The following is a 144,179-nucleotide window of genomic DNA, read 5'->3' on the forward strand; positions in this document are numbered from 1 at the left end:
GTGCTCTTTCCAGTGTATGTGAGGAAATCATACACTATCCCAGAAACACCTGCTCGAACAAAGATCTTGATACCCCAATGGTGAGGTTTGCTTGGAAGATATTGTCGGAGAGACCCAGCCTTTGTTCCCTTGTAAGGGACCATCATCTCGTCTATGGAGAACTGGTTCTCACTATCAATTTCCAGGCATTTCTTCCTTACATGCTCCATCACTGGTGTGACTTTGCAGAGCCGATCCTGGGCAGGGTTCGATGTTTCATTATCCTGAAAGTGGATGAATCTTGAGAGGCATTTAAACCTTTTTACCGGCATCACATCAGCTATTTTGGGATAACGTGTGCCTTCTGCCCAATAATCATCCATAGATGGCATTTTTACCACTCCCATGATTAGCTTAATGCCAACAAATGACTTGAGCTCTTCCAAAGTGGTGTTAATGCTGGCTCCAATTTGTTGACAACTGTAGAGATTTGTCTGTTCAGCAATATGCTGAAACAGATAGTCATCAAAAAAACGGGCAAAGTAGCTACGAGGAGGATACAGCTCATCAGGTGTTCTGAATTCACTGGCAGTTGCTGTTGACTGGTGCTCAAACCTCTTCTTCCTCCAGCTGTGAAAAAAAACACAGAGAGGTAGTACGTGCACAGTTATGAAATGAGTTAACTTCTTACTTTGTCAATATTTATACAGTAAGTACCCCAGATACTAATCTCTCCCTTATGATGAACTACACACATTATTCTTATAAATCCAAAACCCAAAATACAGACAAAACACAACATGTACATTGTGCAGGCATGCATTGTGTACAACTGTGCAATGCTGTGTGGACAAAGCCGTACTGTATAAGAAGCAAGTACAGACTGAAGTTAGCTGGTTAGCATTCCAAGTTCAGTAAATATTACGACCACACAATAGGTTTGCGTTTTTCACATCATATATTACATAATTAGATACAATTATTATGGTTTGCACTTAAGAGGTTTCTGCAAGATCTCACATGTAAGTGTCCCTAGCTGTCACCTGAATCCCTTGGCTTTTTTGGACTTTTGATCCGTCTCCTCCTCCTCCTCAGTAGAACTATCCTCACTTGCTGCCGCTATCTCTTGCTGCCTGAAAATGACTTCCTCATCTTCACCACTGACTGAGTCTGAGTCTGAGTCTGAAGAGCTTGCAGGGATCTCCTCAATCACTCTCATCCTCTCTCTCATTTTTGTACCCGCCTTGCCATAAAAAGAGCTAACTGTGATGCCCTGCAGGAAAATATATAGAACAAAATATATGGTTATACTGTCATAATGTACATACATGTACATGATAATATCTGTTTTTGCAGTGAATATTAACACATCTTGCAGTTTTAAACTAAATCTTGAATAATACACATTGACCAACTTTCTACCATTTCTACCCCTAATCTGGCAACATATCTTGTGGGATACATACATTTCAAAAGTTGCTAAATAACACTACAAACACAGTTAGAACATTTTTTCTTCATTAGCACATTATGACAACAGTCATAATTAGTTTTATGAATTTATATTATTGTTTTATTGAAAATAACTATGATTAATATTTAATTACTTTCCCCCCGGGAAGTAGGTCCTGCACCACTGGCAGCCATGATGATTTCTGATCAGGCTGACTAAACGATGACAGATAACCTGAACCTAATCATGTGACCTACATACCATACCTGCCAACATTGGGCTGTGAAAAAGAGGGAGATTTTCTGGGGTAGCGGTTGGAATGCTCCACTCACAACATCCCCACCCTGATATAAACAAGGCGACTTTTAATGAGCTTTAAATCCATAGCTACAATGAAATATGCTAAAATGTACCTCCCAAAATGATTCTACAGTCTTCTTGGAGCCAAATAAGTTTAGTATTAATAACAATTAAATACAATATTTGTAGAATTTTCCAGGTTCCCTTTGTCACCCAAGGACCTGTTGTAATTGTAGGTGTCAGACTTTGCAGCTTCAATCACTTTCTTGGAGGGTACATACTTGTGGCCAGGGCTGGTATGGTTAATCTTGCAAGAAAGGAGTGCGCAAAGAGTAGAATTATCCATACTCATTGTGTTTTCTGTGAGGATCTTTTTCACCATGCTGAATGACCTCAGAGTATTGCCTTCATCAGTGATGTCAGATTTGTAAAGCTCTCCTCTTTCCCTAGAAGAACCCAGAACCTTCAACTCTCTCTTCCTGTGGGAGATCCTTGTTGCTACGACTTGATTCTCCACCAACTCTTCCCTCAGCTTTTTTTCAAAGCATTTTCTCAAACAAAACAAATTTTCAAATTTTCAAATAACAAAATAACATATTTTAACCATTTTCCAAACAATAAAATAACTGAAAAAATCTGAAAAATGGTTCAAATATGTTATTTTGTAACTTGAAAATTTTAAAATATGTTTATGTAATGCTTTGCTGATGAGAGAATATATTTCTCTATTTTATTTTTATATAGGATATATATAGTTTTTCGGCACTACCTTGTTCTCTATAGCTGATATAACATGAATTACTCCTATGTGGGATCAATAAAGTTCTTATTTTTGCCATCTGAGAAAATTAAATATATTATATTTGGTGCCTAACTGTTTCCCAAGTATATTAGTGCGTGTGTGAATGAATAAATGAGACGTAAAACGTAAATTCCTTTGTAGAAAGGCGCTTTATGAAAATAAGTCAATTTACTTGTATTAGTTTACAGGGCAGTCTTGCCACATCCAATATTGCGGCGACGTTGACGTATTGGCAGCTCCATGGGGCGGAGCTTGGATGTAGGCAGTGCTTTTGGGTTGGGTTGCCAGGTTTGTCAGGAACCCGTTAATATAATACATCCATGCGGAACCCCGACACGTGAAACACCATTGACTCATTTCACTTTAAAATCGGGAGATAAGCGGGAGAAATTACAAATCGGGAGCAGGGCGGGAGAAATGGTTGAAAATCGGGAGACTCCCGCTTAAATCGGGAGTGTTGGCAGGTATGCCTACATACTAACACAAGACAAGACTTTTGATAAATGATAAGTTAATTGGTGAAAACTTCCAATCAAGCCCCCTACAGGATGTTAAAGACATTGTATCTCCTGGTGCACGATGCCTGTTTAAGGGTTAAGTCAAATAGAAAAACCTACTATCGCCGCCAGAGGGCGCTCGATACTCGACTACTCTAACTCATAATGGCATTGTATCCATATGAAAGAGGCAAATAGCGTTTCACCTTTTTGTTTATTTGTTTTTTGACGTAATGAAAATGAATTAAACTTGTCAATAAATAAGAAAGAATTATATCTATATTATTATAAAGAATAGACACACATACATTGACTGAAAGGAGATTAGCGCGCAGGGATATCGCATGGAGACGCAAAAAACTGATGAAACGGATAGAGCAAGTTTCCGCTTTCATGATCCACAATGCCTCCCGATTTTCTCCGGATATCATAATATTGATATTACACGACAAACCCCGCTGTGAGTTGTTCATGTTTCCTCCAGGTTTCATCTGACTTTATTGTGGTGGAAACGCACTGCTATTGATATTTCCAGACAGAAGCTGTAGACTGTCATTTAACCCTCCTCTTGTGTCACCTTTCTGTTATCATCTCCTGTTAGAGGGTCGGTTTTGACCCATGTATTAAGCTATATCAGCTATAAAATACACCTAAAACAATAAACTATCATCCAATTTGTTTCTCATCTCTTGGTAACCTTGTTGGGCTTCCATGAAACGGTTGGTTTTAATACTTTTGGTGTGGGACTCTGGGCCTTTTTTGTCAGTATTGATTTCGATTAAAAAAAAAGTTAAATGAATCTCAAGAGAATCATATTGATAAATAAAAGATTCTTGTGTAACCTGTATGTTAATGAGGAAAATACAACACATCTCCTAAATAAATCTGTTTTATTTATGTTTTAATTTTCATATTAACAACAAAAATAACATATGTATATTTACATCATGAAAAGGCAAAAGTATTTTTTGCAGCTTGTTGCAACAACCACTTCTTCGGAATTCTCAAATGATCCATCCACAGCGTTTGTCGCTGTCATAGTCCATATTTTCTCTGTGGTTGGAGCTGGTGGGAGTAGAGGAGACCTCCATGAAGATGCGGGGAGGCGGGAGCGGGAGTCTCTCCATCACTGGATTAGAAACGTGGAATGTAGGGTGGACCCCCATGGACCGGGGAAGCTTCAGGACTGCAGCAGGTTGATGACTTTGAGGATGTTGAAGGGACCAATGAACTGAAGATCCAGCTTTTTGGAGTCACTCCGAAGAGGAAGGTCCCAGGTTGATAATGAGACGTCGAATAATCAGGTTGGAGATTCGAAATGGATAAACTGAAGCAACCTTCTGTCCGCAAAGGTAAAACTTTAGCAGCAGATCGTGAGTGTCATGAATCAGACGTAGCTGAAACCAGCCAACTTGAATAACCTGTTGTGCCTGTCGCGCTGCGTGAGCCTCGACTCTTGGACTATCATCATCCATAGTTGTAGTTCCACGTTTGATTCTACGATCAACGTCTCCAACCACTTCCTCGTGTTTCTTGAATGATCTGCAGCGTTTGTAGCCGGCATAATATTCAGAAAAACTTCGGTTAGAGTTTGGAACTTGCGCCAACTGTTTTCACCTCGGGTCTGTGTTTGCTGCCCGATCTTTGGAACTTATATTTATTTGGTTTGGGTTTGGAAATTAACTCAACGATACAGGACAATAGTAAGAATGATTTATTCTAAGTTTAATGTCTCTTTGTCAGAGAACCATGTTACGGTCCTTGTCAGAGAAACATGTTACGGTCCTTCATTTTTATGGATTTCTTTCTCTTTTTACGCACAGATGTATTTCCCGCTGACAATAACTTCAGCCCGATGTACACCGCTCTCTGCCTCTTTTTCTTCGTGTAAATTTGAAATGGGTGGAAATTCATGATGATAAATAAAATATTGTTGTGTAACCTGACTATATTGGTCAATTTCGACCCATATATATTTACATCAAGAAAAGGCAAAAGTATTTTTTTCAACAATAGAACTTTGATATAAAGTGGAAAAATTAAAAGTAGACTAGCCCAAGAAACATAATATAGATTTGCATGTTCAAATAAATGACAACCAAGCAATTGGAAAAACTTCGGTTAGGTAACCGAAGTTTTTGGCATATATGCCAAATATGCCAAAAACTTCGGTTATGCCATTGTATGCCAAAAACTTCGGTTAGGCACCTAACCGAAGTTTTTGGCATATAAAACATATGAATGAATTCATATGCCATTTTGGCATATGCCTATGAAAAGATTTGCATGCTCAAATAAATGACAACCAAGCAATTGGAAAAACTTCGGTTAGGTAACCGAAGTTTTTGGCATATATGCCAAATATGCCAAAAACTTCCGTTAGGTGCCAAACCGAAGAAATTTCCAACCGGTTGGAAATTGCGCCGCCTGTTTTCACCTCGGGTCGGTGTTTGCTGCCTGATCTTTGGAACTTATATTGATTTTTATTTGGTTTGTGTTTGGAAATTAACTCACAACTGTCATTAGCCAGCGACTCCTTCGTGAAATGTCTGTTTGATCTGATAAAACGACGGCCCAGGCTGGCCCCATGTGCGTACCCCTCATTTATTCTTTTTGGCCGGGATCTCCATCTCCTTTTGGTTCTTTACTTTTGGGTTAACCCTTTTCGTCGTTTGTTTTCTTACCGGCAATTTAAAAATTTAAAAAAAAAAAAAAAAAAAAAATGTTTTCAACCCTTGACATTTTTGTGTGGCGTCCTTAATGTGTTGTCTCTGGTTTAAATTAAGCCCGATCTCTGTGCCTCTTTTTCTTCGTGTAAATTTGAACCGGGTGGAAATTCAGGTCTATCTGAGCATTTACTCCGGTATTCTGGTTCAGTTGGTCTCCGTACTTCTAGTCTTCACCGAGCAAACTTGGGCTCATCTGATGTTCACTGGTGAAAAGTTTTCCAGGGGGAATTCCAAATTTGTAAAAAGCTTGAGTTTGATGAGTGAACGCTCCCTGCAACTCGATTATATCACCGAATAAAACACATGGTGAATTGGAGATCCACATTTATGCACAGTGCTCCTTCACTCATTACTGTATTCCCTAACAGTTGTACTGGCTCATAATTTATAAGGGTGTAACACTCAAACGTTGGTATGCAGTTGACTGAATTAAAAAGTTTTGCGCTCTGTTAAGACTTATGCCACTTTAATGGAATAGGGATCAATATTTTATAGTTAATTTGTGTGGAACACTCCAAAGTTTTTTTTTTTTCTATTTAACATTTGCAAAAAGTATAATGATTACAAATCTTCACATTATGCAATTTCAAGTTGAATTATAACATATAAAGAGTATAAATCAAATAAAAAAATGAAACAAAACAAAAAGCACAACACATTATAACCAGCCAGGGGGGATGAAATTATAACAGAAAGCCAAAACATTTACATACATTTCTGGTTTTGATTGCTTTTGAATTTGTATAAACTTAATAGAGTCCACTAATTGAATTCACAATGAAAAGTAAAAAAAGAGGTTTTTTGTAAGAATTTGGATTTGTGGATGTGGAATTTTGCAAGGATAATCAACAAATTAATAATAAATGTTTATTTTGGCTTTGTTCTAATCGGTACAAAAACACCAAACAACACATCCTTCCAAAATAATTTGAAATCAGTTTCAATGCTTTCAGACACAAAATTACAGCCAGAATAAGTGAGCTGGCATATATCCCCAATTTTTTCGATTTCAATTTTAAGTTTTTCGGTTTCGGCAGTGTTACAACAGCGAGTGTTATGAACCACGCAAATGTATTGTGTTTCCACTGCAAGAAAAATCTCTGCAAAGAACACACGAAAAGTGTCACCTTTTGCCACACCTGCCTCTAAACACATACATACACAAGCCTGTTCTTGCATACAAAGGCTTTTTCTCTGCTTTAGCTTTGAATTAATTTTGGAATTGGTAGTTGATTTTTGTTTGTTTGATTTGCTTGGTTGTCATTTATTTGACCATGCAAATCCATATTATATTTCTTGGGCTCGTCTACATTTAATTTTTTCCACTTTATATCAAAGCCCCAGTTTGCTCGGTGAAGACTAGTAGACAAACTGAACCAGAATACCGGAGTAAATGCTCAGATAGACGTGAATTTCCACGCCGTTCAAATTTACACGAAGAAAAAGAGGCAGAGAGCGGTTTAGACAAGGACGGATTATCATGACCACGGGCCCTGGACACAAACTCGCTATGGGCCCCTACCTACAATAATATCCTACGTGCACGGTGCACGCCCTCCCCAATCACTCAGTTTGGTCACACAATGGCGCAGAGAATCCACAATCACACCGTGTGATTGTGGATGGCGGAGTGGCGGAGTGCGGGTCTCATTACCGAGGGGGCGGAGCATTCTCCATGGGCCCTTATGATAGTCATTTTAACGTTTAACAACATCATCCTACCCATCAAACAACATTTATTCTCACTTTTATTGAGCTAAGCCTAGGCCTATGCTGCAGAAAGCAGAGTAAAGTCACAAACTTGTTCAGAAGAACACACACACACACGCACACGCACACGCACACACACACACACACACACACACACACACACACACACACACACACACACACACACACACAGAGGCCTGACAGCTGTCAATCACACGGCGCTGAAAACTCAGATCACGGACTGACTCAATTCCATCTTTGATACAGCTTAAATACAAAAAAAAAAAACATTACACAATCTATTTAGATAGATATAGACACAGCGGTCTATAACATCATTTCTGAGCTCTATAACAGAGAATAGACTCGGCGGTCTAGTTGACAACAACACAAAGCTCATTCAAATAGGCAGGTGGTCAAGAATACACAACATTCTGATAAAGACATTATTTATGAAGGTTACACTGACTCACCAATGGTAGTCTTCCATAAAACTTTGTACATGCTTAGTCCTCTTTTAAAGTTTAGCGCCGCAAATTTGCCGAGTCGGCAAATTGGCTCTAACTGTTAAGGCTGATTTATGGTTCCGCGTTAAACCAACGCAGCGCCTACGGCGTAGTGTACGCGGCGATGCGCAGAGGATCTGCGTCAATTTAACGCGGAACCATAAATCAGGCTTTCCAGCCAATCAGCGTTGGCTCACGGCCTTGATGCGTTCAGGACAGTTGTAAAGTAAGAATTAATCTACACTGGCCGCAAAATGCACATTTTATCGTAATTATAGCCTACAATTTACGATTATATATGAACGTATCACACAATCACACTATCATTGGGCCCTATGAGCTTGTAAATTTATTTTAATTTACACATAAAAAAAAAAAAAATGTTTGAAAGCCGAGGGCCCCCATTGGCTCCAGGGCCCTGGGCACACGCCCACTTTGCCCATGCGGTAATCCGTCTATGGGTTTAGATCGGGCTGAAGTTATTGTCAGCGGGAAATACATCTGTGCGTAAAAAAAGTTGGAGATTGCGCCGCCTGTTTTCACCTCGGGTCTGTTCGCTGCCCGATCTTTGGAACTTATATTTATTTGGTTTGTGTTTGGAAATTAACTCATAACTGTCATTAACCAGCGACTAATTGGTGAAATGCCTGTTTGATCTGATAATGTGAATAAAACGATACAGGACACCAGTGATTCATTCATAAATGATCTTTGTCAGAAAACCAGAGACGACAACACATTAAGGACGCCACACAGAAATGTCAAGGGTTGAAAACACATTTTATTTTTTATTTTTAAATTGCTGGTGAGAAAACAAACAACGAAAAGGGTTAACCCAAAAGTAAAGAACCAAATGGAGATGGAGATCCCGGCCAAAAAGAACAAAAGAGGGGTAAGCACAGGGCCAGAGAGAAGAACGGGAGAAAAACCCAGAATTTACCTGTGGGAGAAGGAAAAGAGAGTCGGAGCACTTACCCAGTGGAGGTCCAGAGCCAAGTGATTGAACGAAGGAGAGTTACGTCGGTAAGACGAGCCAATTATTCAATGAAAAAATAAAAGAACAGCTTGTTGACGCTTGCCGTCGTCGTCCATTCTGAATGCGAGCTCTATGCTTAACAGGCTAACCGCTTTCATTCGGAGAGCTGCTGCAAGGCCGACTTCGGCGTGGTCAGTCGTGATATACACAGAGCAACGGTGAGAAATGTGTTTTTTGCTGCTCTGGTGCTATTTTCCCTTTATTTTCCGTGTGCTGGGAGAAAGCAGTGGTGATGTTAAGCTTTTCAGAGTTAATTTAAATGAGTAATGGTGCAACATTTCTGAATATTATGCACATTGAGTTTAATGTTTTTTTCTAATGTGAATATAATTAAAGGGGAAGCGTTTTATTTTCTTTATGCCAATTTAAGGGAGAAAAAAGAGTAAATTGATGTGTTGTGATGACTGTAAACCAATATTTTATTTTATGGAAGATATTTATGTTATTTTTACTGAGTTTAAAGCAACTAGAGGGTAATTTTTGGTGCAGATTTCTCACATGAACAGGCCTATAGTGTGAGTAAATTAAGCACGCTTCTTTAATACCTCTGAGTCTTAACTCAAAATGTGTTTGCTGTAATTTGCACATCGTTCTGATATGTTTATGATAAATTTTATTTTGAATGATAATGGTTACTTACCATATAGTATTGAAACTGTTTACAAGAACAGGTAAATGTGTGAGCACTTTAATGTTCTCATAAATGATAAACTCTAGACTAAATGTTGTACAACAAAACAGAAAAAAGAACCAAAGACAGATTTAAGATTTGAACAGAGATGAAGGTTTGTGTCAGAGTTAGATGTAATATTGTGCATCTTTTAACTTTTCATATTCCTAGTGATGCATCTGAAAATGAATAGTGTTGAATGTATTGTATGACCCTGTCTTCAGGTCAGGTTTTTTAAGAGGACTAAAGAGTCCGAGGATTCAGGACAACTTCCTGCTGAACCAGATGGCGAGCCAACTACCCTGAAGGAAGATCAGCACCGAGGAGATATCCACGTACACATTCATTCACACGCACATGATACACTTACATTACACAAGGATCCTTGGAACCAGGTGACTTGCAAAACCTGGAACAACTCTTTTTTTTCTATTTTAAGGGCCCCAACGGACACTTTTTTTGGTTTAGTGTGCACACTACTTTTTTCATTTTTCTACGGTTTTGATAACAATTTTGGTACCTTGTAAATAACTTGTTCACTTGGAAAAAATATTATAGCAGTGGCTACTCAACTCTTGTGTGCCTGTCTCATTATTGTTGCTCAATACCGTGGCTCCTCTCGAATTTAGCGTTTTCTGATCCTGGTCCAAGTCTTATAACTACTCCAAGTTGTTATTATACTGTAATTCACTTTTATAAGTCTAAACTGGTTACACCATGCACTTTCCCCACTAAATAAGAAAAACCAAGCTATAACCCAGGGCCAAAACCACCATATACATTGGGGGGGACATGTCCCCCCCAATATTCAGATATGCTCAAAATGTCCCCCCCAATACATAGCTATCTGATTTAAAAAAAAAAAAAAAAAAAAACGTCAGGCAACCACATACACATCCTACTGTCCGTAATAATCAATAGCAAAAAAGTCATATAATCATTATTATAGCTAAACATAAAACATTTTTGATATAGTTACTACCGGTTGTAGGATTGCAGTTATGCGTGGTTTGTCCAGATGGTGTTGCAGTACAAAACCATGTTGACACACCACCCCATCTAGCAGAATTCATTGCTATTATTCATAAATAAAATTGAATTGAATTGAATTGCTCGACTGCTGTGGGTATGTCAAACCCTCTCTCTGTTTTTCATTTCTTTCAAACATATTTAAAACAGCACAACGTAACTTTCAGCTTTTCTGAGTTTGGCGGCATCTTTTGGACAAAAGCGGTAGTGTTTTACCAGAAAGAACCCTACATTTCCCATGAGCACCAGCGCATACTGCCGGAAAACTCCTGTCCCGTCGTGTGCATTTGTTTTGAGAGAAGACGGGACGCTTTTCTGTTTCACCAAGTGAACAGACGGAACGCAAAAAAAAAAGATGTCAAACTGCTGGAAAGGAACTGGAATTTACCGGGATACCTTAAACAAGGAAGCCAGGGAGCGGTATATGGAGAAAATAATGATTATTAACGGTCTGGATCCATATGAAATCCCTACTAAAGAATGGAGCTCCTCGTCGGAGCACCACTCTTTAGAAGGATTTACTGCTGCAGTTCTGCACAACCCACGTCTTACTACCTTGTTTAGGAGTGTTTGGCAGCTGCTTTGGTAAATGTTTGACTCGCCATGTATTTCAATAAATTAGTATAATAGCACAACATACAGTACATGTTTTGTATTACTCTTACTTTTCTTTTCTTTTTTTTTGACTGCTTTGAAGAGGCTCCGAGGCGTGAGCAATATTTTTTTTTCCTTGTGAGATTATTTTTTTCCTCTGCAGCTACAAATCAAATAGTTAATATTTTTTCCTCAACAAAATTAATCGCACCGCAGAGAGCTGGCCAGCAACTGCATTTAGCTGGAGAAGTGGGGAATAAAACATATACATATATATATATATATATATATATATATATATATATATATATATATATATATATATATATATATGTATATATATATATGTATATATGTATAAAAGAGAAATGTATATATTTATTATAAGAGAGAAATTTGGTCCCCCCCAATGTTGACTCCATGGTTTAGGCCTTGCTATAACCTAAAACAACCCGACAAAACGGGACTACCGGTAATCTTTAACTCAAACTAAAATAAGAAACCCATGCCATTATGGCCAGAGGAAAAATAAATGTTACCTGTTCCCAAAAATGAAACAAAACAACCCTTCCCCTGGAACAGAGAGGAAGGAGAAGACAGCAGCATTAACAAACACTCAGGTGTGGAGCAACCAGTTCATTAAGGATCTAAGGACATTGTCTTCAGCACAGAAGTCGACGTTTTGTGTTGATTGAAAGGAGATTAGCGCGCAGGGATATAGCTGGAGCCGAAAAAAACTGATGGACCGGTAGAGCAGGGTTCTGCTTTCATGATCCACAGCATTTCCAAATGGACAAAAATGCGAACCAGAATGACCTGGTCCTCCAGGTTAAGGGGGGCAGAACCTGAATGAACCAGCCAATCCAGATACTGGATGAACCTTCCACAGCGGCGGGAGCGAATGAGGCGGCGAACGGAGTAGAGGAGACCTCCATGAAGATGCGGGGAGGCGGGAGCGGGAGTCTCTCCATCACAGGCTGGATTAGAAACGTGGAATGTAGGGTGGACCCGCATGGACCGGGGAAGCTTCAGGACTGCAGCAGGTTGATGACTTTGAGGATGTTGAAGGGACCAATGAACTGAAGATCCAGCTTTTTGGAGTCACTCCGAAGAGGAAGGTCCCAGGTTGATAAACAGGCGAAAATTCAGTTTGAAGATTCGAAACGGTCCCAGGTTGATAACCAGACGTGGACAATTCAGGTTGAAGATTTGAAACGGTCCCAGGTTGATAACCAGACGTGGAAAATTCAGGTTGAAGATTCCAACGGAACCCTTCAGTCGCCAAAGGTGAAACTTTAGCAGCAGATCGTGAGTGTCATGAGTCAGATAGCTGAAACCAGCCAACATGAAGAACCTGTTGTGCCTGTCGCGCTGCGTGAGCCTCGACTCTTGGACTATCATCATCCATAGTTGTAATTCCACGTTTGATTCTACGATCAACGCCTCCAACCACTTCCTCGTGCTTGTTGAATGATCTTTGACAGCGTTTGTAGCCGGCATAATATTCAGCAAAAATTCGGTTATAGTTTGGAACTTGCGCCAACTGTTTTCACCTCAGGTCTGTGTTTGCTGCCCGATCTTTGGAACTTATTTTTCGGAATTTGAAAATGTGCCGTGTTTGCTGCCCGATCTTTGGAACTTATTTTTCGGAATTGGAAATTGTGCTGTGTTTGCTGCCCGATCTTTGGAACTTATTTTTCGGAATTGGAAATTGGAATTGGAAATTGTGCTGTGTTTGCTGCCCGACCTTTTGAACTTATTTTTCGGAATTGGAAATTGGAATTGGAAATTGTGCTGTGTTTGCTGCCCGATCTTTGGAAATTACTTTTATTTGATTTGTGTTTGGAAATTAACTCAACGATACAGGACAATAGTAAGAATGATTTATTCAAAGTTTAATGTCTCTTTGTCAGAGAACCGTGATCCGGTCCTTGTCAGAGAACCATGTTACGGTCCTTCATTTTTATGGATTTCCGGGGATATCGCTGGATATAAACTCCAAATCTCGGGCAGCAAACACAGACCCGAGGTGAAAACAGACTGCGCAATTTCCAACTCTTTTTACGCACAGATGTATTTCCATGTTTCCCGCTGACAATAACTTCAGCCCGATCTACACCGCTCTCTGCCTCCTTTTCTTTGTGTAAATTTGAACCGGGTGGAAATACAGTTCTATCTGAGCATTTACTCCGGTTTTGGTTCAATTTGTCTCCGTACTTCTAGTCTTCACCGAGCAAACTTGGGCTCATATGATGTTCAACGATGAAAAGTTTTCAAAGGGGAATTCCAAGTTTGTAAAAATCTTCAGTTTGATGAGAGAACGCTGCCTACAACTCGATTATATCACCGAATCAGTATAACACATGGTGAATTGTTGGAGATCCATATTTACGCACAGTGCTTCTTCACTCATTACTGTATTCCCTAACAGTTGTACTGGCTCATAATTTATAAGGGTGTAACACTCAAACATCGGTATACAGTTGACTGAATTAAAAAGTTTTGCGCTCTGTTAAGACTTATGCCACTTTAATGGAATAGGGATCAATATTTTATAGTTAATTTGTGTGGAACACTCCAAAGTTGTTTTTTTTTCTATTTAATATTTGCAAAAAGTATAATGATTACAAATCTTCACATTATGCAATTTCAAGTTGAATTATAACATATAAAGAGTATAAATCAAATAAAAAAACAAAACAAAAAGCACAACACATTATAACCAGCCAGGGGGGATGAAATTATAACAGAAAGCCAAAACATTTACATACATTTCTGGTTTTGATTGCTTTTGAATTTGTATAAACTTAATAGAGTCCAGACACTGATTGAATTCACAATGAAAAGTAAAAAAAGAGGTTTTTTGTAAGAATTTGGATTTGTGGATGTGGAATTTTGCAAGGATAATCAACAAATTAATAATAGCCTAAATGTTTATTTTGGCTTTGTTCTAATCGGTACAAAAACACCAAACAACACATCCTTCCAAAATAATTTGAAATCAGTTTCAATGCTTTCAGACACAAAATTACAGCCAGAATAAGTGAGCTGGCATATATCCCCAATTTTTTCACCCGATTGGACTGCTGTCATACCATTGAATGGAGGACAAAACGATAACAATCATCCCATAGATATGGGCCAGTAGGGCCCTACTCGTAGGCGCAGGAGGCTGCAATCGTCCCTTTCAATGGGCTGCTAACCCCTGGTGTTGCGTCCAAGTCACGTGACTTTCAACATTTATCAGGGGGCTGGTTGTTATTTATATTATTAACATTTAAGATAGTTAAGTTTATAGTAACATAACATGTCAGAAGTTAACATACATTTTATTTTTCTTCGAAAATGCAATATTTTAAGATAGTTTCGGCATTAAAATGCGTTTTATTAAGGTTTCTGAACTGCGGTTGCTGGGCAACTACTGACCAGCCGCGTACCGGAAAGATGCGGAAAGACACGAAAAGATACTGAAGGACCAGGAAACACTGTGTTTAAGCACCCATCTCAGAAAGAGATATACCATGGATTTATTAACAAATCAAAGAACGGAGCTGATTAAGGGAAAGCTGTTTTTCTTCATTCATTCCGTGTGGATAAATGTCGGAGCGCGCCTTGCACTCCAGGACAGGAGGTGGCGCTGTTGCACCTGTAGGTGCTGCCTGCTATAAATTGAGAACGATGACGAAGAAGAAGCTTGTTGGAGAAAAGGCGCATGACGACAGGTTAGTACTTGGAATTACGTGTTTATAAACGCGATAAAATAGTAACAACAACAGTAATAATAATGATAATGATAACGATACAATAATGTGTCTTTTTTTCCGATATATAACAGAAAATTGTCCAGGTCCGTGAGCCAACTGGCTTACTTTTTAACCACTTCTAGTCAAAGCGGCACTATGTAACTTTTCCACCTTAATCTAATATTTCATCATCATCATTGTGATGGTACATCAACTTCCAACAGGTTTAATGAACCTCTGTCATGGTCTGAGGGGTCTGTATCGCCTTCACTGGCACTATGTAACTTTGAGGTGGATGGTAGGAACATAGATATAAAGGCTATAAAGGCGATATAAAGACTCGTCCGCGCTGCTGCGACGTCGTCACACGGCAGCCATCTTGCCACAGGATAGCTCGCTCATAACATTGTGTTTAATGGTGCCTGTACTGCAAAACAACCTTAACTTGCTCAATTCTCAACAGATTTTCAAACAGTTTGGTTTCTTATGAACGTCAGAGATGTAGTTATGACACTGCATGCTTGTGAATAATTATAAACATTGAAAAACGTACTTTTATATGAAAATAACCAGAAACAGATAGCTATGACATGGTAATTACATTAAATGAATATTTCTATAGTATTCTTAGTAATATTTATATTTACATTATAACATATATACATATATTATTACCTTATAACATGTGTATATATATATATATTATAACGTGTGTATTTATATGACATTATAACATGTTTGTGTATATATATATATACACACATGTTATAATGTCATGATATAAATACATCATAATGTAATAATATATAAACATGTTATAATGTCATATAAATACATGTTATAATTTAATTATATATATATATATATATATATATATATATATATATATATATATATATATAGTGTTTATATTATGAAGCTCAAGAATGAGATCAAATCATATTTAGGTAGAAACAACCTTTCATTAACTGTATTTGGCCTTCCATCAATTTTTAGCAGCTAGATATAACAGATGTTTCCACTAACTAGCTAGTTGGTTACATGATGCTTGTGTGTAATTTTGCAATGTGATCGTATTAATCTAGTTTATTCTCTTTTTCTTTCGTTATTTTGTTTAATATGTGAATAGATGAACATGGTGAAATCAAAGACTGTCAGACCTTTTATAAGAGTTAAAACCATCCCACTGAAAGGAAGGGCAACAGTCAAAAAGAGATATTTGAAAGCGAAGACCTCTTTGCCCTCAAACCCACCAGCAAAAAGGTGCAGCTCTGCATCTCCACCATCAGCAGCTTGCACCTCCCAACTTGCAGTTGACGAGCATGAAGGAAGTACCAGCACCAGCAAGAAGCAGGGTACAGTGGAAGCCTGGGCCAGGACAAGGGAGATACTCCTTAGTGTGAGGTTGGAGCTTTTCTGTCCCTCAGAAAACCCACCTTGTGCGGTTTGTGGAGTTTCCCTCACCACTGTTAGTGACATCTGGAGATGCAATGACTGCGGCAGTGAAACCTACTACTGTGAAGGCTGTGTAAAGACTGTACATCAAGGCTCTGCTGTAATGCATGGGCTTGAAAAGTGGGAGGTTTGTGTTATTTAATACTTTTTGCTTCAATTTTGCAAATTTCTCAACAAAATAATTCTTTTCTAATTTTTCTCCCCAAAAAAGTGGTACAGAATAGAATTGTAAATCAGGCTTACAGTATGATTGTGATGCCAAAATGAACTTCTGAAATCCTTTGGTTATAACCTCTATCTAGTGGACAGATGTTTTTAGTTTTATTGTACTGTGCAGTATAACCTTTATAATGTGATATTTATACTTAAGGAAGGGGAATTTCACCAGAAAGTGCCAGTAGGATTTCGGTGGTACTGGACAAGGAAGGATGGGCACCAGTGTGAAACATTCTATGCACGTCAATTAAATGTGTTTGATCAGCGAGGTAAGTAACACAGTCATATCCACCCTACACACACTGGAAAGCTGTAAAATAAAACTATAGTATTTATTACTTATTCTGTTGTGAATTGTAGGAAGGCTTCATGATGTATGGATACAGTTCTGCAACTGCGAAGTGGAGGTTGCATCACTTGTCCGTTATGGCCTTTGGCCAGCGTCAGTGAAGCACCCTCAAACTGCTATTTCCATGACGCTGCTGGACCTGGTCTGTCGCCTTCAACTTGAGTGCGGTGCATCACTCAAAGCTATCTGTGCAGCAATCCAGTGTTCACCAGTTTACTCCAAGGTTTGTTTATTATTAGCTTCTGTTAATATGAATCCTTTCTCAGAGTGACCATCATATGCAAGTTTTTGATTTGAAAAACATTTTTTGTGATTGACCTATTGTGATTATGATCATTTTATAGTGTCATGACTTGTATGGAATACTCATAAATGAGTCCTATGAGGAATACAGACACTGGCGATACCAGATGTCAACACTGCGCTGTCTTGGACCAGACATAACAGATGGAACACACTGCCCAGTGCCCTCTCTGTCCAGAGGTATAATGTACACATGTGCTAAATCAGTTATGTTATATTTAAAGGAGCCGTCTGTAAGAAATGGCCAAAACTGGTACTGCAGTCACTTTCAAAATATTGTTGATCGGCGTGTACCCTCCCCCTCCTCCCCCCGACCAGAGGTTGCCAGGTAGGCTGCAGAATGCAGCAGGAACGTAGGCTGCCATGGCTGCCATAATTAGAGCCGAGCTGGCAACCCGGATGCCGAAACAATACTGACTTGGTGATTGGGAGATAGGTGGAGGGTGGAGCTTCAGAAACAATACTGACTTGGTGATTGGGAGATAGGTGGAGGGTGGAGCTTCAGAAACAATACTGACTTGGTGATTGGGAGATAGGTGGAGGGTGGAGCTTCAGGCCAAAACAAAAAATGACAACATAAACATCAGTTGAGGGCTGCAACTCCTCTTTTTAAACTGGAATATCCTGGCTGGAGTGCTGTTGTCAGTGACATAAGTATTTGAAATGAACATGATTTTTAAATGTCTGTTGACATATCGCGGTCATTTTATGATTCGTTTTATTATTGCTCTTACATACAGCTCCTTTAAAGCATTAATTGTTTGTGAGGTGATCTTTTTTTCTTCATCAACACAATAACAAAAAACCAGTCAATTATTAGTATCTGAAACATCAGTATTCAGGCATGTCATGGTCTGCTTTACAGTTCCACTACACAGGCATTTTCCACTATTACTGCACTAAAACTGTTGCTCTGGTGTCATAATCAAGAATGAAAAATAAAATTTGTTTTAATGTTTTGTTTTAAAGCCTCAAAGTCATAACCTGCTGCAGTCCTGAAGCTTCCCCGGTCCATGCGGGTCCCCCCTACATTCCACGTTTCTAATCCAGCCAGTGATGGAGAGACTCCCGCATCTTCATGGAGGTCTCGTCTACTCCGTTCGCCGCCTCATTCGCTCCCGCCGCTGTGGAAGGTTCATCCAGTATCTGGATTGGCTGGTTCATTCAGGTTCTGCCCCCCTTAACCTGGAGGACCAGGTCATTCTGGTTAGCATTTTTGTCCATTTGGAAATGCTGTGGTTCATGAAAGCAGAACCCTGCTCTACCGGTTAATTAGATTTTTTCGGCTCCAGCGATATCCCTGCGCGCTAATCTCATTTCAATCAACACACGACGTCGACTTCTGTGCTGAAGGCAATGTCCTTAGATCCTTAATGAACTGGTTGCTCCACACCTAGGAGTGTGTGTTAATGCTGCTGTCTTCTCCTTCCTCTCTGTTCCAGGGGAAGGTTTGTTTTGTTTCATTTTTGGGAACAGGTAACATTTATTTTTCCTCTGGCCATAATGGCAGGGTTTTCTTATTTTAGTTTGTTATTTTAGTTTGAGTTGGAGATTACCGGTAGTCCTGTTTTGTCGGTTTGTTTTAGGTTATAGCTTGGTTTTTCTTATTTAGTGGGGAAAGTGCATGGTCCGACGGCCCAGGCTGGGCCTGTGCTTACCCCTCTTTGTTCTTTTTGGCCGGGATCTCCATCTCCTTTTGGTTCTTTACTTTTGGGTTAACCCTTTTCATTGTTTGTTTTCTCACCAGCAATTTAAAAATAAAAAAAAAAAAAAATTTGTATTCAACCCTTGACATTTTTTGTGTGGCGTCCTTCATGTGTTGTGGTCTCTGGTTTTCTGACAAAGAAACATTTAACGTTGAATGAATCATTCTTACTGGTGTCCTGTATCGTTTTATTCACATTATCAGATCAAACAGGCATTTCACGAATTAGTCGCTGGTTAATGACAGCTATGAGTTAATTGCCAAACACAAACAGAATAAATATAAGTTCCAAAGATCGGGCAGCAAACACAGACCCGAGGTGAAAACAGGCGACACAATCTCCAACTCTTTTTACGCACAGATGTATTTCCGCTGACAATAACTTCAGCCCGATCTAAACCGCTCTCTGCCTCTTTTTCTTCGTGTAAATTTGAACGGCGTGGAAATTCAGGTCTATCTGAGCATTTACTCCGGTATTCTGGTTCAGTTTGTCTCCATACTTCTAGTCTTCACCGAGCAAACTGGGGTTCATCTGATGTTCACCGGGGAAAAGCTTTCCAGGGGGAATTCCAAGTTTGTAAAAATGTTGAGTTTGATGAGTGAACGCTGCCTACAACTTGATTATATCACCGAAGCAGTCACACACATGGTGAACTGTTGGAGATCCACATTTACGCACAGTGCTCATTTGTGTGGAACACTCAAAAGTTGTTTTTTTTTTATTTAACATTTGCAAAAAGTAATGATTACAAATCTTCACATTATGCAATTTCAAGTTGAATTATAAAATATAAAGAGTATAAATCAAATCAAATCAAATCAAAACAAAACAAAAAGCACAACACCAGCCAGGGGGGATGAAATTATAACAGAAAGCCAAAACATTTACATATATTTATGGTTTTGATTGCTTTTGAATTTGTAGAAAACTTAATAGAGTCCAGATACTGATTGAATTCACAATGAAAAGTAAAAAAATAGGGGTTTTTGTGTAAGAATTTGGATTTGTGGATGTGGAATTTTGCGAGGATAATCAACAAATTAATAATAAATGTTTCTTTTGGCTTTGTTCTAATCGTTACATGGTCAAAAACACCAAACAACACATCCTTCCAAAATAATTTGAAATCAGTTTCAATGCTTTCAGACACAAAATTACACATATATCACTCCAAAAAGTTTGAACACTGGGGCACAGCCAGAATAAATGAGTCTTTCTTTCCGAATTTGCAGAACAAAAAGTACATTTTGAATCAATATTTATTTTGAATCTTTTTACAATGTGATCATTTGTAGGATAGAATTTATGAATTACCTTAAATGAAATTTCTTTAACTTTGTTTGTCACCAGGTATTGGTTGGGTGAGACTGAGCCAGACCTTCTTCCAGTTAATATTTTCTACATATTTATTCCAATATGGGATCACGTATGGAACTGAAGAGATATCCATTTTAAATAAAGTTCTAATTGTTTTATTATTCTTATTATGGTTGCAGGATAGGCAAATTTTGCCAACTGTCATATCATTCAAAGGTAGCAAGGCTAATTGTCGGGTTTCCATTCTAATTTGAGACTTAAATAACATGCACACTCCAGATAGGATTTCCTGATTGTTCCAAAAACTTTTGCATAGTCTCCAGGTGACATAGGGATAATATATTCTCCTAAGAACTCATTGTAAGAATAGAGACGACAAACCCTGTCAAACAATTGAGCCACAAATATGATGTTATTTTTAAACCAATGTTAAAAAAAAGGGCCTTGTGTTTAAAGAGTAGATCCTTGTTGTTCCATATAATATATTTATGGGGAGAGAAGTTGTGTTTGAAGATGAGGGACCATGATAGGAAGGCCTGGTGGTGAAATGATGACATTTTTGTTGGGATTTTGTCAATATTGTAGTTGCATGCCAAGAAAAAATTCAATTTTGACAGAATATGAGCGGGTATGGAATTCCATAGTGGAGATTTTTATATACATTTTTAAGCCAATTTATCTTAAATGTGTTATTTAAAGTGCAGAAATCAAGAAAATTTAGTCCTCGGAACACTCAAAAATTTTTTTTTTTTTTATTCTTTATTTAAATCTTTAAATACAATGAAAAGTTAAGAACAAGGGTAACATACAAATACAGAGATTCGAGCACCATATTGAAAAGATATAAACAATAGAATATGTAAAGGACAAGACAGTTGAATGTAAATTAAAAGGATAAATAAAAATAAAAACAACATAATGTGCGAGAGTAGGTTTCATGTAGACAAATTGAGCAATTTACAGATGCCGATGGTCTTTTGTGCCTTTGTGTTTTTTGATGAGTGGAATCATAGACATATATAAAGGCTAGATGACTCAAGGCGGAGTCTCCAGCGTCGTTCACCGGCGGCCATCTTGCCACAGGAGAGCTTGCTCACTCATAACATAACATCTAATCTCATTTTCAAGTCTTACTACTGCATCCATAGTACTCCTACCTTTTCTAAAACCACTTTGACAGCTCGTCAGCAAACCTCTCTTCTCAAGGTAGTAAGTTAATCTTTCTGTAACCATTCTTTCCATAATCTCGTGACGCTACTGTATGGTTCCTACAACTTTTGAGTGTTCCGCTTATAAAGGCTAGATGACTCGTCCGCGCTGCTGCCAATCAATAGATCCATGCTGCCAATGCAGAGCAACGTCGTCACACGGCGGCCATCTTACCACAGGAGAGCTCGCTCAGAATAACATTGTGTTCAATGGAGCATGTACTGCTTAAACAACCTTAACTTGCACAATTCTCAACAGATTTTCAAACAGTTTGGTTTGTTATGAGCGTCAGAGATGTAGTTATGACACTGCATTCTTGTGAATAATTATAAACATTGAAAAACGTACTTTTGTATGAAAATAACAAGAAACAGATAGCTATGACATGGTATTTATATTAAATGAATATTTATATAGTATTCTTAGTAATATTTATATTTACATTATAACATATATACATATATTATTACCTTATAACATGTGTGTATATATATATATATATATATATATATATATATATATATATATATATATATATATATATATATATATATATATACACACATGTTATAATGTACACATATACACATGTTATAGTGTCATAATATAAATACATCATAATGTAATAATATATAAACATGTTATAATGTATATATATATATATATATATATATATATATATATATATATATATATATATATATATATATATATATATATATATATATATATATATAAATGTTATAAGGTAATAATATATGTATATGTTATAATGTAAATATAAATATTACTAAGAATACTATATAAATATTCATTTAATATAAATACCATGTCATAGCTATCTGTTTCTTGTTATTTTCATACAAAAGTACGTTTTTCAATGTTTATAATTATTCACAAGAATGCAGTGTCATAACTACATCTCTGACGCTCATAACAAACCAAACTGTTTGAAAATCTGTTGAGAATTGTGCAAGTTAAGGTTGTTTAAGCAGTACATGCTCCATTGAACACAATGTTATTCTGAGCGAGCTCTCCTGTGGTAAGATGGCCGCCGTGTGACGACGTTGCTCTGCATTGGCAGCATGGATCTATTGATTGGCAGCAGCGCGGACGAGTCATCTAGCCTTTATAAGCGGAACACTCAAAAGTTGTAGGAACCATACAGTAGCGTCACGAGATTATGGAAAGAATGGTTACAGAAAGATTAATTTACTACCTTGAGAAGAGAGGTTTGCTGACGAGCTGTCAAAGTGGTTTTAGAAAAGGTAGGAGTACTATGGATGCAGTAGTAAGACTTGAAAATGAGATTAGAAGGGCACAAGCAAATAAAGAATCAGTAGTGGTAGTCTTTTTTGATATTGGAAAAGCCTACGATATGATGTGGAGAAAAGGTTTGATGATCAAATTACATGGGATGGGAGTTGGAGGGAGAACCTTTAACTGGATAAATAATTTTTTATTTGACAGGAAATTACAGGTCCGAATAGGATGTGAGATGTCGAACAAATATATGGTTGGGAATGGGACTCCGCAAGGAAGTGTTATTAGTCCTCTACTGTTCATAATCATGATAAATGATGTTTTTTCAAATTTTCCATCAGATATTGGTACTTCACTTTTTGCTGATGATGGGGCACTCTGGAAAAGAGGAAGGAATTTGGAGTATATAGTGAGTAAAGTTCAATCAGCAATTGATGGGGTAACAGAGTGGGGGTTGGATTGGGGATGTCGATTTTCTGTGGAAAAAACTCAGTCAGTTATTTTCACCAGGAAAATAAGGGTGGAAGAGAAGCTATATATGTATGGGAAAGAGCTGGAAAGAGTTGGATCATTTAAATATTTGGGAGTGATATTTGACTCTAAATTGACGTGGGTACACCACATACAGAAAGTAGAGGACAAATGTAAAAAAGTGATAAATGTCTTGAGGTGTTTGACAGGAAGGGAATGGGGGGCAAGTTGTGCTTCATTAAAGACAATTTATGTAGCTATGATGAGATCAGTTATTGACTATGGTTGCATTGTCTATGGATCATCAGCAGCAGCGTCCCTTTTAAAAAAGGTGGATATAATTCAAGCGAAGGCACTACGGATATGCAGTGGGGCTTTTAGAACAACTCCAGTATGTGCACTACAAGTAGAACTGGAAGAAATGCCATTAGCATTAAGCAGAAAACAGTTGATGAGCAATTATTGGGCATCGTTACAGGGACATGGTGAGTCTCACCCTACAAAAAGAGTTTTAAAGGAGTGCTGGGAGTTTGGAAAATGTAAGAAAGATAACTTTGGTAGGGTGGGGAATGACATTGCTAAAGAGCTTGGTGTCGGGGAGATGAAGTTAAGTCCAACTGTGGTATATCCATTAATGCCCCCATGGAGGATGATATGGCCATATGTAGACTGGCATTTGTTGGACTTAAAGGGAAAGAGACAAGAGATTGATCTGGCAAATGCAGCAACTCAGTATTTAAAAACAGAGTACAGTGATTTTATTGAAATATATACGGATGGAGCTAAACAACCGGAGACTGGAGTGACTGGTTTTGGAGTAGTTGTTCCTTCAAAGAGCATAGAAATGAACAGAAGAACTTCAGACCATTTAGCAGTCTACACAGTAGAGATGCTGGGTGTGCTTATAGCTTTAAAATGGGTGGAAAAGATTCAAGTTAAAAAAATAGTGATTTGTACAGATTCATCTGCAGTTTTAACTAGTATGAGATCGTCTCATTCAAAGAGTCGTCAAGGTCTGCTGTATGAGGTCCTTCAGTCAGCCACAAGATCAGTTTTAAAGGGAAGTGACATTAAGTTTTTATGGGTCCCTGCTCATGTTGGAGTTAAGGGAAATGAGATGGCAGACAGGATGGCCAAGAAGGCAATACAGAAAACGGTGGTAGAAATGAATGTGAATATTAGCAAGTCTGAAGTTAAAAGTGTGATCTGGGAAAGAGTGAATTTAATGTGGCAAGAAAAATGGAGCAACGAGGTCAAAGGAAGGCATCTATATAGTATTCAAGAGAGCACTAGAATTAAAAGGGTGGGTAGTGGGAAAAGAAGAGAAGAAATTGTATTGACAAGGCTAAGATTAGGGCATAGTGCCCTAAACAAAAACTTTAAGGTTATAGGGAAACATCAGAATGGTTTATGTGAAGATTGTCAAGAAGATGAGACGATAGAGCATGTTTTACTAAGTTGTAGGAAATATGAGATGGAAAGGGAGACTATGAACAATAAATTGAGAGAATTGGGAGAACAGGAATTTAATTTTAAAAGTCTGTTAGGAATGCAGAATAGAAAACATGTGAAAGCATTGATTGAGTTTTTAAGAGACATAGAATTATTCGAAAGAATATAGTAAAACAAAGAATGAGTGTATGAATCAGCTTTGGTAGTCTGGACCATGAAAATGATCCAGAAGAGGGCGGTAATGCACCGGAAAAAACTGGATGCCAACCGTCAATAAACCTCAAGAAGAAGAAGAAGAAGAAGAAGAAGAAGAAGAAGAAGACAGTAGCGTCACGGCGTCATGATGTCATCACGTCGTGGTGGGCGGGGTCTCCTCTCACCTCATCTCACCTTCGGCAAAGCTCATTCATTCAGCCTTTTTGAATTAGTCTGCATGCGGAGCGGATCGAGCCGACCCACCTGAATGTGGATGCTGTACAAAAGAACAGTTGGAATTGGATTTTAATTGTTTGTGTTGCACATTTTTACCCCGCCACCTTCAAACCACCACCTCCTCAGTTTTTTTCGTTAGTCTTATTGCTTCGTCTTCATAAGCGCCGTCTTATCATCTGCCCTGATTCGGTAAGTAAAACTTTTCATATTTTGTTTTGAATTGAATGTCGATAACTTTAACATGCGGAAATTAGAGACTATGTGATAACTGGGAATGCAGATTTGTTGTGAAATAGTTTAACCCTTAATCCAAATGCAAGTAACTTTAAAGGTAACGTAACGTTAGTTGTTGAATGCAACACATTTGTTACTTCATCTTGCAAAGGTGTAACGTTACATCGCCAGAAATAAAACATCTCTCTGATCCTATAACGTTACATAATGTCTTTTGGCAACGTTGCATGTGTAAGCTGAACATAGAAACTTGTGTCAAAGTAAATAAGAGGCGGAAAGCTCCTTCTCTCCGGTATCTGCTGGTTGGTTTCCTCATAGACATATATACGTAGAGACCACGTGTTCTTGCCCGCTGCTGCGATACGTCAACGACGCCGCCATATTGGATGAGGCAAGACTGCGCTGTAAACTAATACAAATAAATTGACTTATTTTCATAAAGCGCATTTATACAAAGAAATGTACGTTTTACGTCTCATTTATTAATTCACACACGCACTAATATACTTGGGAAACAGTTAGGCACCAAATATAATTTATTTAATTTTCTCAGATGGAAAAAATAAGAACTTTATTGATCCCACATAGGGGTAATTCATGTTATATCAGCTATAGAGAACAAGGTAGTGCCGAAAAACAATATATATCCCCCCTCAAAAAAATAAGAAAAATAGAGAAACATATGTCCTCATCAACAAAACATATTGTTCATTTTTCAAGTAACAAAATAACATATTTTAACAATTTTTCAGACAACAAATAACATTCTTATTTTTGTGAGGGGGGATATATATTGTTTTCCGGCACTAGCTTGTTCTCTATAGCTGATATAACATGAATTACTCCTATGTGGGATCAATAAAGTTCTTATTTTTGTCATCTGAGAAAATTAAATATATTATATTTTAAAAATTTCAAGTAAAAAAACCAACATATATGAACCATTTTTCAGACAACAAATAACATTCTTATTTTTGTGAGGGGGGGGATATATATTGTTTTCCGGCACTAGCTTGTTCTCTATAGCTGATATAACATGAATTACTCCTATGTGGGATCAATAAAGTTCTTATTTTTGCCATCTGAGAAAATTAAATATATTATATTTGGTGCCTAACTGTTTCCCAATTTATATTAGTGCGTGTGTGAATGAATAAATGAGACGTAAAACGAAATTTCTTTGTAGAAAGGCGCTTTATGAAAATAAGTCCATTTACTTGTATTAGTTTACAGCGCAGTCTTGCCACATTCAACATGGCGGTGTCGTTGACGTACGGCTCAGCGCTCGATGGGGCGTCCACGTACATATGTCTATACTGTATACTGTGAGTGTACTTATTACAATAAGCGTTAGCGTCACACAGTCAATATTTTACGTTGTCGAGTAGTTGGTTAATATTTATTTCGGTGTTCGGAGTAACCACCATAGCCAACCCGCCGTGTGTATGTGGGTGTTAACGTGAAACAAACCATGCTTAACCCAATGTGAGTGTGTTGGCATGATGCTAACCAGGCCTGTGTACGTATTTCTTCGTAGGCTCAAGTGTTTGGTTGAGAGATTCTCTCCAGAGCCTTTTAGCAGCTACATGTAGGATGTATTATGAAATAGTATAATTTAATAATTGGTTTTATTCTATTAGTCATGAACCCAAGGGTTTCCACAGTCATTCTATTGCAAGTGGCTATTTCTTTAAATGTTTTTCTCTCAACTGTGGGGGTCCCCAGAGAAATAGTTTGACGACTTGAACCCTTTGGTAATACTTTGTTAAAAACATCAACAGGAAGAGCAGATTGAAAAGCACATAACTTCGATACTTTTTAGATTTGCTGTTTTAGGAGATATGTTTGGAAGAGGTGTAGAGAAGAGGATTTGCAAGAGTTTTTATTTTAATTTTTAATAACTAACCTGCTCATCTTTCAACATTTTCATTGTTACTATAATGGATTTTAATTGAATGTTTCTCATAAGATTTTTTTCATCTGTATATTCACTTTTTATTTTATCTATCGTTATGTATTATTTTAAGAATGTTTTTGAACATTAATAAATCATCTTTTTGCTCATGTTGTTTACAGATATTGCACTACAGAGAGTGCTATTGGCAGCGATTCCCCGACAGACAGAATCCAATTGGATCAGGTGAGTTATGTAAATTGTGTACTAATTTAAATGAAAAAGACTAACTTTTCACCCTGAATTATTCACAATGTTTAGATTTTTTGCTCCAGAAGTACAGACTTAATCAAATTACTTTTGTGTTGTAGACTAGCTGGCATAATCATCCTAATTCAAAATTTTAAACACATTTTAACTTGTACATGTGCTATTTTTTTGTGCTTCCATTTTTGAAGTGGTTTAGACATTAATTGAAATGATTTAAATTGCAGGGTGAAGTTGGCCTAATGGAGTGGAAGTGCAAGTTGTGCTCTGTAACTTCAAATACCCGGAGACAATTATTTCAGCACTATACTGTACTACATAGCCAATATTCAACAGTCTCCCGTCTGCCATGTCTCTATGCCAGTTGCATTTGTACTTTTCCATCGTTCAACGCAATGAAAGCTCATATGTCACGGTCTCATAGGGAGTATAGTAGAGTAGATGCAGCAACCGAAGGAGCACGTGGCTTTTTTGCATGTCCTTTGTGTGACTTTAAGCATCCCTTTTCTGAGGAAATTCTATTTGGTCATTTGAGAAGTCATTTAAGAAGGGATGAGATGGTAGCATGTCCGTTCAAGAATTGCAAATTCGGAACAAATGTCTACTCAACGTTTAATGCGCACAAAAGTAGAAATCATGGTAGGGATTCAGACTTTGGTGAATGTGTTGTATTAGAAGATAATGCTAGTGCCCCAGTTGCAGTGACAGCAGAAAGTCTTGAAGAACCTGCTGGATGTGAGAGTGCAGAATCTGCAGACACATTTGATCTCGATGAGGTTAACAGTGGGTGTGACACAGACAATCTAAGAGCCCAGCTGAACCATGACTTGGCATCGTTATTCCTAAAGATGCAATCTATTCTTCATGTATCAGACATGGCATCTCAGCAAATCGCGGAACATTTGTCTCAGATATTTTCATTGTCCCAGCCGATACTCAAACATGACATTAGAGAAGTCTTACAGAGGCATGACATCACTGTTGGTAAAACAGTTCTGAATGAGGTTGTCGGAGCTGTTATGGACAGTAATGTTGTTGTTAGTGCCACAGCCAAAGGGAAGCCGTTATCTTCAGCCAAGAGAAGGAAAACCTTCATCGAAAACAATTACCCTGTGGTAAAGCCTGTACAGCATGTGCTAGCGCCGGGACACACAGCAGTGCATGTTTCCGTTCTTGAGATGATACAAAAAATCTTCAATCACACAGATGTTCTGGACAAAATGAAAGAAACAAAAGTGGCACAAAACGGTCATTATAAAAGCCACCAAGATGGTTCATACTTTAAAGAGAACCCATTCTTGTCCTCAGATGAGCTAAAGATACCACTCATTTTGTACATTGATGATTTGGAAATAGCCAATCCACTTGGCACATCACAAAAAATACACAAAATCTGCTCAGTGTACTGGATGCTTGCTGATCTACCCAGTAAATACCGATCAGCCTTGCATGTGATTCAACTTGCAGCTGTATGTAAAGTGGCTGACATAAAGACGTTTGGCTTTGAAAAAGCACTTGGTCCTCTGTTGCGAGACCTCCGCACCCTTGAACAAGATGGTGTATTCATTGGGTCTATTGGTCAGGTAGTTCAGGGAACAGTTATGTGTGTGGTGTCTGATAATCTTGCAGCCCATGATTTGGCAGGCTTTTCAAAGTCTTTTAGAGCAGAACATTTTTGCAGATTTTGCACAGCTACTCAGGCTGGACTTCAGGCTCATGAAGTTGCAAGTGGGGAGTTCAGTCTTAGGACGAAAGACGGCCATAGTAGTGATGTGCATGCTGTAATGCACGGGGGTAGTCAGAGTCAGAACGGTGTTACGGCAGATTGTGTGCTGAGCCAGCATCTAGAGCATTTTCATACCGTCACTGGCTTCCCACCTGATGTCCTGCACGATCTTTTCGAGGGCATTGTGCCTGTAGAGCTCGCCCTGTGTATCGGAGAGATGATCCGTCGCAAATACTTTACCCTTGAGTATTTAAACGACAGAATGATGTCATTTCCGTACCAGCGCACAGACAAAGTTGACAAACCTCATAAAATACCAGAGACCTTTGCAGTAAGGAAAAGCATTGGTGGTAATGGCCATGAAAATGCGACACTGCTTAGACTGCTCCCTTTGATCATTGGTAATGCAGTTCCTGAAGAGGATGGAGCATGGACTGTGCTGATGGAGTTGAAAGAGGTAGTAGAGTTATCTCTGTGCACAGAATTTACAGAGGAGTCCATCCAGTATTTGCAGTCAAAGATCCAGGATCATCGAGAGAAGCTGAAAGAGGCCTTTCCAGATTTCACACTCCGTCCTAAACATCACTACATTGAACATTATCCTGACCTTGTACGCCGGTTTGGGCCCCTCGTACACTTGTGGACAATGAGATTTGAGGGCAAACACCGTTTTTTCAAGCGAGTTGTACATGACACACAAAACTTTAAGAATGTGTTGAAAACACTTGCAAACAAGCATCAATACATGGTAGCATACCATCTCAGTACCTCAGGATTCTTCAAACCTCACCAGCAGACGTCAACTGTCTCTTCTGTACTGGTAACAAGCCTTCCAAATGTTGCCAAAACATACATTGAACAAATAACAGCAAGCAATGTTGTTTACAGCACATCAAAGGTCTGCATTGATGGAACTGACTATGATGTAGGAATGTTTTTGTCTGTGGGACAAAAGGGGGGACTGCCTAATTTCTGCAGAATTGAGCAGGTTCTCCTGGTTAACGGTAGTGTTCTGTTTCTTTGCCGAGAGCACACATCAAACTACATTGAACACCTGAGATCTTATGAACTTTCCCCAGAGAATTTGGCTGTTCACACCCCATCAGAGCTAAATGACACAACACCTCTCTGCGCTTACAACGTAGATGGAAGATTGCTCTTAACGCCCAAACGGTTCATATTGCTACACTGAAAATTGGATGACGTGCAGCTGCTGGCTTTCCATTCTAAGGTAAGCTTATAGGGGCCTCCACTGCCATACTCAGTACTCGGGTTGAGGGGAGATGGCATCCCCCCTGTAAAACTGCCATCCTCCCTTTCCATCCCTTATGTCATTTCATCAATGAATGTGGTTTTACTGCTATTTCAACATTTAGAGTCATTACCAGAAAAATTACTTATTTGACAATTTTCACCTGTTTCAAGTACATTTTCACTTGAAATAAGTAGGAAAATCTGCCAGTGGGACAAGATTTATCTTATTACAAGCAAAAAAATCTTGTTCCACTGGCAGATTTTTCTACTTATTTCAAGTGAAAATCTACTTGAAACAGGTGAAAATTTTTGTTTTTTCCAGTGTAATGAGATTTTTTTACTAAAATGAGACATTTTAACTAGAAATAAGACAAATATTCTTGTTAAGATTTTGAGTTTTTGCAGTGATCCATTTTACTTATCCTGTGAAGGACAGAGTCATATTGATAAGTTCAGAAAACTGTTCTTTATTGTTGTGTTTTGCTGTATTTGATGTAAGCACAGTGGATATTTAAAGCTTACAGAAGGCTGCATTTAACTGCTGCTATGTCATTCCTGCAGTATTTCTGCAGGTGTTTTGGTCACTGCTATTATTTGTAATATATTATATTATTTGTAATGAGCACAAATTATCTGTCCCCATATGATAAAATCCACCATCCCCCCTGATTTTTTTTTTTTTTTACAACTCGAGTACTGCATATACTATACACTGTAGAAAGGCCTCAGGAACTTTTAATAAAAGAGATATACTGCCCCCATTTTGCCTGATATAAGTGCCAGTTTCATCTTAAAATAGGACATTATTGCATTATTGGTTGAGTGTGTCACCTTCACTCTCCATGAGTTTACACTCAACTTAATTAAGGTGTTTTTTTTGTCTTTCAAGAACCAAGAGATGGCTGACGCACGGAAGCATGTGCTGCGTCTATTGGTTGCAAGAGACTACGCCCTGAAGCTGACTCTAACTGAACGACCGCAGTCAGTGGAAGAGCTGAAAGAAATTATGCAAGAGAAGTTCAAGCCGAGACTGGATGGGGACTTTGACCTGCATTACGAGGATCCGGACTTTGATGGTGATCTTTGTCTACTTGTGGACATCCAAGAGTTGCCAGAGAAGGGCACATTAAGAGTCATCAGACCTTGCAGGGTTGCAGCTTGGGTTGCAGAAGTAGCAGCAGGGAGACGGAGCAGAAACAACCCTGGAAACGAGCACCCCCGCCAAGAAATTGTTGGAGCTCTTGTGGCTCCACGGGTGAGACGTCATGGACAGATGGCCAACCCTGCTTATGGAGTCACAGGTAAAAAAAAACAACCTCCCAGCCCACATCCTGCTCTTTAAACAGCATGGCATGCATCTATATACATGTGGTTTTGCCACCTGCCAACTTTTTTTTTTTCCAACAATATCTTTATTTGTTTTTCAAAATCTTTCTAATGACACAAAAGTAAGAGTGCTCTTACATAAAAGGAAACATCAAGGGCCGCTGAATTACTGTCCAGCAATCGAATCATATTTCTTACAACTCAGATATTTATAAGATATCATAAAGCAACACTCAATTTAGGTTTAAAGGAGAAAAAAAAAAGAAATAAATAAAACCCCAAACAAAACAAAAAAGTAACAAAAATCAAAACAACAAAGGTTTCTCTGTTTTTGAAAGGTTAGCCCAAAGTATTTCACCGTTGTGCTTAATTCAGAAATATAAACTCAAATATACAATTCACACAATAAAGAAATGTTTTTACACTCAACTTAACGTGTTTTTTGTCTTTCAAGAACCAGGAGATGGCTGCCGCCCAGAAGCATGTGCTGCGTGTTTATGTTGCAACAGACACCACCATGAAGCTTACTCTAACTGAACGACCGCAGTCAGTGGAAGAGCTGAAAGAAATGATGCAAGAGAGGTTCAAGGCCAGGCTGGATGGGGACTTTGACCTGCATTACGAGGATCCAGACTTTAATGGGGATCTTTGTCTTCTTGTGGACATCCAAAAGTTGCCAGAGAAGGGCACATTAAGAGTCATCAGATCTGAAGGTGACACCTCATCTACTGCATATTCTGATGCAGACTTACTCCCACCTGTACCTGCAACACAGCGTCAGAAGAGTTGGCCTGATCACTTCGTTGTTCCTCGTTTTAGTTTTGAAGTGGAGCATAAACTAGAAGAAGGAAATCATGTTTATGAACAATCAGGAAAATTGCTGAAATTGAATAGGTCGCTGAAGAGTGAAGTCATTAAAAAAAAATGGCAGAAACGATCTACAGCTTTAAACCATACCCACATGAGAAGGAATTGGGAATGGCTGCTAAAGCTCTGATTGCAGCTCATCCATGTCTCAGAATGACGGCTGGTGAAGACGGGGGATTGGGATGGAAACGCCACATGGCGTACAAGGTTGCATCATACCGTTACAATCTGGCCAAAGCTGGGGTTGCAGAAGTATCAACACAGGGAGACTGAGCCGAAACAACCCTGGAAATGATCACGTCCTCTCCCCTGCCTTCCTGTTGGGGTGATAACACCAGTTGATTTATACCTGTGTGCACTGTTTGGCCTCTTCTACCTCAGATTGTAGGTTTTTTTTTATTTATTTATTTATTTTTATTGGTTTGCACACAATAAAAGTAACACTTACAATCAAAATAGTAAAACAAATGTGATTGTAGATGTTGCACTGAAACAGTGTTCAAACAGTGTTAAATAGCTCCATATTCTATTAGTTGTCATTGCTATTAGGGTGGATTCATTATTTTGGGTCTCAATCTCATCAGTAAAACTTTATTAAATAAAATGTATTTACATGATAAAATTCAGTAAAATTAGGAAATATAATTTTACATAAATAATAGTCAAAAATGGAATTGGAAATGTTTTAAATTTAAGGTGATAGAAGTTTCTTTTTAGGGTACTTTTATCTGATTGGATACAGAAGTCTTGACAAGAAGATGTATCCAATCAGAATAAAGTATCCTAAAAAGACACTATCAGCTTCAATTTAAAAAAAAAAAAAAAAAAAAAAACTTAATCTTATTGGATTTTGTCCTGAATCCTTTGAGTTTTACATTTTTTTTATTATGTTTACTGAATAATAAGAGATGGAGACCCAAAATACTGAATCTACCCTCTGTAGCAGTGACTACTATTAGAATATGGAATTATTAACACTGTTATGTGATGTGCTGTTAAAGCACATCTCGTGTGTTGCTGTAGTCATTTCCTTTTCACTTTTGTTTTCATTTATGACAAGCACCTTGTATTGATTAAACACCTTTCATTCATGCCTTTTTAAAAGGCACTTTGTGTTGAATAAAAAATGGTTGAATTGTAACAGTGGTGTCGCTTTCATTTTTTTTCAAACATTCTTAACTGATTATATGTCTAGATTTCGGGCTGGCATCAGTATTTGATTTTAGAAAGAATTTTGAGTTCCCACAGACTATGAGCTGAGGAATATTGAAAATTTTGAGTGTATTTCTCCCAAACTAAGCTGTGGAATATTACTTTTTTAAAGATAATATTTAGATAATTTAAGGCAACTGCAAGTGTCATTTTTATTTTATAAAAAATATCACTTAAATATTTTTGTGTAATCAGTTACAAAATTTTTTTTGAGTTCTGTGAACTTATTCAGGTTTACAGTTAACAATTTACGTGGAACAGTTTACGTTCAGTTTACGTGGAAAAATATTTCATGCACCGATGATGCATTTACTTTCTCTCTAAATCTTTAAAACAAAAATAAACTTTGAACAACTTTATAAGCTACAATCTAGCTGAAAAAGTCAAATTCTTACAAAAACATTGTGGAATAAACAAGAAACTTCTTTTTTTTTTTTTTTTTTTTACATGTAATCTAAAACTTATGGGTTTACTCTTGAGTATTTCTTTTTCTGGGCAGACTGTTGGTTCAGTTACTGCTCTACACACCTCAGGTGCTTTTCACAGAAAACGAGTTCATTAAGGATGTAGTTCCATGGTGTCCAGCCACCCGTCCACCTGGTCCAAGAGCGGGAGGAGGGAGAGAAGGTCTGGTTATCAACCTGGGACCTTCCTCTTCGGGGTGACTCCAAAAAGCTGCAGGATCTTAAGTTCATTGGTTAAGGTATCTATGGAGTAAGATAACTTCCAAAAAGATGTGTCCATGTTATAACTATTCGTATTCGTAATGATAAACATTTGTATGTAAATACAAAAGTTGTACCCAAAATTCTGCTGTCACACACATGAGTCTGATCAATTATTAGGGTTAGGATTGTTTTTATGTGAGTATGAATCTAAAAGCTGTGAGTGCAAAGTCTTGTGAATACAACTCTAATTTCTACGACTACGAGTCTTCACCATGGATCTATAATATTAAAAAAAAATGAAAATATGAAAATATACCATGAAAATAGTACCGTTGCCAGGTCCTGTGAATTTGAAATTCAGATTGCTGCTTCATAATGTTGTTAATTTTCTTCTTGGCTAGTGTACGTTGCAGTGCCACTGCCACTTGTTCTGTAAAGTTATGTTGTAAAATAGAATCCAACCTAGCAAATCCTGCTTCAAGATTCTGCAACTTGGGGTGTCCGCCGGGGTGGCCTCGGGGGGGGGGTGGGGCCGGGTCCGGAGATCGGGCCTCCCCTGACTGGGGGGTGCACGGGCGGGCGCGGCGGCGGGGCGGCGCCATTCCCAGGTATCTATGTCTTATGTTGTCAGTATGAATGGGAGGATGTTGGACCGTTTCCCCCTCCGTCTGGGGGCTCCGGCGGCTCCGGGGGCGCCCGTGGAGGTACGGTGGGGCCCTGGCCCGGCTCGGGGGGCCGGCCCCCGTCTACTGGATGGCCGGTGGGGGGACGCGGGTGTCTTATCAGGGCCAGCTTTGCTGGTCCTGCCTCCTGGCTTCGGCCTCCGCTCCCCCTCTTGCCCCCCCTACACGATTCATACGCACATAGGCGAAAGGCGGGGGGTCCGGGTCGTGGGGGGCACTGTCCCGCGTGGCCCGGCACTCCCCGCCTCACGGTTTTAACAGCAAATTAGACACTGCACATTCAACACTTTATAAATACACTTGACAAGGACACGTAGTTCGGGAGGGGGGGGGGTCGGTGTCAATCGATACTTGGCCCTCCCTCCTCCCTGTTTTTATGGCATTAATCACATGCACTCAACACAAGGGGCGGGAGGGGGTCCCACATCGCCCGCGTTCCCTCACCGGCCTGGGCCTCGGACGGGTGGGTCGGGTTACCCGGGCCTGGCGGGGCCCGCCGTGCAGCCTGGGGTGCCTTCTGGCGGTGCTGGACCCCCCCGGGGAGGGGGAAACGGTGCGTGATTGTATGTCTGTGTCGGTGAGAATGCGGTATGGAAGGGTCCTGCCATGGAGGATTTGAGCCTCCATTGGCAGGACATCAAAAACTTAATAATTTATCAATATTATATTATACAAAGATGGTTATTATTATTATTATTATTATTATTATTAGTATTATTATTATTATTATTATGTATAGTATATTATATTATTATTAGTATAGGTATCGGATAGGTGAATGGATGAATGAATGGGATGCCTGGGTCTGGGGCCCTCCGTTGTCGGGCCTGCGCGGGTGTCGCCTTGTTGGGGGGTTCCCTCTCTCCGGGCCCGTCTCCGGTCCCCCCCGCTGCCTCTACGGCGGGGCGCCCCTCTGGTCTTGGAGGGCCACTTTCGTGGGGGACGGGTGCGCCTGCCCGCGTCGGCGGCCGGGGCGGCTCTGTCTCTCCGGGCAGGCTGGCCCCCTGCCGGGTGGGGGTCGTTGGCCTGAAGGGTGAGGGCCTCCCGGCCGCGTGTCCGGCCCGGACCGGGTGGCCGGGGATTGCCTGGGTCGCGGTCCGCCGCCGCGGGATCCCTGGCTGCTTCTTTCCGCGCCGTGGGGGCCCCGCCCGCGGGCCCCCTCGGCCGCCGCCGGGCGGGGGGGGGGCCTCGCAGGCGGTGGGTTGCCTCCCTCCTACTTCTCCCCTCTGTGGGGTTTGCCGGTGGCCTGGGTTCCGGGCTCTTCCTTGTCGGCCTCTGGTCTCGCGGATGGCGGGGTCGCTCCCCCCCCTCCCCCACTATAGATACACTTCAGGTGGAGCTTTGTTTGGTTTATTACACACACACACACACACACACACACACACACACACATACATACACACATATAGTCATTTAGTCACATGCACACACACATACACACACACACACACACACACACACACACACACACACACACACACACGCATGATCATATACATACACACACACACACATAGACATACACACTGGCTTGTTCACCTGCATGCTGGCTCTCTAGTTTTTGGGTCTAGGTAGCGGTAGCGATAGCTTAGCTCAGACTGCGATCAGATCTCAAGATTTAGGTCGATTGCTGTTCGTGTTTTGGTTGGCTCCGTGCCGGTTTCGTGCTTTGTTTGTGGTTTTTTTTTGTTGCAGATTTCCAGTGCTTGACGTGTGTCTCCGTGTGTTCCTGCTTCCTGGATTGGCAGCGGATGTCGTCACCCCCCCCCCCCACCCCCTCCCCCCCCCAAAAAAAAAAAAAAAAAAAAAAAAAAAAAAAAAAAAAAAAAAAAAAAAAAAGATTCTGCAACTGAAGGGATCTGGTTTTACGCAAATTAGAGCTAAATAATATTGTATTGCTCCTGATGAAGCCCTTTATCGAATCCCAAAGGACTCTGGAGTTCTCCACAGAAACAGCATTAAAATTAACAAATTCCCTGAATCCTACAATGAATTGATTAATAAATGCTTCATTTTTTAACAGCGAGGTATTGAAACGCAATCTGGCCGCACGCTTAGATAATCGGCCCAGAGTTGCAGAGCAGAACACACCTTTATGGTCCAATAGAGCTATCGGAAGTAGAACTGCCGTATGGATAAAATTAAAAAGCTGGGGGGAAGCAAAAAGAAAGTCTATTCTAGAAAAAGATTTATGTCTACCAGAGAAAAAAGTGAAGTCTTTGATAGAGTGATTGATTAAGCGCCATATGTCTATAAGTCCCAAATTGCCGGCCCAGGATTTTAGAGCCTCCGTGGCCAGGCCCTGCTCCCCTGAGGATGTTGCATTTGACCTATCAAAAATTGGGTCCCACACTGCTCCTTTTAAATCAGCGCAATCACAATTAAAGAATAGTCTGTCAGTTCTAACATTTTAGTTGGGAGTAAACTGTAGAAATTGCCGTCAAAAACATTAGGAGCGTATGCCGCAATGAGAGCTATTTTCCTGGCATTAAATTCTATATTAGCAATCACAATTCTACCCACGTTATCTGCCCAAGATATCAGTGCTTTTATTGGAAGACTGCGTCTCACTATTGCCACACCTTTAGTTTTTGTGTCTGCATAGGAGAATGCTTTAGTGTGGAAAAATGTATTAGCAAGACGACCAGCATCTACTTTTAGCAAGTGTCTCTCCTGCAACAACGCAATGTCAACATTCTTTCTTTTCAGCATACCAAGAATGCTAGTACGTTTGTGTGGCAGGGTGGAGGAGCTGCAGCCACTCAGGCTGATTAGGGCACAGGTGGGCCCAATCAGCCTCTCCACTCTGCCAGCCTTCATAAGGCATGGCTGCCCAGCAGCAAGCTCTCTCCTGAGCTGCTGCGTGAGGTGCATGTGCACTGGGTGATCTGCTGTTGGTGAAAAAGCTGAAATAAAGGTTCTGCACGAAAGCTCCGTGTCTCTCCATCCTTCGGTCGGCCCCGGTAGCACTCGCCGTGCTACAGTTTTTGAGGAGCATTCAATCCGCCACTGTTCCAAACTAAAATACTATACTAAAAGTTCACCCATAATCTAAAAACCTTTCCCAAGTGTATTCACACACAGAAAAAAACGTCTTACCATAGCCCTCTGTTTGGACAAACCCTAGCACAAGTGCATCCCAAGTAAAGTCCCTCATTACACAACACACATAAAACGCAGACATAACATATAAAACAGATGAAAAGGGAGAAATAAAGAACATTAACATATAAACTCATTGTAAACAGTAAATTAGGTCTGTGATCATCGATGGATATGGGGCAGCCAGGGAAAAAAGGCCAGCCCAGCGCTGTACCAGTTACGTTAATCTTGGCTGGAATGATTTAGTTCAAAAGTAACTCAGTTAACGACCAACACGTGTGTTCAACTGTAAGCTTTTCCATAACCCGGATAGCTACCACAGTGCCCACAGAACATAAAACAATCAGTGCGCTAATTATGGACTTAAATATAACATAGTAGTAACCCAAGCTTCAATTCAATTCAATTCAATTTTTATTTGTATAGCGTCTAATACAACAAAAGTTGTCTCTAGGTGCTCTCCAGAGACCCAGAACATGAACCCCCTAGCAATTATTACATAAACAATGGCAGGTAAAAAAACTCCTCTAGTGGGAGAAAAGCCTTAAGCCAAACAGTGGCAAGTAAAAACTCCCCTTTAGGAGGGAAGAAACCTTGAGCAGGACCAGGCTCATAAGGGGGGACCCTCCTGCCGAAGGCCAGACTGCATCTGGAAGCAGCAGCGGGATGACCGGGGGGGCGCAGGCAGGTGGAAGCAGCAGCGGGATGACCAGAGGGGGGGGGGGGCACGCAGCTCCTGAAGCTCTGGCCTGCAAACATGCACAAAAGAGAAAAAAGGGGGGCCGGCACAAGAAACTACAGGAACGATGGACAAAAATGATGGCTATGAGATATTTATAATAAATAAAAATGGAAAAGGAGAAGAGAGGAAGAGAATAGGAGAGGAAAAGAAGGGTGAGAGGCACCGCCCAGTGGATCATGTCGGTGCCCCCCTGCAGCATAAGCCTATAGCAGCATATCTACAACAAAGCTATATTTGAGACTAACTATTATAGTTTTGTTCTATAGCTGCAACTATGACTGCTGACTCTAACACACTAGAGTTTACACTACCTAGAGATTTACCAACACCAGCTAGAGGTTTACTAAACACTAACTATAGGCTTTACTAAACAGAAAGGTTTTAAGTTTAGTTTTAAGTCTCAGGTAGTTGCATCAGGAGTTCAAGGTTTGTCCTTTATGTCAAGTGACAGCAAAAACCCCCCCCCAAAAAACCCAGCTGTCCTGTAACCAAACAATGTGAGACGTAACAGCAGCTCACACATGTAGAGTCTCCAGTCCAATGTGCGTTTAGCCAATTCCAAAGCTAGATTTCAGAGATTTCAGCAGCAGAAGCGACCAAAACAAACTTGTAGGTTAGTCATGGCGGGGGCCCATTATCGTTATCCTCCTCGGCGGACTCCAGGCAAGGGGTCGGGACAGACATCAGGAAATCCTCTGCTTCTCTGGGGACGCGAAGGCTCTGCATTGAGCACCGTTCTTGACTTTCAAAGTGGCAGGATACAATAAAGATTAAAGCTGCAAGCAGCGATGAAGCACTTGTATGACTTGCATGTAGATTCTTCAGGCCTGGATATTTAGTGGATGACACCACCCACGACTCTCTATATAAACCATTCAAAAGTTATGGCAGAAAATAGGAACTATCAGATATCGACCAATCAAAAGAAGTGGCGGGGCTAATTCATGCCAATGAACCGAGTCTGATGACACCACCCACGACTCTCTGTCAAACCATTCAAAAGTTATGGCAGAAAATAAGGGACTATCAAATATCGACCAATCAGAAGAAGGGGCGGGGCTAATTTCCACCAATTATGTTCATGGACTCAAAACCGAGTCCGATGACACCATCTACGACTCTCTATATCAAACCATTCAAAAGTTATGGCAGAAAGTAGGAACTATCAAATATGGACCAACCAGATGAAGGGGGGGTGCGCTTTTTGGCGTCTATCGTCGCCACGGTAACACTTTTGACTGAGAAAAGTAATGCGCATCGTTGTAGGATCGAGACGCACATTTTGATGTATACCACACCTGGATGCACGTTACGGTTTGGGCGAAGAAGCGGCTGAAGAAATGGCATAAATTGCGCCAAAATTACACGATTAATTGAAAATGGCCGACTTCCTGTTCGGTTCCGGCCATGGCGCCAAGAGACTTTTCTTTAAGTTGTGACATGATACAGGTGTGTACCAATTTTCGTGCATGTACGTCAAACCGTATTGTGCGGCTTGAGGCACAAAGTTTTCTAGGGGGCGCTGTTGAGCCATTAGGCCACGCCCATTAATGCAAACCCTTAAATATCAAAAATTTTCGCCAGGCCTTGCTTGTTTGCAAAATTTGGTGACTTTTGGGGCACGTTTAGGGGGCAAAAAGGCCCTAATTTCGTCGGACAAAAAACAAAAACAAAACGAGGAAAAAAAAAATTCCTACAGATACCATAGGGCCTTCGCACTGTAAGTGCTCGGGCCCAAATTACTCTCTCCTTCCCAGATTTATTGAAGATGTGCAAACATCCTTCTATCGTTTTTCTGTCCTGTTTTATGCAGCTCGGGAGGCTGAAGACTTTCTATTTGGCAGGTTCTCAATCCATCACAGGACCACATAACAACAATGTACAGTAGACGGACACTAATGCCCATCCACTCTTGGACAATTTAATGCAACTATCAATGACCGACAACCAACAGTTTCAGTTTACTTAAACCAGAGGTCCGAGGTGCACAAGATAAAGAAAATGGCTATATAATTGGTGGCCGCTGATTTACAAGATTAAGCCAAAGTCTAGCCATATTTTCGTTATGCCACATGTGAAATTATAATGTGTTAATGTCCAAATGAAAGTGTTGACATCTTGATTACCGCATGTGAGCCAACTTTGTAAATTGGTAGCTCCTTCATCTTCTGAGAAGCAGCTGACATTAGGTCACTCCTCACATCAGACGTGCTCTCCCCTGTTGACAGCAGTGCAACAATGTCTTTTCACCTGAGAAATTATGCCACCTTGGCCAATTGTAAGAAAAAAAAAATCCTAATGTCAATATGTGTGCTGTAAACTTTTCAGGATTAAACTATTTAGATACACAATATTACATTGCAGATTTATGTGTGTGTGCGTGTGTTTGTGTGTGTGAATAATATTTTGGATATCAGAAATGAGAACCACAAAAAGGGCCTCATTGTGCATATGTGTGACACTCAATTGTACAAGGTATTTGCAGGTACTAATTGTATAAGGTGTCTGGCTATTAAATCCCAAAACAGCCACTTCAACTTTTCATTTAATTTCAGGTCTTTGTAACTTTAATTACAGTTCTGGGTAATTACTCTTAAAAGTTTTAGCTAAAGCAGTGGTTTCTCAGCACACCCTGGTGGTCAAAGACTTGTCACAATACATTTTATGTTCTGTTTTTTTTTTTTTTGTATATTAGTGTGGGGTCCCCTCTGTAGTTAAACATGAAAATATTTTTTTTTCACATGAATGGTTGTTTGTCATGTCGAAATAAAAGACATTAGAGACTAAAAATGTTTGACATGTTGTTTTACTTAATGTATTTCACTTATATTGCTCAAATGTAAAACTTGTTATGCAGTTTTATTATTTTTAAAACTATTAATGTTCATAACTTTTTTTTAAACTGACACATCATGTTTAAAACAATTATTTTATACAGTGTATTTTGCTTAAACCTAAGTTTGAATCCAGTTTCCTGGCTGTGAACAACACCGCACATCCACACACGTGTGCTTCATGAACATGACACCAGCTATTTGATTCCTTTTAACAATGTACATTTTGCAATCTCACAAAAGTATATGTTAAGATGGATTTTGTGTTCTTAATCATAATGATTTTCTAAATCTGTGTATCAATGTACTTTTGACTGATCTATCAGCTGCATGGATTTAAGTTTTTCCACACTTGTACACTGCTTATTTGATTCGTTTTGGTGACTGAATTAACAGACAGATAGATGGACAGTTTTTCTGCCAGGTGTTCTGACAAGAGGTCATCTTGTAATAAAGTAAAATGTTTGAAGTTTACACCTCAATATTTCCACTTTTGTACAGTAAAAATGTTTGAAATTGAGTATGCTTGTATGTATGTGATTGTAGTCCCAAAGAGAGGTATCTGAGTTATTAGGGGTAATTATGGAAAATACATTTTTTTACAGTCTCTGCAACACAGTAGCTGAAGCAGAAAAAATAAGCATTTAATCTCTTTAATAAAGTGAAATATATATGCTTACATTCTGAATTTACAAAATAAGCGTATTTTTTTTGCAAAATCAAACTGCGGCGTCGACAGTCTGACAAGCGCAAAAACAGTGAAACAGTAATCTGAATTTGAAAAATGGGCGTTGGCTTTTTGCAAATTGAGATTCTCGGCGCTCCAGTCAGATAAGTGCAACACAGTGACACCGCAGTCAGAATTTGCAAAAACCAAACGCCCATTTTTCAAAATCAGACTGCGGCGTCGACCGTCTGACAAGCACAACACAGCGAAACAGTAATCTGAATTTGCAAAATGGGCGTTGGCTTTTTGCAAATTCAGATTCTCTGCGCCGCAGTCTAATAGGCCAAAACAGGGACACCGCAGTCTAAATTTGCAAACACCAAACGCCCATTTTGCAAAATCAGACTGTGGCGTTGACAGTCTGACAAGTGCAAAACACAGCGAAACAGTAATCTGAATTTGAAAAATGGGCGTTGGCTTTTTGCAAACTCATATTCTCTGCGCCGCAGTCTGAAATTCACAACACAGTGACACCTCAGTCTGAATTTACAAAATAAGCGTTGTTTTCCTTTTTTTGCAAAATCAGACTGCGGCGTCGACAGTCTGACAAGCACAACACACCGAAACAGTAATCTGAATTTGAAAAATGGGCGTTGGCTTTTTGCAAATTCTGATTCTCGGTGCCGCAGTCTAATATGCCAAAACAGTGACCCCGCCTGACCCCGTCTGAAATTACAAAATAAGCAATGTTTTTTCTTCAAAATCAGACTTTATCGTTGACAGTTTGACAAGCGCAACACAGCAAAACAGTAATCTGAATTTGCAAAATGGGCCTTGGCTTTCTGTAAGTTGAAATTGTCGGCGCCGCAGTCTAATACAGTAAGTGCAAAACAGTGACACCGCAGTCTGAATTTACAAAATAAGTGATGTTTTTTGTTGCAAAATCAGACTGCGGCTTCGACAGTCTGACAAGCGCAACACAGTCAAACAGTAATCTGAATTTTTGAAATGGGCGTTGACTTTTTGCTAATTCAGATTCTCGGCGTTGCAGTCAGATAAGCACAACACAGTGACACTGCAGTCAGAATTTGCAAAAACCAAACGCCCATTTTTCAAAATCAGACTGCGGCGTCGACAGTCTGACAAGCGCAACACAACGAAACAGTGATCTGAATTTGCAAAATGCGCTTTAACTATTTGCAAATTTAGATTCTCGGCGCCGCAGTCTAATAGGCCAAAACAGTGACACCGCAGTCTAAATTTGCAAAGACCAAACGCCCATTTTGCAAAATCAGACTGCGGCCATGACAGTCTGACAAGCGCAACACAGTGAAACAGTAAACTGAATTTGCAAAATGGGCCTTGGCTTTTTGCAAATTCTGATTCTCGGTGCCGCAGTCTAATATGCCAAAACAGTGACCCCGCAGTCTGAAATGACAAAATAAGCAATGTTTTTTTTCAAAATCAGACTGCATCGTTCACAGTCTGACAAGCGCAACACAGCGAAACAGTAATCTGAATTTGAAAAATGGGCGTTGGCTTTTTGCAATTTCTGATTCTCGGCGCTCCAGTCAGATAAGCGCAACACAGTGACACCGCAGTCAGAATTTGCAAAAACCAAACGCCCATTTTGCAAAATCAGACTGCATTGTTGACAGTCTGACAAGCACAACACAGCGAAACAGTAATCTGGATTTGCAAAATGGGCCTTGGCTTTTTGCAAATTCAGATTCTCGGCACCGCAGTCTGATAAGCGCAAAACAGTGACAGCGCAGTCTGAATTTACAAAATAAGCGGGTTTTTTTTGTTGCAAAATCAAACTGCAGCGTCGACAGTCTGATAAGCGTAACACAGTGAAACAGTAATCTGAATTTGCAAATGGGCGTTGGCTTTTTGAAAATTCAAATTGTCGGCGCCGCAGTCTGATAAGCGCAAAACAGTGACACCACAGGCTGAATTTGCAAAATCCAAATACCCATTTTTCAAAATAAAACTGCGACGTCGACAGTCTGATAAGCGCAAAACAGTGACACCGCAGTCTGAATTTACAAAATAAGCATGTTTTTTTTTGCAAAGTCAGACTGCGGCATTGACAGTATGACGAGCGCAACACAGTGAAACAGTAATCTGAATTTGCAAAATGGGCGTTGGCTTTTTGTAAATTCAGATTCTCGGCGCCGCAGTCTGATAAGTTTGCGGCGCCTGCAGAAGTGAGCTGTGAGGTCTGGCTCTTCAGGACTGGGGTCCACATGACCAGAAACACTAGGGACTTTCCTGGGGCCTCATTTATAAAAGAGTGTGTAGGATACATACATAGTTTCGTAAACCCAAAAGCCGAAAAAATCGGGATGTATAAAACCGTGTGCACGCACACTTGCACGCAATGTTCGCTTTATAAATCACAGTCCAGCTGGAAGGTTGCGCAGGTGAATTCGCCTCATATCCCGCCCTCTACACGCCCACTTCATACCATGAATGGTCTATGCAAACTACTTTATGACTGTATTTGCATATAAATGAGCTTGCTGAGCATGCGCAGCAGCTTCCTGCAGCCTGTTTCTGCCGTGCGACAGGATGAATGGGACGTGTCGAGCCGAGTGTTCTGCCGAGATGTCCTACCTCGGCAGAAAATACTACCGTACAATCCCTGTTTCTTTTATCTCCGTTTTTTTTCTTTCAAAGGATTTTTCATGCAAATAGACGAATTAACAGCAGGAAGTCAGAATGTGCTTCCACATAGATCCATGTGTACGACGCTTAGGCGGAAGAAAAAAACCTGTCAAATCACGCAGACAGACAGACAGACAGACAGACAGTACAAGGAAATTACTAACAAATGTAAAAAATTATGTTAAAATTTCTGATCCACAAACTAGCAACCTGTCATAAAGTGACACATTGTAAGCTTGTAGATCTGGTATTTTTTGGAAATAATTAAAAAAAATATTGTGTGAATGTAATATTTACATCAGTCAACAACATGCTTGTTTCGACACCTCCAACGACGATGCTCTCTGCACCTTCACCTCATCTATTCACCCCATCTTCAAAGATGTCTAGGTCTAAGGTAGACCCGGCTCAAGGCGGCGCTGCACCAATTGTCTTTTCATTTCAGAGAAAGGAGGGAGGGCCGAGAGGCTGCTCGGATCGGAACCCCCCGGCAGAAGCGTGGATCAGCACCTGATGGATCCGAACTCAGCCAGGAAACTCCAAACACAGCCCCCAGGACACCAACGACCCCTCCAGAATCAGGGAGACGTGAGGCTGTGTTTGGGCAATTAATTAGTTAAAGCGGTTAATGTTGAGTTGTGTTTATGTTTATTTTGCTTTGTTATGTGTGGCGCGCCGACGGCTCCCGCCACCTGGCGGCTGTTACGTGTGTATTTGTGAGGTGACCGTCCTTTGTCTCCCTTCCTTTACTAACCACACGACGGTACTGCTTAGACCACGAGGCCTCCCCCATCAATAACCCGGGGGGAGGAATACTCGCATTTGTTAAATTCACGTGGCGCTGTTTGCCGTATTTACTTGTGGTCTAAATACCGTGTCCGCCATTTTCCATCTTGGCTATCGGCCCATGTGACGTTGTTCTGAGACACACATGCGCACGCACGCACGGAAGATTTGCATTACATGATTTATTGTCCCTTTTTATGTCAATGTTTTTTTTATGTGTAGTTTAAGCATCAGAAGTCCGAAGTGTCGTCTTGCCATCTTGACACTTAAATTCTGATTAATTTGAATGAGAGAAGTTATTTGTGTTTATTTTGCACATATTTTGTTACAAATGCTGGTTTGCCAGGGCTTGTGTTTGGATTTTTTCCTTCAACTATTATTCTGTAGAAAAATTCAACTTGAGATTGATTTTGTTGTTAGTTATCATTTTCCTGATTATATCAGTTGGTGCCCCGTTTTGATTAAATCATTTTGATAATTCAATTTTTTTTTTTTTTTTTTTTTTTTTTTTTTTTTTTTTTTTTTTTTTTTTTTTTTTTTTTGGTATATTTTTTTTTATTGAACTTTTAACATTACAGGACAGCACAGAGAATAAACACAAAACAAAATATAGCAATATGAGGATAATGATAGAATGAAGCATATAATTATATATGCATGTACATACAAGTCCCGGCATACACGCGTTCATATACATATAGCCTAGACCTGCATGCATACACATAAGCTCAGCTACACAGGCACTCGCACTAACACCCTTGTACCTGTACCCGGATATTCATAAGTAAAAAAAAAAAAAAAAAAAGGGACATAATAATAAATACATAAATAATAATAATAAAATTAAAAAAAAAAACAAGGTGGTGATACAGTACATCTTAACCCAATCATGTTTCTAGGAAGTTAATCCAGGCTTGCCATTTTTGTAAGAATCTCTGTGGGTTACCTCTTACATTATAAGTGATCTTTTCTAATGGCATACAGTAGTTAAGTTCATTCACCCAGTGAGAGTGATTAGGGGGTTCCTCAGCTATCCATTTCGACAGAATACACTTTTTTGCTGCCGTCATGGCCAACCCAAAGAAATCAGCTGTGTGTACTGAGTTGAACCGGAGACCTGAGTAATCACCGAGGAGGACCATAGAGGGTGACAATTTAAGTTCCATTTTTAGGACTTTCTTGAGTGTATGTTCTATGTCCCTCCACCATTGTTCTAGCCGTGGACACGTCCAGGTCATATGTAGGAGATTCCCAATCTCAGTTTTACACCTGTTGCAGTGTGGAGATGCGTTGCCTTTGAAACGGCTAATTTTTTCAGGAGTGTAATATACTCTGTGAATAGTTTTAAAATTACAGATTTTGTACCTTGTGTTAATGAATCTTTTTTGTGCATTTGCTAGCAGTGAGGACCAGTGATCGTCATCTATTTGAGTTCCAAGATCTTTCTCCCATTTCTCTTTGATCAGATTAGTGTTAGCTTTATTATTTGTCATTAAAAGGTTGTAAGTCTTTGAAATATGTTTGCTATTAATTCCTTGGGTTAGCAGTGATTCCAATTGAGAAAGCTGTGGTTTTTCCAAGGTCCCTCCCAGCTGTGATCGTATAAAATGACGTAGTTGGAGATATCTGTAGAAATGTGTGGCTGGTATTTTGTGGGAGTCTTTCAGCTGCTGAAATGATTTTAGTATGTTTCCCTCATATAGGTCGCCAATCTTAATTATATTCTTCTGGGCCCATACCTTAAAACCGAGGTCCTTTTGCACAAATTCTAAGGAAGGATTGGACATTATAGGGGTGAGTGGAGATAAGGAGGGGACTTGTCCTAAGTAACGATTAATTTTATCCCAGATTTTAAGCGAGTGAAAAATGATCGGGTTGTTTGTATGTTTTTTTACAGTTTTCATATTGAAACAATATGGGATGTGTGATAAGTCTTCTATATTTAAGATATGGCTTTCTATTTGTGTCCAGGAGGGAGTCTCGTCACTTCCAAACCAGTAAAATAATGGCCGTAGTTGGGCAGCCCAGAAATATAATTGTATATCTGGAAGCCCTAGTCCTCCTCTCTTTGCTGGAAGACACAATGTGGGCCTTTTAATCCTTGGGGCCTTGTTACTCCAAATGAACTTGCCAGTTATTTTATTGTATTTGTCAAAGAAGGATTTTGGAAGGTCGATTGGTACTGATTGGAATAGATACAGGAGTCTAGGGAATAGGTTCATTTTGATGACGTTTACCCTGCCTATAAGACTCAAAGGAAGGGTTGTCCATCTAGCCAAGTCTTTTTCAATCTTTTGTAGTAAAGGCAGGTAGTTGAATTTATACAGGTTTTTAAGAGTGCCGTCTGTTACGATTCCTAGATATTTAATCTTGGGTTTAACCTGAAAAGGTGAACAGAGAATCTTTGTGGAAACGCCTGGTTTGGATATTGTGAGAAGCTCGCTTTTAGTCCAGTTAATTTTGTAGCCGGAAAAGCTACTAAAGCCATCAATCAAGTTCAAGAGGGCTTTAAGTGAGGTGTCCGGATTGGTTAAAAATAAAAGTATGTCATCAGCGTATAGCGCAATTTTGTGTGTGGTGTTTCCAATTGTAATTCCCTTTATGTTAGGATCTTCCCTTATTTGTTGGGCCAATGGTTCCAGGATGAGCGCAAAGATTAGGGGCGACAGGGGGCACCCCTGTCTTGTGCCACGCCCAATATCAAAGGGACTTGATATACTTCCATTGGTGCTAACTCTGGCTCTAGGTTCATCGTATAAGAGCCTCACACAGTTTGTAAAATAATTACCAAAATTTAAATGTTCCAAAACTTTAAACATATAACACCACTCCACACGATCAAACGCCTTTTCGGCGTCTAGCGAGGCAATTACAGGTGTATCCTTTAAACTTCCTGCCTCTGATATTATGTAAAAAAGGCGCCTCAAATTGTTCATCGAGGATCTGTTTTTTATAAAGCCAGTCTGATCTTTGTGAATGAGTAATGATAGATGTTCTTCTAGCCTTGTTGCTATTGCCTTGGCAAATATCTTACTTTCCACCGAAAGCAGAGAGATGGGGCGATAAGAGCCCATAAGTTCAGGGTCCTTCTCCGGTTTGCAGATTAGTGTAATGAGGGCTTCCCGAGTTGTAGGGGGTAATGTCTTGCTGTCAATCGAGTGGCGGTACATATCCATTAAAGGGTTCAACAAGTGGCTCTGGAATTTCTTATAAAATTCGGGCGTGAACCCATCTAATCCAGGGGCTTTTCCAGACTGAAGAGACATTAAAGCTTTTAAAATTTCTTTGCTGGTCAGTTGTTGTTCTAAAATAGCTCGATCTAAGACTGAAAGTTTTGGTAAATTCAAGGAAGATAGGAATTTCTCACATTTATCTGCCGTGTTCTCGCACTCTGATGAGTATAAATTCTCATAAAACTTTTGAAAGCAGTTATTTATTTCTTTCGGGTTGCATGTGGTGGTGTTATCAGTTTTTTTCACTCTCTGAATCATGGAGGAGGAGATTTGTTTTTTCAGCTGCCAGGCCAATAATTTGTTTCCCTTATCCCCCAGTTCGTAATATCTCTGTCTGGTTCTAAGTAGTGCTTTCTCTGTTTTGTAAGTGTTTGATACATTATATTGATTACGTTTTCTTAAAAGTGCCCTGTGTATGCCTTCTGATCTTGTTTTAAAATGTTCCTTTTCCAAGCTCTTTATTTCCGCTTCCAGAAGTTCCAATTCTTTCCAGTATTGTTTTTTCCTGTGACTTGAGAAGGAAATTATTTGCCCTCTCAAGTAGGCCTTCAAGGATTCCCAAAGGATAGAGGGTGATGGAGCAGTTTCAGAGTTAGTCTCTAAGAACAATTCAATATGGGAGGTAATAAATCTGTCAAATTCTGGATTATGTAGTAGCGACGGGTTAACTCTCCATCTATAAAATTTCTCAACGTTGTCTTTAGGAAGCATTACTATAGATATGGGGGCGTGGTCTGACATTACACGAGGTAGATATTCGCAGCTACTAACCCTGTGAACCATTGCCATGGGTATAATAAAATAGTCTATTCGAGTGAAGGAGTTATGTACAGGTGAAAAGAATGAGTACTCTTTTGTTTTGGGATGCGTGTATCTCCATATGTCACATAGCCCCAGATCCTTCATATAGGAGTTAATTACTTTCCTTGATCTGCATTTCATCGGATTTTTATTAGAAGAGCGATCCAGTTTAGTGTTTAGGGTCAGATTAAAGTCGCCCGCTATAATTATATCCCCTTCTACTTTAGATAATTTTAAGAATAAAGACTGGAAGAAGTTCAAATCGTCACAGTTTGGGGCGTAAACGTTAACCAGGGTGATAACCTCCGAAAGCACCTTACCCGTCACCACTATAAATCTTCCACCCGGGTCATGTTCTACTTTTTCTGGAATAAAGGGAAAATGTTTGTTTATAAGAATACAGACACCTCTAGAACTAGAGGTGAAGGAGCTGAAAAATATCTGGCCTCCCCAAATCTTACCTAATTTTTCATGCTCTTTTATATTTAGATGAGTCTCCTGTAAAAAACACACATCTGTCCTGTTTCTCTTTAAGTAGGTTAGTATTTGTTTTCTCTTTACTGGGTTATGTATGCCGTTTATGTTCCATGATAATGATCGCCATGTAGTCATTATGAGTGACTTCAAGTGTTTTTAAATCTCAAATATTTCCTGACATAAGTCTTGATGAAAAGGCATCCCGAGTTGGTAGGTAAAGTTCCCAGTAGGTTTAAGTTTAGCTGTACTGCACCAAAATGAAGTTTTCATAACAAAAGGAAAGAAAAAGGTAACAAATAGAAACAAACAAATGAACACATAAAAGGCAAGCACTTTCTTCCCCCCCCACACCGCCTCCCCTCCCCCCTCAACCCCCTTCCCTGAACAGTGGGAGTTGAAAATTACCCAAAAGAACACAAGCGCATGTCTGTACTCCTCCTTAGTACAAATAAAGCGCATTGATGGGTGGTAACGAAACAGCTGACTCCATATTATGTACTGAATATATATTCAAAACGTAACATATGGGACAAATAAGAACCTGTTGCAACAGAGACGTCTAGAATCAAAAGTCCTTATTTCTTGAAAAATAAAACAAAAATAAAAAAAAATAAAGTCCTTATTTCTTGAAGAAAATAAAAAAAATAAAAATAAAGTCCTTATTTCTTGAAGAATAATAAAAAAAAAAGTCCTTATTTCTTGAAAAATAAAAAAAATAAAGTCCTTATTTCTTGGGGAAGAGGGAAAAAAAAAAAAAAAAAAAAAAACACCCAGTGGCAACATAAGCCCGGCCAATGAGTTAATCCAAACAGTTTTAAATCAGGGATTCACAATATCTAATAGGCTAGTGAAAAATATATTGATGAGCTCAAATAAGATCCTCAATTCAGCCAGGGTTGCAGCGTTCTCATGAGCATCTAATTAGATGATGATAATTCAAGGGAAATTAAAAGACAAATTAAAGTAGCCTGCATACATGGACCGATGCCCTGGACATAGAAAATTAAATATAACATACCCTTATGCCGTTTTACTGAAAAACATAAAAACACAGGGATGGCACCCATACAGGCGCCAGATCAAAGTCCTCATCCCGCCGGGAGAGTCCGCGCATCACTCAGTCCACGTAGTGTATTAAACAAGTGTTGAAAAAAAACGGAAGACCGACAGCATCCAGATGTTTTTCTACTCACTGCGCCGCAGACAGGCTTTCTGCGAATTTACGGGCTTCATTTGAGTCGGTATAGGTTAAATCCTTACCGGCATGTTTCAGCAGTAGGCGAGCAGGATAAACCAGCCGGTATTCCACTCTTTTCTCCCGCAGGATTTTCTTCGTTTCGTCAAATCTCCGCCGTTTCTGCTGAAGCTCAAAAGAGTAATCCGGGTAGAGTCGGATGATGTTGTTTTCATGACGCAGCGTGCCCAGCTGTCTCGCCACCGTCAAGGCTCGCTCTTTATCCTGGTACCGGAGGAACTGCATGATCACCGCCCGCGGAGGTTGTCCCGGCTTCGGCCTCGGCGCAACGGACCTGTGTGCGCGCTGCAGCTCCACTCCGTTTGGGAAGCTGTCAGCTCCCAGGATGTTTTGCAGTAGTTTCTCTACAAATTTGGTGGGGGAGCTTCCTTCACATCCTTCTGGCAGTCCTGTCAAACGGAGGTTGCATCTCCTGGAGCGGTTTTCCATATCATCCACCTTTGCTCGCAAATCCTGCACAGTTTGCTCCGTCTGAGCGAGGCGCCTGGACAGGTGGTCCACGTCCCCGTCAAGCCTGTTGAGACCTCCTTCCAGGTCTTCTTGTTTCTTCTCAATAAATGTCGTTTTCTGTTGCAAGCTTACTAGTGTTGAGTTTAAGTCCTCAATCTTGCTGGCTATCGCTTTGTTTCCCTCGTTGATAGCCGTCATTATTTCGGCTGAGCTGTATTGCCGTTCAGCATCTTCCTCCCGGGCGGACATGGCAGCCTCTTTGCTAGCTGTTGTCGTAGCTGCAACACGTGTTTTTCTCCCTATCGTCTCCTTCCTTTTAGACATGTATAAGGGTAAAAGTGCGTCCCTGTTGCACTAGTTGAGCGTTTCACGCTTCTATTTTAGATTATCAGCACGTACGAATCGTTTTTTAATCAATAAATGCGGAGCTCGCGTTTCCACGTCCGTCCTCTAGCTCGCCATCACGTGACCCCATTTTGATAATTCAATTTGATAAATAATCTATTTTTTTAATTATTAAAGGACTGTCTTCCGGCAGTCATTAATAATTCTTTTGATAACTGAAACAGCATCTGCTGTGTGGTAAAACAGTGGTTAGACTATTCTTTTGAGCGATAGTATAATGATCGAAAGGGTGGAATGGAATAAGGCAAAATATATTTTCTGATATGCAAGTGACCTTATTAAATGATTCTGTCACACCACAGTCATGCCCGCATACTCATGTCATGCTAGATTTAAATCATGCATACATACTCATATCTGCATACATCATTCACATATCTTTATATCTACATGTTATGTACATGTCAGATGAACACCACATTAGTCTATATTCACCCCATATAGTGTAGTGATCTGATATTTTTAGATGATAATCATACAGAAATTAACCAACATCAAGCTTCACACGGGGTCTTTGAAGAAATCCAGAAGCAGAATAACAAGAGGACACATGTGGCCGCATCTTGCAGTAAAGAAAACAACCCACAAAAAAGCAGTTTTTTTTAAATCTTTCTTCAAACTCAAAGCAGCGCAAAACGTATAGGGCGTCAACGGAAGCTCTGATTACATTTACCATTAAGTCTACTGTTAGCATCGCAATTTAAAACATACTCTATGCCAATAACGCCTTTTTCTTAATTTGGTCCCTTTTCAGATTGTGACATGGTAGTCACTGAAATCTAATGCTTAAGTGTCTGCTCAGTTGCTTTTGACTCAATATTAAAATGTAGTGTTAAATAAAGGGAATTGTTCAACAGAATGAGGGCAGTACAACATAGACTTCACTTATCTAGTGTGAATCAGCTGAACGAAATACAGATGTCATGGTGTCATTTTAGAATTATTGCAGGTCCAGAGGGAATTTATATCCAGCATTAATAGTACATATGGTGATAAAAACCACATGAAAAATGCACTACTGTGTGACTCTTTTCTGATATTCTGACACTGATGTCTTGTGATCCAACAGGCAAACAACAGGCAAACAAAGAACTTTTTTATTTAAATGTTTTTCTAGACGCAGAACAATGAAACATAAACTGGTGAAAAATCTAATTTAAGATAAACATATTTTTCGGTTGAAACTGGAAACAAAACTCCAGATTTATTTTTTCCTCAGAACATAACATGTCTAAATTGGTACTTGGTTAACTGAGCTCTCAGAGTAAACCTGCCCCACACTGGAGTTTGCATGTTCTTCCCCGTTTTCTCTAAGGTAGCAATGTGAGCTACCTTCACAAAAACATGCACACAGTCCTGGGCTACAAATGCCCCCTCTCGCCAGATGGGGTGGGGAGGATCTGGCCGGAATAACGTGATCCTTCCACGCGATACATACGGCCGGAGAAGCCCCACCCTGGCTGGTGAAAAGAAGCGGCCACCAAGCTCCTCAGGATAAGGAGGAGACCCGAGCTCAGTTAGGCCCTCCCGGGGTTGGCAGAGGGGAGCAATGCCCAGGACTGTCACTTAGGTAGGAACACTGGGTGATAAAATGGATTAAAAAAACAAAAAAAACAAAGCTGCCCCACACTGATCACAGACCATTTTTATCCAGTGTGAATACGCTGATGACGCCTTAGATGATCTTGTCGGGTAAAAGCTGCCCCACACTGATCACATTTGTAAGGCTTAAATCCAGTGTGAATACGCTGATGACTCCTTAGACTATCTTGTCGGGTAAAAGCTGCCCCACACTGATCACATCTGTAAGGCTTCTCTCCAGTGTGAATAAGCTGATGGCTCCTTAGATGACCTCGTTGGGTAAAAGCTGCCCCACACTGATCACATCTGTAAGGCTTCTCTCCAGTGTGAATACGCTGATGATTCCTTAGATCACCTTGTTGGGAAAAAGCTGCCTCACACTGAGCACATCTGTAAGGCTTAAATCCAGTGTGAATACGCTGATGACTCCTTAGATTATCTTGTCGGGTAAAAGCTGCCCCACACTGATCACATTTGTAAGGCTTAAATCCAGTGTGAATACGCTGATGACTCCTTAGACTATCTTGTCGGGTAAAAGCTGCCCCACACTGATCACATCTGTAAGGCTTCTCTCCAGTATGAATACGCTGATGATTCCTTAGACTACCTTGTTGGGAAAAAGCTGCCTCACACTGATCACATCTGTAAGGCTTAAATCCAGTGTGAATACGCTGATGATTCCTTAGATGACCTTGTTGGGTAAAAGCTGCCCCACACTGATCACATCTGTATGGCTTCTCTCCAGTGTGAATACGCTGATGACTCCTTAGCTCACCTTGTCGGGTAAAAGCTGTCCCACACTGATCACATCTGTAAGGCTTATCCCCAGTGTGAATACACTGATGAATCCTTAGACTACCTTGTTGGGTAAAAGCTGCCTCACACTGATCACATTTGTACGGCTTTTCTCCAGTGTGGATACGCTGATGACGCCTTAGATGACCTTGTTGGGTAAAAGCTTCCCCACACTGATCACAGCTGAACAGCTTCTTTTCAGTATGAATCCTCTTTTGGACCTTCAGACCTGGTGAAGTGGTGAGGACTTTATCCCTCCTATCACAGCAGTAACTTGTTCTCTCTTTGGCTTTATGTTTCTGTAAGGAAAGAGAAAAAGACTTAGATCCTGTTATTTGCTGACCGGACAAATCCTTTTTCAGTTCAAGTCCTGTCTTTCATGTTTGCAGTGAAACAATGAAGAGTTTTATGTCTGAGTGCTATGTTAAGCATGTTCTGTTATCCATGGCTCTTGACAGCCAGAAACATTCAGATCTTTAAACTTTATTTATATAGCACTTTCCATGCAGGTAGAGTGCAACACAAAGTGCTTTACATTAATAAGTAAAAAGAAACAATCCCCCTTGACCCCCCCCACTCCCCGTACCCTCATTCATACAACATACAAAGAAATACACACAGCATACTATTCAGATGCATACACCCCCGGCACCCCAGCACCCCCCCCACCCTTGAGATAAAAATGGAGTATGGCTGAGCACTAGGGCTGGGTATTGTTCAGAACCTAACGATTCGATTTGATTTTGATTCTTTAGGTTTCGATTCGATTGATATTGATTTAAATGCTTCGATATCGATTCAGTAAGACGTAGAAATACACAAATACCTGTTGGCAATTTTTCATTATTTTTATTTTCATTCCTATAACACGTGGCATGTTACTTCACATAGAAATGAACTGAGCAATTAAACTTAGCAGCACCGTAATGGCTCACGTACGCATTTGTACTGTAGTACAAAAGTTAAAATAAAAAATAAAAAAAACATGACAGTTCTGTATCAACATGATCCGCAGGTTTGTTGTGTTGCTCTTCGGCGCAGCAACACGACAAACCTGCGGATCATGTTGACACAGAACTGTCAAGTTTTTATTTTATTTTAACTTTTGTACTACAGTACTGACTCGGCGCAGAGCCTCCACCACACTGAGTTGTTGTATTACTTATTTATTACATATTATATATTTAATTATTTAATACATCCTAAAGAAATTGCCATTCCGTTTCTGTGTGTGTGTGTGTGTGGTGGTAGTGGACGGGACGGGACAGGACGGGAACGGGGTGGGGGGGTGCCAGCCCACCCCCCATACCCATGCAAGTTATGATGTTGTTTTGTTGTGTGTATGTTGCTTTTCTGTGCTGCTGTGTTTTTTTGCACCTTGACACTGGGTATTTAATACACAGTGGGAAGATGCCTTTTTTTTTCCCTCCTCCTCCATCTCAGTGTCATCCTTCCTCCAAGAAATGGCGTCCATATAAATGGTGCTATCGGTGTGAACCGGAGTCAAGTTCTCTCGTCTGATTTATGTCTGACTTGGCAATAAAGCTTTTTCTGATTCTGATCATAAACCATGTAGTGACAATCGAACACACATACTAATCAAAATGATCAGTGTACTATATAGAAAAACATTTCAATATTAAAACACTCACAGACTGTGCCAAATAAAAGGTGTAATCAGAAGGATGGTATAGGATACAATTTGATTCTCCACTGCTTTGTCATCTGATTAACATGGAAGCTCAAACTAAATAAAAGGGGTGTGGGACATACCAACTTCATTTTAGGAACCTCTGCCCCTTGAGGGCAGGGCAGAATAGTCTTTATTAGAGTCTGGGCTTAAAAATTCAATTTAAACATTTCAGTTTCACTGGGCCCTGGATAGCCCAGTGGGTTAAGCAGGCCCCATTTACAAGGCTATTGCCCTCATGCAGGGAGCGCAGGTTTGAATCCTGGGGTCTCATGTACAAAGAGTCAGTGGATTTCAATGTGCCTGGAATTCTTGCGTATGCAAAAAAAAAAAAAAAAAAAAAAAAAAAAAAAAATCTGATTCTCAAAACTCAAATGCGACAAGACAACTTTACAGAATTTTTTTCCCGTCCAGACACAGTTTAGGATGTTGGGAATATGGCTTGTATCTCCAGTAGTCGTCCCATACGGTCATCATGGCGACAGAGATGTCCGACTTGTCAGCAGCTCCCGCTGAAAGCATCGTGTTGGTCTGAACTGGAGCAGATCCAGAAGGATCCTCTTGGTACCTAAACCAGCTAACTAACTTACTAACTTACCAACCCTAACCCACTGAAAGATTTTGGCTGTTGTTTGTATTGTTGTTGTTGTTTCAATCTCTGTGACCTGGTCAGGTTGAAAATCTATTTTTCCAGAGATGGACAATTTTTTAGCACATATGTTCAATATATGAAATAAATTACAGTTGCATTTGAATGCAAAAGGTGTGTGTGTGTGTGTGTGTGTGTGTGTGTGTGTGTGTGTGTGTGTGTGTGTGTGTGTGTGTGTGTGTGTGTGTGTGTGTGTGTGTGTGTGTGTGTGTGTGTGTGTGTGTGTGTGTGTGTGTGTGGCTAGAAAATTCTGTTATGTACAAAAGACCTGGCAAAAATGTTTGGGAACCACTGCAGCACCACAAGGACACGGCCTGAAAACTGGACTGTCTTAAGTGTTGCATCCTTTGTTCAGGGCTTGTGGACTAACTCAGTGAACCCAGCTAGGATATTTTGTACCTTTTGAACTTTCATTTATGGAGGTGAAGTTTATTTGGTTTTGTCTGATTTGAAGCCAATTTAAGGTGTTTCATGTTCATTTAAAATGATATGTTCATTGTTACTACTACTGATGAGCCTAAGTTATTATTATTGTTCACCGTTGACCGTTAAAAGTATTGTGTTGCATTCAATACATTAACATGAGAATAAAGTTATTATCTCCAAATGGAAATGTTTATTCAGAGGTTTTCTCATTACATGAATAAAAACACTTTTGAATTTGAATCCCATTCACTAATGCCCTGCCTACAGTCTACATGTTGAGAGCTTTCTTAGGACTGGTTATGTTATCAACATGTCAAAAGGCAGCATCAGACACATGGTGGTGATGCTGCTATGAGCTGTTGGACGGGTGAGTATGAGTAAGGACAGAATCCACACTAAAAAGAAATGTGACTACACCACTGGCTGCAACAATTCCTCCAGTAACTCCATTACAAACAAAGATCAAGGAATTTTCTTTGCCTTGAATTCAGCCTCATTTAATTGAAGGGTAAATGTAAACCTCCAGACTGCTGCATCCGTGAGCGCCGCCACATTCATCATTATATATATTATATATTCAGACGTAGACCAGTTTAAAAGTCTCTTGGGAAGGTCACGTGTTTGTGTTTTCTGCTGCTCAGTTCAAACTACTGACAATAAAATAAAGGTTTGGATCATCAGCCGCAGACAGACAATGTGCATTATTTCTTTTCATGCACTCCTGAGAAACTTGATGTACAGATTTATGAGTCGTTTGGACGAGTCTCAAAACTCTATTATCAAACTGCTGGCTAACCCCGGCCTCAGTGCAACAAGATATCAGTCTCCGTTCTGGAGACACTGGTATGAGAGTCTCTTGTTGTAGCTGTTGTTTTTATGTATTTATGTTCTCTTAGTGTTTTTATGTGTCTGTATGTTTTTAATGGTCTGCACAAATAAAGTTGATGATGATGATGATGATGATGATGATGATGATGATGATGATGATGATGATGATGATGATGATGATGATAGACTGAACACTGACCTGCAGACCAGCGGAGGAAGAGTCCGCTTTGGTCCTGCTGGACTCCTGGTCCTGGTTCTGATCCTTGATCTGATCCTGGTCCATCGAGTGTTTCCTGCTGGTAAATGTAGGATTATCGGAGACATAAATGTTGTATTTAGAGGTAAATGTTCTCCCCCCGACAGCGCTGTATTCACTCTAGTGTTTAATAGAGTCTAACAGAAACTCACCTCTTGGTAGCGTCGGCACGGACTGGATTCACGGAACCACGGCAGCTTCTTTTACTGTTTTATTTTATTTTTTCCTCGCTCCACTTCCGCATCTCTCGGGAGGAGCGTTTCGTTTCAGCCAATCAGAGTCGTTGTTTTGTTTCAGCCAATCAGTGGGATTTCCCATTTCCCAGTTGGATTTTTCAACTGGAACGCCCCTCGAAGTGGGATTTCCCACTGGGAAAGTGGGAGAGTCTTCACCACCCCCGAGTTCACATTCCAAGATGGCTGCCCCGGTTGTAAACAGTAGAAGAGAGCTCTGTAAAAATTCGTAGCACTTCATTCTAGTTTTGGTCACACTAAATCAGTCGTATACAAGTATTGTTCGGCATATATATACTGCTATAGTGTAATTTACATTTTTCATGTGGTATATGCGAACTACAAACTTGTTTACCTACTTTGTAACTGGAACGCTGATAACTCGGCTGTGACGTCATTCCCAGCTGCCAGTTCCGACTTCCGAGGTAAATGGAACGCAGCAGTAAGCAACTAGAACAACTAGATCGTGTCCTACATACTCCGGGTCAGTAGGTGGCGGTATGCACCTTACAGCTGGTACTGCAATCCGCCAAAAAACACAAAGAAGAACTGCACCGCCATGCGTACCTTTAAAAACAAGTCAAGATGTCTCTACAGAGGCTCCACACCTCGTCCTAAAAAGAGGAAAAGTCAACGAAAATATCGACGGGAGTGGGAAGAGGGCAGCCCGTGGCTCGATAGTAGCTGACTACATTTACCTGCAGTCAAAATTCGGGTTAAGGTGAATATTCCGGTTACTGAAAGGACATGGTGAGTACGCGGCTCGTTCCTCCACGTTGAAACTATTTTACTTCCATCTGCTTCCATCTACGTCTAATAGTTTGTTTTGACGCCGTAAAATGTCCCTATGATATCACTTAAACCTTTACTTTGTTTCTATGTCGATATTGCGGCTTTATTAAGTGTTTTGATTGAAGATGACTGGGTTGATGTGTAGTTGGTGTGAGGACGATAACACTCCTTGGCACGTTTTTGTTTCTTGTTATATTATTGTAGTGTTTTGGTTTATCTTTGTGTTAAATTGTGATCATCTTGAGCCAAAGACGTAATTTATGGGAACAGCAGCGTGAGTCTGGTTGTCTTACCGGTGTTGTGCCAAAAAGTGATTTCCTGCCAAAATCTGATTTCTCCCCTGAAAATGGTTCTTTTCCCCTGCCAAAAATTGATTGAAGGCCAAATACAGTTAATGAAAGGTTGTTTCTACCTAAATATGACTTGATCTCATTCTTGAGCTTCATAATATAAACACTATAGTTCACATGATTGCTTTTAACTCTTTTAAAGGACCATTACAACACAAAATAGGCATTTTCACCTGGCAAAAATTGATTGAAGGCCAAATACAGTTAAAGAAAAGTTGTTTCTGCCTAAATATGACTTGATCTCATTCTTGAGCTTCATAATCTGAAAATCTGACGTTTTATCGTTCGACGGGCTAATGAGCGCGCTCCCGCTTCCAGAAATCAGATTCTGGCAGGGAATCACTTTTTGGCACAACACCGGAATCTGATTTCTTCTGATTTCTGGCAGCGGGAGCGCGCTCATTAGCCCGTTGAGCGCTAAAACGTCAGATTTTCAGATTATGAAGCTCAAGAATGAGATCAAGTCATATTTAGGCAGAAACAACTTTTCATTAACTGTATTTGGCCTTCAATCAATTTTTGCCAGGTGAAAATGCCTATTTTGTGTTGTAATGGTCCTTTTAAAAGCAATCCTGTGAGCACTAGTGTTTATATTATGAAGCTCAAGAATGAGATCAAATCATATTTAGGTAGAAACAACCTTTCATTAACTGTATTTGGCGTTCAGTCAATTTTTGGAAGGTAAAAAGACCCATTTTCAGGGGAGAAATCAGGTTCTGGCAGGCAATCACTTTTTGGCACCACACCGGGCATTAGCTTAGCATTTGGCTTAGCCGCAAACATCCCCCAGAAGCTGTATTAATAATAACTTTAATCAAAGGTACGTTTCCTATGTGTATTAATTAATTCACGTCAATACTTGGTTGCAATTAGGTCTTTATTGAATATTTGGAGCAGCGTTGTGTTTGCATGGTGACGTCTCTGTTCTCATACTTGGACTTAAGACTTAAGAAGTTGGTGTGTTTGAAGACATCTATTTAGAAATAAGACTCATTTTGATCAATGTTTACTTAAACCTCGGTGTAGAATGAGATTTTAACAGTACAAAGGGTTTCTCAAAAGCCTACCTGATTATTTAGTTTTATTTAGTTTATTTATATTTAGCAATATAAGACTAATTGAACAATAAATGTAAAAACATTGAAATAACATGCAAGGAAAGGAAGAAGCCTGGTGGCTTCTATAGAATCCTTTCTATATATGAATAAAAAACAAAAGCTACACAAGGGGGAGTAAAAAAAAAAAAAAAAAACACTACAAAATGTAACTCAGATTAAATAATAAACACTACAAAGATGAAACAATAAGAAAGTTCTTTAAATGTTTTTTGAATATTGGCAAGGATGGTGATGATTTAAGAGATTTATTGAGTGAATTCCACAACCTGATGATGCTTGAATTGTGGTTAGTTCATAAAGCCTTGTATTTATCACTCCAATATCACCTTTTTCCTAACTCCACAGCCTAAAGGAAAGAAGGCTAAGGGGAAGAAGGTGGCTCCGGCCCCTTCTGTGGCCAAGAAACATGAGGCCAAGAAGGTCGTCAACCCCCTCTTTGAAAAGAGGCCCAAGAACTTTGGCATCGGTGAGTGTTTAGTTATTATTCCTGGGATTGTAGTAGTGCAGATGATGTAAACGAATATTTGCTATCTTAATACTAATGCTGACAATTTCCCACCAAGATCGCTGATGCACTTTAAAACGAGGACGGAAGAGTTTACTGTTTGATGATCGTATGTTAAAAAAAAAAAATGTATATTATGTCCTCCACAGGCCAGGATGTTCAGCCCAAGCGTGATTTAACACGCTTCGTGAAATGGCCTCGTTATATCCGCCTGCAAAGGCAACGCTCCATCCTCTACAAGCGTCTGAAGGTTCCCCCTGCAATCAACCAGTTCACCCAGGCTCTGGATCGCCAGACTGGTAAGATTCACATTGGTGTCATGTAGGGGTGTAACAATATATCGTGCCACGAAATTTCCCGATACAAAAACGTCACGAAACGTGTCGTGGAGGTGACAAAGTGTATCGCGATATTATATTATTAATATTAAACTATTGTGTTGACTAGAAACGCGCATCCGACCGCAGCCGCGGCTCGACCCGCGGAACAAAATCTTCCTCCGCTCAGAAGAAACTAGTTCCGTTTTGCGGTCCCGATCACGGACTTTTAGGGTTTTGAGCTCTGAACCTTTAAGTCTGGTGTAGAGTTAAGCCTTACCTTATTAAATGAAACCTTTTTCGGGTCGGGGAAAACTTCTTCAAAGTTCGAGAGTACTTTACTGTCCGCTCAACAGTGTAGGATTTTAGAACATCAACACAGCACCTAGTGCCGTACTGTGCTGTATCCCTCCGCCCAATCTAAAACAGACTAATCACTACAGATAAACTGACTAGTGTCATTATAGTCCCTGATTTACATCAGAATATATTTATAAAATAATGAACCCTGAATTACCAAAATAACCTTCTAAAAAAAAAAAAAAAAATCTCCTCTTACACTTATAAGGTGAGCATGAATCAATCTTTTTTATTATGTAAAATTGTATGTATTTATTTACTTTTAGTTGTTACATTTCTGGAAAAGAAAAAAGTAAAATCATACATGAGAGAAACTATTCAGTTTGTGGTGAAATATTTGTACTTGTATGAAACTGAAGATGCATAATGCAAACCTGACATTTACTTTTAGTTCAGTTTGTGGAAAATGGTTGGCCTGGCTTTCTCTTTAAAACTTAAACAGTTATAAAGCATTACAAACTGTAACAATAGGGCAAACACACAGTATTGTTTTGTATTTTGTGTCTTTCAAATAAAAAAACATTTTTTCCAGTCATATGTTCCTCATTCAAGGTTGTTAAAAAGGTACTGCTATAATATCGTATCGTTATCGTGACCTCAATATCGTGTATCGTGAGATTAGTGTATCGTTACACCCCTAGTGTCATGATGAAGTGCTCCCAGGTTAGATTGTGGGTTCTTGATGATACTGTTGCTGCTTTGCAAATGATGTGAACAAATATTTGCTATCTGAGTCGTGCTGACTATTCCCACCAAGATCACTGATGCAGTCGCTTGAAATATTGCATTGCTCCATGGGTCGATGGTGGAGTTTTTAACGTAGGATTTTCCTCTTCAGCCACCCAGCTGTTCAAGTTGGCCCACAAATACAGGCCAGAGACCAAGCAGGAGAAGAGGCAGAGGCTGCTCGCGCGTGCTGAGCAGAAGGCTGCTGGAAAGGGAGACACTCCCACCAAGAGGCCTCCTGTTCTTCGTGCAGGTAAGGTGTTGAGCAAGTAGTCAAATTATAGATAATGGTTACTGATGTGTATGAAGCTGGACAAAGGGTTCATGATCCTGTTACAGCTTTATTTAACCTGGCCTGAATGCAGTGATGACTTGAATTTATTCACCTGAAACTGTCTTGATGTTTTTGAACTTTTTAACCCTGAGCATAAGTGGCCAACATTTGAAGTGAGATCCTTATGTGCTGCATGTTGGTAGAGAATTTAATTTGAAAATCTTCTTTGCTGCAGGTGTGAACACCGTCACCTCTCTGGTGGAGAGCAAGAAGGCCCAGCTGGTCGTCGTCGCCCACGATGTGGATCCAATTGAGGTAAAAATGCCCATTTTGTTTTTTTGATTTGAGATGAACTTAGAAAGTGGTCACTAGCAATGATGTCTGAATTTCTTCACCTGAATCCTCCATGTGGATCAAAACATACGAGCTTTTTAACCCTGAGCAGAGACCACAACTGAACAGTTTCTTGTTCACGTCTGACCACAAAATGGTCATATAGAACTCTAATTTCTATATCATTCATGCAGCATGATTCATGACATACAACTCCTTCATCTTTTCTTTTTTTATGTTTTTCCCCTCAGCTCGTTGTGTTTCTGCCTGCGCTGTGCCGGAAGATGGGCGTCCCATACTGTATTGTCAAGGGCAAGGCTAGACTGGGCAAGCTGGTGCACAGAAAAACGTGCACTTCAGTTGCCTTCACACAGACTAACCCGTAAGTGTGATCATAAAGCTGTGTTGTTTCAGAGTTTTTATTAACAATTAAATACATATTTCGGTCTTAGTTGCCATGATGCGCTAAAAGGTTTTTGTCATGTAAAGTAGTCAGTACAATCTCTTTTTTTTCCCTTCCTCCCTTTCTAGTGAGGATAAAGGTGCACTTGCTAAGCTTGTTGAAGCTATCAAGACCAACTACAACGACAGATATGAGGAGGTGAGTGTCCGTTAACCTGTGCTATCTGCATTTTGATAATATGTGCATAAAAAAAAACAAATCTAAGTCTTCAAAAACTCTGAACTTGTCTTTTCAGATCCGTCGGCACTGGGGAGGCAACATCTTGGGTCCCAAATCCACAGCCCGCTTCACGAAGCTGGAGAAGGCTAAAGCCAAGGAACTGGCAACCAAGCTTGGTTAAAATGTTTATAATAAAAAAACAAATCATAATTGGTGTGACTTGTCTTTCTGTCAAATACTTTTCATTTTATTTTAATGTTAAACCAGATGCTGCTACTTTGATTATTAATGCAGAAATAATTGGGGGACATAAAATGTATGTACGTACTAGTGATGTTTTGTAGAGTAGGCTATATAATTACTCCAAGAAATGTAGTTTAATGGATTTCAAGTTTTCCAGAAACAGTGGCAATACATTTCCAATTCCTGACAGTTTACCTAGATTTGTTAAAAAAAATCACACACTTCTAATCTTGGAATTCCTGCTCACACTGCTTTAAAGAATATATACTGCTAAAAAAAATAACAGGAGTATTTAAACAGTATGAATAAAATGCAGGATTTTATGGAGCTAGAACAATCTCAATAACCACAAATACACGGGACAATTCTAATGTGTGTAGGACAAGATATACAAATATATTTCTGATGCACACACAAATATAACCTGATTTACAAACGCTTGGTCTTTGGACTTCACTGCATTCGTGTACCAATTTTGAGACTCCCTAACTCATAACTGACAAGTTTTGAATTTAAAAATAAGGGGGAGCTGCAAACTCCACAGAAAGGCCCTTTCACCTTCTTGCTGTGAGATGGCTGCACTATCCGCTGCACCACCGTGCTGTATCCGTTGGTGATGTCATAGCTTCCTTAGTTTTTGGATGGATTATCTTTGTAACGAATCTATTTGATTTGGCTTTTTGCAATTGAAACCAGTAACCCTTACATTTTAAGACGGGTTTACAAGAAATCTAAGATATCTACCTGTCAACCTCTTACAAACTGAAACAGAATGTGCTCATCTGATAGGTTTACCTTTGACACTGAATGCTGACATTCCTATGTGTGTAATTCCTATAATAGAGCCTAAATGAAAAATACAAAAGTAAATTAAAGCACATTTATTTATTTTTAAATATTTTCAGTTTTCTATACACGTTGATTGTCTTCAAGTTAAACATTTACATTTTCACTTGTGGCCCTCTAGCGTTCACTGACTGACACAGACGCAAGTTTCTGAGCCTCCAGCTGCTGCTGCTGACGGACATCGACCTGTCAAGTCTCCCGTTTTGGCCGGGAAACTACTGTATTTTACCCCTCTTTCCCGCATTAGTATTTTCCCGTAAATGTCCTGTTTTATAATACGATAATGTTTTTAAAAAGCATTATTGTGCCTCTCCAAACTGGATTCTTACTAGCCTCGCGAGAACTGCTGCTTGCTGTAGCCTGGGTGGCAGTTCTCGCGAGGTTAGAGGCAACAACGGGAGCAAATTTGGAACAATAAATAGGAGAGATGGATGGCTGTAACGAGAGAGAAGGCATTTCGCCAAAAAGGCGAGGGCGTTTAAAATATCTCTTAAAATGGGATACTAAATTTACAGGTACGAGTTTTGAAAGACGTGTGTAACTGCGATGTTAATGTCTCGGGGGAAGGACCGATGTCCGTCAGCAGCCAATAGTATATGGCTGCAGACCGCTGCAGACCCGGAGGCAGCAGATCTGAGCAGCAGATCTGAACCGCAGTTCTAGACGTCACAGAGCCCCCTACTGGATGACTGTAGAAATGCAACTAGTAGAACTGCACTGCAACTAAATCAGCGTTCCACCTTAATAAATATATGAAGATTTAATTGATAATGAGGCTCAATATATGAAGATTTAATTGATAATGAGGATGGAGCTTATAATTAAAGAACTTACTTCCAGGTTAAACGGCAGGGATTCGTAGCTCATTCAGCACTATTTCAGATGTCATTTGTAGAGCATAGGTCTTTGCTGGTAGGCTCTTTTTTTTTGTGGCAAGAGATTTAGATCATAGGCAGCACCAGTAGGTGCAGTTAAGACTGTTATCAAATTAAGGTGAAATTTTAAATTATTTCTTTAAATCATGAATGAGGCAATATAAAAAAATTAGTCTTTACTTGTTTTTAGCCTAATGACAATAAATATATATTTAAACACTGAGCTACCATAAACATAGATAATGTCGTGATTGAGGCTTGGTATTTTACCATGTCTCTGCAGGACTGTTATATGCACAGAATTATAAAGGTGTTGCAATTGCGTGAATATGAAAAGAGAATGGGACAGAGAAGATGACAACTGTCTTGCCACTGACAGAGAGGACTAAGATGTGGCGTTTAGTGGGATATATTACCCCCAAAACTTGAACAGCATTGATCAAACCCACTACAACATAGTGTATTTGGGTGTCAAGTCCTCACTTTTGTTGTAGTAATTGTTAAAAAAAGAAATAAAGAAATAAAAACACTTTGATATACTGAAATGGTAAGTATGGTAGTATTAAGTCCAAAATTCCCAAACAGAACAATATAACATTTATTTAACAATATAACTTGGGGTAAACAATTGTCTCATCTTGATGAAATGTACAGTATATAATATATATTCAGTGCAGGTGCAGTCACATCCCACATTAAGGAGATCTGCAGAGAAAAAAAAACAGCTGAAAAAACACTCAATACAAATCACAATCAACACCAGGGAGGTGATGGTGGTGGTTGGTGCCAGGGGGGTGGTGGTGGATGGTGCCTGGGGGGTGGTGGTGGTGGTTGGTGACAGGGGGGTGTTGGTGGTTGGTGGGACTGTAGGGTTGGAACCTGGTTTCTTCTTGCACCAATGTATATGTTTAATAAAATCGTCTTTCCGTTTTATTGTTGAACTGCAGTATGGACAGTGATAATGCAGCTGCGGCCGACATCCCAGTCCACATCTGTGAATGGTGTATTCTTAAACATAAGCACAGATATAAATATGATTATATAATCAGTTTTCCATTACAAATTGTCACTTAAAAATACAAATCCTGCATCAACAATGAAGTTCCAGCATGCACTACATGCACACACACAGGGAGAATGTTTTCAAACTTTACCTTCATGGCTAACAGCTCTGTTAAAATGAAGATCCATGTGTATCTGACATTTGTTCAACGGGGAGGGGTAGTAAACTGTAGGGCTGCAGAATGGACAGTGCTAGTTATTGCAGCATGATGTGCATCTGTGAAGTTGGGGCAAGGCCCTTCCTTTCTGGATTGTTATGTGTACCTAAAAAAGAGTGTTCAATTAGTCCAAGTTAATATTTTTACACTGTTTTACAGACAAAACTGGGCCAAAACCTAATAACGGACAAATATACATTTTCATCTTATGCACTGGATTAGCTAAATTTCTGTCCACAAAATATCTAAATATAGGCTATATAGTGATATAAATGTGAATAGTTATATAAACACACATAATGTATAATATGAATAAAAAGATAAGTTAAGATAAGATTCCTTCAATTGTCCCACAATGGGGAAATCCACAGTTACAGCAGCAACGGCACAGTTGATTGAAGAGTAGCAATAACAAACAATATATGAACAATGAATTATTGGGACGAAAAAAATAACAACCCTAACAATAATAGTAAAAATATATAATCAATATAATAACCATGACATTATTTACAAGATTAATCTTGGTAATGATTGGTAATATACCAGAGATCATGTTCTTATTGCACATAATAAATGAAAAATATATATTGCAGACAATAGAAATTGTGCCACGTATTAATAGTATTCATGCTACAAAATTAGTCATAAAATTGGAGCTAGTTCATGTTTATATATATATATATATATATATATATATATATATATATATATATATATATATATATATATATATATAAATAGGACCTTCATGCTTTTCTCATGTAATCCACATCACAAGTAAAACATTTTAGCCTACGCACTTTTCTGACTATCGTGGCAAATAGAGTCATTAACGTTAATTTCTCTGTCAAATATAACTTAACAATATAGTTTGTGGATCATGTTAGGCATTTCACTGATTGATTAAATCACTTTTGCAGATCAAAAAATGTGATTCACGGTAATACCGTTATATAATACATCCATGGGTAATACTCACACTCCGGTCGTCATCCATCTTGAGAAAAGGAGAAAACAGCACGCTGCCGGAAAAAAACGAGAAGTCTCGATCTGAACTGTTGATTTAGTTGCAGTTATAAAGTTATCCAGTAGGGGGCTCTGTGACGTCTAGAACTGCGGTTCAGATCTGCTGCTCAGATCTGCTGCCTCCGGGTCTGCAGCCATACCCTTCTCGGAGCGTCTGCAGCGCAGACGACTCGTGAAATGCAGCGAGCCGCTTTAGAATAACTAAGAAGCCTTGCATCGCCTGGTATGTGTGCTTTTTTTATGAATCCTGGTCTTGCTGCAGTTAGTGGCATCAATTAAGTGTTGCAGGGCTGCCAAGTTTCAGAAAATGACAAGAGTGAGACTTTAGTGTCATGATGCGTTCGGCCGCGGTGGAAAAAAAAAAAATTGGCCATTTTTTTTTTTAACATCGATTTCGCCCGTTTTAACGACAACCAAGACTGATGTCCTCACCTCCATGCCAGCTGCTCCCCCTGCACTGTGGCCTCCCAATTCTAATCTTAATTAACCAGAAATTAGAAATGAAAATCGTAACAAGAATTTTACAAAAATAGATTTATTTGTTAATATTTCATATGCTCCATCCTTTAGCTGTTATGTTTTTTGTTGTAAGTGTTGGTCGCTGATTTGGAAGATGTGATGATGGAGGCAGGGGGCTCCCATTTATAGCAGTGGGGCTCGAGGCTTGCCATCTTCACTGTCATGATTGACGACAGGGTTCCTTCGAGGGCCAAGCTGTTGCGTGTCTTAGTCTTATTCAGACTGACGAGAGAGAATACTCTCTCAGCGTCTGCATTTGAGTGTGGAAGGACCAAGACCAACTTGGCGATTTGTGACAGCCTCACAAATCTGCCCATACCGGTCACCTTTGAAAAATGTACATAGGAAACCTAATTACTCTCAAGTATTTTTGTGTAGTATTGAGTTGATTATGCCAATGGGTATTCCCATGAGTACAGAATAATTCTTACCTTGTTCTTCAGTGTTGCCATGCTCCCCCAAAAGCCCTCACAGTCAAACATGGCTGGGTCTTCAGGCATGGCAATTTCCATGGACTGGTAGCCCAGGAACTCCTCGCAGAGCTGGTCACGCTCCTCAGGGCCACTGTATTGGAGCAGGTCAGGAAACCTAAGAAGAACACAATGTGCACTGACCTGGTAAAGTATTGTAACTGAAATGGGTTGTTTTTCAGATGTGGTCATCCAATAACAAAATGTGACCACAGGCTGGTCTTAACCCTGCTCTACTTGTAAAGCATATTGAGATACTGTAACTTGTGTTAGGATTTGGCAGTATGGATAAAATGTACTTTACATGATACCGCCACTAACCTGTCGACAAAGTAGAAGGCATCTTCCACGACACATTCTGCTCTCTGCTGGACATCCAGAAACATTGCATGTTTCAACAGAGGCTCTTTCATGGGGAGACTTAAAGCGACACTACGTAACTTTTCCACCTTAATATAATATTTCCAGAGTCATTGTGATGGTACATCAACTTCCAACAGGTTTAATGAACCTCTGTCATGGTCTGAGGGAGTCTGTATCACCTTCACTGGCACTATGTAACTTTGAGGAGCATGGTAGGAACCCTTCCACACTACTGGTAAAGCACTACCGCTTTTGTCCAAAGGAGACGCCAAACTCAACAAAAGCTGAAAGTTACGTTGTGCTGCTTTAACTTACTATGATCAGACACACAATATGAACACATTGTAGGCGAAACGTAATCTTTAATATAACCCTGAATGTAATACCAACATTTGTCGGGTTTTATTATAATAAAGGCAGATTTAAGTTCACTTTCAGAAACTACTGTGATATTTTTGTGAACAATGTTTGTGTCATTGCTGTCACACTAGTGAAACGTAACAGATCAAGGCTGTCACATGTGTCATTCTTCCCAAATAAAATGAAGATCACACTGCATTTTCATACAATGGCTCGTAAATGTGTCATTTACCCTACAGATTACATGTAAACATAATTTTACATCTTGTTTATCTGCTTTGTTCAGGCTGAAGAGGTCCAGCAGAGTTGCAGTGACAGAAAACAACCAGCAGGTGGCGACATTCTTCCACTGTGATGGAGGGAGAGACAAGTCTCCTCCATCAGCACCACAAGGTTCTGGCAGAGTGACTGTTCGTGTCTAATTTAAAATTTTGGGGGTTTTAATAGATAACTGTCTATCTTTAGTATCTCATGTTCAGAATCTGGTTAAAATATTGATACTGTTTTAGCTTTATTTCTCCCTCAATGGGGAACTTGGGGGCAATGGGGCACTTTGTGCGGCAGCAGTACAGTCAAAACACACATGCAGGGAAAAAATATATAATTACGAAATATAAGTATATACATTGGAATAAAAAATGAAAAGTAGTGCAGTACGGGAAAGAAAAACAGTGCAATAAAAGCAGGTAGGATGTGTATGAGGTGGGCAGATATTGCACATGTTGTTATAGTCCGTTACTACGGTGATCAGGCCTGGTTGTGGAGTCTGATGGCAGCAGGGAGGAAGGACCTGCGATGCCTCTCAGGGGGACGAAGCCGGTCACTGATGGAGCTCTCCAGGGCTCTGACAGTCTCATGAAGGGGGTGGGAGACATTGTTCATGATGGACGACAGCTTTGCCACCATCCTCTTCTCCCCCACCACCTACACAGGATGGAGACTGCAGCCCAGGACAGAGCTGGCTTTCCTCACCACTTTGTCCAGTCTCTTCCTCTCTGCTGCAGTGATGCTGCTGCTCCAGCAGACCACCCCATAGAAGATGGCCGACGCCACCACAATCAATGAAGGTTTCATTGATTGATTGAAATAAAAAGAGGGAGCCTCCTCTGTTTCATATTGAAGGAGAAGACCTGCCCCTACTGCAGCAGAACTGAAGGAGACTCTTGACGAAAGAGAAGAGGTTCCTACAGAATCTGAAATAGATGGACTGCCCCCCCCCCCCCTCTATTTCCTTTGTTATTGCTTTGTTTTTTTGGCGAGTAACTTGTCTTTTTCTTTTTTCAACAAGTCGACCAACCATACATCTGTCCCCAAATGCATGAATCAGACGTAGCTGAAATCAGCCAATATGAAGAACATACAGTGGTGTCTGTTGCGCTGCGTGAGCCTCGACTCTTGGACTTTCTTCATCCATAGTTTGTTGTAATTCCACGTTTGATTCCACGATCAAGGTCTCCGGTTTATTTTTTATTTTTATTTTTTTTAATAAATTTTTATCCCTAATTTTTTTACCCATTTCATCACCCAGTGCTCATACCTAAGTACGTGGGCATTGCTCTCCTCTGCCAACCCAGGGAGGGCCCTACACTGAGCTCAGGTCTCCTTCTTATCCTGAATAGTGACGGACCGCATCTTTTCACCAGACAGGGTGAGGATTCTCTGACCGGACGTGGCGCGTGGAAGGATCACGTTATTCCGGCCAGATCCTCCTCACCCCATCTGTTGCCCCGGTTGGCCAGAGGGGGCATGTGTAGCCCAGGACTGTTGCATGTTTTTGTGAGGGTAGCTCACATTGCTACCCAAGGGAACACGGGGAGAACATGCAAACTCCACACAGAACGAACACCCCACCCAGGGTGTGAGTGTTGAAGTCACGGGGGGACTTAACACGCACTTCAGCGCCCACAGCGTCCCCGGCGGGAATTGAACCCAGGACCTTCTTGCTGTGAGACGGCTGCACTACCTGCTGCGCCACCATGTCCCCTCCGGTTTATTTTTTGATTAGATGGCGATTGTGTGTATGTTACAGCAGCTGCAACAACTGAGCTAGGTCGGTGTTACAACAGCGAGTGTTATGGTCGGATCCACATATCAGGTGTTCACCCTTGCCCTGCCAGAAACAGAATGCCACGATATTTGGTTCTCCAGGTTAGGGGGGGCAGAACCTAAATGAACCAGCCAATAGTATGAAAACGGTGCCTGACGCGCATCACGAGCCAGGACTCTTCAACTTTCTCTGTCCAGTTTGTTTCATTCCACGCCCAAAGTCTCCCGCTTATTTTGCGGAGTAGATGACGATTGTGTGAATGTTACAATAGCTGAAACGACTTCTTCACACTCCTCATGTGACTGTGGGCAGATAATAAAACAGTTGTCCCTGCCTTTTAAATGACAGTCTGAAAGCAGCTTCTGTCTGGAAATATCGCGGGCAGTGCGATTCCACAATAAAGTCAGATTACACCTGGAGGAAACATGAACAACTTACAGAATCTCCTTTTCTTTCGCACGCACACGACTGGTGAGGCGTACGGGGAGCGTGAAGTAATCCAGCCCCGATTCAACAAGTCCTGAATATAGTCTTACTCTAACACCAGCGTTGTGCAAGTTCATACTTCTCATGAACTAGTTCAAATTTCAGTTCACATGGTTTAAAAATGAACAGTTCACGTTCATAGTTCACCATTTTCATTTTGAACTAGTTCAAATTCAGTTCATTTCAATATTTTTAGGTGAGAAGTACGAATGAAACGCCCCCCTATCCTAAAACTGTTCACTGTATACCAGTGATCTTCAACCCTGGTCCTAAGGACCCCCTGTCCTGCATGTTTTAGATGTTTCCCTTCAGAACCCTGATAAAAATGACTGTCATTAACAGACTTATGCAGACCTGGATGACAAGCTGATGATGATCATTAATTAGAATCAGGTGTGTGATGATGCAAGGAAACATCTAAAACATGCAAGACAGGGGTCCCGAGGACCAGGGTTGGACACCCTGCTGTAAATTATCATGTATTGTCCTAGTGGCTTTTCAACTTTACTCAGGCTGTAAATCTCCAACATTGTAGTCCATTATCAGTGTGTCTACCTGTTGCTGGGAAATCCTGCCCCTGAAGGGGCAGCAGTGGGACTGGGGTCGTTTGGGGCTGTCGGGTCTTCTTGGTCTTTCCTGGTGACTTTTTTTGATTGTCAAAGACTCGCAGATATTTTCTCACACTGGACGGATGCTTTAACTCCACATGACGTTTCTAAACTAACGAGGCAGATGTTCGGACTTGTTTTCTCAGCGCAGGTGGACATAATTTGCACAGAAAGGTTAGATTTCTACTGTCAGACTCTTTGGGAGACGATGTGTAAAATTCCTGCAGATAATGATAAGCGGATCATCATCTAACGACTCACTGACGCTGCGTCCACAACGTCACTCTCTTGACTGGTCATTAGTAAAGACTGCACCGGGTTCGGACCACCGTTGCCATGGAGATGGTGCCCGTTGCTATGCTAGTGTGCACTGCATTGTGGATGATGTAGTGTAAAGTCGTCGTCTCGTTGAGTATTTTAAATGTGCCGCTCACTGGTGAAATGAGGAGGATTATTCCGTAATAATTGGACCTAAACAGTGAAGCTGAAACTCACATAATCTGAACAGTTCAAATTCCAGTTCGTGATCTGCAGAATGAACAAGTTCCCGTTCAAGTTCTTTATTTGCAAATATGTTGCGTTCAGTTCAACATTCTCACAGAAATTAACGTGTTCAATGAACGCGTTCAGTGGAACGCATTCATGCACAACACGTGTCTAACACATGTCTAACACTAACCCTTACTGGAGTGGTGTCGTGCAGCGTGATGTGGAGTTGCAGTGAGGGGATTGAGCCAATGTCCTCATCATTGTACACAAAGCTGTGACACTCCTCTCTCAGCAGCTGTTTTGTAATCCTCCTTTGCTCATTGTTTAGGTGACTAAGGTCGACCGGAGGGTCCCACCAGGCTGGTTTCTGTGCTTTTGAGTTGTCACTGCCTTCGGCTTATAGGCTACTGTGTTAATCAGTGGCTTTACTTCCTCTCCTCCGTTCATCTGCTTAACGCTGGCCGTATAAGCAGTCTTGACTGTTTGTACGTGGCCCAGAACGGTGCGCTGGGTCAGGGTTACACTGTGTTTGTTTGTATTGGCGATGGGGACTGGCACATAACCTGACCTTTTACTGGGGGCACTGACTACTAGACCTTCCTCTATCACAGGGGTCGGCAACCCGCGGCTCTAGAGCCACATGCGGCTCTTTAGCGCCGCCCTAGTGGCTCCTGGAGCTTTTTCAAAAATGTTTGACCTCTTTTTCCTCTTTTTTTTTCTTTTTTTCTTCTTTTTTCTTTTTTTCTTTTTTTCCTTTTTTTTCTTCTTTTCTTACTTTTTCCTTTCCTCTTTAATCTCGATATTTTGACTTTTTTCTCGAAATTTTGACTTTTCTCGACATTTCGACTTTTTTTTCGACTTTTCAACTTTTTTCTCAACATTTCGACTTTTGTCTCAAGATTTTACTTCAACATTAATCTTGACATTTCGATTTTTTCTCAAAATTCCGACTTTTCTCGACATTTCGACTTTTTTCTCGACATTTCGACTTTTTTCTCGAGGTGCATAATGAAAAAAAAAATCTTCCCTCAGTTATAACTAATATAGCATGCAGCATGTGTTGTCTTCATTCTAAGGCTGGTACAAGACTTTTCATTTTTTGTGGCTCCAGACATATTTGTTTTGTGTGTTTTTCTCTTTTTTTCTTACTTTTTCCTTTCCTCTTTAATCTCGATATTTCAACTTTTTTCTCGAAATTTTGACTTTTTTCTCAACATTTCAACTTTTGTCTCAAGATTGTACTTTAACATTAATCTTGACATTTCGACTTTTTTCTCGACATTTCGACTTTTTTCTCGAGGTGCATAATGAAAAAAAAAAAATCTTCCCCCAGTTCTAACTAATATAGAAATATGCAGCATGTGTTGCCTTCATTCTAAGGCTGATACAAGACTTTTCATTTTTTGCGGCTCCAGACATATTTGTTTTGTGTGTTTTTGGTCCAATATGGCTCTTTCAACATTTTGTGTTGCCGACCCCTGCTCTATCACTACATCCTCTGGCAGTGCCGGCTCTTCACAAGGGACTAGAAGCAGGTCTTGGCCATAATACTGAGCCCCAGTCTTGGCGTTAACATAAACTGTGGTGACTGTGGTGGCTAGAGTGAGTGTTCTTTTTCCTGTCTGTACAATTCCTACATCTTAGTCACTAGCAGGTGCATGGATCAGTTGAAGCACTGCTTGTGCTGTCTTAGCTGTTATCTGAAAGGCTTGACACATAGTGTGGATAGTGTTTGTCTTTGCTGTCTGGCTCCTGTTATTTCCTCTATGTATTCTAGCCAATTATGGGCTCTGCTGCTACCTGTGGGTCACTTGACACTAATATAGTGTTGTACCACAAAGGGAGTGCTAGTTCAGTTATTAAAGAGTTATTAATAATCATCTTATGATAGTTATTAATAATAATAAAGATGAATTATCAAAATGAATGATCAAAATGAATCAATCAAAACGGGGCACCAACTGACTTATCAGGAAAATAATAACTAAACCGCAAAATCAGTCTCAAAGTAGCTGTTATTCCCTACGTGTCAGCCTGTTGCCAGGGGTGACGCTACAGAATAACAGTGAAGGAAGGAATCCGAGCACAGACCTTTGCAACCAGCAGCTGTGACAAATATGTATAAAATAAACACACACACTGTCTCTCATTCAAATTAATCAGAATGTATTAAAGCAGCACAACGGAACTTTCAGCTTTGAAAAAAACAATTATCCTAAATGTTGGTGGTGGTCGGAGGGGCCGTTAGGCGCGATATGGCAGCCACGCTTCTGTCAGTCTGCCCCAGGGCAGCTGTGGCTACAGATGTAGTTTACCACCACCTGTGAGGATGTGTATGAATGAATGATTTCTGTAAAAAGCGCTCTGGGTGCCTAGAAGGGCGCTATATAAATCCAAGTCATCATTATTATTATTATTATTTATCCTGAAACTACTACAGCTGCTGTAAGTGTTGCTACTGTATCAAATGTCAATATCTATGTAAACCTTTTGACTCTTCAAGTCTGTATACAGATACCTATACACTGATGGTAAAAGCAACACATTTGTAGATATAGTAAAATATAGCCAGAAAAATGAAATATATAGGCAAAGTATACACTTCCAGATAAAAGGAATACAATATAAAAACCATATAAGCATATAAAATAAATCTATTTTGTTGGAATTATATTAAAATAATAACAACGGTAGTAAAAGAAACCTTATATGGTGTTTATAATGTGTCGTTTTATCTTGTGAGTGTATAAATATATACATTTCTCTAATTTTTCTATAGCTATACATTAATTGCTTTTACTGTCTGCGTAATTACAGTGACTTCAACAAAGAAAAAAATTCAAACTTGTGATCAACAAAATATGTTGAATGATTTATAGGTCAGTAATTATCAGAAAGACAATGTTTTTGTATCTTTATTCTCACACTCTGCAGGACTACATCAGATCTGGAAAACTTCAGAATCACATCCTCATGCAGGGAAGGTTCTCCTACTCCAGCAGTGAATCAGGGAAGGTTCTCCTACACTCCAGCAGTGAATCATCAGGGAAGGTTCTCCTACACTCCAGCAGTGAATCACACGCGGACTCTCCCAGCACGAAACATGGATGGACACAAGATGCTACTGCTACTATAGTCATTATATTTATTCACAGTAACTTCTTACACTGTTTCATAGTTCAGTTTTTATTATCAGTTCATTATTTTTAGTTTATTTTTCTACTACTCTATTTACACTTGTTTACTTTATTCACAGTAATTTATCCTGTCATACAGTTGTTATTCATTACTGCTACTGTGATACAGATTACTTATTGTTTATAATAAGTATGTATGGGATAACTGCTGTCACTATGCAAATGACAAAGTTCAAGAATTTTTCTATTTTCTGAAAGGTGTGTAAATAAAAGTCTGTCTTGTTTTGCACAAATGTCTTTATTTTAAACACACACAAAAACAACTGTACAGGAAAAAATGGAAAAAAAAAAAAAACAATATCAAAATATTTGCAGTAATCCTCATAAAGGTTCCATTCTACAGAAGACGGCGAGCCCTGAAACCAGTCAGTGTACTGTCCCATTGGGTCTGGAAAGGTGTCTCTTATTTTCCAAACATCATGCTGCCAGAGCACAAACAGGCGATATGCTGCGTGTTGGTTCCGTCTTTGTGGGGGTTCAAACTCTGATGAGGTAGAGGTAAAGGTGTTCTCAGGAACAGCAGATTCCTGATAAAACAAGAGACAGAATTGTTATGATGCAAATGTAAATGTAGAGTTCTATGTTCAATAAGAATCAAAATTAGAATGTTTTCACATATTCGTCTTGGGTTTTGGTAATTCTAAAATTACTGACAATATCAACAACAGACAGAAAAATAATAGTGATCATAAAAATGTGTAATTCGCAATGAGGAAGCTTTATAAAATAATAATACAATTGAATAGAATAACAGCACTAGAGGAAATAATGCAATGCAAAGAAAATGTATAGAACATTTCTAGTATTTTTCCTGAGAACTGTAAAATTGTGCAGGGCTGATCTGCAAAATATAAGGAATGGGCATTCAGTTATTCACAGGTTATAAAGTATTTTTTCATTTTGTCAGTAAGTATGTTGGACTACTAATTTATGACGAAATCCTTCTAAAAAACGTGACAGGAAAAAGGTGCAGAGCGTATGAGTTTGTAGGGCGCATTATCTCGCTGAAAACCAAGTTGAACTTAGTGTTTTTCAACATCGTCATATTATATTGTTTAACCAAAAATAGATACATTACCTCTTCGCTATCCATCCTGCAAACGACCGCTGAAAACAAAAGTAGTTTTGAAAGTCTGTCCCGCCTTCTCTCATCAAAACAAATGCAGCGGCGGGGACGGGGGTTTTCCGGCAGTACGCGCTGGTGCTCATGGGAAATGGAGTGTTCTTTCTGGTAAAGCACTACCGATTTTTGTCCAAAGGAGGCGCCAAACTCAACAAAGCTGAAAGTTCCGTTGTGCTGCTTTAAATAATGGAGAAGAGTTTTGGAATTTACATTTATGGATGTGAAATTTTCCTAATAAAATATAAAGATTGACAATAGTACATAACTTCTTTTCTTTGAATTCAAAATAAGTAATAATGTTCTTCCCTTCAATGTTGATTTTATGTGTTGTTTTACATAGTATATAGCTCTCAAGTTCTTTCCAAAATGTGCTGCTATAAAAGCAACCATAAAACAAGTTAGTTACACTTTCAGGTTCAGTTTTACAAAAGGTACATTTGTTATTGATGTCAAGGGATTTTGAGATATGTGTTAGATGGGTATATGTTATGTAGTATTTTTAAATGTAGTGCATCTCCAGCTTTACTCCGCGTGAAAGACTGCAATATGACGTGACTAAATATATACATATGACAATGGCGCCCCCAGGCGACAATACTGTGGAATTACATGTGCTCAGACAGAAACAAGTATTAAATATGTCCAACTGTTTCAGCGGCTAGGTGGCAATATTGGCCATTCGTTTGTTATGAGCAGAAGTTCTTTATATGCTCAATTTAATAATCAATTACAAAGATCTCAAAGACTGTATTTTTTTTCCTGGTAAACTGAATATTAACTTTCACATGCATGAAAATCATGCAAAAAAACAACAATAAAAACCTTTTAAAGCCTGGTACGTAAAATAAACAGAGATAAGCAGAAAATCTTTTTTTTTTATTATTTAAAGTGTTTATTATTATTATTATTATATGTTGACATTAAAAACATTCACAAGTTTGTCTTTTACTGTTTGTAAATATATTTTATGTCATTATGAATACATATTTGTATTTATTTTTATTTTATTTTATTATTTTTATTCGATTATATGGGTAATTAAGGCGTCTCAGAAATGAATGTATCAAATACGATGTATCCGGCACTATAGGGTTAATTTTGGTGGAAAACCAGACAAAAATATCTAAGTCATCTAAGATTGAAATGCAGCCATAAATCGCATCTTGTGCCGCTCAATGTCTCTGTGATTTGCTAAAATTAACAGCAGACGTCTAAATTGGTGTCTCATGCTGTATTATGCAACGTGATGTTATGTTTATGTAATAATTGCTCGGGGGGTCATGTTCTGGGTCTCTGGAAAGGTACTAGAGACAACTTCTGTTGTAATAGATGCTATATAAATAAAACATTGAATTGAATTGAAATTGTATTTCGAACATGAAACAGTAGTGAATACAAAACAAAACAATAATAATCAATAATAAATAAATGTAAATAAGAAAACAAAATAAACAAAAATATAAATAAACACATGCATCCATCATAATTAACATGTTCGAAAAGGAGTATGAAGAAGTAAAAACGTATTAAATCCTACCCCCTAAACTCTATTTCATTATAATCAAAATTAATTTAAATTCTATACAAAAAACAAAAGATATCTATATATGTCTATATATACATATAACACACACACACACACACACACACACACACACACACACACACACACACACACACACACACACACACACACACACACACACACACACACACACACACACACACACACACACACATACATACATATACACACACAAATGTTATATGAATATCAATAATAACAATCCTCACACCTATATACACTGATATAAATATGCCCATTTATAAATTAATATTTGTTTTTAAACTGGTTGATGCTTGGACATTGCTTCAGATCCACACTCATCTCTTCCATAGCCTTACTCCATTATTTGTTATGCAGAATCTTTTCTTTGAATAATAAACATCTGTATTCCGCATTTGGGTCACCTGGACACGCCACTGCAAAAGCTCAAAATCTTACCAGGAATATTTGTCTTATTTCTAGTTAAAATGTCTCATTTTTAGTCAAAAAATCTCATTACACTTAAAACAAGGGTCATTATCAGAAAAATAACTTGTTATTTGACTATTTTCACTTGTTTCAAGTAAATTTTCACTTGAAATAAGAACTCCCTCTTTTACTATTTTTTTTTTACTTTTTTTTTACCAACTACTTTAAATCTATGAAAAAGATAATGGCCCGGTTTCCCAGATCAGTTAAGTAGTTCTTAACAGCGAAAGACTTCTTTCACAGGCTCCTTAAGAAGGTTTGAAAGAAGTATTTCGCTGTTAAGAACTACTTAACTGATCTGGGAAACCGGGCCAATATGAATAGTGTTGCCAAGAATCTGTACTCGTCCATAACTCAGTCCTTGCTCTTTTGAATTTATATTTCCTTGCGCTTGTGTCCTTGTGCTTTTGTTTGTTTTTGTTTCTTTTGTGAATCTGTTATCTTCACCATTGTTGCTGTAATTATTTCCTAATTTTATACCTTTTTCACCCTGCCTTGCAATGAAAAAACTCAAAATCTTACCAGGAATATTTGTCTTATTTCTAGTTAAAATATCAAATTTTTAGTCAAAAAATCTCATTACACTTAAAACAAGAGTCATTACCAGAAAAATAACTTGTTATTTCACAATTTTCACCTGTTTCAAGTAAATTTTCACTTGAAATAAGTAGAAAAATCTGCCAGTGGAACAAGATTTATCTTCTCATTACAATCAAAAAAATATTTTCCACTGGCAGATTTTTCTACTTATTTTAAGTGAAAATCTACTTGAAACAGGTGAAAATTGTTGTCTTTTCCAGTGATGAGTCTTGTTTTAAGTGAAGTTAATGAGACTAAAAATGAGACATTTTAACAAGAAATAAGACAAATATTCTTGTTAAGATTTGGAGTTTTTGCAGTGGCTGCGTGGCAGCGGTTCGTCGGAGGAGGAGTCACGCCTCCGGCCGCGTAAAGGTTGATTTATAGTTCCGCGTTACACCAACGCAGCTTACAACGTAGGGTACGCGGCGACGCGTACCTTACGCCGTAGGCTCTGCGTCGATTTAACGCGGAACCATAATTTAGGCTTTACGCGCAGACTCAGACTGCCGCATCGGCGCAGGTGAGCGCGTGCCATCACCTGCTGGCTCCTGCTGGGTTTCATGAAGAGGAAAGTGTTTGGAGCTCCCGATGTCCACTCCGGCTCCACGGGTCCAGTCCGATCTCCTAGTCCCGCAGATTCAAGCCAGAACCCGCTGCTGAGAACCAGCTCCTCAACAGGTGTTGGGGAAAGGTGTTCAAGAACCTGATAAAATATGTCCAATGGGAGGGACGCAAATACCTCCGAAAAGTGAGTATGAGCGACTGAACATTCCCGAAGACTACTGGTTACCTACGCAGTTGGTTACATTTCTGAGTCTGGAATCACTCATTTTCTGGGGAAATGAGTTTGCTAATTTAAAAAAAAACAGCCTAAAATTAAAATAATAATTGTTTATTGCTACCTTCCACGTTTTCCAGGAAGTTTGTCCTCCAATTACACCTTACTCTTCCTTAAAGCATACTTCCAATAGCGTGGTAGAAATGCTGCCGTGTCAAGCAGCTGCACCAGGAAGGAGACTGGCACAGTTACGCGTGTTTTCACTTGATAACGGCTGATTTATGGTTCTGCGTTACACCAACGCAGAGCCTACGGCCACGTAGAGAGCGCTTCGCTGCGTACCCTACGCCGTAGGCTACGCCGTCGATTTAACGCGGAACCATAATTCAGGCTTAAAGCGAGACAAGTTATGGGAAAGCAAACCTCTGATAACACTTGTTTAAACAAATGCTGGTTTTGCTGGGGGGGGGGGGGGGGGGGGGACTTTAGGAGAAACGTTCCCATGCAACTTTTCATTTTAAAAGCATCAACTAATTCATGGAAACAAGGATCCTGCTTGCAGGGGTGCCTCCAAAAAGTTTTCATTGCACTTAAAATCTTGGAGTGGACACCAAAACCAAAAGCTATTATTACAGGATTTTATTATACTTTTGTAGTATACAGGCTCAGAAATACTTAAAAAACGCCTACTAATATACTTAGGTTTATTGTGTTACATTTACTGTTCATATTCTGTGGTTGTACATATTTTATATGTATCTTTTTGTATTTTTTTTATATATTTTTATTTCTCACTTTTCAGTCTTTTTACCCCTCCCCTGCATGTGTGTGCTAAGTGTACTGCTGACAACAAAATAAGTTTTCCCACTGAGGGAGAAAATAAAGGATATCTTATCTTATCTCATCTTAATGTTACTAATGGTCTAATGTGCATAGAGTAATAGTACTACTGTGAGTGATGGCAGATTAAGAGCGGCTTCCTGGCCCCGGCTGGCTGTGCATTTGGCCCAAATGATTTGGGATGAAACGCATAACTGACGATAGAATCTATGTGACCGTAATTGTTTTATTGAGGCAAGTGGGGTGGCCAGAAAATTTGTAGGAGGGGCCATGGCCACACCCTGGTGGTGCCACTGCCCGCTTGTTTATGCATGTGTTCGCCCACTGCTGCCATCCATTATACTCCACCTGCAAAACACACATCTGAGCTACATTACCTTGTTTTTTGTGCTCATGTATTTCACAGCTCTTCTGAGATGATGCTAAAAGAGTGCCTGGATGAGTGTATGGAGGCCTTGGATCTCTTCCTTAACAACCACTTCACTGAGAGCCTGGAGAGGCTGCGGCCAAGGTAACACAACCATCCCGAGTCGTGGGGGGGGCCGGGTGTGTTCCCCAGAGGGGTTCCAGCAGACTTTTGCTGTGTGGATTTAAGGTCATGGTTGCACTGGCTGCTCGGCTTCAGCATGATGTCAGCAGGATTTGGCCTCTGAGGATGTTCAGAAACTTGCACGGTGCGAACCGTGAGCTGGAGCCCTCGCTGACGGGTTTCAGGTCTCCAGGATATGAAGTGTTTGCTGAAGCTGACGCCCAAGGTCTGACAGATTCAACAACCAGCTGAGCGCTAGCCCTGCTAAACAAACAAGTTTGCGTCAGACGAAGCAGAGTGGAAGGGAAGATAGATTAAAAAGAGGGAAGATATTTACTCTTATCTTCCCTCTGCAGGAAAATGTGCAGTTCAAACAGTAGCTACCTGTGTTTGCTGACTGTATGAGGTGTTTATCCTGCATTTTTTTTCTTCGTTTCTTCCTTCTATTGACTGAATGAGGTGTTTATCGTGCATTTTTTCTTTTTTTCTTCCTTCTATTCAGAGTCAATGAGAGCATGTACCATGCTCTTATCTACGCCACGGTGCTGGAAATGCAGGCCATGATGACTTTTCAGCATGATGATATCTGCAATGCAGGAAATACCATGAAGAGTGCCCAGGAGGTCTGTCAGAGGTCAGCAGGTCTCCTGATGACCATTTTGCATATTTTGAAGATTAAGATGAAAATTATGTGAAGATTTTTTTAAGTGCTTTATTTTCAGTGATGCTCCTCCTCCTTCAGTTCATGAGCAGTCGAGCCATTTTTCACTAAAGATAGAAGGCATTTACATTTATGGCTCTTTTGTGACCTTAATACCAATTTGACTATGTTTGCATGAAAGAAGTTATATTAGTGCATATAAAGATAAAAGAAATGGAGGATTGGTGTGTCAGAAAGCAAAAAAAACGACGTGGTCACACTAACAGAAGTGGGAACATATAACTCTTTGTACTGAAGTATTATCTTGTTGTTCTAGGTTTCGGCGGAAATCACCAGGTTTGACTAATAAGACAGCGGGGGAATCACTCTCTGAAGGTATAAAAAGGGTTTAAATGTCTCACATCTGCCACTTTTAAGGGGAAATTTAAAATGTTAAACGCAGTGTCAGGGTCCAGAATTGGCCTTGTGGCTCTGCGGCCAATAGCAGATAAACTGGGAGAATGTGAGATTCCAACAGACAGTATTTACTTTAAGGTTATTATGTTAGTTTTTATCAAGTAAATTCATATTTCGTATCACATTTTAAAAATAGAAAGAAAGAAGAGAAAGCATTCAGTTATTGAAACTCGCATTTCCATCACCGAACTGGTTGTTAATTCTGGACCCTGTGGTTTATTGGACTGACGGGGTGGAAGCCACATGCACCCGTTCACACGCATTCATACAGCACTCTGAGCCCATGGGGATCTATACAGATATCACTCTGCCAAGGCTCAGCAGTGCTTTCTTTATCTCACGCCAATGAATACCTCAGAAGCGATGTGGGGTTCAGCGTCTTGCCCAAGGACAGTTTTGACAACTGCATGACCGATAATCCAACCCTCCACTCCAAGGCTGGTGGACGAAGACCTTTACCTCCTCAGTGTGCATGTATCTGTTATCGTTGACACCTCTCAGGCCTTCATGTATTCACCCCTGAGGAAGCACCTCTGTGCACTGCAAAAACTCAAAATCTTACCAGGAATATTTGTCTTATTTCTAGTTAAAATGTCTAATTTTTAGTCAAAAAATCTCATTACAATTAAAACAAGAGTCATTACCAGAAAAATAACTTATTTGACAATTTTCACCTGTTTCAAGTAAATTTTCACTTGAAATAAGTCGAAAAATCTGCAAGATTTATCTTCTCATTACAAGCAAAAAAATCTTGTTCCACTGGCAGATTTTTCTACTTATTTCAAGTGAAAATCTAATTGAAACAGGTGAAAATTGTTGTTTTTTCCAGTGATGAGTCTTGTTTTAAGTGTAATGAGATTTTTTTGACTAAAAATGAGACATTTTAAATAGAAATAAGACAAATATTCTTGTTAAGATTTTGAGTTTTTGCAGTGTGAGGAAGGCTGTACAGTACACACAGCGATGAGCTTTGTGCTTAATGCCAACATGTCCACAGTTATAGTGCTAAATTCAAAGACCAAATACTTTATTAATTCCAGAGGGAGGAATTAATCTAAGGATGTATAAAAGCATGATTTTAACTGTCTTAATCTGGGAATGCTGATATTTGTTTTAATTGATAAAATATGTACAAGTCATCCTGATGGCAGACATAACTGTACTAAAACTCTGGATGAATTATTCAGCACTTATTTGGGTATTTCCACAAATATGGTAAATGTTGGTACATAATTTAATTTCTATCTAAGTAAAGGTGGGTGGTCATAGAATTGAGATGGGATCAAAGTGGTGGCTTGATGAAGAAATGACAACAACATTAAATTTGGATTATGTTAATCCGTCAGATAAACCCCAGAGAGATGGTTTGGTGCATCATTGCAGGTCAAGCTCATTTTATGGCGTTTCTAATCTGTGTTTGATGTGTTTTGTTTGTTTTTTGCAGTGCAGCTCCATGCAGAAGTGTGTTATGCAGAGTGTCAGCTGCAGCGAGCTGCTCTCACCTTCCTACAGGTGCACGAAGCTCATGAGCTTTACATTCTCAGAAGCAACAGGACGTCTAGTGCAAGAGCAACGCAGCTAGTTAAAAACGCAGCCAAATCCAGTTTGACCAAACCAAGATAACTGCACAACACTTCCTCTGAGTTCATAGCTGATTTAATTCTTTGTTCAATTTGATAACATTTAATGAAACCCTGAAGCACATTCTAGTGAGATAATTCTAACCTCAGTCCAGGTGGCTGTGGTGAGTTAGAAGGGTTTCAGTTACGTTATCTGCCTTTGTTTTTTTCAGGATGAGAACATGGTGAATTTTATCAAAGGAGGAATTAAAATACGAAACAGTTATCTGATTTACAAGTAAGTTTTCATGAAAAAAATAATGCTAAACAAATATTTGAGGTTTTTTAGTGTTTAAGTACACTGAATAAGAACATATTTTAACTTTTTTTAAAGTACTCCACCAATTTTGCATTTTAAAATGATTCCTTATTATTATTATTATTATTATTATTAGTGGTAGTCATAGTATTATTATTGTTGAGACAAACCGGTCATCTCATTAAATGTGTGATTGTCACCAGTAGTTTTGTGATGTCATTAAGATAATCTGAGTTCTGGTCTTTCTCTTCTAAATGGATCAAACCTGTAAAAATGGAGAATCCTTCTATTTTCTTCATGAATTGTGCCCTTAACTTCTAAAGAACTGACATCCCTGTCTTTCTTTCATCCAGAGAGTTGAATTCCTTTATCAAATCTAACAACTGTCACAAAGGAGCCAGTCACACTCACCTAGAAGGAGGGGTATCATTTGGAGTAGGGGCATTTAACTTGGTACGTTAGTGTATCCTTGCACTTTTATTTTATTTTTTTTTAAACTTTACTTCTAATGTAATCTGTGTTATGTGGAGTTTAAAAGTTCTTCTCTACTTACAGACACTGTCCCTATTTCCTCCTCGGATACTTAAAGTTTTGGAATTTGCAGGGTTTTCCGGAGACAAGGTGGGAATAAAATGTTTCCATTAGATGTTACTCACTACCTGCCAGCGTCATAGATCTTCTCAACGTGTCTGTTTTCAGGAATATGGTCTGTCTCTTTTGTGCAACGGTGCGACGGGGATGAACCTGCGCTCCATGCTGTGTGCTCTGCTCCTGCTCTGCTACCACACCTTCCTCACGTTTGTGCTCGGTACTGCTGCATCTGGATTCAGATGGTTCCGTCATGAAACTGTGGATGTAACTCAATATTATCGCTGTTAAAGAATCTCTTACGGTATCTGCTTCATCGTCTTAGGAACAGGCGAGGGGGAGGTGGCGGAGGCTGAACGACTGCTGAAGCCTTTCCGGCTCCGTTACCCTCAGGTGAGTACTGATGCTTCCTCTTTCACCGTTCTCTTTTATCTGGGAACTGGGAGAACGCTGACTCCCGACACCTTTAGTTGCAGGGTTTAAGGTGCTGGCTTGTAGGGGTGTAATGATACACTAATCTCACCATACGGTACAATACATGATATTGAGGTCAAGATAACGATACAATATTATAGCAGTATTTTTTTAACAACTTTGAATGAGGGACATGTGACTGGAAAAAAATGTCTTTTATTTGGAAGACACAAAATACAAAACAATGCTGTGCGTTTGCCCTATTGTTATAGTTTGTAATGTTTTATAACTGTTTAAGTTTTAAAGAGAAAGCCAGGCCAACCATTTTCCACAAACTGAACTAAAAGTAAATGTCAGGTTTGCATTATGCATATTCAGTTTCATACAAGTACAAATATTTTGCCACAAACTGAATAGTTTCTCTCATGTATGACTTGACTTTTTTCTTTTCCAGAAATGTATCAACTAAAATTAAATAAATAAATAAAAGTAAATCAATAAACTATGAAAAATCCCAAACTCCAAAGTCAACATGACTGTTATTGATCTTGTGCCAGAGCTCAGAGCTTCACCTGCTCCAGCCTGAGGCCGTAAGGTGAACCCCGTTATCGTTTCATCCTCCCTCCTTTGGGGACGACACAATCTTTACATCGTAAAAAAGATTGATTCATGCTCACCTTTTATAAGGAAAAGTTCGGAGCTCAAAACCCCCCAAGAGTCCCGTGATCGGGACCACAAAACGGTACTAGTTTCTTCTGAGCGTAGTCAGATTTTGGTCCGCCGGTCGAGGCGCGGTCGTCACGTGATCCCGCTGCACCAATAGGATGTTACTAGTAAACACAATATATTCATATTAATAACCCAATATCGTGCTACAGTTTGTCACCTCCACAACACGTATCGTGACATTTTTGTATCGGGAAATTTCATGGCACGATATATTGTTACACCCCTACTGGCTTGTGACTAACAAAGATTGATATGTGTAGCAGGACCTGTGATGTTGTGTAACTGCAACTGCTGCCGGCCCACAGAGGCGACAGTGAAGCTGTGCCTTTTACTTCTTCTCTTTTCTACAAAAAAAGCTAACGTCAAACACACAAACAAACAAGCTTTGTTTTTTTTTTTTTTTTTTTTTAATTTTTAAATAGTGAACAAAACACTAGACAGCTGATTCTACGCCTCGGCTGTCTTCAAGCCTTCAAGCGTTTCTTTATGCTCATCTTTTTTATCGATCAAAATAGTTATATCGAGTTTTAAAATGATGTAATCAGTTAGGTATTGTTGGTATTTTTCTCTTTTTGAATGAAGGGAATAAGAGCGTTCATAGTGTTCAAATTTTATTAAGATTTTAAAAAAGTTTTTTAAATTGTAGAATTTACTTATACAGTAATGTGTTTGTGTGGTGTGTGTGGGAGATATTTAGGAAAAGTGATTAATAAGTACTAAAATAATGAAGAAATGACTTTGATTTTATGTGTTTGTTTTTGATGGAGGTTAAGAGTATGATTGACTGAAAGTGGTTTGTCGTGGCTGTAATCACAGACGCTCTGCCAGAACAGTTTAGTGAGAACTTATGAACAATGATTTCAGGAGAGATATTAGACCAAGTTAGTGTTGATATCTGTTTCATATATATTTTTAAAACTTTTATTCTAATGAAATATGTCTAAATGTTTCTTAGAAATTAGAAAATGTTTAGGTAGAAGCTGTTATGGACACTATTGCTCCCACTAAAGTGAAGGTTATCTCTAAACAAACCTCCAGGTTCATCATTACATCTATAAAGAGAAACTTCACTTATAATTTACAACTGAGGGAAGCAGGAAGTCCTACTTCTCTGACATCATCACCAAAAACGGTCATAAAGCTCGGGCCTCATTTACTACAGTTGACAGGCTAACAAACCCTCCTGTGTCAGTGGCAGCTGAACTTCATCCCACCGTGACCTGTACACTGCAAAAACTCTTAACATGAAAATGTGTCTTATTTCTAGTTAAAATGTCTAATTTTTAGTAAAAAAAAATCTCATTACACTTAAAACAAGACTCATCACTGGAAAAAACAACAATTTTCACCTGTTTCAAGTAGATTTTCACTTAAAATAAGTAGAAAAATCTGCCAGTGGAACAAGATTTTTTTGCTTGTAATGAGAAGATAAAACTTGTTCCACTGGCAGATTTTCCTACTTATTTCAAGTGAAAATTTACTTGAAACAGGTGAAAATTGTCAAATAAGTTATTTTTCTGGTAATGACTCTTGTTTTAAGTGTAATGAGATTTTTTGACTAAAAATGAGACATTTTAACTAGAAATCAGACAAATATTCCTGGTAAGATTTTGAGTTTTTGCAGTGTAACAACCTGTAACTCCTCCTCTTCCTGTTTAGACGTCCTGCCAACAGGTTTTTTATCCCAGAAAGGTTTCAAAGATTTTGAAGTCAGACCTGTTACAGATCGTGAAGTTGTCTTTAATCTCTAGTGTAAACTCTAGTGTGCCAGAGTCGTTCCTGTAGTTTCTTGTGCTGGCCCCCCCTTCTCCTCCCTTTTCTCTCTTTTGTCCATGTTGCAGCATCCTTTGCCGGACACCGGAACCTGCAGTGTGGGAGTGAGGGGGGCAGGGTAACGGCCCCTTTTGGGCGGGGGAGAAGGTTCGTCCCTTAAGACTCCTCTCCCTGGCCCTGCCCCTTCTCAACCTTTCCCCGACCCTGCACCCCAACCTGGGACTTGCTGATTGGGCCGGAGCTTCGGGAGCTGCATGCTGGCCTGCGCTCCCCACCCCTGGTCATCCCGCTGCTGCTTCCACCTGCCTGCTGTGCTGCTGCCGTCCCCGACCCCCCCAGTCTGGCCTTCGGCAGGAGGGTCCCCCCTGATGAGCCTGGTCCTGCTCAAGGTTTCTTCCCTCCTAAAGGGGAGTTTTTCTTGCCACTGTTTGGCTTAAGGTTTTTCTCCCACTAGGGGAGTTTTTACCTGCCATTGTTTATGTAATAACTGCTCGGGGGTCATGTTTTGGGTATGGGTCTCTGGAAAGCGTCTAGAGACAACTTTTGTTGTATTAGACGCTATATAAATAAAATTGAATTGAATTGAATCTCAGGTGTGTTTTCAGAGCCACTAAAACCAGCTGTAATTAATATCTCAGCAGGACCTGGAAAATCTATTCCAGCATTCATCTTTCTTTAGTAGCTTGATCATTGTAACAGCATCTTTACATCCACCTTAAAAGTCTGTTAGACAACTGCAGCTCATCCAGAACCCTGATGCTCCAGTCCTCAATAAGACCAACAAAGTGGACCACATCAGTCCAGCTCTGAGGTCTTTACCCCAGCTGCCTGTCCATCAGAGGACAGACTTTAAAGTTCTGGTGCTGGTCTATAAAGCTCGGAATGGTCCAGGACCAGAACACATCAGGGACTCCTGACCCAGTATGAACCTCCCAGACCCCTCTGGTCATCTAGATCTGGGTTTGTATCAGTTCCCAGAGTCAGAACCAGACATGGAGAAGCTACATTCAGCTTCTATGCTCCACATGTCTGGAACAAACTCCCAGAAAGCCTCGGATCAGCTGAAAGTCAGTTTATTTCAGTCCAGGTGGAAGACCCTGTTTCAATAAAGCTCCAAATCTGCCCTCTTTCACTTTTAAGCTCAAAACCTGATCATATTCTAACTACTGATTTTATCTATTGTTCTTTTTTCTTTTCTTTGTGTTTACATTTTTTTAATCATGCTTTTTATTATTTGTATTTATTTTCTACCACATGATGATGTTTTAATGTCTGTAAAGCACTTTGAATCACCTTGTTGTGGAATTGTGCTATACAAATACACTTCCCTTGCCCCATTAAGCATCAGTCCTAATATATATTTTCTTTTTCGAGTGGGGAAAATAAAAGCAACCTTGTATTTCATGTAAAGATTGATATATTCGGGTTTGATAGCTAGTTGGACAAAATGGCACGAGGCAGAGAGGAAATACACCAAAGTTTTTTGTTTTGATAATTTCATTTATAAAATCAAATAATTGTTTGGTGCATTGAAAATACAACTTTGATTGAGCCAATATTGTATCACAACTGGCGTTGGTAAAACCTAAAGGACTCCACACTCCCATCAAGCCTCCATTCTGTCGGCCTGTCCACACCTTGATTACTTTAGGCTGATGGCGACTCCACATCACGCTGCTCTGTCCCTCCTGCAGTGTTCACAGATCCCTGGAAGCCTCCTTTAATTACTGAATACACTTAGACACTTACCACTCCACCTAACATGTATTCTTGTAAATTACAATCCCTTCTTCCCACTCCACCTTTAAACCACAGGCCTGCCCTTCCCAGAGAGCAAACTTAAAGCTTTCCAACACTGTGTACTGAAGTAAATGGAAGTGTCGTGTGTTGAACAGTGCCAGGAATGGTTCTTATTCAACAAACTAGTATCACGGATGGCAGTCTCGTAGCTTATAGTTCATTAACTGTATTTCCCCATTTTTTTCCAGGGTGCAATATTCCTTTTCTTTGCTGGAAGAACTGAGGAGATCAAAGGAAATATTGATGGGGTATGTTTTATCAAAATCTGCACTTTACATTCATGCAGAGCTTGAGTTTGAATGATTTACCGGTTCTTCTGTTGAAATTGTTCTCACGAACTTAACAAGACTTTAAGCAATCCCGTCTCCTCAATGCAAAAACTCAAAATCTTACTTAATCTTAATATTCTTAATATTCTATCTTAATATTTGTCTTATTTCTAGTTAAAATGTCAAATTTTTAGTCAAAAAATCTCATTACACTTAAAACAAGAGTCATTACCAAAAATATAACTTATTTCAAGTAAATTTTCACTTGAAATAAATAGAAAAATCTGCCAGTGGGACAAGATTTATCTTCTCATTACAAGCAAAAAAATCTTGTTCCACTGACAGATTTTTCTACTTATTTCAAGTGAAAATCTACTTGAAACAGTTGAAAATTGTCAAATAACAAGTTATGTTTCCAGTAATGAGTCTTGTTTTAAGTGCAATGAGAATTTTTTTAACTAGAAATAAGACAAATATTCTTGTTAAGATTTTGAGTTTTTGCAGTGCTGAGGGCACACTGAAGCGCGTGGCAGTTAACCCGCAGGAGCAGCCCTGATGTTAACATTTACCACATTCAGTATCTCACTTCCAGTGCAGCCTTTTATCGTCGTGACCTCATTCTTCTTTTTGTCTGCACGACCAGGCGGTGGCGCTGTTTGAAGACGGCTGCAAGGCCCAGCAGGCGTGGAAGCAGTTTCACCACATGTGCTACTGGGAGCTGATGTGGTGCTTCACCTACAAGCGTGCATGGAAGATGGCATACTTCTATGCAGACCTGCTCAGCCAGGAGAGCCGCTGGTCCAAGGTAAAGAGCTCATGCACCAGATTGGATTTGGTCTTGCAGTTTAACAGCTTGAGGATGAATGTGTTCTGCCTTCCTCCTGTGGGTCTGCTAGGCCATGTATGTGTACATGAAGGCTGCGTACCTCAGCATGCTTCCTGAGGATGAGGCCAGACCTTTCGGGGAGGACGAGGTAGAGCTCTTTAGGTAAACATGCAAACCTTTTTGTTTGTTTATTTCTAACATGTACAGTATGTATGCTGTGAGGCTCGTGCCATTTTTCATGACTGATGATAAAACGGTGTTTCTTGGGTTTTAACCAGGAAGCAAAGAGTTTAAAAGTGACTCAGTCTAGACCAGGGGTCGGCAACCCAAAATGTTGAAAGAGCCGTATTGGACCAAAAACACAAAAAACAAATATGTCTGGAGCCTTAGAATGAAGGCAATTCGAAATATTGAGATTAATGTTGAAGTACAATCTTGAGAAAAAAGTCAATGTCAAGAAAAAAGGCGAAATGTCGAGAACAAAGTCGAAATGTCGAGGAAATGGTCAGAATTTCGTGAAAAAAGTTGAAATGTCGAGATTAAAAAGGAGAGGAAAAAAGAAAAAAAGGTCAAACATTTTATAAAAAGCTCCAGGAGCCACTAGGGCGGCGCTAAAGAGCCACATGCGGCTCTAGAGCCGCGGGTTGCCGACCCCTGTTCTAGGCCATTGTGAGCTTGATCAGTTCAATCAGTAAAAGGGGATGTTATGACAGAAAGCATCCTCCTAGGAACTAAGTAAACGTGCCTGCATGCATGTTTCCGCCCTGTGGGCCTTACAGCGATGCGTTAAAGTAGCTAGGAGCAGCCTGGAGCTATTTGAAGGATCTTTAGAAGGAATACAGTTCCAGTAAGTGAAGAGAGCAGCTGCATCACAACCAGCCACAGCAGAGCGTTCAGCAAGAAAACACATCTGCTAACGTTGTGGCGTCTTAAAACGTTCATTGCCACTTTAGCGTGCATGTAACTTCCCACACAGTGGAAGTAACTGCATCTAGTGAGGAGAACATTCATATGTTAAGGAACGTCAATAACCCGCAGAAGCCAGAGATGTAAACTAGCATTTATCTGGTTACATGATGACTTGAAGAATTGAGTGTTGCTTGCCAGTCAGAAGTAGTGAACACGTGTTAACATCTGGCTACTGGTATGAACTCCAGTCCGGAACAGGACAAAGAGGGCAGAGAAACTGGGCGGATGTTAATTGCAAGGTTTAAAAACACAGAATTTGGTGTAAAAATGTACACAGAAAGTAGTGCAGCTGTCTCACAGCTAGAAGGTCCTGCATTCAATACTCCCCGGGGACGGTGCGGGCGCTGAGTGCATGTGTACTCCCCCAATGACTTCAGCGAAAGGGCCTTTCTGTGTGGAGTTTGCATGTTCTCCCCGTGTTTCCTTGGGTAGCTAATGTGAGCTACTCTCACAACAACATGCACACAGTCCTGGGCTATACATGCCCCCTCTGGCCAACCGGGGCACCAGATGGGGTGGGGAGGATCTGGCCGGAATAACGTGATCCTTCCACGCGTTACGTCCGGCCAGAGAAACCCCACCCTGTCTGGTGAAAAGAGGGAGCAATGCCCGGGACTGATTTACAGTAGGTAGGAGCACTGGGTGATACAATGGGGAAAAATCAGGGATGAAAATATAAATCCCCAAAAATACTGAAGGTATTGTCGATAATTTTTATAAAATGTACACAGATTTTTAATGTTGGCCTAAGAAGATTAACGGAGCAGTAGAAAAGTATTAAAGGGTTGTTAAAGGAAGTTTTTTCTTTCTTTCTATTGGTGCCACATCAGGTAAAATTACGGTATATACAGCAACAAATGTATGTGTAATTATGTATCATGCATTCCCTTCCGATTGGTGGCCAGCTGTCATCACGTTTACTACTGAATACTTAGCAGTGTATTGACCTCTGAGCGTTGATTCTGAGTGGGAAGAGTCTGAGGACGAAGCTGAGCTAAGAGCTCGTGTTAGAGCTCGTGCTAACCAAGGTGGTGGTGGCTACTTCTGATTTTTGTCACTGAGACATTTGAAACGGGAGGCCCGGGTGAGAATGATCATGAGCAGCACGGCTCGAGTAAAGGAGCCGGGAGCTGCGGCAGATCGATCAGTTCTCCTGGCTTGTTCCTCCTTTCCATCTGCAACACGACAGGCTGCAGAAAGAGGAATAAGAGACTTCAGAAGAACTCTTAAAAAAAACCTGTGGGTGACATCACAGGAGGGTTGTCCAGTTCTTTTTACACAGTCGCCCTAAAACAAAAAAAAAATAGCTCAATGGCTAAAAGCAGAGCTGTTGTGTGTACTTTTTTCATCTTCTTTGGACTTTTCGCCTTCAGACGTCACAGCGGTCAGTCGTCCATCTCCATCTTACCCTTTCTTCTGCATCTTTCTCGGTCAACCAACAAGCTGCATGTCATAGATTAAGACCTCAGGAAGTTGAGTCATTGTGTGGAGAAAAATGGGCATGATATGTTTCTTTTAAAGCTGTACCAGATATTTTGCAACAAACCCACAAGCGACTCAAAATACTGTTTTAGAGACTTTCAGGTAATTATTCAGGCTTGCAGTCCTGCGTGTTTGGTCTGTTGGCAGCCTGTGAACCAGAGTCTGCAGTTGCAGCTGCTGGTTACAATGATGCATCAAAAAACTACACTGCAAAAACTCAAAATCTTACCAAGAATATTTGTCTTATTTCTAGTTAAATGTCTCATTTTTAGTCAAACAATCTCATTACACTTAAAACAAGATTCATTACCAGAAAAATAACTTATTTGACAATTTCCACCTGTTAAATTTTCACTTGAAATAAGTAGAAAAATCTGCCAGTGGGACAAGATTTATCTTCTCATTACAAGCAAAAAAATCTTGTTCCACTGGCAGATTTTTTTCTACTTATTTTAAGTGAAAATCTACTTGATTGAAATTGATTGAAACTTGATAAAAATCTCTACTTAAGTGAAAATCTTAGTAAGTTATTTTTCTGGTAATGACACTTATTTTAAATGTAATGAGATTTGTTTGACTAAAAATAGACATTTTAACTATAAATAAGACAAATATTCTTGGTAAGATTTGGAGTTTTTGCAGTGTAAAAGCCACGATGTTTTGGTTAGTAACACAACGGCGATCAGAGAGAAGAAAAATGAATGTTATTGTCAAGTGGACATGCAGTATTGTCTGATTTTTTTTTTTTTTTTTTGATGAATCTTAATTCTTCTCCTGCATCTTTAGACAAGTACCAGCCCTCAAGCAGAAGATAGCAGGGAAGTCTCCCCCGACAGAGAAGTTTGCCATCCGTAAAGCCCGGCGCTACAAATCCTCCCGGCCCACCAGGCTCCCGGTGCCAGTCTTGGTAAAACCCTCATGCACGCACTCGCCAGCAACAACTGAACAAGTGATGGTTGCTGTGTCTCTCAGGGCCTTTCAACGGGACCATCTCTCTGGTTTTCAGGAGATGATGTACATGTGGAACGGCTTCAGTATGATCAGCAAACGAGCAGAGCTGACTGAAGGGGTGATGCAGACCCTGGTGGAGGCGGAGCGCTCTCTGCTGGAGTCCCCCGGTAACGTAGCTCCATCCGGACCGGCCCTCGGCGGAGATGCGTGCGTTTCTCATGTGTGCTTCCCCTTCTGCAGAAACGGAGTACTCGGTGGACGACCGCTGCTTGATCCACATGTTGAAGGGTCTGTGCTTCAAGAACCAAGGCCTTGTCCAGGCTGCAGAGGAGTGCTTTCACAAAGTGTGCTCAAGGTGACTCATTTCAGACGCTCACATTGAAATGGCGCCATCGTTCTACTGTGAACAAACATCAATATTTGTGTTCAAATATTTATTCTATACGCAGCTTTTGACCACATTGCTTGTTGAATTGGAGATACAGGACTTAAACTTAAAGATTTTAGGTAATTAAAAAAAATAATAGTCTAAAGCAGGGGTCTGCAACCCAAAATGTTGAAAGAGCCAAATTGGACCAAAAACACAAAAAACAAATATGTCTGGAGCCGCAAAAAATGAAAAGTCTTGTATAAGCCTTAGAATGAAGGCAACACATGCTGCATGTAGCTATATTATTTATAACTGGGGGAAGATTTTTTTTTCATTATGGACTTCGAGAAAAAGTCGAAATTGTGAGAAAAAGTCAGAATGTCGAGATTAATGTTGAAGTACAATCTCGAGAAAAATGTCGAGAAAAAAGTCGAAATTTTGAGAAAAAAGTCGAAATGGTGAGGAAAAAGTCAAAATTTCGAGAAAAAAGTCGAAATGTCGAGATTAAAAAGAAAAGAAAAAAAGGAGAAAAAAGAATTAAAAAAAAAAGGAAAAAAAAAAAAAAGGTCAAACATTTTTGAAAAAGCTCCAGGAAGCCACTACGGCGGCGCTAAAGAGCTATAGAACTCTATAGCCGCGGGTTGCCGACCCCTGGTCTAAAGCAACTGAAAAGTTCAGTTGATCAGCTTGTTTCTTTATCACCTTGATTTAATTGCCTTTTTTTTCCTTTAGAAAACTATATAATATTCTCGAACCTTACTCAGTGAAGTGTTTCATAATGATCAATCATATGACACAGCTTTCTGGCAAAATTGCTCGGATAATTCAAATCAAATCAAAGTTTATTTAGACGTTAAGCAGTGTAAATGCACCGGATTTTAGCAGAAATGCTAGTTTCCACCCGCAGTCCCCACAGAAAACATAAAAACAATTCAGTCAAACAATACAATCATACAAGGGAACAAACATAAAACATACATAATTGGGGACTAATAATAATTTGTGCACTCTACCTGCATGAAAAACACAAACCCTGGCTGCACGAGTGAGGATGCTGTATTCAGTGTTGTGCAGGGCGCACCTTGACATGTGCAAAACATGCCATTGATGCAACATGAATGCTTAACCCTTCTCTTTCTGAATGTCTGCAGTGAAAAGAAGATCAGGTTTGACCACTACCTTGTGCCCAACTCTCTGGTGGAGCTCAGCTTGCTTTACATAAACCAGGGCAGACGAGAGGAGGCGATTAAATTACTGCATAAGACCAAGTAAGTTCCTCTTTCTACGTGAATGTTCATGCTGTGTTAACAAGAGGTTACAAATTGATTGTTTATGGAAAAGAAACTGACAGAAGCTTTAATAACGTTGTGGTTTTTGAACTATTTACACAGAAAAAACAGACTTGGTCACTATTATTGAGCTCTTGGTTTTTTTGAAGTTTAAGGTTTAAGCCATCATTGTCACGGCCTCTTGAGCCTCTTGCAGTGTTCTCACGGTTTAGTCCACATCCTCTCTTTACATCGAGGTGTCTTCTAAGGCACCAAACCCCAAGCTGGTTTCTGTGAGAAAAACATTTTTTTGCCTTTTTTGTACTTGGGTCCTTAACTGGTAACTAATCACAGGTTAGCCAAGCCCCCAAGGAAGTGTCTATTTTACACTAAATGGGGCAAGTTTTAAATTGACATTTCATATGAAGCGGGACTTAAAGGTATTGTGACATCATTTTTAACATGCTTTTAACACTATTAAAAGTCTTGGCCAATATCCCTCAAATGTGTCTAAAAGGGTGTAACAAGAAAAACTTCACTCCAGTACTCCATGCCTGGCTTCTTTTATGACGGTGTTTTTTGCCTGTGAAAAACGCATCCTTTTCCCCCTTTCCTGTCAATCATTGCCCCGCTCCTCCTCTCCCCCAAACTCCCCGCACACAGCAGACAGTGGATCAATGGTATGTGATTTTGTCTTGCACACCGTCCACGGGCTGAGCCTCGAACAGAAGGACTCAGGCACCCGACCGCAAGCGGTCTTCCGTACGCCACATTTCCCACGCCCGCCGCTCGGACGGGGATTCGGCGCTGAGCTCTTCCCTCTTCCCTCTTCGCTCGCCGCTACTGAGGGAATCCTTGTTAGTTTCTTTTCCTCCGCTTAGTAATATTCAGCGGCTTGTCTCGTCTGATCTGAGGTCGTAGGCGAAAAAAAAAAGGAGAGCGCGGGTGGAGAGGAGAGAGGCGGTGGCCGTCTCTCTCCCTCCAGCCCGCGGCTCAGTGCTGATGGGCAGGGAGCTGGGTGGAAGGGGCGGTGATTTAGCGGGTCTATACGTAACGGTCCGTCACCCAACCAGACGTGCCGTTTTTGCATAATTATGCGGAAATTCCCAGAAAGCACACAATACACTGAATGTTAAAAGTTCGTTTTTTTGGGTGTAATTGATGTCAAGACACCCAACTAAACACAAAAAATCTAGAAAAAAGTGTTTTTCATGTCACAATCCCTTTAATGATGGTGATTAAGATCATGAGCTCGTGAAGAAGAGTCATTTCATCATTCAGTACGTGCACATGCAGCGATTCAAGGTGGTTGGAGATCTGATCAGATAATGACATGCAGAAGATTGGATCAACTTATCTGATTACACATGCTGTTCTGAGATCAGACTGAATCAGATTGAATAAACCACTGTAACCAGAGCATGGCTGACTCCGTGACGCTAGGTGGCGCTGTACCCGAGGTAACCATGGTAACCATTTCAACAAAGAGCCACTTCCGGTTGACCTCCGCTTAACAACAAGAAAAAGTGCATTCTAAGGGCCAATCCCAATTCTCCTTCACTCGCCCTTCTTTTCTCCACTCGCACTTCTTTTCTTCCCTAACCCCTAAAAAAGAAGGGGGAGATTTTAGGGCACTTGAGATCTAGGGCACTTGGCCCAGGTGCCTGTCCCATTTCTCCTACTCCCCCTCGTTTTCATCCCTAACCTGATCAGGAAGCAGAGAGCCAAAAGCTGTTTTAATTTCAGCTGTAGCGCTGTTAATATGGCACTTTATTAAGTTTTAATATTTTTTCCAGGTATAAAGGTAACCTTAAGATCCACAACCGGGGCTCAGTTTATCCAAATAACGCCTGTTAAGAAATTTGACCCGATGTTTTCGGAGATGAGAAGAGCCGCCGCCCCCGGGGAGCAACCTCAGCTCACAGCCCGAGAAGAGACGTGTCCGCCGGGTCAAGCTGCTGCGTCAGCCCCGGGAGAGAAACTCTCTCTGGGACGCTGCTCTGTTGAGAATCACGCCGGCTGAAATAAATCATTTAGGAAGATGTTAGTTTAATAGATGAAATCAAACAGTTGTAGCTACGCCTGTTAAGAAATTTGCTCCGAAATTTAGAGATTTCTGTCTGCCGGCCTCGGAGTTTATGCCGCGTTCCATTTACCTCGGAAATCGGAAGTGGGAACTGAGAATGGCAGCCATCTTGGAATGGTAACTCGGAGGTGGTGAAGACTCTCCCACTTTCCCAGTGGGAAACCCCACTTCGAGGGGCGTTCCAGTTGAAAATTCCGACTGGGGACTGGGAAATCCCCACTTCCGAGGATAAATGGAACGCGGCATTAGGTCCGCGTTAAATAGACGCAGCCTACGGCGTAGGGTACGGCGTATTTTGTTTTTTTTATGCCACAGTTTGCAGATTGATTGTTGATGCGTGGGCTAACGTGTCTGCTGGGATTATTTTGCGAGCTTTTGCAAAAGCGTGCATTTCCGAGGCACCGCACGGCACGGAACGTGACTCTGACAGCGAGGAATTCGGACTGGCACAGCTGATTTAGCGGAGCTCTTTAATGCAGAAACAGAGGATGAGACTTAATGGGTTTGATTAATGTAAAAACTGAAATAAAGTAGCCTACAATCAAACAAAGTTTTGCTCCCGCTGTATTTTTAAATACGCACACTCCTGTGCTTGTGTGTGTGTGTGTTCTTGTGTGTGTGCCGTTTCGGTCGGTGCGCCGTGTGTGTTTTAAATACAGAAATATGACACATAAGACTGAGGCTATGCCTTTTCACACGGCGCCCGTATGGTCGCGAAAATACAGTATTTATATATGAAATGTCAGAATAGGAAATATTTTGACGACACCCCTGAAGCAGTCACACGACACCCCAGGGAGCTACTACTGAGCAGCTTTGCGTCGTCTCCTTTCACTTCCTGGTGAATCCCCTCCCCCGGGGGAAAACCCCACCCGGGGGAAATTCTCGAGCATGCGCAGACTGTAATATCCATGTCTCCGTACACATGGCATTAACAAGGCGGTTGCGACTGGCTTATCTAGGTGCTGCAAGCGGGTTGATGAATCCAGTCTGATCAGATTACTTGACTGACTTAAGGTGTTCACATGCAGTTTAAAAGTCAGTACGATGTGTGCAAATGATCTCCAACCAGTTTGAATCGCTGCATGTGCACGTACTGATTGATACCTGATGCTTTGCACTTGCCATTCATACAAGAAAATGCAATATATAAATGGGCCTTGAGGTTTCTAAAGACGTGCATGTTAAGGGTATCATGGTTCTCTGCAAAGGCAGCTGCCTCCATTCGTTGCAGCTCCTCGGCTGGCTCCAAAATAGTCCAACTCTGCTGGCTCGTGTTAAAATGTCCAACTTCAGAGCAGAATTTTGGTCTCAATCGTATGATTTCACATCTATGACGATTACTTTTTTTGGACCCAATCAGCAGAATTTATACAGTATATATCAATACATTTATTACACAGCGAGTCATTGCAATCTTAGTAATTAATTTTAGAATTTATTAAAGGATAGGCCCTTGAGATGTAACATCTCATTTTCATGGGGGCCCCAAGAAAACGTACAACATTACAATATATCACATTACAGTCTAGACATACATGACATAAAACAAACACAGACATCTTGCTGACCCTCCCACACACAACCCCTACCCACATAAGTCTAGTTACAAAATAGACTAATTGAATAACCGAAACAATGAGATAAATATTACATAACAGAGAAAAAAAAATAGAAAAAAGGACAAAAAATACATAAATAAATTAAAAACATAGGCAATTTGCTTTAAGATGAGAGTATAATGACAACTTAAAACAATGAAAAGAGGTAATAGAACGCAAAAAGAGAGGAAGATTATTCCAATCTGATGGAGCTTTAAAATAAAATTATCTTTTACCAACCTTTTGAAATTCTAGGAACAAAGAAAAAGGGAAAATTCATATGTCTGAGTGAGTATGGAGAGTTATATGGAATCATGAGTTTTTTTTAAATATGGAGGACAGTGAAAATAAACACATTTAAAAAGGAACTGAAGCCAGTGAAATTGCTGTCGAGATTTGGGTTGCAACCAGTTCAATGAATCAAACATATCTTATCACAGAACTGCTTGAATTGAATTATATAAATGTATCTTTTAGTAGAGAACTGTAAAATGTGTAAAGTTGATGACGCTCCTGCCCAGCCTGCAGTCTAACCCTGGTCACTGCTGTGATTTGCAGACACAACTACAAGGACTACTCGATGGAGTCTCGCACGCAGTTCAGGGTGCACGCCGCGCTGGCCAAGCTCAAGGCCGACCCCGCGGAAGAGGACGCCCAGTAAAGCAGAGCTCATTATCCACACGCTCCTCCACCCGAATGCAGAAGGTTCTGGTCCTTTTTAGCTCGATATCCAGCACCTATTTACAACAAGTGAACATGGTATTGCTATAGTTGTACGTTTTTATCCACCAAACAAGTATAATTTGTTACTTTCAGGAATGTAGCAGCAGAGCTGAGGGGCTTAAGTCTGTTAACACAAGCCGGACTGTATATAGTATTTAATAGATGTTACATTGTTGGCATAGCTAACTCTAAATCTGATATGTACTAGAGCAAATGTAATACTATTAAAATGTAAAGTAATCAGCTGTTAGTGATTTAGGTCTCAGTGATGGGTACATAATTATATTATACTGTGCTGTAATGTGGTTTGGATTAATGACTGTCGATTAGATAAATGTTGTATAAAGAATTCCTCTCATAGCCGGTATACTTGGCACGCTCGGGCATGCCTTGCAGACAACTGCCCCATTTCTGGTGGGTGTAGTGAACATGTCCTGTCGCGTGGTTCTGCTGTGAACGCTGAGGCTTAAAGCTTTCTTCATCTCGCTGCTTTTGAATGAATCAAAATTCAACATGAAATGTTTTCACTGAAGTGAATTTTCTAAAAGCTTGACAATTCAAGTTACTTTTGTATAAACCAATGATCTCTCTGAATATTTGTTTTATCTTGCAAAAATTACCATCCAGCGAGCAGCCACTGTATATAAAAGTTCTTCCTTTTTAAAAAGGAAACAAGCAAAACCTTTTTTTTTTCTGCGTGTCGAAGCATTTATCCACCACCCACTGTGTATAATTGTAACGTTCATATTGATGCTGGGGTGTTTCACCATCCTGGATCAGGGAACTTGACATAAAACTACACACAAAAAAAAAAAGCGATGAGCTGTTCATGACTGAACTGTGAATAAGGTGTTTATTTAGACTTAAACGGCCAGGCCCGTAATCAGCTCGGTAGTTTTAGTGTTTGCCAGCACAGCTTTGTATTTTGGTGTGAACTTGAGGGGCCACACCCTGGGAAAGAGTCGGAGCCAAAATGGGTCATTCCAAACCCATAAACCAGTAGCTGAACAGACTGCTAAAGCCACGGTCCAGTATACCTGCAGCATTAGCAATGTGTGGAACTAAATGTCGGCGAACTCAGGAAACGGTCAACTTACACACAAAAAACATGTCTGCTTGAAAGACTTGAGACAAAAGAAAAGCTCTGAGGATTTCTTTTTGTTTATAAAATGAGTTAACAGGTGTCTCGTAAGACGAAACAAGGACAACTTAATTTGCTAATTCTTTTTGTCGGACAATAATTTAGGTTTTTTTAAGTACCTGACATGTTTCGGTGATTCTTTTTGCTTTCATCAGTCACAGGATGGTGTGTGTGACCCGCCATTCACCAGCTGATTTTGAAAGAAGGTGTGACTCCCCTGTCAAATCTGACAAGTGAGTCACGCCTCCTTGAAAGCAAAAGGAATCGCCAAAACATCAGGTATTTAAAAAAACTAAAAATTCCAATTAAAAATAGCAAATTATATTGTAAAGCCATGGACAAAATGAACTTTATTAAATCATATGGACAACTTGTTTTGTGCTGAAGTTGTTCAGAACAGCGTTGACCGCTTACGCTGCCAGTTTAATAGATCCACTTAATGAGAATGCATTCAAATACAAAAGTCCTGCAATAAAAGTCCATGAATGTTCAAGTTTGATGCATCTGTAATTCCATCGTGAACAATACAGTTTGTAGCTGACTGAAGTATTTGCAACATCTCATCTCACTGAAGCAGTCTCAACACAAACGATAAACTCAGCTTTCTATATATATTTTTTTTCAAACATGTTGAATAATAAAGTGTTCAAGAGGCTACAGCTGCAGGACTGCTGCAGAGATCACCCCCGTGTCTGTCCAGGACTACGATGAAGCAGCAGCAGGAGTCGCTGGCGCAGCCAGCTTCTCTTCTTTCGCTCTGCGTTTCAGTAGTTTCCTGTTCTTTTTCTCCTCTTTCTCTATTTCTGCAACCATTTCCAAGAACTTGGCGCTACGGGGATCCACCGCGTGACCAAAACGCTCCTTGGCCTCGGCCAGCAGCCGTGCACGACGGCTCTTCTCCTCCTTTAGCTTCAGTTTGGTTTCACGCTTTTCTCTGCGCCAGTCAGCAACCATCTTGGGCATCTTGGCCATGTTTTCTGCTATGAGCTTCTCTCTGCAACAGAAATGGAGACGTTAGTAAATTATATACTTGCCATTAACCTGACGTTCAACAGAGTCTGAAAACACCACAATGTTGGGTTTTGATCAGATACAATATAAATGTAATGAGATTGTCAACACAGAGGTGCTAAAGTACAGGCATGCAAATATTAGTTTGCTAAAATGGCAACACCAGCTGAAAATTAATGTTAACAATTAACTTATGCAAATATGCTTCCCAACAGCAAAGCAAACGGTTAACGACTGAAGACAAAATAATTGCTGGTTACATTTGGCACTTTGTGTTCTTAGTGTGTAGTAAAAGCCGGAATTTTATATTGAGTTGATATGAAAAACAAAATGACAAATGCCAGTTATTCATCCCTTTAGAGCACAACTTCTTGTGATGGTATTTAAACATTGCCACTTTTAATAATAAATATGATCTTGGTAAAATTTGTTTAAACATGCCCTCTTCCTAGCATTTGATCAAAGATGCAGACTTCATAATACGTCAGAAGAATGCTTCCTAATAAACAGTTTAATCTGTTACGAGAATGACGTGTCGATGTACAGTTAAGATTATGGTTTTGACAAAGAATACTAGTTCATGTACAAGTATAAAGGTCTTGCATATTAAATAAGTGAACATGGTAAAGATACTGGAAAAGAGTGGCAATACTGAAATAAAACCCAATTTATCAATCCTAAATTATAAACAGTAATCTTGCAGTTAAAACCAACAACTCGTAAACATGGATTGCACCAATGAAATTGGTGTATCTTGTTTAATAAAGTATGTACAATTTATTTAAAGGTTTAGATAACAGGGACAATGCACATTAATAACACATTTAAACAAATGTGAAATGTGCCAGAATTAGCCAAAAAGGCTATTTTGCATTTGCTGTCCCTGGACTGGTGTAAAATAGTCAACCTAAAAGAAAAATTATTAAGATAAAATCAATAAAACATTTCCGAATAAAAAAGGCTATATCAGAATAAAGATTAAAAGGTAAGAGACTAAACTAAAATACACACAGGTTAACATAAGCTCAACAACAGACAATTGCTACAAACGAAAACAGAAACAACATGAAGCAGCAACAGTAACATCAACATTAATAACACAAGACACAATAACACTAACAGGCCAAAAACAAACAAGACAAAAGCACTAAATACAGAATAAAAAGCCATGCACAAAAAGCAAGAGTGTAACTAGACCAACTAATAGGCAACGTGACAGGTGGATCAGACAAACGCCGACAGGCAGGGCAGCAAGCAGGAAAATTAAGCACTAAAATTTAATGTTGACAGCCTTGGCCACTAATTAACCACTTTTTTAGATAAAATTTAAAGAAAAAGATTAATTTGATTGGTTTGTAATCTCAGTTGGTATGAAGTTCCACTCACGAGCAGCCCTGATTGAAAATGCAGACTGGCTAAAAGCACTTTTCCAACGATTTTCTCGAGATTCAATCATTTGCACGTTTTCTAAAGGCTGATTTATGGTTCCGCGTTACACCAACGCAGAGCCTACGGCGATGGGTCTGCGTCGATAACGTGGAACCATAAATCAGCTTGTCCGATAATGGACCCACTTGTCCAGTCTCTTCTTGGTCTCCTCCTCGTCCTTAGCTGCGATGTTCGTCAGCATCACGTCCAGCGAGGGGTGCCACTGGTTTTCCTCTGCAATAATCTTCTCCAGGTCTCCGTGACTGGGCCACAGGGAGGCCGGGTCGATGCCGGACGCCGAGCCGAAGCGACCGAACAGCTTCCTGTCGTACTGGGACGACTTCTGCCACTCCGGCGTCCTCTCGTCGTCCTTGTCGGGAATATACGGCTCCCGGACGTTCCGCCAGAGCGGCTTCGGGTTGTAGCATGCTACCTGGACCAGTGACCCGCACAGAGGGGTCGCAGAAGCGGTTTGGGGAGAATAAACCCCTCTGAGAGACAACACCGCTGCCCTCCTGCACAGCACGGACGCCGCCATTGCTGCACAAGAAGAACCCGGAAGAGTGTCTTCTTCGTTGGTTTTATGGGGGCGTGGCCAGCGAGCATGGAAGCAGCATCGCCCCCTGCTGGACCGGAGCGGCGCTGCAGCGGTGAACGCTTGAACACAAAACTACGGGGTTGACAAGAGACGTGTGTGCAGAAGTGGGTGGAGTAGCCAAAAATTGTACTCAAGTAAATGTACTGTTACTTCAGAATAATATGACTCAAGTAGAAGTAAAAAGTAGTCATCCAAATAATTACTTGAGTAAAAGTAAAAAACTACTCAAGTACTGAGTAACTGTTGAGTAACGTCTGATTTATTTTTTTAACCCAACCATTCAAACAGACAAAAGTACAAAATAATCATCTTCAGGCAAATTAAATCAATAAAATAATAAAATAAATAAAAATTAATAAAAAATAGCTTAAATTAAAATAATCTTAAAGTAAATTCAAGTATTTTAATAAATAATGAAATAAATAAAATAATAACAGAATAAAAAAATAAATTAAGCACAAGTAGCACAAAATTTCAAGCCTTTGTACTTTTCTTTTTTAACCAGGCTACTAGAACAACATGAACTCAGAAACTCTGTGTGTGTGTGTTTGAGTCTGTGTAAATGTGACAAAACATGCAAAAACAAACATTTTTCCCAAAGAATCACTCAGTGATGTCATGAGATTGACCCGTACGTGGATAAAAGGAATAAAAGAAAAGTAACAGCTCAACCTAATGTAGCGGAGTAAGAGTATAGTTTCTTCTTCACAAATCTACTCAAGTAAAAGTAAAAAGTATAGTGATTCAAAACTACTCCTAAAAGTACAACATTTCCCAAAACTTACTCAAGTAAATGTAACGGAATAAATGTAACTCGTTACTACCCACCTCTGCGTGTGTGTGCGTGTGTGTGTGTGTGTGTGTGTGTGTGTGTGTGTGTGTGTGTGTGTGTGTGTGAGTGTGTGTGTGTGTGTGTGTGTGTGTGTGTGTGTGTGTGTGTGTGTGTGTGTGTGTGTGTGTGTGTGTGTGTGTGTGTGTGTGTGTGTGTGTGTGTGAGTGAGAGAGAGATCTGTATCAGCATACCTCAAATCAGTATTAGGTAAAAGAAAGAAAAGCCAGTGAACTCAAATGCATGACTTCTGATGTATGATCAAAATACTTAATATCACATCATCTGTGTTTTTTAATTAATTCTCTCCTTGTTTATTTCCTGTTAAAAGTTAACAGTTTGAAAATTAGACTGTCTTTAATGGGCTGCTCTGGTAAATTTGGGAAATTATGGGGCCCATTCCTTCAATTGGTTAAGAAGACGGATCTCCCACTCACCCCTGACTGATGTGACTGGAGCAGATTAAAGACCTGCAGATATGTTATTTCTGTTGGGATGAGGGTTGTATGCTGCTTCTTTAACTTGGGATGTCTGTTGCTATCTCTATTGCAAATCACTATTACCTGACTGATGTGCCTGTGCCTTTTTGCCTTTTTTTGTTTTTTTAATTTCATTAATAATTCTCATTACAATTTTTTTTTAATTTATTTTTTGCAATTGTCCATTTCTGTCTTAGTTTTATTTATTTATTTATTTTATTTTATTATTTTTGTTTATTTTTTTTAAATTTATCTACAGTATATCTATAATTATTTTATTGTGGTTGTTCTAGTTTTATATAGGTTATTCGGGTATGCTGCAATACGTAAGTGACCACTGTATTTTTCTGTTATTTGTTCCTAAAAAAAAAAAAGTGTGCTTATCTCTGTAAATGTTTTGATATAATTGTATACATCTGCAAAACCCAATAAAAAAAGTTGAAAAAAAAAAGTTACCAGTTTCATTAATGGCCTACATAAACATGAATGCAAGCTCCAACCAGCTGAATCTTTACAAAAAGAAAGAAACTGGAACAACTGTGCCATATGTTCTCAGTGCTAAACCCAGAAAATATTTATATACATGGAGGCCGGTATACTTTTGCATTCTGTTATGTCTAAATGTTATTTTTTTTTAGTCCTTATTTGTTTCTTCCTATTTTATGTACAAGTGATCATTAACTAATCAACAAATACAAAGTTTAATCAGGAGTTCACCATAAGATTATGCCTAATTAGTAATATATCCATGTCTCGATCCCATTTTCCCATTGGACCTATGTTCCCATTAGCTTTTAAGTAACTGCTCGGTTGAGAGACCAGGAATAAACCCTAGACAGAAAGAATTTTAGTTTTAATCGCTGCAGCTTTTCAGTATCCCCTCAACTTCTACATTTGATTTCTTTTCAAGAAGTGCAGATTGAACAAATGGGGTTGCTCTGGCGCTCAGCACTTACAGAGACAGATGTCAGTTCTTTTGTATCGTGGGAGCGCACAGAGCTCTCCATCGTCATTAAAGATTTAGAGTTCCCATGGCAGGGGCAGCACTAGCCTGAAGATGGGGGTGGGCATGACAGAAGCTTAATTTGGCTTAGGAGAGATCTGGTGCCAAGCCTGCGGCTTTAGGGATCACATCAGCCTCAGTCATAAGCAAATAGGCTTGTTAACAGTTAGACGATAAGGGGAAAGTGGTGAGATTACATGTTTATTTTTGAGTGATTATGTTAGTAGGAGGGATGGGTGGTGTGTTGAGAAATGTTTAGGGAAGTTATATGGAGCACACTCACCTGAACTGTGTCACAAGCCCAACCTGAGTCAACAGATCCGTTTAGTTGGAGCAGAGCGGTGCATTTCTGTTCAGTGATGGTCCCGGTGGTGCAGGCTACCTGCTGGGATATTTTTGGTGCACTCATTAAACACGGTGCGTCAGCCCAGCAGAGCTGCTTGGCTTCCATCGCTGGTCACAAAGAATAGAATAGAATAGAATAGAATAGAATAAAATACTTTATTGTCAATATACCTGGGTACAGTGAGATTGAAAGCAGCATCACCTCTCCAGTGCAAGACAGTGCAAACAATAAGAAATATAAGAATATAAGAAATATAAATAATATAAAAATATAAAAAAGGTTGAGGTGCATTTGAATATTGAAATCAAGACCTGAGATCCTATCTACAGATAATAAACATATAGTTACACATGTGGTGGAATATTGCACAGATAGTCCGGGAAAGTATTGCACGGTAAAAACAGTAATTGCACATGAAGGCATTCACATTTTGTTCAGGATGGTTATGGCTTTAGGGAAAAAGCTGTTTTTTAGTCTGTTAGTTTTTGACAGGAGCGCATATCGTGAAGTTACCAGTCCGTTAGGGCTGCGTCAGAATAAAAACCAGGAGAAAAACAAGGACTCCAATATTATTCATGGATGCTTGCATGAGAGGACAAAGGGACTTCCTGTCTTGAATTTGCTTTCTTTGTTTGTATCAAATATCAAAAGGGGCAACTGGAAATATTGAATTGTGTCTCAGCTGTCCGTCTCAACTATTTTAGAGTTGCAGTACTCTCCCTCGTACAAACACCTGAAATGAAATCAGCATCAGTCTCTCTCTGTGTGGAGCACCTTATTGAATGTTAAAGACTCTTTCTTTATCACGGCCACATGTAAAAATCAGTCTTGATGTAGAGGAGTTTTTTTTGTTGTTTTGTCCTAAAGCTGTATAAAAGTTCTGTCCTTATTTTATATACATTATATATGTATGTATATTTGTCATTTGTGAAATTTAATCGGTATGAAAACGAAAAGTGCGTCCGAAATGCTATACTAAACAGTATATACTAAAAAGTATACTTAAATTCGGCACACTTTTGAGTAAATATCAGTAGCATGCATTAATTTGGACGTACTATTAAGAGCCCACACGTCACTTCCTGCCGTGGGAGGAAGTGACGTGTCACAGCAGCAGTAGCAGCTGTTACCATGGTAACAGTAGCAGCTCCGCTCTGCTATTTCCTGTTTATCCTGGCCGAAACAAGATGACATTATATAATATTATTATATATGAATATTATAATATTAATACTATATAATAATATTATTATACTTAATATTATACTATGACATATACGCATAACTTAGCAACCAAACACCGCTGCATTGCATTGTGGGAAGTTTCTGCTCGGCTAGTGTCCATCAATCCACACTAAAAGATTTCTCTGGAATGAGTATGGATAGAGCTACTGTTGAGTACGTTCTAATGTTTCGGACGCACTAAAAAATCTCGCATACTCATTTTGCATACTCATTAGGGTGGAAGTATGCAATTTCGGACGCAGCCAAGGTCTCAATCCTCAGAGTTTTGAAGTTCAAAGAGAGTCGACCAGAAGGTTCTCGATCAGTTTGAAACTGAGCTTAATCGTTTCCAAAGTGAACGTTTAGTCATGTGAAAAACCAGGTATACCCCATGAAATGATTACTTTTATACAATCCAACATCTTGTTATCTTTGAGACAACGGGCACAGGTAAATGAAAAGTACTTGAATGACACCACGATAGATTTTACTTTAAATCATTTATTTAAAAAAAGTATCAACAGTGGTCATATTTTATTGTATACTGGACAATTTAGCAGGAATAACGTCTTGTGCTGGATTTCCACGACCGCCCTCCGGACCGGGACAGCAGCTTGCTGGGAAGTTTGACCACAGCTCTATTATTAGTAAGATGTTTGGGGGTTCATGTTATTTTTAAGTCTCCATTTCTTCTCATCTTTGGTGGATTTGCTAATGTGCAGAGTTTCATTATGTCACTCAAATACACACATTTTGTGTAAAGAAGCAACTCAAATTACAACTGCACTTTGAGCAGCAGCTGCTCATTGTTGCATTGATTGACAGCTGTGTTTGAGGATGTAGAGATGTAGAGATGTAGCGATGCTGCATTGTGAACATGATAGACTCCAGCGGGATGAGTGAAAGTGGCCGTACGTGATCAGCTCTGAGTCCAGACCGTGTTGGAAGCAGCGGTGTGATTTATTCACCTGTCTTCTCGGGTCAGAGCACCTTTCCCAGAGAGGCCGAGGTTCCTGCAGGTATCTCTGCATCCAGCTGGAGAGGTTCCTGCAGGTATCTCTGCATCCAGCTGGAGAGGAACCTGCAGGTTCTGGGAGGAAATTTAGGGGGATTCTGACACTTGCTTTGAAATAAACAATCAGCCTTTAGGTTGAATTTGCTCTTTTGGAAACGTAATGTGCATATTGAAGGTCGTTTGAACTCTTCACCTCTAAAGCTGGGCATACACTGTGCGATATTTTAAATCGTTTGATTCAGCTCCATCTCAAACTACACGACTAGATCGCTGAGTTCAAAAGTTCACAGCCCACAATTTATGGTCTCACACTGTACGACCCGATGCTCTGATGTGACCCGTCTGCTCACACTATACGTTCATCATCCTCACGTGGGACTTCTGTTACTGGAACTGCAACGTCAAAAAGACGTGGAAGAGGAGGAACCCCGAAGTGGGAGACACCGAAGATGCTCAGTAAAAACAAACGCGCTGCCTTAGCAATTTGTGCCATTCTGTGTGGTTATAAATCAAAAAAATGTTGTGTTTGGACAAGGAATTGGCTGAGCAGACGTGGGCAGTACGGTCTTTCAATCCTTCAGCGAGAACTGGAGGTAAGCAGCAAGTTGTATTGGTCTAACGTGCTATATGTAGCCGTTGCTGCCAGCAACGGCTACATATAGCACGTTAGACCAATACTATCTACTGTATACGTACGTTTTGGCACTTTTTCTGTCTTTTTTTTTTATTGCGCATGCTCTCTGTGAAAGGATGAGTCCAATCGGGTCGTAGCTGCTTCAACTGTGCGATTCCTTCACAAGGAGAGACCAGGATTTCAAACACGTTTGATTTTCTTGCGAGCACATGATTTGTGATCGGGAGCTCGTCGTGAGGTGTTACTCTCTCGTCGTTACCCCACGTATACCTCACGAGGCACGACCAACGATTGGGTGGAAATCCAGCCCGATCCAAAAAATAGTCGCACGACTGGAAAATTGGTTCAAAACGAGCCGACAATCGCACAGTGTCTGCCCGGCTTAAGGAGAGGATGGAGAGCTCTTCCACTTCCTTCTCAGAGTAAGAAATCCACAAACCTCCTTTAAAGGTCTTAAGAGCTCTTGAGATAATTGCATGATGACACCACAAGCTTTAACAGCAAAGGGAACACCATGTCCTCGATTGAACAGGTCTGAAGAAAAAGGCTTGCATCTCTTTCCTAATGAATCATTGACAGCTTATCAAAGTTTCTCTCTGAACAAAATTAAAATCTTGTGTAATGTCATAGTTATCTGCATTCATGTAGGATGTCAAGGAAATGAATTCCATCTTTTGCATGACTGAACATGCACAGACTCTTCCTCTGAAGCGATTCGCCAGCACTCCGTCACTATTTGTTGACACAGAGAAGAAATCGTAATGAATGTCGTCGCTGCAGGCCTCGAACTGGGGTTTACTCTGGATTCTAGCACGAGAGAGTTACATTATTCAGCGTCTTCCCAGAACAAGAGACGAGGAGCAAATCCAGATAAAAGAGAGCAGAACCTCATAATATCTCAATTTCCCGGTGATGACAACACACTGGGGCGGAGGAGCGGGTGTGGAGGCCTCCTCGGTGAGACGAGCCCCCGCGGCGAACGTGATGAATTACGGCTCCCTCCGGAAACAGTACAAAGAAAGTAATAATTGGTTTCCCCAGGTAACCAATGTTGTCCTCGGCAACGGAGATATCGGTTGCCCGTTGACGTCATAAGATACTGACTCTGCAGGAGAGTGTTTTTCTTTCTTTCTTTCTTTCTTTTTTTCTTTCTTGCACACACACACACAAATGTTAAAGTTGGACCTCGTCCAACCAAAAGTTGAAGTCTAAGCAATCTTCTAACCCAGTGTGGGGTGGTGTGGTTGTGGAGGCGGGTGCTGTTGGGGCGACGCGTGCACGAGAGGGCAGAGACGGGTTCACGGCTCTAGGTGGAGAGCGGGAGTTTATTTGACGATAATGGATGTACGGCTTTTCCACTTAGGGATGGTTCTGGGGCTCAGTGGAGGGTTTTAAGGTGGTAAAGCTGGGGGGGGGGGGGGGGGGGGGGTCCTGGTGAGACGAGGATTGAGAACCACTACAACTTCCAGAGGGTTTTTTTTATTTCTGCTTACTTTCCAGGAAGAGTGAAACACGAATGGCTCCCTGGGCTCCCTGCAGCCGATGGGCTAAAACAGGGGTCGGAAACCCGCGGCTCCAGAGCCGCATGCTCTTTAGCGCCGCCCTAGTGGCTCCTGGAGCTTTTTTTTCCTTTTTTTTCTTCTTTTTTTAATTTTTTTTCCTTTTTTTCTTTTTTTCTTCTTTTTTCCTTTTTTCGTCTCTTTTTCCTTTTTTTCTTCCTTTTTCCTTTCCTTTTTAATCTCGATATTTCAAATTTTTTCTGAAAATCTTGACTTTTTCTCGACATTTTGACTTTTTTCTCGACATTTCAACTTTTGTCTCAAGATTGTACTTCAACATTAATCTTGACATTTCGACTTTTTTCTCGAAATTTCGACTTTCTTCTCAACATTTTTACTTTTTTCTTGAAGTGCATAATGAAAAAAAAATCTTCCCCAGTTAATATAGCTACATGCAGCATGTGTTTGTCTTCCTTCTAAGGCTGATACAAGACTTTTCATTTTTTGCGGCTCCAGACATATCTTTTTAGTTTAGTTTTTTGTGTTTTTGGTCCAATATGGCTCTTTCAACATTTTGGTTTGCCGACCCCTGGGCTAAAAGATCTGGACGCATTTCTTTTGCATCACAAATCTTTACGTTTCATGGTCATGTAACCCCCCAGGAGCAAAAACATCCCTGCAAACATGTACGTGCACCGGGTTTGCACAAGAATCTGGCACTGGTCCCCGGCCTGTAATGGCACCAGACTCCCGCAGCAGTAAACAACTGTGGCGTTCTCCACCCATAATGCATTATGGTTTCCTTTTTAACGAATGACAAAACAGCTTTGGGAGAGGAACAGATTGCGGTTCATAAAAAATGTGTATGCATCTGATTTGAGGAATTTGTGAACAGTAATAATAACATCCCTGAAATGTTTAGTTATGATAAAGCTCGCGGCGGCAGCCTCCTCTTCGGGGGCTCTTAGACCTTTACGGCAGCGCTCAAGGTTCTAATGAGATGATGAATGGGAACAAACAAAGTGATGGAGGCTCTTGAGCCACTGGTGACTGCTGATTTAAAGGGAGATTCATCAAACGTGGGCTCGTGCTCACATGCACCTTCGTGCAGCAGTGCCGGGGTCCAGTGAAGATAAATGGGGTAATTATCGGCTCTACCTGTTCGCCTTTTTCTGTGTCGCTTCCCGAAGTTCCAGGGCTCCTAATCTGTGGACAGGAAAAGCAGATGTTTGAATCCACTTCTTCTTTTTATTGTTCGATCTCTACCGAGTCTGGAGTGTGATTATCTCACATTATACTAATGCAGCAGTATTGTTGAAATTATCTGGCACCAAAGCGCCGCCGTGAATGCCTCATTCTGCACACTGGCCCTAAATGATCTGATCACCGAGCTTTCTCCACTGATGCAGTCAGACTGTTAGCACGGCCGCTATCAGCAAGACCATTACGCTTTTCACTTCCAGTTGGCATTGTTTGAAATGTCAGTAATTTCCATGAAATCTCCTCCCAGAGGCACTAAATGTGCTGCCAAATCACCAGAATACTGACCCCTGGAAGAGCTGTTAGATGTAGTCTGACAGTTTCATCTCTTTTTCAGAGCCACCTTAAGAGACTTCCACTTCACTTAGCAAAGGGGGGAAAGGTCTGGTTCTCCACAAAGCCGCTCCGCCAAAGACCAGCGGGCCTGTCAACAAAATTCATCAATCGCTCCATCATCGCCACGTCAAAAAAACCATCAATCTTTGAATCCGTCGGCTTGGAGAAACAAATCCAGAGCGCTGGAGTGTAACCGGACCAATTACCGGTTGTCTTATGGAAACACGTACTGTAGCACGCTGGACTGACATAATCTCACAGCACAGCTGTCAATACGCAAGAATGATTTTCGCCGTATAAACGCCCCCAACTTAAGCTCAGAAATCAAGCGGGGCCTCAGCGCTGGTCCACGTCAGGAACTGTGCTTAAGTAAAAGCAGTGAATGTTGAAAACGTCAATAAACAAATGAATGCAAATGAGCCAATTCTGCAGGAATCAGTCATTTTATCTTAAACAAAAGGCTTTGGCTGGTACTTGCCAGTCGACCCCTTGGCAGCAATAACGTTTGTCCTGGAGGCTTCTTAGCTCTCAGCTGCCGGTCGTTTGGCTAAACCTTCCAGGTCTTTGCTTTGTAGCAGTAAAATCTTTGTACGAGGGCTTTCGAGCAGTAAAAGTACTCGCTGGATGTACATTATATTTTACAATGATGTTTTTGTGTGGCTGGGAGGGAGTTCAGGTTGTTGTCCTGATGGATGATCAACCTTGGACTTACTGTAACTTCCCCTCGCTGGTGTGGACGTCTAGCTCCGAAAGCTCCCGGTGATCTTCTAATTTCACCGTTCTTCTTTTACTTTTATTGCCACTGGAGCTGGAAAGCTTCGCCGTGTTTTTAGGTCTTTTCCCCGTGAGCTTCATTTTGTCCCGAACAAACAAAACTTCAGCCTTCAGCCTTTGTGCCGTCCTTTCATTAGTGACTGGGCCCAGTGGACGGTGTCTTAAAACTAACAGGAAACACCGGTCCACGTTGCTCCTGAGCATCCTAAAACATCCGACATCTGTGAAATTGGTGCTTGCCTTAATAAAGGATGTCAGCTGTGTCTGGGTTCAAGTTTATTCCCATTATGTTGGAGCCTGTTTTTGTCCCTGTTCATTTGTGTAAAATTATTCCGATTTTCCAGTGTTGCTTCATGTTTTTATGTGCTTGAGATTCTCCAGATTCAAAGGGTATAAAAAGACCAAAATATGAGCAGCAACGTTTGCTTTAATAAAAACGAATGGGGCTCATTTTCTTTGCTTGTACTGTATTTATTACATCTGCTGCAAAACAAGGAGGCTGTTTCTCGTTTCCAGTTGCTCCTGGTGGGGTATCGTGTGGTGGCGGTGCTAACCTTTAGTCTGGGACGTGAAACCTTATCCTCAGGCTTTCAGCACAACAATCGCATAGGTGGCCAGGAACCCAGAAAAATAATGGTCTTGCACCGTTTTGTTGGCTCAATAGTGCTCATTTCATTTGGACCACAGAACTACAAGTCCATAACCTTATCTCATCCGGGGGGGGGTAGGGGGGTTAAATATAGTACAATCAGAGAGAGAAATTGTGTTCATAAACACAGGATGCCACGCCGCCACGTTTTACCAGAGCTGGGTAGTAACGAGTTACATTTACTCTGTTACATTTACTTGAGTAAGTTTTGGGAAATGTTGTACTTTTAGGAGTAGTTTTGAATCTCTATACTTTTTACTTTTACTTGAGTAGATTTGTGAAGAAGAAACTGTTACTCTTACTCCGCTACATTAGGAACGTTGAGATGTTACTTTTCTTTTATCCACGTACGCGTCAATCTCATGACATCACTGAGTGATTCTTTGGGAAAAATGTTTGTTTTTGCATGTTTTGTCACATTTACACAGACTCAAACACACACAGAGTTTCTATGAGTTCATGTTTGTTCTAGTTCTGCCTGGTTAAAAAAGAAAAGTACAAAGGCTTAATTAATTTTTTTTATTCTGTTATTATTTTATTTATTTTATTATTTATTAAAGTACTTGGATTTACTTTAAGATTATTTTAATTTAAGCAATTTTTTTTTAATCAATTTTAATTTATTTTATTATTTTATTGATTTAATTTGCCTGAAGATGATTATTTTGTACTTTTGTCTGTTTGAATGGTTTTGTTAAAAAAATAAATCAGACGTTACTCAACAGTTACTCAGTACTTGAGTAGTTTTTTCACCAAGTACTTTTTTACTTTTACTCAACTCATTATTTGGATGACTACTTTCTACTTGAGTCATATTATTCTGAAGTAACAGTACTTTTACTTGAGTACATTTTTTGGCTCCTCTACCCAGCTCTGCGTTTTACAGTGATTGGTGTCAGACCTTTGACCCCTGACCTCAGAGCTGCACACACAGGTGCACACACACACACACATCCAGAACTTCCCTCTTCTGGACATTTAGGGATGGGGGTACAGAGAGGAAATTTAGAGGGAAGGGGGGTTTTTTTTGTGGCACCATCCTGGCGCACACACCGTTCCCGTTGCTCCCTTAGCTGCGCCGGCACCATCTGTCATCTGCAGGAACATCTGCAGAACCAAGGTGCCCTTGTCACCCGATGTTAGAGCAGTATGTTTGGCTTTTTCATTAAGGAAACCTAGAGTGATTCACTTCAACAAAACATATTAGAGTGTATGATGCGCTGGTGAATCAGCTGGGCTGCTGAGGCTCATGAAATGGTCGGATTCCTCCTCAGGCAACGCCGCCCGTCTGTCTAGCATGTCTGGATAGCATGACATTTCATCTGCTAACTGCCTGACAATTTAGCCAGGGACTGCTGTTTCTTTTTATGAGCTTTTGGCTCATCCACGTTTTCTTCCTCTGTCTGTCTGCTTTTACCTCAAAGCAGATGGCCGCAAGCCCATCCTCATTTTTAATCTTCCTCTTCTTTTCTTTTTAGCTCGAGATCACGGATAACATTGAATTCCTGCTCAGTGACTCGAGGAGATGTGGAAACGCTGCGTGTTGTGGTTCCTTTTTAAGCACAATTTAAATCAAGTCCTCGGTAAACATGAACACAATACAGACTGAGAGAGATTTACTTCCATTTTTCTTGAGCATGCAGTGAAAGTTGCATATTGGATTCAGGAGATGTTTTCCCACAGCAGAGCGACTGCTTTGCCAGCGCTGGACAGTCTTTTGTTCAGCGCTGCAGCTCTCTAGAGAGAACTGTTGTCTATTGCATATGGGGCTGAGCTGGATTACAGCAACAAGATCACAACAATATGCTCATTGTCTACCATGCAGGGATATAATCTCAAGGATTAATCTCAGATGTAACAGGCCACAGCCTCCCTGGATGATACACAGTGATATGGGAGATTTTCTGCAAGCTTTGATTGAATTTTTTTTTGTTTTTCTGGCCATTCTGATTTTGTGGGAGTCCAGCGTTTTTTTTACCGCCGTGCTCATCTTCGCTTCCCGCTCATGAACCTGGACGCAGCAGTGGGCAAAACTTTGCCTTTCCACAGCTGCCTTTTTCCAAAAGAAATGGGTAAACACGCGCACACGCAAGCAGCGAGCTCGCTGCCATCTGCTGCACTGAATGAGCGAGGATGCTGCTGTCAAGTTAGCTGTGAATCCAAAACAGCAGCTGAGAGGACACACTGTGCCCTGACCACACAGAGTTCCACCGCTGCTGCCCGGCTTCCTGGCACGCCGGGCTCGATCTGACACACTAATGAATTCACACACACACACGCCGGACGGATATGGGCCAAAATCACCGGCAGGATTTCACTGAAGTGTGAAAGTGAAAAGCCACTTGCAGTTAAGATCTCAACTAACAAAGTTTTAACACGAGAACGGCCCGGGAATTAATGGTTGCAGAGGTAGCGTCGTCTGGCACGCTCCAGTTTTAGCTAACGTGTCTCTTCTCTTTCTTTCTTCATCAGTAAGACAAAACTGGCTAACACACTTTCTGTGAAATGTGTAGGTTGCAAACGACCTTGTTGGGTAATTTCTAAAAAAAAAGAAATACATAGGGTATATACATATAAAGAAGACTAAAAATTGAGTCCATGCATGAGTCCACTCGGATTATCACCACAAAAACAAAAGCCAGGATTTAAATGCAGGACTCCCATCTTGGCTACTTGTCATTTGTCACCTGGTTTGTTTACTTTTCTTTCCACTTATATGTCCTCGTGGGCTCATTAATAGCAGGCACATTTCAGAGAGAAACCACTGGGTTACAACCCCACATTTCTGAACCCAGCGACACGGCTCAGGCGCCACACTTTAAATGAAGCTTGGCCTCCTTTCTCATGGGGAGCTGCTGGGAGAGCAGCCAACAATGTGTTTTCATTTTTATGTATTTTCATAAGTCATCTAGTTGGCCATTAAAATTGATATTTTTTACACATAATTGCATTTTTTTTCTCCCTCCAAAAAGTACCATGTTTGTGTTCAATTTGAATCCCTTTTCTTTTGCTTTTCTTTTTTTTTTTTTTTTCTTTACTTTGAAGGATTTGGGAACTCTCGACGGGGCCGCACAAGAGATCACCAGCATGCATACAGTGCTTTTCAATCAAAAGTAGATTTGTATCATGGAAAAAATGTCTCCGCATCTGGCTGTCAGAGCAGAGAGCCTTGAAAATACTGTAAAATGACGAGAAGCAGTAACTCGATCTTGTGCAGGGGTAATAAATCAGCACAACACCTCACCTCCGACATCTCGGGTTTGGTGAAAGTAAATGGGTGCTTTTCAACATTTCACCTCGTTTTCAAGTTACTCTTTGCACCTTTACCCTGCCCAAGAAAAAAAAAACCCTCATCCATAATTTAGGCCAATATATACAACATGTAAAGAATATAAAACAATACAGATATCCAGAAGGAGTGAGTGATTTATGACCCATTATACTATCCTTTTTTTTTTCATTTGATCAATGAAAGCCAAAATATTTATCAGAAATTAAATGAGATAAACAGGAAAAAGCTATTATAAAGATGAATAAAATGATGTGGTGGTTGACCCCTTCTATTTTGTTCATTTTTTACAATAAGCCATTACGCCACGCCCCATCCATTATTTGCATTAAGTCTTTCCCTGTAACTCCTGATGCCAGATTGTACAGGAATGTATTACAAATGTCTCAAATATACTCATATATGTTTGCTGTAGACGTCACAGCTGAAGTTACTAACTGTTTCTTTCCATTTTGAATTTTCCTCACTGTTCATTTCTTGGGGTTACCTGAATGAAACCAGCCCACGATGGCGAGGGTTGTCAGACCAAAGTGATCGGAAAGAGGGGAGAAAGATGGATGAATTGGAATTGCAAAGATGGGAGAGGATTGGTTGAGAGCAGACAGTGAGGGAGGTAAAACTGAAAGCAGATGGCAGAGCTGGCACCTGTCTCAAACCAAAATCTGTTTGAAACTCTTGTGCAGATGTCTTTAAAAAGAAAAAAGAAAAAAGGACCTGCATACCACGCCAAAAAAAGACACTCAGTTTTTAACCCTTTGTGACAATGAGAGGCTCCCTCAGCCTCTCAGTCATAATAGGATGCCCCCCTGTGAACAGGAGGAGGCACAAAACCCTCTCAAATCCTTCCACGCCATCTCACCCAGGCCTTGTAAGCAAACAGAGGGGGCATTCAGAACAGGAGAGAGTCTCATTTAAAGCGCTAATCTGTGGGCCACATGCTCGACAACGGCAGAGGACGGAACGTGCACGGTGCCGGCGACAGGCCGAACAACACACTCACACACACGGTCACGCATGCACATAGACAGGCAGGGCTGCCAGGCCGGCCCGGGCTAAACATGGCATGTGTTTGGCAGCAGAGGAGTGCTGTTCCAGGTGGCTGCCGATATAAGTTGAAATCACTGTGAACCCTCTTAGGTCACTCGCATCCACCAGACCCTTCTGCTGTTTTTACACCTTGTGGGCCGGTTGCAACTAATCACGATGCTGTACGCCGGTCCCAGGGAAGTTAGCAGAGTTCACATGTTCACACACACTCACACACACACACACACTCACACACACACACATATATATGTGTATAAATAAAGCCAGTAAAAACATGTTTGTGTGAAGTCAAATCAAATGCACCTTTATCCAGCTTCTATTTCCAACACAAACATGTTCAAATTGCATCTTTTATTGCATGAAAACATTTTTTTTTCTTTAAAGATGAAATAATCTCCAAAATGTATGAAAGTTAACAACTTTCAAAGCAATGCGTTCACAATAATACATGTAAGGCACATTGTGATCAATTTAAACTAGGTTTTTTTTTTGTTTGTCTTGTTTGTCATTTTTAAATAAGAGTTCATTATTATGATTAAGTTATAATAGAAAATCAAATTAGCATCTAAATGACTATCTGATATGAAGCCACCATCAGTTTACAATATAATTAAATTCTTGCCCGTAATGTTATCAGTTATTAAAGTATTTTCCTCCTGAAATGGTCCGTTCTCTCTAAAGAATATTTTACGCATGCTTTTAATCTCCTGAATTTATCTATAATTTCTCCTTATTAAGAAATGACCATGATTTCATCATCAGGTAACAATTAATGAACGTCAAATCATATATTTAATTGCCTCTAATGACCCCAGGCAGGTCAAGTGACCAGCCTCACTAAATATGGCACACAAAGTTTTAACATAAAAATATTATATGGGAGTAGACTTCATGTACAAGGACGCCCAGGTTTTTACCGCATTTGCAAGCAATATGGTGCAGAAATGGGGTGTAGAGGGAGAAAATGAGTGCACTGAAAGCAAAATCCCCTGACATTGTTGGGGTAAATGGACATACATGTTAATGCACCAACAGTTTCAGAAAGAAAGAAATGACAGTTTTAGAGCATAACTGTGTCTTATCCACATTAGATGATGGCTGCAGTACGTAAAGGTTGCATCTGACTTCCATGATCAAACACATCCACCTGAAATGACCTTTTAATCCACATAGTGGTCCAAAGTAGCAGTGAATTAACGTGTTTTAGATGAGGACTGTTTTTTTTATGTTTATTTTTTTAACTATGACGTTATGGTGGATTAACACCTTCTAAATGCAAGCATCAAGAACTCACACAGCCTACCTTTAATTGTACATTCACAACCATGACCCGTGTTTTATAATGTGCTTGTTAAATACAAGCGTTTTGCGCGTTTTTCTTTTTTTGTTGAAAACCTTCAAAGTCTCTAAATTACAAAATGACCGTGTTGCAGTTCCCACCATGACCAGTAGAGTGCGCCAGAGGACACATGTCCCACTTTAGTCTGTCCTGTCCTTTATTTCTCACCAAATCTCACGATTCTCTCTCTGCACACACACACACACACACACACACACACACACACACACACACACACACACACACACACACACACACACACACACACACACACACACACACACACACACACACCTGCCAGGGGTTGTTTTCACGCATGCCTTTCAAATCTCACCCAAACTTTCATAAGTTGAATATCGCTCTTTTGTTCTGGAACCACAAATTGTGTCCAGATTTTTCGCACATAGTAACTTAATGTTTTGGACCATTTAAAAGCGAAACAATTACAGTACAAGCAGACCTGTATTATACCGTGTCTCGGCTAATGAATCCCACTAGAAAAGACAAGAAAATAAAACTTTTCTTGCTTTTTAACCCTCGGCTTGCTTTAGCTCGGGGGCTTATTTGCTGTGTATGCTGTATAGCTGTCTGGTGTAATAACAATCTGCTCAGTGCACACAGGGAAAAGAAGAAGAAAAACAAACATTACACTTGGTATGCAAGCCTGTGACAGTATTTTGTTGTTTCTTTTACGTTTAGTAATGATAAGTCATAATCTGAGCAACAATGATGGGATATTTCTACTTCTTTCCAGTGTACTTACAGACGTACAGGCGAGGTGGGGAAGAGCATGTGTTCATCGTGAGGAAATATGAGACTGATAAAGACAAATTTAAAGAAAAATAAAGCCAAGGAGAAGAGGGAGAAAGGCCGGTGTTTGTGTTGGGCAGCAGGATGGCACTGCCCCGTGAAGATTTGAGCCTCTTGCTCGTGCTGGTGGTGCCCAGAGGTTGTTGCCATGCAACTCAATGTGGCACACACTCATGCACACATACACACAGACACAGACACAGGCACCAACAATGGTCTGCTTTATGAGGTGCCCACTGATGCCATGGTAACCTCCTCGTTCTGGGCAAGACGGGCAGCGCAGTGTGCCAAAAAAATGCCATGGTTGGGTTTTTTTTTTCTCCCTTTCTCAAACCACGTTGCCCAGAAACCTTTTGAAACTTAATAAGTGAAACCAGTGGGCAGACAAATTACGATGGGAGAGAGTGTGTGAGGGAGGGCAGGGGGGGAGAGAGTGTAAACGTTGAGGTTTTAGTGTATCCTGTCACCTAAACACAGATTTAGCCTTCGAGTGGAAAAATTATGCTGGATGATTAGAAATTCACAGCGAGCTCTAACTCTGTGTAACTTCCCTGGAACACAGCTTTGCTAAAGATTTAAAGACGCGTATGAAATCTGTTCAGCTGGAGCCGGAGAGAGCGCGAGCCTTTCCAGGAGTGCGGTGTATGTTTAGACAGATTCTTCTGTTAGAAACTTCTCTGACATCGATCATTTCTCCTAGAAACGATCAGCGGCTGTTCAGCGCGAGCTGTTGACCTGCGGGGCCGAGCGTGCCGGAGGGAATCTGGTGCAGTTATATAACACTGGCCTTTTTCTGCAGAGGCAGAGGGACCGCGGACAAAAGGGCTTCCAAAGAGGGCCGAGCGTCGCCCTGCTGGCAGAAAGATACTGTGTGAAGCACTTCTTATGGAAAATGAAGAGTTTTTGTCCGTGCACTAATCTAAGCACCTTGGTGTGTGAGCGGGTCCGCGAGGGACCACAAGTGGGGCTCGCTACATCCATTTCAATATTAATGCGGGTCATCCAGGCAGCGAGCCCATTCCCTGTGCTTTTTAGGTCCCGCTGAGGCCTGGCAAAATTAAAAACAGGGCTGCATCATGACTGAAAGCTCATGATGGATGGAGGAGGAGGGAAGGAGGTGGGGTCATACAATAGAGCCCCATCCAGAGCTTTTAAATTCCCTTAAAATGGGGATTCATTCCAAGTGTGGCCTGTCAAGCAAGCTATGGCACCATAACTGGCCCTGTAATTGCCACTCGTCCCACGTTTCCTCCCCCTCTTTCACTGCAGCCACCCACTACACTTGTAAAACACCGAGACAGAGAACAACACTCACAGCAGGATCATCATTTGGGGATACAGGCAACGTTAATGGTACTCTCTTTCACAAGTTGTCAGCGACTGTTAATTAACCTACAGATAGACAAAGCAGAGAGGGCCGAGCAGAAGGGAAAGGCAGGTAGAAAAAGTCCGAGAGAGCGCAGGCAGAGACAGAAACGGGACAAGCAGGGAGACGGCGTCGTATGCTGGCAAGTAAACAGGCAGAGACAGGCACACTGATCAAATAGATACAGCGCATCAGATAAAATCGTCCGTTTCATTGGACCGAGCCCAGAACTCAAACAATGGGGCAATCCCAATTTTCCTCTCAGATGTTTCTTTTTATTTTCTATGATAGGCATGACTAAATAAAATCCACAATAATGCTGTCCTCATGTGAAATGACTAACTGTTTACACCACAGACGAAAATGACTTTCATTTGTTTTTACTCTGTTCATCAGCAACAGATTTCCATCTGGCTCGTACGCACACAGCGCCGGGGAACAGAAACATTGGATTTGGTGATGTAAGCGGTGCTGAAAAGGGTTTTTTGTCTTTGCAAGAGAGGGAATAAACGGCCGCGTTTTCAGCAAAGGGGGGCCACAGTAAAGTACCTCTCTCTTCATCCTTAAATAAATAAAGCAAACAAACAGCCCATAGTAAATATTTTGCTTTTGGATGGTTTTCTTTCAAACCTACCCCTTTTCTTTCTGAAAATAAAGTATCTGTATTATCATAACTTTCCATCAGACTGAAATGGCATCAATCTCTTGTGGAAAACTGTGTGAACAATTGATTGATTGTTTCTGTTGGGCACGTATCCGATATAAACTCCTGCATCGCTGCCTGAGCCACATCACGACCTTCACTTTATACAGCCCTGCCTGCTTTACCCCCTCTTAGCCCCTCCGAGCATTTACCCAACGGTTCAGGACGCATTTTAAATGTCTAATAGATGATAGCATAGCAGTTTATATGGATAACAAAATACAGCATTTAGCATATCATTAAAATAGTATATCATTTAGGGGTGGGACGATACGGGTAACTCATGATTCAATACTGTGGCGATATGTGGTCCACGATAACGATAATATCACGATACATGATATCTACAATATTCAATATATTGTAAGAAATTTCATCAACGATATATCATGATATATGTGACTGAAAATGAAAGAATACCCATAAAAAAGAAATCGTCTGTAGTTATGCATTTATTCAATGCCAAAACTTCATACAATGTACAAAGAAAGTGCATTTGTATAGAGCCTCACTGCCTCCTAGGCTTGGCTCCCCAATACCTTGCAGAACTTCTCCACTCTCACACACCAGCCAGAGCACTGAGGTCGTCAAGTCAGTTGCTTTTAGATGTCCCTAAATCCAGGCTCAAAACTAAAGGTGACCAAGCTTTTGCGGTGGCCGGCCCTAAGCTGTGGAATAGTTTGCCACTGAATGTTAGATCTGCTCAGACCCTAGAGTTTTTTTAAGTCTTCTTTGAAAACGTATTTATTTTCTTTGGCTTTTAGTGTATGATAAATTAGTTGCCTACTAATTGCCTCTGTGAGAAGTAATTGTGCACTTTATGTGTCTGTTCTTTGCGGTCTATTCTCTATTTTCTATTTTTTATTACTATTTTATTGATCATTCTAGCATGTTAGTGATTTTATTGTTTCTAAACTTTGCACTGTATTTTCTTTTGGTATTGTTTCATTTTATTGTATACTGTACAGCACTTTGGTCGACCTCGGTCGTTTTTAAATGTGCTATATAAATAAAATTGACATTGACATTGACATTGTAAATGTAAACACTGTACAGCTGGACAAATTAAAGTGCATGAACAATAATAACATGTTTTATATAAACCAGGACAGTGCACTGCTTTGTTTCTAATACTGAAAAGTCAGTAAGCAACTTAATTTTGCATAGTGCCTCACTGCCTCCTAGTCTTGTAAATGTAAACACTGAACAGCTGGACTAATTGAAGTGCATGAACAATAGTGCGATGACAACCACGTAAATCCATTATGTGTGTTGTAATAAAATATCGATATTTGCCATCAGTTTATTGATTATTTATTGCGACAGAAAGCGCAACAATATATTGCAATATTGATTTTTTTCCCCACCATTAATACAGTTAAAACCTTTCAGGTAAAGATAACCATGCTGCATCTATTACCCAGAAAAACTGCGATTCTAACAAAAGATGCATTGTGGTTTGTTTATTTGAGCTTTTTTTTTTTCTTTGACAAATAAGAAGCCAATTAAAGCGTACGTATAACAAGCATAGCTTTCAGCCTGGCCCGGCTGCGACGGCCGTCCAGCGGAGGCCCCTCGGTAACCTGGCGCAGACTTCTGAGCTTGGCCCCGGGCCTCCTGGAACACGGATATCAGTGCAGACCATACCAGGTGGAGTTGTTGTTTCTGACCGGCCGTGTATCTCAGAAGCTCTTGGAAATATACATGTTTTTCCGAGGAGCGTCCGCGGCCCACACACACGCGCGAGGCCGTCCGTCCGTGTTTATCCCAGCGTACACCGGGCCGTGCGGCGTTGGGGTTGCCGGTTCAGAAAGCCTGCACATCATGGCAGCGGGAGCAGTTGGGGCTGGCGAGGCGAGAGGCACAGCTGCTTGGAGAGGGTCTCCGTGGCATTTCTGTGTCTGTGCCCCCGTCTCCCTCCAAACCCTCCAAACACACACAGCCCACAGCAGCACAAACACCCTATACACCACACATTCTCCCCATCACTCACGCCACAGCAGCATCCCTCACACCAAGCTGCAGATTTGGTGACTCCATCCCTGCATTTGCTCTTATTGACTTGTGTGTTGGGGTAATTATCAGCAGTCCCGCGGAGACGGCCCTGGCCCGGGAGGCGCGGCGTGGCGGCGTGGCGGTGTGTGTGGAATGGCGGGGGAGAGGCAGAGTGACCCCGGGCTCAGGTGGCAGCTGTGTTGTGACTTCTCTGCCAGGTCATGGTGGATGGTAGGATGGATGCTCCCTGTCTCTCCCTCTTTCTGTATTGATCTGTCTGTCTCTGCTTTTTGCCTTTTGTGACGTTCTTCCGTTAACTCTTTAACTGTCCCTCTGTCACAGAACACAACTTATTGGTTATTTGTCATGTTGTGCTCGCTGCATGTCGCCACACGGGACATATGGAAAGTGAGTTTATTCACCGTGTTTGGCACCGATGGATGAAGTTTACGAGAAATAAAGCATCCCTACAGTAATTGTCGTGCAGTCATCTTAAATCATATATCAATTTGGCCAAAACCTGAATGAAATGATGGTGTTTATATACAATTAGCTTATTTCTTTAAATGATTGTAGAATCGGTGCTGCTTCCCTGCTTCACCTAAATACACTTAGTTTCTCTTTTTAAATGCTAATCACGAGATGATTTGGGTGATTGACTCCATCAAAGATATCTGGGGCTTATCTCAAAGGATAAGAGTTTTAATTAAAACCTGTTTTTCCACCAGAGGAAATGATTCAGAATGTTATTAAGGCCACGATATACTTTTGAGGCAATACAGAAATGTTTCCCTCCCCTTATGAGCAGCCCTATTTTTTTTTTTGTACCTTCTTTGCAGACTATATGAGTGTTATGCATTCGCTTCTTGGGTTAAATTACTTTTTATTGCAAAGCAACTCACCTGCGTTCAATATTCATTGCAGAAGCAGATGCTTTTGTTATTGCATTATATGCTTTTGACCCTCAGATTTTCTTTTCCCACAGATATTCATAGTTTGGATCATATCAGAGAGCCTAATTTATTCCAGATCTCGCATATTGACAACATCAATCACAGCGATCTCTGGGTAGCAGTTGTGTTATTATCTCCTCTCATGTGGCGGTTGGTGTTGATCACAGAAATGTCTCGAGGCCTGACACAGTTTGTAAACCCGAGGGTTCCTCTCGGAGCTAGCCTGCTGCGCTCGCAGCTATGTAGGGCAGAGCTAGGCCCGCTGCCTGGGTGGGTACGGGGCGAGGGCGGGGGTGCAGGGGGGGGAGAGAGACACAGAGAGAGAGGGAAACGGGGAGGGATGGCAGCCAGCACTGGGGCCCCATGCAGGGATGCAGAAGATGGAGAGCAGGGAGGAGGGGCATGGGTGCTACAGGGGGCATGGAGAGGGGCACAGGCTGGGCACGGCTGGCAAAGGCACATTCCCCCCGTCTGGGCTCACGCAGAGTCTCAGATCCACCATGCACAAAGCCCCGAGGTGCTGCGTCGTTTCTACGCAAGCTCCGTTCGTTCCTAAAGTGCTTTTAAGACAACTAGTACCGTACATGATGTTACACAGAACACCAAACTGAGCAGACAGAACCGATGAAGAAGAAAACCAAAAAAAAGGAATTGAAAATGTGAAAACCCAAATAATTCATGTTTGCTTGCATGTTAAAGTTCCAGTGAGTGTTATGTTGAAGTTATCCTTTGGTATATCACATTTCACCATATTACGGTTTGTTTGATTGTTTGTTTATTTGGATCCACCATTAGATACAGCAAATATGCAGTGGCTATTCTTCCTGGGGTCCCAATATTACATTTTCAAACAATATTTTCCTTTTAAGACACATATTACAGACAATACACTTCCATAATATTCATACCAACAATCCTTTCATACAGCAGCTCTATTATTTACTTCTTGGTTGAAGAAAAATAAACCAATACTTAAATAAAAATACAAGAAAAAAAAGTGGAGAGACAAAACAAAACTCTTACCTTTTGGGATCTCAGATAAATCAACTCAATTCACCAGAGAGAAGCAATTAACATAATTGTCTTCAAGGTATCCCATATGTAAACAAATACATTTTCAATTTCTTGTTAAAGCAACTTCTATTATTATTTGAAATGAATAAGCTTGGTAATAAATTCCATGCCGCCATTGCTCTGTAGTGAACTGTTCCTTGTATTATATTTGTTCTGCCCGAAGGCCGAAATCAACCCTGTGATGTCTGTCGAGTCCAGTATGATGTTCATCAGAAAAGAATGTTAATTTATTATGGAGTACTTGTGGGATTTTATTTGTAATAATATTTTTTATGAAGGATACAAGTGAGTAATGTAACAGATAAGTTGATTATGCATTGACGTGCCACTCGTTCTATATGTACAATTCAGACCTTTACGCGCTGCTTTATTTTGGGCTACTTGTAGCTTGTGCAAATTGCTTTGTGTTGTATTGGACGGTGAAATGTGATATACCGTAATATTCACAGCTTATGTAGCACTTCATGAAATAAGCTTTGAGTTTTCATCATATTATATTAGAATAAGCAAAGACAGTGTAGGTCCTCCTCCTGGCCTTAGGTGATGATGGATGTGTATGTTGAGCTCAGTCTCCTTTAACCCTGTAATGCCTAATGTATGTCTCACCATGCTAAAAATGAAAAGTTGAGTAAGGTGGGGCTTGAGCTTGGTCACCTGTCACCATCCATCCATTCCTTACGCAACATTACTTTTGTGGTTTATTTAATGCAAAACAGAGGTATGTCATGACTCCTAATTCAGACACTCTGGAGTGAGAACACATTGTTATATTATCACATTAGCCCGAAGGGGTCAAACTGAAGATTGTCTCCAGAGTGAGGCTTTCACCTGAGGCTACTAGATTTGACATGCTGCACACGCAGGGACACGATGAGAGACCAAACGCGTTCTGAACTGGTCCAGATCTCAGTATTTTCCACAGTCTAGACCAGGGGGTCAGCAACCCGCGGCTCTAGAGCATGCAGCTCTTTAGCCCCGCCGTAGTGGCTCCTGGAGCTTTTTCAAAAATGTTTGACCTTTTTTTTCCTTTTTTCTTCTCTTTCTTCTTTTTTTTCCTTTTTTTTCTCTTTTTTTGTCTTTTTTTCCTTTTCTTTTCTTTTTTTCTTTTTTTTCTTTTTCTTCTCTTTTTCTTTTTTCTCTTTTTTTCTCTTTTTCTTTTTTTTTCTTCTTTTTTTCCTTTTTTTCTTCCTTTTTCCTTTCCTTTTTAATCTCGACATTTTCGACTTTTTTCTCTACATTTCCACTTTTTTGTCAACATTTCAACTTTTTTCTCGAAGTGCATAATGAAAAAAAAATCTTCCCCCAGTTATAACTACGGTAATATAGATACATGCAGCATGTGTTGCCTTCATTCTAAGGCTTATACAAGACTTTTCATTTTTTTGCGGCTCCAGACATATTTGTTTTTTGTATTTTTGGTCCAATATGGCTCTCAACATTTTGGGTTGCCGACCCCCGGTCTAAACCTTTAGTCTGGTCTGTTAGAGGCCGTTTGCGTGTTTTGGTGCTGCCATCATGAAAGCAGCTTCTCCATAGATAAGTATCAGTGCAGAGATTCAATTCAATCATATACTGTGTATATAAATCATGTATTGTTGTAACTGTCAGTCAGTAATTTAGTTATTAATGTTATGAAGCGTCCGTTTGTCAGAGTTTTTCCCTCGCTACCCCAGCAGATGACTGCAGAGAAACCTCTCCCCCTCAGACTTACAGAAGATGTGCAGCATGTCGCTGCCGTCGCCGAAGGGCCTAAGCTTCCTCACCCTAACCCTAACCCTAACCCTAACCCTAACCCTAACCCTCAGAGAGTCCAGTCTGCTCCGTCTCTTCCTGTAGACGCATCAGTGCTGCATCTCTAGTTAGTTGTCCAGGTGAACACTGAGGTAGTTATACTCCTCCACCACCTCGTCTCTCATGATGGAAAGAGTGTTTAACTTATTCTTGTTCCTCCTAAAAGATCAACCCCCCCCTTTCCCAGAGGTGCTCCTGCACTGCTGACCATCCCAAACGGTGGGCTCGTTCCCAGGTGGTCAGTGATCCCGGCGACTGCAGAGGCCTCCGTCTGTGTCTTCAGGAGTTTGTTAGCTTGTTTTTTAACATAGTAAAACAGGCTGGACAGTGTATTCATGAACAGACTAGAAAAACAAAGAGCCTGATCTTCACAGGTCGGCCTGCTTTGCCCAGTTGACGGTTTGTCGAAGGCCCTGAAAGGTAGTCAGGTAGTCATCATGTTGGTTTTGTTTTGGTCCTGGAATGAGACAGATGTCACTTGAACCTTCTCACGGTTAGGGACAGTATTCTTGTTGAGAACCGGTTCCCAGTGTTTCAATTCCATGGAATCGTTTGCCTTTTTTGCCAACGATTCCCTTATCGATTCCAGTGGGCAACGTTACGCAACGTGTGCATTCGCGGCCAGCAGGAAAACATGGCGACAAAGCGGCATAAACGCTTGAAAGTTTGGTTACATTTTACCAAAAAGGATGACAACAGGGTGACAATACTTTGCAATGTGGACATTTTAACAAAGGGAGGAAACTGTTCGGGCTCGGCTTGGCTTTCCTCCGCAACCGGGTCGCGCTGGGAGCTCACTTGTATTTTTTTGTTCAAAGATATAAAACAAAGTTGATGCTAATCGACCTGTTTGTTTTCCTTTTTTCCAAATGAGAATCGATAAAGAATCAAATTGTTAAACAGAATCGAAAATGGAATCGGAATTGGAAAAATCTTATCAATTCCCGTCCCTACTCATGGTTGAGTCTCAAGATAAAGATGTGATGTAGGATCCATATGGCTGGTTTTCAGGACCGGAGTTATTTGAACCTTCAGCTTCACCTGAACACTAAAGACAGACAGGTGAGAGGCACTAATTTTAGTTTTTGCAGATAAGAACCCAAAGGTTCTGTTCTAGCTGCCCTAAAACCTTCCCAGCGTTCATCAAATTCACACCGTCTAAAGAATTTGACTTTTTAAATCATTTTTTTTTAAATGCAATGGCCTGGCTGTCAGTATCACTTCCTTCCCCTGCAGAGAGTGGAGATCTAATTTAGCAGTCTGGCCCACCGAGCTCACCTACTCTCTCAGAGAGCTCGCCAGGGACCTGGGAATCCTGCCTGGCCACTTCCCAGCCACCGGCCAATGCCACACTCACCGAGAGTCTCCGCTCTTAAGAGCAGGAACTGCAAACCAGAGCGAGGCGGAGAGAAAACACACGCGTCCTAGTTGCCAGACGTGCCCCCTTACATTAGTGGCGAAACCCAGTGGTCTTCTGGGGGAAATGTACGAAGCCAGCTGTCCAAAACACAAACATTGCAGAACCATGTTCTCTCTGGGACGATAACTGCATTCATTTCTGTTGCAGTGTCAGATTTTGGGGTGAGACAGGGAGACTTACAGAAACTGGTTTCGTGCCACCACAGACATTCCCAGGATGCTCCAGGTTTCCCATTCATGCAGCAGGAATAAAACACACCGTGCAGCTTCTCCACCGGCCTGTGGCAGCTCCCCTGCGCTTCTGTTATGGGATGTCTAACTTTAGCGTTCAGCACTGGAAGTGACGTTCCACAGATTAAAGGCAGAAACCTGCAGACTCAGTGCTGAAGAGGGATTTTCCTCATTATAAAGAACATGTTGTATAGCTGAGGACTTGAATGGTTAAAAATCTGATTTCTCTAAGAAACACATTTTAAAATGTACGATGTCACCTCCAGTTAAAGGATATTAACCAGTGCAAAGAGGCTAAAGTCAGTGCTCTCCCTGTTTCTGGTGTCAGTACTCTCGCTGTAGGATTCTGCATTAGATTAGATTAGATCTTTATTTTCATTGTTATATAACAACGAAATTAAAAGTTCCATCAGTAAGTGCAAAAAAAATAAATAGATAAATACTATAGTATATAAAACATAAAATCAAACAAATAACTGATTAAAACCAATACATAATTAAAAATAGCCTACACATGCACACAATCCCTCATGTCTGTTTTTTGTGAGTTTCAGCTGTATGATAAAAACTGTCTCTAAAACGGGTTGTTCTTGTTTTTATTGCTCTGTACCAGAGGTGTCAAAAGTATTCACTCTCATTACTCAAGTATAGTACTAGAGTTTAAAAATACTCCTGTAGAAGTTGAAGTATCAACTCAAGTTTTTTACTCAAGTAAAAGTATAAAAGTACTGGTTTCAAAACTACTTCAAGTATAAAAGTAAAAGTAATGTAAGGGGGAAAAAGCCATTAAGGACAAAAGCCTTTGAAAATGAATGTATCTTAGTATAATGCAAATATATTAAAGATCCATATATGTGTACTATTGAGCATTAACGTGTGTTTCAGAGAGCAGGAGATATGATGACTAGTTGCCTATAAATATTGTAATGGTGCAAAAAGTCAAACTTCAGAGGCATGTTATCATTTATCCTAACCTTTATTGGAATGTACATCCAAGTTTAGTTGCAGGAATCTGAGGGAACGGATGTAAGAACAAAACTGGACAAGAACATCTGAAACAACCACAACCAAATTCACTCTATCGGATGGAGCAATTTAACTGGATAGTTTTTTTTTAAAGGCCGAAATGAAATAGAGTAACAAGGCTGTTTTTAAAATGTAAGGAGTAAAAAATGCAGATAATTGTGTGAAAATGTAAGGAGTAAAAGTAAAAAGTCGTCTGAAAAATAATTACTCCAGTGAAGTATAGATAACCAAAATTTCTACTTAAGTAAGGTAAGGAAGTATTTGTACTTCGTTACTTGACACCTCTGCTCTGTACCGTCTACCTGAGGGCAACAGTGCAAACAGAGAGTGTCCAGGGTGGTGCATGAGCAGCAAATGACACTGACCAATAACCAAGTTCAGTTTATTACAATAATCCAGCCTTGCAGTAAATACTGCAGCACTAACTGTAATCCTGTCGTGGAAAGAGAGTGTTAACCTTCGTGTACCTGTTCTCTTTCACTGGGAAACAACTTCCACCTTCAAGTTAGTGTGTCTATCCGATTTCAGTTTCAGAAAAAAAGATGTTATCCTGTATTTCAAAATTCAAACTAAGTGGGAGATGTCTCAGAAAAAAAACTGTTCTGACTTTTCTAAAAAACAGTTAATCGTCTCAGGCTATCAGCCCCTCGGTTCATCAGTATGTTGCTATGGCAACATTCCATATACTTTTTAGGTTTAAATGATCTGCAAATCCCATCTTTTTATATTAACATTTTCCGAAAACAACCCAACACTTGGAATTAGGTTTGTAATCTGTGTACTTCAGGTTTTTCTCTCAATGCCCTCTTCTGTCGTCCTCTCTGTCCCTCTCCTCTTTCATTCACTCCTCTTCCCAATCTCCTTTCAATCTGTCTGTCCCTCCATTGCCAGACAGGCCCTCCTGTCAGTGCCCATTTCCCGTCGTCTGGCTTGTCCCCTTCCGTTTTCCCCCCGATGACCCTGCCACCGCTCGCTTCCTTCTGTCTGCTTGGCCCTCCTCTACCTGACTGCCTGGAAGCGCTTGCCTGCGTGACTCCATCCTTATTCCTTTTCTGCGTAGATCTGTCCTCCCCGTCCCTAACTGTGTTTCTCAGCCCTCTTTATCTGCATCTCTCTAGTGTGTCTCTTGCTTGCGCACTCCATTGGTCTCGCCTCTCCACGTCCTCTGCCATCGCACAGATGCCTGGCTTGGTTTGCAACAGCTGTCTCGCCATGTGCCACTACCAAGTGTTGCCTCCACTGCAGGGCGGGGGTGTTGCGAGGGTGGAGGGTGCAGAGTGGATTAGTCATGAATATTCAGCTTCTCCCTGGATGTACCACCAAGCAGAAAATGGCAATACACAAGAGCTTCCACCTATTAAAAAAAAAAAAAGTGTTGGGTTGGAAGTAGGGGAGCAGTGGTGTGGATGACCGGAGGAAAGGAAGGCGGAAAGAGGAAGGACAGATTCAGAGACCGAGAGAGAAGTGAGAAAAAACATGGGAAATGGAGAGAAGACAAAGAGAGAGGAGGGGTACGAAAGTAAATGACAGAGATTTATCAAACGCTACCCTCCCTCCACTCCACATCCCCAGCGGTGTGAAAGAGGGGACACAGCCAGAGAAGGGCACGGGTGGACGCCGCACCAGGAAAAGGGGAGTGTTGCATATTTGAACATTTTGTTCTTTTAGGACTTTTAAAATCTCATGCTGCAATAAAATATCTGTGAAAATGTTGGAAAAAGGGGGCGAAACATGACAATTCATTGCTAAAGAAGACTAAGAGTCGCGTGTCGGCCCAGGTAGCTTGTGGTTTCAACCTCTCCACAAAGATTCATCGCTTTAATTTTCATTGTGTTCACCTCAATATGCTGACGTGCTAACTGCTGTCAACGCTGGAAAAGAGGTAAAGCTGGTATTGGGCAGTGGGATCTTTGGGATGATAAAGGCGGTAGATGAAAAGTGGCTCAAGGAAAGGTTTCCGGATCATCGTGAGCTGGTGCACGTGCCACGGTCGTCCATCATGCACGGATGAGGACCTTGTCGCATGTAGGATGCTTGACGGGAACATTGAAGTCTTGTCTTGTGTGTGCAACATTGTTGAAGAGTCAGCAGCGTAATATCGTGGTGATAGGCCTGGTGCAAATACTTGTTTGTTCCCCCACCACTGCCCTAAACAAAAGCGCACACCACATGCACAGCCACTATGGAGAACTGCTGCTGTTGCCATGGAAAAACGTTGTGACTGGCCAGGACGTCTCCTCCACCCCCCCGGCGGTCGGTCCATGCCGTTTCATTTATGGATGTAGCTGTCGAGCTATCCTCCGACAGGATGCAGGCTTTTTCCTCGGTTGCAGTAAAAAACAGATTTAATTTAGTCATTTTTGCTTTAATATCCTCCTGGCTCTTGTGCTTTTTTTGTTTGGGCTTGCTGAATATGATGCCACGCTGTTTTTTGTCGTCTATTTCGTCCTGTTTACGTTTCTTTCTTGCTGAAAACTCATCATGCACTTAACATGACTGACAGGTAGCCTATTCAGGTGATTTGGACTCTTCCATTCACAAAAACCTTTTTCTTTTCTCCCTCCCCTGACGGCACATGGCCGCTGCACCAGTTGCACCGTGATATTTCCGCCCGTGTGGAGAGCAAAAGGCCAGAAATGTCATTCCGATGGCCGTGCTTTTTCATGGGTGCACGTCCTTCTCTGAGTCTCTACAGTTTGGACCCGCTGACACGACGACTGCGGCCCTCCATCCCCACGCCTCCCTCATTAGCAAAGCTTAGACGGTACAAGTAGGGAGCACAGACACCAAGTACAGGCACGACACTGTAGATGTGACAAGAAAAGCGCTGAATGTGTGAGAAAGGATCACAATGAGGAGAACAAAGTGGATGAGCGGCGAAGTGTGACGACAGACGGATTCCGAATGAGCGAGTAAAGCGAGGGATGGAGAGCAGGAACAAGAGGACAGATAGGCTGTGCGAAAGAGGGGAACAAGGAGATAGCAGATATAGTTGGGGTGAGGGGCAGCAGATCTAAACAGACCGAGGCTGTAGTGGCTCTTCCTCTCTCTTTCATTGAGAGCCAGGAAAGGAGATTATAGCAGCCATGCTTTCTCCTATATGGGGATGAGGGGGGGGCATACTCTTCCCTTTCCCATCTCCCTTCCCCCCTTCAGACAACACTCTCTGGTGGTACCGGCTGGACCTAAACCAGAGTAAATCATATCACCCAGCACCACTGTGGTAGAGGACGAGTGTGAGCTCCAAACAGCCTGCTGACAAATGGTGCAATTTGATATAAATTGTACAAAGGAGGATTTTTTTGTCAATTTTTTCTTAAGTTTGGAGCTTTGTAATTCATCACAACAAGAGAGCTTTTGAAGGGTGCTGTGTGGTGTTGTACGCTCAACAGCACTCAACCCTGAACCGGTGACAGAGCCTTTGTGTTACTTCCTGGGTGCCCCTGAGCTTCTGGAGAGCTATGACTCACCGAGAGAGCGAGACGTTGGGATGTGTGTGTGTGTGTGTGTGCCATCCTCCAGTGTGGTTCACCAAGTGTTTACTGCACTCGAGTAAACACCTTTTCTCACATTTGCATCCTCTTACACAGCTGACGCCGCACACACAATCGGCCGTTCGTCTACAATGCACAATTATACACTCCAGCTCTCTCTTCTTTTCAAAAACACATGACACATAGAAACAGTGAGTTAATCAGACATATAAACCCTCCTTGCCAGTGGAAGATAAGCGTTGTGCGTGTAGCCCTGCCCTCCTGAGAGCAGCACTCCTCTAGCAGTGCCGTGGAGCAGCCTGATAAGGCAGGGGAGTGTGGGATACCCTGAGAGATCCAGACACACACACACACACACACACACACACACACACACACACACGCTCTGTTCAGCATCAGTTTGTCAGATCCTCTTCTGAGCCAATAAATGCTTCACATGGCCTGAGGTTGCACCAATCACCTTTCTGCATCAGGTGTTATTAAAGCCACCTCTCAGCCTGCGGCTGGATGAACATGTGTAGCAGCACAACCCATATGTGTGTGAGTGTGTGTTCCAGCAGGAGCAATATGCACGAGTGCATGACAGAAAAAAGACATTAAAAAAAGCAGTCAGGACCAGTGCTTGAAAGTACCCGGGTACATACAATAATATGCATTATGGTGTTCTTTTAAGGCAATGTGGAGATGGGATATAATTGGAAAAGGTGGGAAAAGTGACTGTTTCTTAAGTTATAATAAAAATCAATTTTGTTCTCCAGTCGGTAAACATGTCTTTGTTTTCAGGTAATTGACTTCAACCTAAGCCGGTTTAGCAGCCGTTTCTCACCTTGATGTTCAAAGGACCAACATGCTCTCTCAGGGGTGTTTTAGTAATTAAATACCATGCCTAAAATGGACTGATTAAACTTCACCATCTTATTCAAAGGCCCCCCGGGACTCAGGTGCTTTCTGTAAATGCGTCCTTTCAACTTCAAGAGCTGTCACATCTGTGGAGGAATCTCGGTGTACGATTGATATCACACGTCCAACATCTTTCAATGGATGTCCGAGAGTTCAGAAAGAACCATATCTCTGATCCTATCGGGATTACAAAACATTTATTTGTACTGTTTTCTACAGTTTTGTACAGAGAACGTGCAAAGATAAATTTAAAAAAAATATATTTTTATTAAAAACACCAAAGCTCTGTAGATCAATGTCCAGTCTAATTCTTGAGGTTTTCATTAGTGGAAAATGTAGGAAAGTGATGTTCTGTTGTCACCTGAGGGTGATGGGTGCTAATATTCTACAGTAACTGTACTCAGCCTCAGCTAATGAACCGAGTTAAGTGAGTTCTGGGTTTTATTTTATTGTCTTTTACTTCAGAATCTACTTATTTGACATTTTATATGATAGCAGTTAAAAGTGAGAAACATTCAACATCAATAATGAAAACCCATGAAGGGTACCATGATATTTTCTTAACTTCCCTGTTTTCTTTCCCCCATTTCTATTGTATTAAAAGTATTCTTAAAATAATCCAAACCAAAGTGATTATTCCTATGCAGCTCACCACTTATCTATTAGCTGCGTTTATTCCAGGATTACCTTTACTTTGATTGAATGTTTCTACCCTTCCAAACTTAGTTTCATCAGTGCAGATGCTGTGTTCCCTGCGCGCAGGCGCCCGCGGCTGCAGCTCTGCAGCTCTGCAGCATGCAGATCCTGCGGAGCGGCCCCAGCCCGCCTTTAACCACCGAGGAACCTCCTGGAAATTGGCGCAGGTCAAATGCAACTTAATTCAAAACCAAAAAGAAACGAGAGAGTGGCTGTGAGCAGAGCCAGGTCCGGCGGGCCTGCCAAGGTCAGCATTCCATGACAGGCCGTCGTGGAACTTTTGTTTGTGTTGAGACCTGCAGGGGGACGCGGCGGTGCAGGGACCGGCAGCGGGGGAACCACACAGGACTGGGAAGGAGCGCAATCCAGTGTCTATGAACGCACCACACAAACTGCGTGGGAGAAGTGCAGCCCAGATACCCACAATGTAAACTCTCCTATTTTATTATCCGAGGTTCTGTTGTTTTAAATCAAACGTGACCAGTTATCACTCATTCTACGTGATTCCGTTAGATGGATTTGGTTTAAAAGCAAAAAATATTTAAAAGTTAATGTCAAGTCCATATGAACAGAGACAACTCAGTTGCTTGAGCACCAGAAAAATAATAAGTTGGAAACATAACATTCAGGACCTACACTAGTCCAGAAGTTAGACAGATCATTGAAACCACTGATTTCAGGTCAGACAGGAGGTCAAGTGAACCAATTAATTAATGATCTGCAGAAGACGAGTTTGTAACCCTTACTAAAGTGATGTGATCAGGCACGGGCAGCCTGCGTGAATTTGATTGGACATTTTAGGACTCGTGCTGTTCAACAATCCCCCAGCTTTGAGCAGGCATTGATCTTCACATCCTGGAAATGTTTCTTAAGTTTGAGTATAGTTAGCAGAAACATGAATAAATAAATAAAATAATACAGTGTTCATATTGCACTGGCGTGCACCCAGTGGCTAATTAAGAGTCCAACGCACTCGAACAAACGGGTTTTCCCACAGAGGCCTGGATTGATTTACGCTCCTGCAGGCCGCTCCCTGGAAAAGGCCACGAATTTTGACATACATTAATATTTACTGCTTAAATTATTGATCAGTCGTTTTAAAAATAAATATTCTTAGTCCGTGAGGAAAACTCGATATAATTTTATCATTAACGTATTTGTTCAATATCGTAAAAAAACAAAAGGCAAGATAAATAATTGGACACAATCCTGATATTTTTGTGGATTGCAGGAAAAATACATTTCTGAAAGTTCACAAGAAGAAATGATCTAAATAATAATTATTCATGTTTTGCCATGGATTAATAACGGGGTTTTTTCGTGAATTATTTGAAGGAACAAGGAAAATTGCCCATCCGAAAATAACCGCAGTATTTATTTATGATGAGGCATTAGATGCTTTAAAATAGATATCATGGTATAAATTTGCTTCGTTTGAGTTGAAATCAATAACGGACACTTTAACTATAAGATAAGAACTAACTATAACTATAAGAATGAGAAATACTGTATGTGTTAAGTAGACACCAGTTTCCTCCAACATCTAGATTAAGAGGAAGCTTTGTGTTTAAAACACAGATAAAGGTTTTCATCAGGAATTTAAATTAGAAAAAAAAAGTTCTGTAGCCTATGTTGTAAACTCGACATAAAGTCTTCAAATTTGGGATGTCCTCACTAGAACAGCCATATTGTGCCATCTTATTTTTTTAAATAAAAAAATATATTTTTAACAAAAAGTAATAAAATATATTTGTGCAGTTCATTTTATTCTTTTTGCATCTTTATTTTCATTTGAAGAATCTATTTTAAATTTTTCAAAAATTGTTTGACTATTGAGCTGTTCTCTCCCTAAAATATTTTACTGCAGGTCAACAACTCTGGGACATTATGTTTTTCATTTTTTGTGACGGGATGCACTTGACAAATCCTTGTGTCCCTGCTCATCGTGACTTTGGCACTTTTACATCTGTAAAATGTAATATTTCCCATAAAACCCAAATGTCTGTTTTTCGTAATTTAATCACGAGCGGATAGTGTCTCTTGGAGGCGTTCCTGCTTAAATTTCACCTGAATTTCCACAGCTAACTGGCTTCTTGTGATGAATAATTATTGTATTTTCCCTGAGCCACGCACCTGCCCCATAACCTGCAGTGTGCGTGACTCCTGACCCAAGTGAGTTCATGATAAAATAAATACAGAAGGGTGTTTGTTTGGACCCTGGTTGCTTCTTTATTGTGAACTATTTGGCCTGTTTGACGTAAAAACGTGGCAATCATCTAGTGTTAGAAAATGAGCCCAGGGAGATTAATGATGGTTGAAACCACTCAAATTCTTCTCACCACAGGATTTGTCTGTTTTCACCATTGCGACTGAATCACGAGTCCAGCCCTGTTAAACTTCCTGAAAACCTTTGAGAAATCCACGCTTCCCCACAATGTTTATTGGCACAAATAGGTCTGACAACGTTTTCACCAAAACAAAAACTGCAATTACAACACTTTAATGATCATATAATTATATTGTTGCAAAATATGATGATATTTTCAAATACAGATTTGGGCTCCATACATCTTTTTTTTTTCCAAATGACTTCCCAAGTACAGATTTTACCTGCTCTTTTATCAGGTGCAAGAGCAAGCATGCATCAGTTTTTATTTTAGACCTCAAAGTTTGCAAAAACGGAATTTACGGCTTCCCTTTTTCGCCAGTCTTGAGAAAATATTTATCATAACCTCCAACGTCCGCTCCCTCCCGCCCTCGCCGTCGGTGCCGAGCTGCCCCTACACTCGCGCCGGTGAGAGCTACTAATCCTCTGCGTCCAAGGTTTACTCTGAGCTCGTATTTAATTCCTCTAAACCCCCAGCTGCCGCCCTGGTAACTCACTGAGCACGACAGACTGTGAACCAATCGGGTTATTAATAATTCACCAGCCCTGCGCTCCTCCGGCCGCGGCCGCGTCCTCACCGCTGCGCGCCCGCAGCCACGCTGCGCTTCTCACTTTGTGCTTTTAATTTCAGCTGCTCGGTGTCACGCAGAAAAACAGGGGGACACGCACCTTTTTCACTTCTCCGTTATACCAGCTCGCTTATACGCGGTTCCCCCACGAATGGCATTTGCCAACTAGAATCCCTTTTGCTTTTTTTGCTGCTGGTTCTTTCCACCAGCCAGACGGTTGCGACATCCACGCTTTGCCACATGGTGAGTTTTGCTTCCCACTTCTCGACAACTTTCTCTGGATACTGAGGAACAGGTGGACGGGGAGACAGAAGGAGCGCCCTGCAGTTTTCCAGGTCGATCAGAGCCGGGGCATGCAGTGAGGCAGAGCTGCCGGTGCGTTCCCCCGGACCGGTGCGGGAGCAACAGCTGAGCCGGTGCGTCGGAAGCCGCGCTGCGGGAACTCACGGTCGCTGCTGCGGCCGCACTCTCCGCTCCGTCCCCGGGCCGGGACGGTGTGACCTGCGCGCTGCTGCTGGCGCACACTGGGACTTTACGCTGCTACGCTGCCAGATCACGCTCAAACAGCCGCACCGGCCACTTTTTTTTTGTGGGAATATCACGAGCTGAAACCCCGAACATAAACCCCCTTTGTTGCGGAGACAGTGTCGGGAAGCCCGACTTGGATTCTATACGGCGCTTTTTCTCTCGCTTTTGAATGAAGAAAACTGACTGCAAATTGCACTAAAGAATGTTTACCGGGGTGCAGGCCGTGTATTAGAGCTCTTTTGCTTCCGGTACAAGGCCCACAGCTGAAACTGAGCACCTTTTCTCTCTCACGCTTTTTTTTTTTCCTCTGGAAGCCGAACTTTTGAGAGTGGAAAATGGGTCTTTGAGAGTGTTGGCACATTTCCTCACACAACAATGGTACGTGCTATGTAAACCAATAATTTGCTCATTTATACAGTCAGTTTTACAGGTTCATTGTAGCTCATATTTCATGACAAATTGAAGACCGTTTCTGTTCATCATGATCCTAGAAGTTAAATTAATTATAATTATTGTGTGCATTTTGTTTCTAAGTAACCAAAAAGTGTCCCAAGTCCCTCCACCAGCCCGGACCAGCTGTCACATTTGAGAATGCTTTTGTTTTTATGGTTAGGCTACTTAAAAAAAAAAAAAAGTGAAAGTGTCTTGCTCAAGTGCTTCATGAACATTCGCTGCAAAGGAAAACACACTCCACGTTATTTTAATAGATGGCGACGATGTGGCCAACATTTACTTTCCAACCTCCTGTCCAAGTCAGTGCAGTCCCTGTCAGTCCACCACCCGATGCCTCCTGCCGTTGCCGTTTTATCCACACAGAGAACATAACTCCTCTCACTGGAGTGGTCTCTGGTGCGAGCCCGTCTGCACACTATTTATAGCCATACATGCGAGACGCGCTATCGCATATCATTCAGACTAAGCAGCTACTAAAGAGGCGTTACAGCGTATGTAAAGGTTACATTGTGAAACACGAGAGGTCCCGACCTAAAGAAAAAGTCTAACCCAGTTCGGAAATGCGGTTTTTCAGAGAATGGGGCTTATTATTTGCGCCAATTTGTGATTATGCATCTATTTATTTGTGCGTAATTACGCACAGCAGTTCGGACTTATCTCTTCATTTGGCAAAGGGGTTTATTTCTGGAAGTTAGATCAATTGTGGGCCACAGAGAAAAAGTTTATTTTGCTTGTTCTGGAGACGTTGCTTTTAGCTTCCCTTTGCAGATATAGAGATTTCTGTGGTGATTTGGTCATTTAGTTCATGTAAAAACATACTCGTGGACTCTTTCTAGTTTTATTTCAGTCCTCAGAATTAAGGGTAAATATATTCTCTGTGAGGTTGTGGATATAGACTTAAAGGAGGCACTTGTAAGTTTAAAAGGTATTATTAAAACATCTGTAAGTGCAGCATTATCATATCTAACTCACACATATCCTTGACCCTTAGAAAGATTCTTTCTTGGCATGAAATGAGTCAAGTAAGGCAATAGTTAGAGGAACCTCCCACATACAACCTCGCAGCTACTAAGATACCAGGAAGAGACTTATTTGCACATGAATATGGGAGATTATTAGTATGAATAATTATTTGTTTACTAGCATCCTTGCTGACATGGCAGCTGCCCAAGAAGCTCATCAGTAAAAATGATATGAAATTCAGGACAGGCCTCACATGGGATTATCTTGACTTGTTATTCTCCTACTTACAGCAGCAACTTACCTCTTTTTTCCTTTTCTTTTTTCTGTATAAGAGATGCTGTTCGCTGAACTGGTGCCAAACATTCCAGTTGCATGTTAGTTCAGTTAGAATACACTGGAGGCTTCTGTCAGTCAGTGTCAGGATGAAAACCCCATCCCTGCCACACAAATAAAAACCAGGACGCCTCATGACTGTTCGGTATCTGTAGATCTGCAGATTCTAGATTGTGTCCATATCTGCTGGGAAACAAATGCAAAGCTCGCCCCTTTATTCAAAGAATATAAGTAAATCTCCTGACTCACAGATACATTAGAGCTCCTCATCAAGCTGTTCTAACCCCTTTTAAATATCAGATAAATCAAAAGTGTAATGGGAAAAAAAATACTTATAGGCACTCAATTAAAAGCATCCAGCAAAAAACCCAAAACATTTGTTATAAATAATTCTGAGTGAGTTCATCCCAAATCCTGTTTCTGTGTGCGTTTCTGTGTGCGTTTTGCAGCCTGCCACATGACGATCAGGTAGTTAG

The 144,179-nt window shown here is 40.6% G+C and overlaps 6 protein-coding genes, 1 long non-coding RNA gene and 4 other non-coding genes across 22 annotated transcripts in view; 8 read left to right on the forward strand and 3 right to left on the reverse strand.

Moving 5' to 3' along the window:
* LOC133421578 (piggyBac transposable element-derived protein 3-like) overlaps positions 1-1,210 on the reverse strand; it is a 2,129-nt gene extending 919 nt beyond the window's left edge. Inside the window, exons 1-3 of the mRNA XM_061711230.1 lie at positions 1,023-1,210; positions 378-609; positions 1-263 (exon numbers count right to left, since the gene is read on the reverse strand). The exon at positions 1-263 is cut by the window's left edge and continues 919 nt beyond it. Of these exons, the coding sequence (XP_061567214.1) occupies positions 1-263; positions 378-609; positions 1,023-1,210 (683 nt within the window). The remainder of the gene's footprint in view (positions 264-377; positions 610-1,022) is intronic.
* A 24,019-nt stretch (positions 1,211-25,229) lies between these two features.
* Positions 25,230-33,579, forward strand: LOC133422444 (uncharacterized). 2 transcript variants are annotated; one of them, XM_061712438.1, is made up of 5 exons: positions 25,230-25,410; positions 27,532-27,595; positions 27,844-30,573; positions 31,486-31,897; positions 32,377-33,579. In XM_061712438.1, exon 3 carries the CDS (start codon positions 27,859-27,861, stop codon positions 30,532-30,534), a length of 2,676 nt encoding a protein of 891 aa, XP_061568422.1. In that variant the 5' UTR covers positions 25,230-25,410; positions 27,532-27,595; positions 27,844-27,858; the 3' UTR covers positions 30,535-30,573; positions 31,486-31,897; positions 32,377-33,579. The 2 variants fall into 2 exon arrangements, with proteins under 2 accessions (XP_061568422.1, XP_061568424.1); XM_061712440.1 differs by having other exon boundaries at positions 32,383-33,579.
* A 26,208-nt stretch (positions 33,580-59,787) lies between these two features.
* On the forward strand, positions 59,788-64,861 carry LOC133422202 (large ribosomal subunit protein eL8). Its single transcript, XM_061712146.1, has 8 exons — positions 59,788-59,982; positions 61,838-61,958; positions 62,147-62,296; positions 63,513-63,653; positions 63,910-63,989; positions 64,259-64,389; positions 64,539-64,608; positions 64,706-64,861. The coding sequence occupies exons 1-8, from the start codon at positions 59,980-59,982 to the stop codon at positions 64,808-64,810; spliced, it is 801 nt and encodes a 266-aa protein (XP_061568130.1). The 5' UTR covers positions 59,788-59,979; the 3' UTR covers positions 64,811-64,861.
* On the forward strand, positions 61,995-62,067 carry LOC133422830 (small nucleolar RNA SNORD24). Its single transcript, XR_009770767.1, has one exon. It is a non-coding gene; the product is annotated as a small nucleolar RNA SNORD24 (small nucleolar RNA).
* LOC133422831 (small nucleolar RNA SNORD24) lies at positions 63,375-63,443 on the forward strand. The gene has a single exon (XR_009770768.1). It is a non-coding gene; the product is annotated as a small nucleolar RNA SNORD24 (small nucleolar RNA).
* LOC133422854 (small nucleolar RNA SNORD36) lies at positions 63,760-63,830 on the forward strand. The gene has a single exon (XR_009770789.1). It is a non-coding gene; the product is annotated as a small nucleolar RNA SNORD36 (small nucleolar RNA).
* LOC133422853 (small nucleolar RNA SNORD36) lies at positions 64,044-64,120 on the forward strand. Its single transcript, XR_009770788.1, has one exon. It is a non-coding gene; the product is annotated as a small nucleolar RNA SNORD36 (small nucleolar RNA).
* Positions 64,862-66,983: 2,122 nt separating the features above from the next.
* Positions 66,984-68,872, reverse strand: LOC133422220 (uncharacterized). The gene is made up of 3 exons (XR_009770727.1): positions 68,796-68,872; positions 67,748-67,919; positions 66,984-67,601 (listed from the first exon to the last, which is right to left on the reverse strand). It is a non-coding gene; the product is annotated as an uncharacterized LOC133422220 (long non-coding RNA).
* Positions 68,873-81,618: 12,746 nt separating this feature from the next.
* On the forward strand, positions 81,619-103,731 carry zgc:158403 (tetratricopeptide repeat protein 39A). The gene is made up of 18 exons (XM_061712111.1): positions 81,619-81,869; positions 83,146-83,250; positions 83,771-83,902; positions 84,246-84,304; positions 85,830-85,897; positions 86,178-86,242; positions 86,617-86,716; positions 86,819-86,884; positions 86,963-87,071; positions 87,177-87,244; positions 91,756-91,815; positions 92,480-92,641; positions 92,733-92,824; positions 95,900-96,020; positions 96,120-96,231; positions 96,305-96,419; positions 97,586-97,702; positions 101,948-103,731. The coding sequence occupies exons 1-18, from the start codon at positions 81,835-81,837 to the stop codon at positions 102,048-102,050; spliced, it is 1,689 nt and encodes a 562-aa protein (XP_061568095.1). The 5' UTR covers positions 81,619-81,834; the 3' UTR covers positions 102,051-103,731.
* gadd45gip1 (growth arrest and DNA-damage-inducible, gamma interacting protein 1) lies at positions 103,233-106,258 on the reverse strand. The gene is made up of 2 exons (XM_061712157.1): positions 105,839-106,258; positions 103,233-104,247 (listed from the first exon to the last, which is right to left on the reverse strand). The coding sequence occupies exons 1-2, from the start codon at positions 106,228-106,230 to the stop codon at positions 103,956-103,958; spliced, it is 684 nt and encodes a 227-aa protein (XP_061568141.1). The 5' UTR covers positions 106,231-106,258; the 3' UTR covers positions 103,233-103,955.
* Positions 106,259-141,248: 34,990 nt separating this feature from the next.
* Positions 141,249-144,179, forward strand: part of nfixb (nuclear factor I/Xb) — a 145,109-nt gene continuing 142,178 nt past the window's right edge. For 3 of the 11 annotated variants that reach the window (XM_061712106.1, XM_061712104.1, XM_061712099.1), the window contains exon 1: positions 141,253-142,332. In XM_061712106.1, the coding sequence (XP_061568090.1) occupies positions 142,330-142,332 (3 nt within the window). In that variant the 5' untranslated portion in view covers positions 141,253-142,329. Of the gene's footprint in view, positions 142,333-144,179 lie in introns of all 11 variants that reach the window. The other 8 variants (XM_061712107.1, XM_061712100.1, XM_061712101.1 and 5 more) reach the window with 6 other exon arrangements.

Source organism: Cololabis saira, chromosome 21, assembly GCF_033807715.1.
Source record: "Cololabis saira isolate AMF1-May2022 chromosome 21, fColSai1.1, whole genome shotgun sequence".
In the NCBI taxonomy this organism is placed as follows: domain Eukaryota; kingdom Metazoa; phylum Chordata; class Actinopteri; order Beloniformes; family Belonidae; genus Cololabis; species Cololabis saira.

What these genes read in the sequence shown, in the direction of transcription:
- gadd45gip1 (XM_061712157.1), bottom strand. Translation starts at nt 106,230, where the DNA reads ATGGCGGCGTCCGTGCTGTGCAGGAGGGCAGCGGTGTTGTCTCTCAGA. An exon ending in ACCAAGAAGAGACTGGACAA is followed by an intron (nt 104,248 to 105,838) that starts GTGGGTCCATTA and finishes TTTCTGTTGCAG; the next exon opens with AGAGAAGCTCATAGCAGAAA.
- LOC133422202 (XM_061712146.1), top strand. An exon ending in GCCTCCTGTTCTTCGTGCAG is followed by an intron (nt 63,654 to 63,909) that starts GTAAGGTGTTGA and finishes TCTTTGCTGCAG; the next exon opens with GTGTGAACACCGTCACCTCT. An exon ending in ACGATGTGGATCCAATTGAG is followed by an intron (nt 63,990 to 64,258) that starts GTAAAAATGCCC and finishes TTTTCCCCTCAG; the next exon opens with CTCGTTGTGTTTCTGCCTGC.
- LOC133422444 (XM_061712438.1), top strand. Translation starts at nt 27,859, where the DNA reads ATGGAGTGGAAGTGCAAGTTGTGCTCTGTAACTTCAAATACCCGGAGA.
- zgc:158403 (XM_061712111.1), top strand. Translation starts at nt 81,835, where the DNA reads ATGTCCAATGGGAGGGACGCAAATACCTCCGAAAA. An exon ending in TCAAAGGAAATATTGATGGG is followed by an intron (nt 91,816 to 92,479) that starts GTATGTTTTATC and finishes CTGCACGACCAG; the next exon opens with GCGGTGGCGCTGTTTGAAGA. An exon ending in GGCTCCCGGTGCCAGTCTTG is followed by an intron (nt 96,021 to 96,119) that starts GTAAAACCCTCA and finishes TCTGGTTTTCAG; the next exon opens with GAGATGATGTACATGTGGAA.